General features: G+C 35.1%; 4 protein-coding genes across 4 annotated transcripts; 2 read left to right on the top strand and 2 right to left on the bottom strand.

Moving 5' to 3' along the window:
* Positions 1 to 52,617: 52,617 nt before the first annotated feature.
* Positions 52,618 to 66,276, bottom strand: LOC129279665 (mannose-6-phosphate isomerase-like). The gene is made up of 8 exons (XM_054915768.2): positions 66,156 to 66,276; positions 59,916 to 60,043; positions 59,495 to 59,695; positions 58,127 to 58,268; positions 57,301 to 57,498; positions 56,744 to 56,917; positions 55,607 to 55,815; positions 52,618 to 53,672 (listed from the first exon to the last, which is right to left on the bottom strand). The coding sequence occupies exons 1-8, from the start codon at positions 66,169 to 66,171 to the stop codon at positions 53,451 to 53,453; spliced, it is 1,290 nt and encodes a 429-aa protein (XP_054771743.2). The 5' UTR covers positions 66,172 to 66,276; the 3' UTR covers positions 52,618 to 53,450.
* A 5,819-nt stretch (positions 66,277 to 72,095) lies between these two features.
* LOC129279536 (alkaline ceramidase 3-like) lies at positions 72,096 to 99,068 on the bottom strand. Its single transcript, XM_064110887.1, has 10 exons — positions 98,857 to 99,068; positions 93,965 to 94,075; positions 92,592 to 92,644; positions 89,578 to 89,630; positions 88,610 to 88,727; positions 87,873 to 87,928; positions 81,208 to 81,315; positions 80,004 to 80,108; positions 79,149 to 79,194; positions 72,096 to 77,174 (listed from the first exon to the last, which is right to left on the bottom strand). Exons 1-10 carry the CDS (start codon positions 99,053 to 99,055, stop codon positions 77,106 to 77,108), a joined length of 918 nt encoding a protein of 305 aa, XP_063966957.1. The 5' UTR covers positions 99,056 to 99,068; the 3' UTR covers positions 72,096 to 77,105.
* A 3,960-nt stretch (positions 99,069 to 103,028) lies between these two features.
* On the top strand, positions 103,029 to 112,951 carry LOC129279539 (uncharacterized protein C5orf34 homolog). The gene is made up of 5 exons (XM_064110886.1): positions 103,029 to 103,188; positions 107,352 to 107,704; positions 108,004 to 108,595; positions 109,362 to 110,378; positions 112,530 to 112,951. Exons 2-4 carry the CDS (start codon positions 107,372 to 107,374, stop codon positions 109,571 to 109,573), a joined length of 1,137 nt encoding a protein of 378 aa, XP_063966956.1. The 5' UTR covers positions 103,029 to 103,188; positions 107,352 to 107,371; the 3' UTR covers positions 109,574 to 110,378; positions 112,530 to 112,951.
* Positions 112,952 to 122,101: 9,150 nt separating this feature from the next.
* LOC135153092 (uncharacterized protein C5orf34-like) lies at positions 122,102 to 126,552 on the top strand. Its single transcript, XM_064111514.1, has 4 exons — positions 122,102 to 122,312; positions 123,067 to 123,139; positions 123,894 to 124,082; positions 125,037 to 126,552. The coding sequence occupies exons 1-4, from the start codon at positions 122,125 to 122,127 to the stop codon at positions 125,175 to 125,177; spliced, it is 591 nt and encodes a 196-aa protein (XP_063967584.1). The 5' UTR covers positions 122,102 to 122,124; the 3' UTR covers positions 125,178 to 126,552.
* The last annotated feature ends 17,627 nt before the right edge of the window (positions 126,553 to 144,179 follow it).

Below are 144,179 nucleotides of genomic sequence, written 5' to 3'. Positions count from 1 at the left end.
CCTTCGTTTACACTGTAGCATGGTCAAGAAGAAAGACATGTATTATATATGTACCTCATATTCCTTTTGCAAATAACACATAAATGCATCCCAATTGATTTTCCTTGTATTAAATGAGATAAGGGGATGTATTTATGATAGTTAAAAAAAAGGATCTGAAACATTAAAAAAAACCATACCCAGTATCCTTGTGAGTGGATCTAATCTAAAAATCTAATCATTCAAAATAGATATTCTTTAATAGTGGACCCGTCTCCCTAGGATTTAAGAAATTTGATCTGCCTTTATAGTTGATCAGATATAGTTGAACAGTTATAGTTGTGGCCCAGTGGATAAGTCTTTGGACTCTGAAACAGAGGGTCGTGGGTTCGAATCCCAGCCATGGCGTAATTTCCTTCAGCAAGAAATTCATCCACATTGTACTGCACTCGACCCAGGTGAGGTGAATGGGTACCCGGCAGAATTTATTCCTTGAACGCTTTAGCGCCTTTTAATATGGCGGCTTAGCTACAGCCGGGGTAATAGTATGATACCAAGTATCAAAGCGCAGTTGATTATATGCACATAGTAACTGCCCTATATAAATGGACATATTATTATTATTATTATTATCAAACTTTTTGTACATTTTTTTTTGTCATGGACTTACAGTTATGCTTGATTTTATTATTCATTACATCTTTCATGAATTACAGAACACATAATGCTAGTATTTGAGACAAAATTTTGAAAAATTACTGTTTTGAAAGTTCACACTGATACTTATGTATCATGGTTATGCAGTTGTACAAGAATGATTTTCTTTCAAACTGTCACTGTTTGAAAGTGTTCGAAGGGGTCAAACTTGAATAATGTTATTTTCCAATTTTTTAATGATAATAATGAAACGTTTTTGTATAGCGCAAAATACATAAGCAAAGTTGCATGTCTCTAAGCGCTTTTTACAAAAGGAGTGGAGATGGAGGGGAGAGCACTGGGTTCTTACATTAATTGTTTACAAAATGGTGAATAAATGTGTTTTCAAGCTATTCTAAACTTTTTGTATGGTTGTATATTTCTAAGATATTCTGGCAGATTATTCCATAAAATAGCAGCTGCATGTGAAAATGATCTTTCCCCGTATGACTTTGTCACAGTATGCGGGACCTGTACTAATGACTTTTTACTTGAACGTAGCATTCTGTCAGGTTTATATGGTGTTAACAATTCAATAAGATACAATGGAGCAAACTGATGGAAACATTGGTAGGCGAATAGAAGTACTTTGTAGTGTATGCGGGATTGGATAGGTAGCCAATGTAAGTTTTTTAAGACTGGGGAAATTGGTTCATGTTTCTTTGTTCGTGTTACGAGTCGTGCTGCTGAATTTTGAACGAGCTGTAATCTTTGAATTTGATGAGACGGAAGACCAAAAAGCAAGCTATTACAAAAATCAAAATGGCACAACAAAAACATGAATTAGGCGCTCAGTAGTTGTCTTATTCAAAAAGGTGCAAATTTTGCCTATTTTATGCAGTCCATAAGATGCTGACCGACATTTTTGTGAAACAAAATGTTCAAAGGTGAATTTATCGTCAAAAGTAACCCCTAAGTTTTTACATGTTTTGGTTGCATGAACAAGAGTGCCATCGAGATCTAGTGTCAGTATTGGGTTACTTACTCTATAGCATGAAGAAATTCAGTCTTGATATTGTTGAGTTTCAAACCATTTAGTTGAGACCATTCTTTGACTGTTCGTACACAATTTGATATTTTTGTAGTAATGTCTTCAGCATTATTTCTCTTAAACGTAATATGCAGTTGTGTATCGTCTGCATAGAACATTTTTTGAACCCCATGTGTATCAATTATATCCTCTAGAGGAGAAGTATAGAGAGTGAATAAAACTGGGCCGAGTACGGACCCTTGAGGCACCCCTTGAGAAATGTGTCTGGATGACCGCTCGTTTCCAATCACTACAGTGTGAGTGCGTTGGGATAAGTAAGACTAACTAAAGTCAGGTTTAAATGTGTCATTTAATTTATAATGTATATTATAATCTATTAAAATTAGATTCAAACACATACTACTCAGCCACAAAGCAAAACTGAATTTTAAACTCCTTAATCTCAAAATTTGTTTCCGTCCACGGAAACTGCCTTGGGGCATTTGTTGAATGATTGTTGAATGTTTAAAGAATTCTAGGAAAAAATGTATTAAACATTTTTTACATTTTAAAAACTTTAATTTCCTGTTTTCTCATTTGTTTCTATAGGAAAACATGTATTAAACATTTAAACACTTTAAAACTTTCATTTCCTGTTTCCTCATTTCTTTATAGCCTAAAATTCAGAGTCTTTCACCTACAATGAAAAATCATGATGAAATAATGACGGATATAAGTTATTTAAAGATTAACATCATTTTGTCTGTTTTAGTGATACCAACAGTTGAGCCTAAAGCAATTAAAAATGAATGATTCAATTGATTAAGTGTATAAGCTTCTATGTGATAGTATAAAAACAGGAAATTTTATTGTTAAAACCATTGTTGCTCCCCTAGAGGTTTGCCGCAATGATTATTATGTACTTTTGTCCTTGGCATTGTCCTTGAATGTCTACACTGTAAAAACGCTGTTTTAAGAACGTTGTTTATTCCTTTCCACGCATATTTCACACCAATGCACACTTGGTGCCGCGTGAACTTCGCATTTCATGCTCAAACAAACAATGCATTGTTTCCCTCCCAGAAAATAATTCAGCACAGAGAGGTTCATGGTCCAGCGCACAAAGAGTTCAGGGTGTCACTTTAGTTATTTAAACTGTTAAAAAGTTGTTAAACAATTTTAAACAACCTAGTCTCATATAGCGCTTTTCGTGAGATCCATATCAAAGTGCTATACAATGTAGAAAATTTGAAATATACAAACAAAATAAATTATTGAACAAAAAATTAAAATTATCAAGGTCACAACAATGTCTTGTTAGAGTGGCATGCTTAAACAACATGCTTGAAATTTTAAACAACATTTTTTAGTGTAATCCCTTGCTTTGGCTAAGAGGTTTCAGATTTCTGAAATCCATGGCTTCAGAGAGTCAGGCCCTGGCCATGGTCTTGACTGTGGCTTTTAGCCTTATTAAAGCACTAGACTCTCAGTTCTATAATTGATATAGATTCTATAGAACTTAGAAAGTAGTACTACACTCTAAGTTTTATTCAAGCATGGAGGTAGCAATGATTTAAGTATTTATTTAAGTATTTACTTTAAATCCTTATAAGGATTTAAAATAAATACACATCCATTTTTTTTCCGACTATAATTCCTGGAATCTAAATAATAATAATAATAATAATAATAATATAGGGTATTTATATTGCGCACATATCCACCTTGTAAGGTGCTCAAGGCGCTCCTATATTACCCGGCTAAGCTAGGCGTTCATAGCGCACACAGCTTTTTAAGGAATTACTTCCTACCGGTACCCATTTATCTCACCTGGGTTGAGTGTAGCACATTGTGGATCAGTTTCTTGCCGAAGGAAATTACGCCATGGCTGGGATTTGAACCCACGACCCTCTGTTTCAAAGTCCGAAGACTAATCCACTGGGCCACAACGCTCCACTGAATAGAACTGTTGCAATGATTTTCAATGAATAGAATTTTTCTCTTACTGTGGCCATACAAATTATGTCCTTATAATAGGTGGGGGGATATTTGAATTGTATGGAAAAATGCAAGTAAGTATACTGCAATTACATGTATTGGCCTTTCATAGTCATTCATAAAGTCATTCATATTTGAAACATCCTCAGCCATCATTGTATGTTAATTTAATGTTTACTTTTTTTCAGTGGGTTTTAGATGTGGAAATTAAGGCACAAAATAATGCTTACCTCATTTTAACAATAGAATAATAATTGCAAAATGATCTATGGATATCTGATAGGTCTGATAAGGTATTGCTACCGTAATATAGTAATGATCGTTAAAGAGAATAGAAGAAACAAATGAAATGATTATTGGTCAATAGTTTTAGAGATGAAATAGTTTCTCTTTTTAACCCATTACTGGTAATTTGAACTGATATAAGATAAGAGGGGGAGGGGGGGGGGTGGCTCCTGATTTATATTCCTTTAAGATTTTCAAAGAATTTCTAAACACCCCCCATATAAAGGATGATCAGGTGCTGATCTTACAGAGAAAAGGAAAACGTTTTGCATTTGTAATTTTTTTAATTTGATTGAATTTCTGCCTAACTTGTGTAGTGTAATTATTCATTTGTCGGACAATGGCCATGTGATGTGGTCTCTCTTTCTTTTTCCTTCTCTCTCTTTTTTACTATATATCTCTATTACTCTCCATTTCAGATTTGTATATTTAACACATATTTGATGATTGTGATATCTCTCTCTGAAAACAGGTACCCCTTTTTCTGGGATGCACTTTATATGTCATAACTCTCCTTTATTACTTTCTTCCAAGTGCTTATTATTGTATATAATAACTTTCTTTCTCTCTATATTTCTCGTCATCTTTCTAATTCTGTTGTCCTTTTCTCTTTTTAGTTCTCTTTCTTTTCTGTATCTTTTTTTCTCTTTCTATATTTTTTTATTTTCTCTTTATCTTAATATTCTGTCTCTTTCTCTCGCTCTTTCTTTTTTCTGCTCTATCTCTCTATCTTCCCCTCTTTCTCTTCTCTTCTCATCTCTATCTCTGTATCTTTCTCTCTTTTACTTTTTACATCTCTTTCCTTTTCTCTTTCTCTCTTGTCTATTCCTCCACATCTCATGAATAAACGTGTGGGTTTGAATGAGAAGCAACGCTCTCTGTAATGAGTGGGACTGAGGTAATGTGTGGGATGATAAACCAACTAAATATATATCAAAGTTCACCAACTCTATATTTAGAATGTGGCGTAAAAATGGAAAATAGAAGTCAGAGTGTGCTATTTACGCAGTTCAAATAGAGAACTGATGTTTTTTAAGGAATAAAAAGAGAAGTTTAAGAGAAACAGGTAAAAGAGAGTTATAGTGGATATTGGAAGTAAACAAGTGCTATGGATATAGATAGATGGATCGTACTCTGTAAAGCAATCTATTCACATTCAAATGTTGATACTTAATGAGGGGGCTTTTCATTGAATTATATTTTAAAAAAAAAATTTCAAAGTAAAAGACTCTTGTCTTAATGAATAGTCTCGATTTGTTAAAAATAACAATATAATTGTATTTTTAACAAGACATTATTGCCTTTCATTAGAAGTTTTTTAAGTTCCCTCCTAATTTTAGTTTATGTTGTTGTTGTTATAAATACAAATTACTTGATAAATGCCATAGTTATAAAGCTTTGGATCTCTTATTACACCAGATATATCTTACATAATTTTTTTTTTAATTTGAGTAAGTAAAGACAATAATTTAAAGAAAAGATACAAAATAGACATTTGCTTTAAACTTATGCCATTTACCAGATTGTCTTCCATATCAATGGCATGGTTAAAAGGCTTTATGCATGAATGATCATCAACAAAATGGCATCTAGAGCATGTCCAACAGTTCTTGTGAATAAATTATGGAAGTTCAGGCATTTTAAAGAAGCAGATTTTTTTTCCCATTCCTTAGCCATATTCTTTGATTGAGTTATGATATTAAAGAGCAGATATGTAACTTAGTGTGATTTTCTTTTTGAAAATGACTTTTTGGTATCCTTTCCTCAAATTGTTTTCACTCGTTCATGTGTTAAGTTTGGTTAACACTAGATGAAAGAGGTGAAACAGAGCTTTACAATTGTATGCCATTTGTCAATCATATTTGTGATTGTGAATAATTCTTGGTGTATTTTTGGGGGATCATGCTATATATTTACTTTTTTAATTCATCATGAGTGAGTGTGAATAACCAAATTCAGTATGCCATTATTGAGAGTACAAATTTTCCTCTCTTGAAAACTCTTTTGTTTTTGTTCTAAAGAGAATTTAGAAATATGATACTTATCTCCTTGCTATGTTGTAATATGCAATCCTGTGGGTAGTGTATAGTTTGAAATAAATTATTTGATTAAAAATAGAAATGTATGTGATTTAAAAAAATAAAAGTTCCTTTAAACTTAATTTTAACTTACGTAGAAAAAAAAAAATCTCAAATATCCATTTTTATACGCAAATTAATTTTGTTTTAGTGGATGAAATATGATTGTAACAAGCATTTTAAAATCATATGATAGAAAACCATAGATTAATAATAGATTTGAATGATTTCTCTCATTGATTTAGTTTTAATTTATTACTGTGGATTAAACTCTTATAGACAAACGTGATCAATTGTAGAAGTAATTAATCTGCACACTTGCACTGGTACATGTAGGTCATTTGATGATAGAACAAGACAAAAGAATAATAATGAAGTTTATCTGAGCATTTAAAAGACACACTATACCAAGGTAATAATGTCATATCTGTGAATGTGTTATCTGCTTTTAACTCAACAAGTTAGTCATTTTTTATCTTGCACATGAACAAGAAAGGACTGTTGCTAGTTTGTTCTTTGAACCATGTTTCAAAATGGGTTTTGATCTTACTGAATAATTTCCCCCCAACTCTGGAGTAAATTTATGTATCAAACTGAAGAAAGAATATAACAAAAAACTACCTGCATGATACACTTTTACATTGAACTCTTTTACTCAATTTAGCATAAATAAGAAACAAATATTGATTTTATACCTCATTTTTACCCCTTAATTTCTTAAGACATGAAGGACAGACATGTTTATTTATTTGAATTGTTGTATAAATGCACGAAGAGAAACTGTTGAAAGTAAAGAATTATCTCTTAAAGACTACCCGGCAACTTGCACTTGTACATGTAAGTGATTTGGCGTGTTGGGTATGTTACCGGTAGACAGCTAGCATCTATAGGAGCCTCTGCGTGTGTAGAGATATGACAATCTGGGTCATACGAGTATAGTGTATGGTGGATACGGGATCCCACATATATTATGCACAGGCTCCACGGTGAAGACCTCGCATGCGGGGTATATTTCCTGCACAGCGTCGCTTCGTGCAGTCCCATCCATAGCGATGCGTGTATGGGTGAAGGACGGCGGGAGAGGGGAACCCAGAGTGTGTGTGTGTGTGTTTGCTAACGGGAGCTAATAGGAGTGGAGGGTAGAAGTGGAGAGAGGCCGAGAGACCGGGAGATTGAGAGAGAGAGGGAGTAAGATGGATGAAAGCGCTTGCTGATGGTTTTATGAACTGCATGTTGAAACTATTGCGTGTATGAGATAATGTGAGGGTGTGTGTGTGTGTGTGTGTGTGTGTGATGGGGGGTAGTACGTTGGCATGTTGAGGTGACTTGGGAGAGGAGTTAGAGAAGTTGGCATGTATAATGCAGAGCGGTAAAATGATGTTGCATAAGATGTGATGAATTTTCCGTACAGCTGACTGTCATGAGCTTACTATACCTCCATCGTGCATGTCGTTATCTGGAGAATTTCAGATACAGATGCTTTATCAACCTTAAAGGGGGGCTTCATCCAATGTCAAATCAAATTAATTTCTTCCAAGCCATGTTCATTTATTTCAATCAAGGTTTATCAATATACTAATGAAATTCACACAGACTTTCTATATTTTTCCACATACCGTTCATATTGCAAGTAAATTATAGTTACATAAATAAATGGTATCCTAAAATCAATTTCAAGACTAAACAACAGCAAATGGTTACACTTGCCCATGTACATATAAAGAATGAAAGTCAAATAGAATAAAAAGATCCTTTACCTCTCCCTACCCCCCCCCCCAAAGAAAGAAAATAGAGAGAAGTCAATAAAATAACATAATGTTGTTTGAAATATATCATTTTGTTGACCTTTGGGTAAATGATCTCCAATTACATCCAATCTCCCTTTTTATTCACTTTTTTTTTACTTTAGGCGTACTCCTCATTACATATTACAGATGACTGTCATTTAACCTTTGTAGTGAAAGTAATCCATTCTCTCTCATATAAGAGGACACTACAATTTCACTTGTTTCTTTAAGCAATTTGACTCTGTGATTTGAAATTGGCATGTTTAGACTAACTGAGAGTAGATTTTGAGTACCGGTACAAACTAGTAAACATCATTATTTCAACTTAGGCAAACAAGCATTTTTTTTTCAAAATTAGATACTTATTGGTTTTCAAACAGGTTACCCTTCCATTTTTTAAACTCAAAATCAAGAACAATCATAGAGGCACCTTTGATGAAAGTGCCCACGAGAGGATTCCACTCCTCCTATACTACCTCACAGGACATTTTTATTTCACGTTATGTTTATCCCTGAAATAGCCCTATCAAAAAAGTTATTTAGTTCTGTCTCAATGATAATTTCTATTTACAATCATATGCTTGAGAAAAATAAATGACTCTGAGAAAATTGAATAACTCTCTAAACCAAAACTTAGTGATCAAATATAGAATTGATTATAGCACCTTTAATCATCCCTACTCACCAATCCCATCTTGTTTAGTACTGTGTTATACCCCTGTTATACAAAACTTAGTCATTAATCATAGAATTGGTTATAACACATTTAATCATCCTTCTCATCAATCTCATTTTATTAATTACTGTGTCATAACCCTGTAACACAAAACTTTTTGATCAGTCATAAGAAATTTTTCATAGCACCTTAGATTATCCACCACTCATCATTCCTATCTTGTTTATCACCGTGTTATACCCCTGTTACACAAAACTTAGTAATCAATCATCGAATTGATTATAACACCTTTAATCATTAACTTATCATGTTTATGACTATGTTACACATGTGTGACACAAAACTTAGTGATTAATTATAGAATTGGTTACAACACCTTTAATCATCTACCACTCATCAACCCATCTGGTTTGTAGCTTAGATATACATGTATCACATGTGATTATTCCTGCATACATTTATGTACGTCTTGGTATGCTTACATGTAGACTATACAATTAAGAGGTATTATGATGTAATGTTATATATGTCTCCCCCAACATGTAATTAAGAACCCACTCATCACTGGGGCGTCTTCATAAAGATAATTGGAATGCTTCATTGTCACCATCCAGAGAGAGAATTCATCCCATAGGTATGCGGTAGAAGGTCGTATGATGCCTTCCTCAATATATGACCTTATGGATTTCAAGATGGGTGGAAGGAATGGTGGATGAGGTCGTGTGATGTATTTGTGATATATGACCTTTTAAATCTATTCACTGTTGTCTGTCTGTATAAACAGACTGGTTACATGAACATCTTCCCTGCTTTATTACATGTACAGTAGGCCTATGTGTAAGTTGTTCCAAGCGCTTAGCATAATACAGGCATTCATGTCAGCAGCAGTGGGGGATGATTGACAGGGAGCTTTAAAAATCACCCCACCAAATTTTCTTGAAAATTTGTTTTGCAAAGCTGTCTTATAAATCCACCCAGAGAAATCTTTTCTGTTTCGCTTAAGCATACTACCTTCAATTCTGTCAATTGAGTCTCGTACATTTATCTAAAAAAAGGTTGATGATCTTAAATATTGATTCAGACAACTACATTTCTTTGAAACTGCTCAGCTCCTCTCCCGTTATCCTACGCTAGTAAATCAGACATGAATGTTATAATGCAAATTTCAAGCAATTTTGACCAGAAGAAAGGAATGAAAAACTGACTTCTTGTTACACCACCTTCTCCTTCCCCACTTAAAAGGGGTCGGTTCGAAGATTGTGCGAATTCTCACATTTTGTATCGTGGGAGGCACTTGTGAAATTTTATTCAAAGACATTAATTTATCTTCCCTTACTGTCTAATGAACTGAAGATATCACGTTGGTTGCTTAGCAACTATTTAAATCATGTAAACATAGGTGGGGTAATCATGATCACGTGTTTATCACTGTGTAATGTGGGATAATTTGATGGGGAATAATTAACATTTAGATGTGTATCTTAAAGTTAAACTTCACAATTCAAGAACATTTTATGATGATAGTGTTTTTTTTTTAATATTGAATTTGAAAAATCATCAATGAGTTTGTCTTTAACACAGCCAATCTTTTCCTTTAAACCTCATTTCTTCCTCTATATATTCATGTCTACAGTAAGCTTTTTATGAATTTTTGACTGACCCTTTTGCAAACTTATTTGCAGACATGATGAAATTTTGTTTCCAAGGAATGTTTTCTCTTTTCTATCAGTGATTTCAAAATCAAACTTTATAAAATATGATGAAAAATTACTCATGATTCTTGACATCAAAAACAAAAAAATCTTATTGAATATAATAATTATATCGTAACATCACCACTAATACCACCACCATCATCTTCATCACCATCATTGTAATCATCCTCATCATCATCATCATCATCGTCCTCCTCATGCTCATCCTCATCACCATCATCATTATCATCACCATCATTATCATCATCACCATCATCATTATCATCACCATCATAATCATCATTACCATCATCACCATCATCACCATCATCATTATCATCACCATCATCACCATCATTATCATCACCATCATCATTATCATCACCATCATCATTATCATCACCATCACTATCATCATTTTAATCATCATTATCATCTTTATCATCATCATCATCGTCGTCATCATCATCGTCATTGTTGTCATCATTATCATCATCATCATCATCTCCTTCCTCCTCATCTTCTTCATCATCACCATCACCACCATCGCTATCATCTTCATCAGCACCATTATTATCACTATCATATTCATCATCGTTATCATCATTATCATCGTTATCATCATCATCATCATCATCATCACCACCACCATCATCATCATCATCATCATCAATCTCGTCATTATTACAATCATCACCTTCGTCTTCCTCTTCATCATTTTCATCATCACCACCACCATCACCTTTACCACCACTACCAGCATCCCCATTATCTTCATCATCCTCATCATCATTTTCATCATTACTATCATCACCTTCATCATTATCATCGCTATTACCAAATTTGCCCCATTTTCACAACACATTCCTTCAGTGTTTCTATAGAGATTGCTGTATTTCCTAAAATAATTAAAGTGTGTTGTCATTGTGAGTTTGGTGGTTTCATTCATCATCATACTTTATTCAAACCTGCCTCAAGGTACTGACAGCTCCAGACAACATCATTATTGAAGTCACGTTGGCGTTGGGAACGATGTGGACTCAAAAACGAAGAGAAGTGCAAAGTCTTCAAGAGGAATGGGTGTAGTTGAAGGATGTAACGAATGAACCTATGAGAAAGGGAGGGGGAGGGTTGGGTGGGGGGGGGGGGGGTGGGTGCCATCCTTGACAGTGAGTTGAGGCAAAGAAAAACGCTTTTTGATGTGCTAAGAAACAGAGAAGTGCAAAGTCTTCAAGAGGAATGGGTGTAGTTGAAGGGTTTAGTGAATGGACCCATGAGAAGGGGGGGGGGGTGCCCTCCTTTGCAATGAGTTGAGGCATGGAGGCAAAGAAAGTGGCTTGCGATGTATACTCAGAAACAAAGAGAAGTGCAAATTCTTCATGATGAAGGGTGTAGTTAAAGTGTGTAACAAATGAACTCATGAGAAATGAAAGGGGGAAGTGATGTCCTTCTTGGTTATAGATTAAGGCACAGAGACATAAGGAAATAGCTTGATGTATACAAGAAAGTGTATGACTGTGAATTGAGTTGACATCACCAGGGGTGTGCCATTTGTGTATGGGGGTATGGAAAAAGGAACAGCAGGGCCCCATTCCAAAGAGACTTGTTATAGCAACAAATTGACAATATCTATTTTAAATTTAATATCAGCAAATCATATTGAAGGATTTCAGTAGCGTTTTACTATCATTGTAAATTTGTTATTTGTTGTTTAAATTGTACAACTGTCATTGTTGTTTTTACTCTATTAGATTACTTAACTATGTATTGTACCCTGTTTTTAAGAGATGTGGAATAGATTATGAATTTGAACTTGTTTTCATGAAATGGACCCCATGGAATTGTTTATCTGTGAGGGTGGAGGGGGTAGAGAAGAATATTTAGAAACAAGAGGACATAATTAATTATGCTGATAGGTGACTGGTAGAGGAATAGAATAATGCATATGTCTTATTACTGTATTTAGTCAACAATGTTGCCAATTTAAGCTTTCTAGAATTAATGATGACAAAGCATTTAGGTAGCCGCATCTTAAAAAAAATGAATGTATTATTGAGCCGCTTCTGGTTTTAATTTCTTTCAGGGAATAAATCCTGATGCATAAACATTTACCTCACCTGGATTGAGTGCAATATGGATTTATTTCTTGCTAAAGGAATACATGTCAGGGCTTGGATTTGAACCCATGTCCCTCAATTTGAAGGATGAGAGTTGGAACCACCAGACCATTAATTAATTACTTTTACAACAGTCATTATTAACTTCAGATCTTCCCCGTATACACATTTGCCACATCTAGTTAATGTTCCAGCCAAATTACGATCCTATTCATTTGAAAACACTATATTCCTATACAAAGTATCTCTCTGTCATGTCCTAAACAATTACCCATGTCCATCTCTCCTAGCGATTCACCAACATCATCTATACCATAGTTTATTCAACAGAGATCCTATGGGGGTTTACTACTCTGCCAGAGTGTTTTGCATGAGATATGATGCAAACATCCTTTACATCCTGTGGAGCAGTGGTGTTAAAATTACGCCACTGGTGTACATAGAGGACAGCCTCATGTACCTTAAACCAGTGTTAAGTTTATTGTGTTAGTCAGCACTGGTTAATACACTGGAAAATATATAAAGTGTTAACATCGCGCTACTGATGTACAAAGAGGAAAGCATAAATACACCTTACACCAGTGTTAAGTGTGTGGTTTTAGTCCAGCACTAGTTAATACACTTGAAGATACATTAAAAAAAAGTGTTTAAAAGCAGGTAAAATCTATGTCAAGGTTTCATTTAATACTATATCATTTTTTGAATTGTTGATTTCAAGGATATAAAATACATTTATGTGAATCAACCAGAAAAGATTATTTGCATTGTACTGTGCCACAGGACTTCAATGTAGATCAGTTTCTGTGCTGAATCTTTTATCTTGTATGAATGTATTTTAATAAATAAATAAAAATAAAAATATTTTTGTGTATCTTACTATTACAATGTGGACTTTTTAATGAAGACCAACAAAGTTATTTCTGTCATCACTTTTTGTGACATTTTGATATTTTTTTATTACTAAAGGATGTTTTTTCCGATTTATATTATCTACTCAAGATATGAACACATTACTTATACCTTTGAATTATTATCTGTAATAATTTTTTTTGTCATTAAACAGGCTTTAATGGGCCTACATTGCCCTTTTGATCCCCCTTTAAGGTACCTAAACCTTTTCTGCAGGGAAAATTTCAAAATGTACTTCAAAGAGAACTCAGTAACATGTCTTTTTCTTTTAAAAAAGTTCTGAAGCGTATGTAGACAGTGTTACATCATGATATATAAAAACTGACTATTGTCTTATGTTATCAAAATTGATGTTTTGCATCAAATGAATTTGCTTTTGATATGAAAAATTATCTTTTCCTTGAGTCCATTTGTAGATATTTATTAGGGAAGGTGGACTGAGAGATGTAGGAAGTTGAGGGAGGGGAGAGGAGAAAGGGTAGGGTTAAGGGGGGGGGGGGGAAAGGGGAAGGGTAGGGGAAAAGGGTAGGGGTAAGAGGGGGAGGAGAAAGGGGAAGGGGGAAGGGTAGGGGTGAGAGGGGGAGGAGAAAGAGGAAGGGGGAAGGGTAGAGGTAGGAGGGGTAGGAGGGGGAGGAGAAAGGGGAAGGGGGAAGGGTAGAGGTAGGAGGGGTAGGAGGGGGAGGAGAAAGGGGGAAGGGTAGAGGTAGGAGGGGTAGGAGAAAGGGGAAGGGTAGAGGTATGAGGGGCAGGAGGAGAAAGGGGAAGGGGATGGGTAGGGGTGAGAGGGGGAGGAGAAAGGGGAAGGGTAGGGGTTAGAGGGGAAGGAGAAAGAGGAAGGGGGAAGGGTAGGGTTTAGAGGTGAAGGAGAAAGAGGAAGGGGGAAGGGTAGGGATGAGAGGAGGAGGAGAAAGAGGAAGGGTAGGGGTAAGAGGGGGAGGAGAAAGGGGAAGGGTAGGGGTAAGAGGGGGAGGAGAAAGGGGAAGGGGAAGGGTAGGGTTTCGAGGGGAAGGTGTAAGAGGAAGGGGGAAGGGTAGGGGTGAGAGGGGGAGGAGAAAGAGGAAGGGTAGGGGTAAGAGGGGGAGGAGAAAGGGGAAGGGTAGGGGTAAGAGGGGGAGGAGAAAGGGGAAGGGTAGGGGTAAGAGGGGGAGGAGGAAGGGTAGGGGTAAGAGGGGGAGGAGAAAAGGGAAGGGTAGGGGTAAGAGGGGGAGGAGAAAGGGGAAGGGGGAAGGGTAGGGGTAAGAGGGGGAGGAGAAAGGGGAAGGGTAGGGGGGAGGGGAAGGGTAGGGTTTCGAGAGGAAGGGGGAAGGGTAGGGGTGAGAGGGGGAGGAGAAAGAGGAAGGGTAGGGGTAAGAGGGGGAGGAGAAAGGGGAAGGGTAGGGGTAAGAGGGGGAGGAGGAAGGGTAGGGGTAAGAGGGTGAGGAGAAAAGGGAAGGGTAGGGGTAAGAGGGGGAGGAGAAAGGGGAAGGGGGAAGGGTAGGGGTGAAAGGGGAAGGGTAGGGGTAAGAGGGGGAGGAGAAAGGGGAAGGGGGAAGGGTAGGGGTGAAAGGGGAAGGGGAAGGGTAGGGGTAAGAGGGGGAGGAGAAAGGGGAAGGGGAAGGGTAGGGTTTCGAGGGGAAGGAGAAAGAGGAAGGGGAAGGGTAGGGGTGAGAGGGGGAGAAGAAAGAGGAAGGGTAGGTGTAAGAGGGGGAGGAGAAAGGGGAAGGGTAGGGGTAAGAGGGGGAGGAGAAAGGGGAAGGGTAGGGGTAAGAGGGGGAGGAGAAAGGGGAAGGGTAAAGGTAAGAGGGGGAGGAGAAAGGGAAAGGGGAAGGGTAGGGTTTCGAGGAGAGAGGAAGTGGGAAGGGTAGGGGTGAGAGGGGGAGGAGAAAGAGGAAGGGTAGGGGTGAGAGGGGGAGGAGAAAGGGGAAGGGGGAAGGGTAGGGGTAAGAGGGGAAGGGGGAAATGGTTGGGGTAAAAGGGGGAAAAGGGTAGGGTTAAGAGGGGGAGGGGGCATATAGGGTTAACAGGTGGAGGGTTTGGAATAGAGGATAAAGAGGAGGAGAAAGGGGGAGGGAGTGATAGAGGGGATGGGAGAGGAGGGAGAAGAAAGTAGAGAGGTTTCAAAAGGGTTTGTATAAGAGAAGAATATTGGACAAAGGAGTTGAAACAAGACATGGAAAAGGAAGGCAGGTAGGAATATAATACAAAGTGAGTGAAGGTGGAAGGATAGGAAGTGGGGGGGGGGGGGGTATACTGCTTGTACCCCTATGATTGCTGTGTGAGGTATAGATGATTGGAAACTATCCAAGATTCTTTATTCCTGGCCCCATTCTGTGGTGGAGCAAATCTCTCAGTCATTACAAGTTATCCTTCAAAAGACCAATAAAGTCAAAGACAGTGAGACAAATATTCCTAAAGATAGAAATCAGATTATATGTTCTGAGGAATGAATGCAAAAGGAGAAGGTAAAAATGGGCTGGTGGAAGCAGTCTTTAGCTTTGCATGAAGGGAAATGCAAATAGTCTGTATTTATGTAACAATGATCATTTGTTCTCTAAGCACTTATTTTAATGTACATGTATAGTCATCAGGTTAAGATATTTTCCCCATTGAAAGTGTTTGTACATTCTCCACACCAAGGGGAATATTCCAGTGGTATTTCCTTGGCAATCAGATTTTCTATAGGACATTAGACCATGAGAGTGGCTAAATGATAAAAAAAAAACAAGCAACAGTTTAAAAAGGATAGGAAAATATAGATACTGAGATGTAAACGAGGAATAAGAATAATCTGAAGAAATTAGAGAGAGAGGGGTGAAGTACAGGAGGGAGGGGTAAGATGAATATTGAGATGTAAACAAAGATGGAAAATGATATAAAGTGAGTGAAAGAGGGAAAGGGTATATAGAGAGATTGAGAAAGAAAGATGGAAAGAGGGAGGGAAGGAAGAGGAATTAGAGAGGAAAAGACATAGGGTGTAGAAGGGAAAGAGGGATATAAAAAGAGGCGAAAGAGGGAAAGGTTACAAAGATTGAGAAAGAAAGATGGAAAAAGGGAGGGAAGGGAGGGGAATTTAGAAAGAAAAAGACATGTGGGAGAAAAGGGATAGAGGGAGGAAAAAAGAGGCAAAAGAGGAAAAAGGTAGAGAGATTGAGAAAGACAGATGGAAAGAAGGAGGGAAGGGAGAGGAATTAGAGAGGAAAAGACATAGGGTGTAGAAGGGAAAGAGGGAGAGAAAATAAGAGAGATGGTTGGATGAGGGATTCTTTCTCATCGGTCCCTAGATTTGTTTCCCAAATTGGCTGTGTATAGGAAGGAGCATTTCTCCCCAGGGATGGTGTTATGAGTAGCGAGCGGTTGCCAAATATAACCCACCCATCAGATTATTTAGCCAGGATGTTTTTGTGTGATGTCATAGTATTTGGCAGGTTTTCAGGTCTAGAACCCGAACCCCCCCCCCTCTCCCATCTAAACACACATGCTGGCCTAGTGGAGATGTTTATGTTTTGTTTGATAACATTTAAACAAACTTGAAAAAATAAAAAAGAAAATATGTACTATTATGTATTAATTAATGGGTTTCATGTATTATCATGTATAATATATCATTGTTATCATTTATCTTTAGATATTTTTCATGAAATTAAGGCAAAGTTGTGATTTCTTTTCATTACTGATCATCATATGGAGTGTCATTATTTGTGTATAAATTTCATTGTGCTCTTCACTCAAGGCAGTTTTGATTCACAAGAATAGCACACAATTTTTAATCAATCAAAACTTATTGAAAAAAGGCACACACTTTAATAAGTCAAGTGCTTTTCTAAAATATGTAACACACCTACGCACCGTCACTTAAATAAATGAAATCTCAATTTGGATTTTATATTTTTAAGTCATTGTCTGACACATTACAGTACAAATTACTTTTCCTTATGATTGCCAATACATACTTTCTTTTTGTCCAAGTGAAAATGAAGGATGATCCACAATTTGATTATTTATTTATCTAATATTTATGTCAATTCCAGCATTTTATATCATAAACATCTCTTGAGTATACCTTTCCCATGTCATTATCAAGGGATGAAGTTGTGATACAGTCGGTTCAATTTTCCTCAAATCTCACAACCTGTAGATTGGTATCAAGTTTCTTGAATTCCATTCCATTATCTTCATCCATGGGTTTTCAGAGAGAACTGATAAGAACGGTGGAGTAATTACCCCCCCCCTCTCTCTTTCTCTTTTAAGATTTAACCACTTTTCTTAGAATAAGGGATATGTAATTGTTCCTGGAAACCATTATACCATCACTTATTGCAAATTCCCCCTTTTATCAAGATTTTGTGTGGAAAGTGCATGTAGTATAATGCCATACCATCATTTTGAAAAAAAATCTACCGTTGAGTTTTCCTGACAATGCTCCGCTTTGATCCCTTTAAACGAGGGAAAATAAAATGCTATACCTGTCGGTAATCAATCATAGATCTGCGATGCATTTGTATGACTGGTGCATAAATCGTCTTGGATTTGATTGTAATCTTGCTGGGAATTTCACAAATTTTCCTGATAACATTTTTTTATTATTCATCACCAAAAATCATACCAGATATACATTATTAAAATGTATATATGAATATATTTTTGAGGGAAATGCTGCTTTGTTGACTGGCAATAGTGAGATGTTTTTTTTTTATAGCATTTTGCATTATTCTTGAACAATATATTGAATTCTTTCCAGGTTTAATTTTCAAGAAGATTGTAAAGCCTATGCATAATCTTTCCCCTGGGAATGTAAACAATGGTGACTGGAGTAAAACGTGACTTTTGTTTATTTCTTATGATTCATGAACTGGATCAAAAGAAGGATCGTAAGAATTATTCACATCGATTTTGGTTGATCTCTTTCAAGTCATCGTAATATCTTAGATGGAAAACACCCCTGGATCTTAATAATCATAACGGTATGCAAACATTTGTAATTTTGTAGCCTCTTCTTTTGTTATTGTAATCCTACTTCAATTTCCAAAAAAATATTCACATTAGGAGCATGTGCTAACTTTCTAATTCGTAAATTGTTTCATCGTTGAAGTATGCAACATGATAACAATAACAATGATGATGATAATACTAGTAACAACTTCTACTACTACCACTACCACTCCTACTCCTACCACTACTACTATGACTACTAGTAAAATAGTTCTACCTCTACCTCTACTACTACTACTACTACTACCACTACTACCACCACTACTACCACAACCACCACTACTACTACCACCACCACCACCACTACTACTACTACTACTACTACTACTACTACTACTACTGCTACTACTATTACTACCACTACTACTTCTACTACCACTACTTCTACTCCTCCTCCTTCTCCTACTACTACTGCTATACTAATATTTTCATGATGACAGTAATTATGATGATAATAATGACAATAATGCTACTACTACTAATTATTATAACAATTATAATAATAATGCAAATAACAATAACTATGATGGTCGTACCTGTGGTATGTTTAAGCTGGCTTGGATGTCAGTGTAGTGCCTTCATCTTCTTGTCTTGTTAGCTTCTTAATTATATTATGATCCTGATCATCATCATTATATGCATCTTTACTTATATTAGTATTATATAGGAATAAAAAAAAGGAAATCATTGAAATACATGGTGAGTTAAAATTTCATCAATATACTAGGAATACACATATGTGAAGACTCATTTTATCAAGGGGGAGACTATAAACTCTGAACAAAGAAGAAACACTATTCTATCAATAGCACGAAATATAAACAAAAGAAAATCATGACTTAGTTCTAAAGTTAGTCGGAAGCATTAGGTCTTTTCACGTCATAGCAATTACGTGGCACGGTGTTGTGCGATTAGTTGCCTTTGAATTCTCGTCTCCCTGTGATTGGTATGCAAGGAATGTGACAGTATTTGCCTTCTTGGTATGTTTTGGGAACATGGGTTAGCCTCTTTCTACAGTTGTTTTTATGACCTGCGACCATAGAGGGTTGGCATATTCCTTCTTTTTGTCATATATTGTCTATCAATCTTTGTTTTATGAATTGTGGCTAGGGTTGGCATATTTCCAACTTTGTCTTCATGTCCATCTGTCATCCGATATAATTGTTGTTGTTGTTGTTTAATGAATTGTTGCTAGTGTTTGCATATTTCCTACTTGATCATATTGTCTGCTGATCATCCAATATGATTGTTGTTGTTGCTGTTTTGTAATGGCCAGGGTTGGCATATTTCCCACTTTGTCGATTGTCTGTCCATCGTCCGATATTATAGTTTTTTTGTTTTATCTTGGCCAGGATTTGTATATTTCCCACAATATTGTCCAGACACTATTTAGAAATTTTGATTATTATTGTAGAAAGTCAATGAGAGAGATTTATATATCCTCCCTTTCGATGGGGGGGATATTACTCTGGCTGGGTAATATGCCAACCAGTGCCCCATCGTGCAAAGAGTTGCAATTGATCCGATCAACCACAACTGCCAGCAACATCAAAATCTAAAATACAAATTTGTTGAAAATAATTTATAGATATGATGTATGTTCATACTTTCATTGTTTTCTTGAAGATTCAGTGTGATTCTCTTTGTATAATTCGTCGGCGTTCATCCGAACCATCGTATCAGTCAATTTTGGTAAAAAAAAAAAAAAAAAAAAAATCGATTTTGAGATGTTTGCAGAAAATGAATGTACAAGTCTTATTTATTCATAAATGAATTTCTAGGCAGCAATTCATTTTAGTTTCTGAGATATGAGGGGATTTTCACGGCGATGCCATACAATTTTTAAATAAAAGGCGCAAATCCCATTGGAAACGTGTACTGTAACAGAGCGATACCACGTTTTGACTGACTGCGATTTCAGGGCGCGCGGTCAACCAAACTGTCTTATCAGCCATCTGCACTGCATTGGCTTTGCACGTGAAAAGCGATACGACGTTTTGACTGACCACACGCATTGAAATCGCGGTCAGGGTTGTTGTATTCCCTATGGCGTTTTTGTACGGGGAAAATCTAAACCAATCAAACCAAAATTACAATTATTTTCTATAATCCTTGGTTTTGTGTAAAAATAAGAATACCATTTGTCAAGCAATTGTCTTGGTCTTTCCAACCATGTATTTTTCTAGCTATAAATATGTTGTAAGGTCTGAGAACTAAGTGTGAAAATTATAGTAAACTTTGAAGTCAATTTTCTCTGAAATGGGTTTTCAACCGTCGTATGTGGATACGATGGTTCGGATGACCGCCGACGAATTATACTTAGGAGATTTTGCAAATTTCCTGTAGAAAAAATTATGGTATGGATGGATTTCCATACAGTTGAGATTGATTGGATCAATCATAACTCGTTGTAAAATAGGACCCTGGTCTTTTGTCAGCTTTAGAAAGCTGTTTGTAAAGCTATGCATGGCTCTATGACTGACTAGTGCCAAAATAAAAGCATATTAAAAATAAATGGTTCCAAGCTAGTATGATTGTACATCAAATAATGTCATATGAACTGTGGAAAAGGGGATAATGATGATGATAGATGGGGGAGGGGGCTCTCCTAGACATCACTCATGTCTATCAGATAAACTTTGCTTTAAACATGTTTTATCAGTGTAGGGCTGCACTTAACCCAGGTCAGGTAAATGAGTACTGGGAGGAAGAAATTCCTCAAAAAGCTGTGCGCACCGGAATCGGTAGACTAACATAGCCTGGGTATACGTAGGAGTGTCTTAAGCACCTGCCAAAACAAGGTGTACATGTGCACCATGCAAACACCCTTTCTACTTCTTCTTATTCTTCTTCTTCTCCTTCTTCCTTTTCATCTTCTTCTTCTACTTCTTCTTCTTCTCCTCCTTCTCCTTCTCCTTCTCCTCCTCCTCCTCCTCCTTCTTCTTCTTCTTCTTCTTCATTTCCTCCTCCTCCTCTTCTTCTTCTTCATTATTATCCCACCATTATTTGCAAAGTTGATTGTAATTTTTTGAGTGATTTTGTGAAACACCCCCAGGTCTTTAGTTTCAGGAAATGCACTTTTCCAAGTTTTCAATATGTATCAATAATTCAATAGTTTAACAACAATCATGTATTTTTCGTATAGTTTTTGAAAATGTTTGCAAACATCTTTAGCATAATTTTACAAAGACAAGTTATGCAGTTATCGCAACATTTCTTTAATTCTTTGGTCAAAGAAAAGTTAGTGAGTCCTGGAAGTTTGTAACATATTTAGTCTAATGAAAATTTTATGACCTAAACATGATTATACTTAAGTTCAAAGAATCTGTAATCCTGAATTCAATGAATATTACTATTTAAGTTGATAGGAATAGTAGATATAGTGTTCTTGTACTTTGTATAAAAACTCCCTTATAATATGTTCAGAGATTTATGTACCTCATTTAAATAATGTGTATTAATGACTTGGTGCAAATTTCAGCATGACTCATGGAATTTGACAACCATGTAATAATAATCTGCATATTATTATGTAAAGTGATATTATACCAAAACGTTTCTGTCATTATTTTGCTGAATAGTAAATATTTTTGTGTAATGATATTACCTGAAACTCTGTAGGACTATAAAAAAATATATTTTAGATATTTTGGATATAATACTACGCCATTTAGCGTCCATTGTCTGGTTACGGTTCTATTATATATTGTTTTGCTCTAGCGTTTTAGTCATTCATGCGATTTTACTCCGATGAGTGCATGCCGAAAAGCTTCAGTATGTCAGTTTTTAAGGCTATTTTACGATTTTGCAGTACCAAACACTTGTTTATATAAATTTATAATATTATATATTTTGGTGTTATGTTATGCTGCAATTTTTTGTCAAGACACAAAATTAACTTTTATATTTGTAGTTACTGTGTATACTGTATACATGTAAGCTTTGTATGTCTGTTTAGTCAAATATTTTTTTTCAAAGATGTAATTTCTATAACCCTTTGTTTAGTAACAAGGTCTGTACATTGTAAATATGATATTTAGCTCAAACTAATACTGTCTAAAATAGTTACATAATTTATTTCAATGCCAGTAGGCCTACACTGTAACATGAAACATAGAGATCAGTTGTTTCTTTAATAGAGTTGTATGATTGATTAAATGTAATAAACAAACCAATTATTAATCCCTTAGATTTGTGTTTAAGGTATCCAGAAATAGATTAAAAAATGAAGACATTCTGAAATAAGATTTGAGTTACACTGTATAACTACAGTGTTGAAATTAAACACCATTTGGTGTTTTATCTAGCAGACTGTACTCTCAGGTGTTAAAATACACCATGGCCAAAGTTTATACAACACAAAATTTTGTGTCAATATAACAATTAATTCACCAATTGGTGTTTACCTATTGCCATGAATTTAACACCAATTAAAGGATTGATGCTGTTATCTCTCCACACCAACTGCTGCAGGTTTAATAGCAATTGTTTTTTAAGTGTATTTGAATGAAGTGATCACTTGAAGAAACTAATAAAAAATAGACTGAGTGATATAAATTTTAAATCTTTTTGCATTGGTAAGTTTAATTATTTATTCATGTATCTACTTATTTTGTTTTATTTAGGTAATACAAAATTATTTATTTTTTCAAGGAACATAAAAGTCCACATCATTCATTGAAATATATAGGTTATGTCTCATTTTAAAAATTTGCCATTGGAATTTCGATTACCTTAAAAAAGAATTGAAGCATTGTAATTAAAAAAGAATTACACTTTCTTGAATATCATATAGCACTTGAGTCATCATATGCTTCAATTAATTTATAACAAGCTCATACACTGCTGCAAAACCACATGTAAAGTTGCTTTTAAGTAAATCGGTAAAATTGCACAATAATTACACTTCAATGAATGCTTTATGAATGGGCAATTTACTGATTGAGTATTAGATAAGTGGCTGTTTATATCCATATTTAGCTCATATCATCATATTAGGTCATCGATGATTACTCTTTTTTACCCTACATCAATTTTCTGATTAACTAAATGATAAGGGTGTATTTGAATCTAACCAGTACGTATTCATTCAGCAGTGGAGCGTGTTGTATGTTACATGACATGAAAACAAACAACATGGCATAGACTTTTCTTCTTATTAACATGCCAGGTTCCATAATTTCCTGATGCTAATTTATTGCCTCCCTTCTAGAGGAGGGGTGAATAACCGATGCTTAAACAATTATTATTGCAAGGTAGCAAGCTTTAGGATCAGGAGATGTCGAACCTGGTTATGGATTATAATTGCATATAACTGAATTCATGGCACTTGATTGATACCTCGTTCATATTATTATCTAAATCCTTATTATGGGCCCCGTCTTACAAAGAATTTGCAATTGATCTGATCAACCTCAACTATGGAAAGCCAGCAACGCCCACATCTGAAATGCATGTTAGTTCAAAATGTTTTCTAGATATGATCATAAATTCATTGTTTATCTTGACAATTCGGTGTGTTCGCCTTTGTTTACAAATGACATTTTGCAAATTTCCTGTAGAAAAAATTAAATGACACTGATAGATTTCCATAGAGTTATGATTGATTGGATCAATTGTATAACTCTTTGTAAGAAGTGTCCCTGATTTGAATTCAAACATTTATTGATGCTCAGGCAATATTTGTGTAAAATAAAAAGTGTCTTTGAAATATGGCAAGAATGACAACAACAGAATAACATTGAACCATATTGATTAATCTAGTAATTTTCAGATTTCTTTAAATTTGTTCTTTTGCCTTTCTTTACATCCAAATCCTCTTAATATGTGGTAATCTCCATGTGCTTGTGCTGTATGTATACAATCATGGAAATTAGTGATAATTATTTCTTTTAGGCTAGCTATAGGGCAATAGATCCACCTGTGTTTTCTGAAGTATTTGACATATATGAGGATGATATGAAACCATTAGAATTTATTTAAATTCTTTTAAAGCAAATAAGAATGGAAGGGGGGGTCTCAGATAAGTGGCCTTGCTGTAAAACAATGTATTAAGACCACTGATTAAGCCATGAATAAGTAACCTTCTAGTCTGATAAGACACAATACTTTGTACAGGCCTACCACAAACAATATAGCTCCCAAAATGGTTTATTGAACATTTCAAGATGCACCATTGGGTTTAATCACAGGCTTCTTAAATGCAGTTATTTAAATTTCTGATGATCTGATCTGAAATTTCTTTTAACGCATCAAATTACTGGATTTTTAAAAAAAAGAATGCTATAGCTATTTCTTTTGTTTATTCATTTGTTTTGTAACCTGGATTGACCTCAGGTATCTTTCTCAATTGTTTTAAAATATGAAAATAATGTTACTTTTTAAAAACTGTTATAGCACCTTAATTTCACATGTAACAATAAATATGATTGTGTATGAATGGAACTCAAGGGTAGCTTGTGAAGGGATGGATATGAACTTGATTAATTTCCTCTAACACTTCTATTTATGCTATAAACAGTAATAAGTATACACTGCTTGAAATTTTGTACAGCGTTGTTTAATATATGAACTCGGTAGTTATTAATATTTTAAACAACCATGCTTTATTTACTGAATATTAAATATTAAACATCACACTTTTTAAAAAGATTTTAAACACTTGCCTTGTTGAAACTGTTTAACAAGTACTGTTAAATTAAATAGGAGACAGCTTTGTATATAAACTTCAAACAGCGTTTTGACTGTGTAAACTTTTACAAACACCTTGGTTATCACAGCGATCATCATCATCATAATCATCATCTTCATAATGACTGGTAACTACACCACTTGACATGCAAGAATTCTCATGAAAAAACCCAGCGATTATGACGCCTTGCTTGGCCAATGGTGTCTAACCAACCAAAAGGGGATAATGATATATTCTCCTCCGATATTGAATCCCCAGCACCCTACCCTTTTTCACTTCCCCCGGGAGTCTGCCTACAATAAAAGCAGGTATGGCTTATGTGTAGTACCGTGCAGGTGGGTGAAATATTTTCAGTTTGTGGGTGTACGTGACTCTGTATGGCAAGTCATGTGTGAGGGAACGCTAATTGATGTAGCTGCCAAAATATGTGTGAAACCTGCTTTATCCGTGAGAACGTCAAGCCATCCAGGCCGACTTGGCTGCGAAACACGGAGCTGTAATTGAATCCACTGATTAATTATCATGAAGCGTAAAGAGAAAAATGGAAATCCGTGATTCATTAAGCGTTGTTTACGCGTTCATTATGGGGGTTTTGATGCCAGGCTACGAAAGAGGCAATCTTTCTTGATTTGATGTCAAATCTGTCGTTTAATCATAATTGACTTAGTTCCACAAACCAATACACACAGCCTGAGTTCTATGTGTACTATGATTACCCAATGTAGTCAATATACACTCTGCCATATGTGAGGGGATATTGATTGGATCTTCTTTGCTCTCCAATCTCTAGTTTGCTTGCATCTTTATACATCAGTGTCTAGATTAATCCATTGAGGTTCTACATAGTAAAAATGCTGTTCAAATTATTCTGCAATGCTGTTTCCTAATTGAACTTAATAACAGTTTAGTAAAATCTTAAACAAAAAAAATTAATTTATATTATTTGATCATCAGTATATTCAGCACGTTTGTTTAAAATTCTAAAAATTTGTTTTAACTGTTTTAACAACTGTAAAGTTCATATAGCAAAAAGCATTGTATGAAGCATTTAAACAGCGTTTTTACTGTGTACACAACTTGTATAAAGCCAAGATTAATTTTATTTTTCTCCTGAAATTGGCAATACTCTGAAAAATAGGAAATGGATGTCACATTAGTTATATTATGTGATGATAGCAGAATTCAAAACAAAGTGTTGCCAATTTGTATTTTGAAATAGATTTTGTTTTAATCATTGTGCTGCCAATTTAGAGTGTGTAATGATTGCTTTAACCTCGGAACAGCAATACTGTCTTTTGAGTTTGGAGCCCCTTTCAGTCAAGATTACATACATATACAGCGCCATTCCATAAACGTGCTCAAAGCTCTTTAGATTATAATAACTATTCTAATGAGTTTGTTTTCCTGGTACCAACTCATCCAATCATATCAGTTCGCATTTCCCCCCAAATCAAAATAGATATTTGTCATAAATCATAAACCTGAATAATTAATGGGATATGAATGACTAAGTAAATGATCTTTCCTTCGTGAATGATTCATTCCTTCATTCAGAATAATATAATAGATATTTCCTAAGGAAAGATTCTTCTTTCATGATAATGTATGAAAGAACAGAAATCATTCATATTTCAAAAGCAGTGTATTAATATTCTCCCTCTGTATTATGATTCATAACTACTCCTTGATCCCATTAAACACCAAGGCTGTTTTCATATTATTTTCATGATTCATGCTTTCTACTATACTTGTATAAGTCATTATTACGTTTGCATCTTGTGACTTATGATATCATTTCTTTGTGAATCCTATTATTGTTAATAGGTTAGCTGAACAATCGTTGCAGTTGAAAGAGTATGTTTGTAGTACACTTTTTTTAAAACTTATCACAGTAATACATGGTATGTTATTCTGATTATGAATAATGCAGGATAATTATCCTTCATGCCCTTGTTCTTTGACTTTATTCAGAAAAGTAAAGAAAATTGTTTATCAAAGGTCAACAGAGATTAAAGGAACTTGCACAAGATTGCTTCTCAGAGATAAAACTACAAAAAATAAATGTATTATAATTTTAAGTTCATGTACATGTCAATTATAAAGTATATCATGAAATGTTGAAAACGTATATTTTATTGTTGATAGATTATGTCTATATCTAATTCTTACAAAGCTTTACTTGGTCCATATTTGTAAAATCAGCCCATTAGATTAATTTTAGAAATCCCTTCTTCCTTTCCTTGTATTGTACATATATATATATTTTTTTAGGGTTGCAGGTGCATCCCATCTCAAGCTTTGCCTTAAAGGAGTAACTCCTTCCCTAAACAAACCTTGGAATTTATTTTTTAATGGAAAAATTGATCTTGTAAAAACAGAAATTTTGTGAAAATGAAAGGAAATAAATGTTTATATGAATGAAAAAAAAAAAAGATTATTAGTTGTTACCCTTAATGTGGTTCTGGGCATTGTTTCATTTGAGTAATTATGATAAAAAAATATGCAATAACACTTTAAAGTAACTGAAATCATTCACTCTGATTGGCTCATAGTAAGCTTGCCTTTTAATGAGAAGGTCATGGGTTCAAAACCCAACTGTAGCACTGTTCAATAGGGAATCCATCCACATTGCTGCACCCATCTAGGTGAGGTTGATGGGTACCTGGCAGGATTAATTCCTTGAAATGCTTGTGTGCTTTAAAAGGATGCGGAGCTAAACCTGGGGTAGGCCTAACAGAGTCCAAGTCCTATGGAGGCGCATAGCTTGGACCAGGCGTGAAGTCATCAGGATTAGACACCATGAGGGCCCTACTATTGCGCAATAACATTATGGCCCTTAAAGTGGTATTGTGATCAACCTTTCTAGATCTGCCACTGGCCTGACATTATTTCATAGTGTGATATGCACTGTATACAAGAATTGTGATTTTTTACTCGATTGCTAAGAAAGCAATGCTTGTAAGGAAGCAACCATAGGACTGACAGCTTAAGGTCCTCTCTGAGGGACCGGGTAATGAGTATAAATGCCTTTCCAATGGGCACTAGTGCACTAAGGGGGAATTGAACCCGGGTCACTGGAATTCAAAACCCCCACTCTACCAACTAAGCTATTCCGCCTCCCCGTTGAATATATTGTATATATTATTATTAAGCTCCGTCTTCAATGGGTTAAGGTTCTCTATCATAACGATGTCAAGTGGGGCTATTGAATTAAGAATCCTTGTACCACTCATTTGCACAAAGAAATTACTACATTGATTATCAACAGAGACCCATCATCTATGAAAAACAGATCAATACGACAATTCACATGGAACTACTTCTGTGTTTTCAGAACCCCTAAAGGCATAGACCAAAAGCTTTCTGTAAAAAAAAAATGTAATAAACGAAACCCTTCTGCTAAATGATGTTTATAATACACATTTACTTGTAAGCTGCATATTGGTATGACGTCTCTATGCTCTCCAAAGAGACTTGCCTACTGTTACCCCAGCTTTTGCCTGTCAGCTTTTTACAAGTTGCAAGTAACAGATGAGCAATATTTACACATTTATAATAAATTGCAAGACTTGTAACTGACTTCACATCTCCCCTTAGACTGATGTCATTGTTTATATTAGTCTTCAGGATGGACTGTCTAGAAAGAATAAGTTTGTATGTTTTCATAAAGGGTGGTTATACAAATGTGTCTCATCGTTAAAAGGTCAGCAGTGGGGACAAGCCCTCCTAGATACCCTGTATCAGAGCTGGATGTATCCTTGTTCCCTCCTCACGACCTTCAATTATGGAAGCATTAGAGAAGAGGGGGGAGAACACACCGATAACTAGACCTTCGCTGGTATTAAATGTATGAACATAAAGATGGGTTAGCACTTTATGCGTTTTCAATGTCACGATAATAGAAGTGATCTCTGCGCTGCTGAGCAACATTGGTGTTAGTTTTGGCTCATGCTTGTTCATGGATGAGCAAGCAAGGAAATCTTTCATGAAACAAATAGTTATTTTCACAGACTATTGTAATAAGCTATCAAAATACATGCATTTGACTTGCTTCAAGCAAATAAGTCAATGAAATTCTCTGACGAAAGCTCTTCTTGAAATGTTTCCCATTTCTTGAGGTGATGTTGTTCAAATTGACTTTGCTATATCTTCCAGGATGTAATACTTTAAAGGTTAACCATTTGAAAGCATAAGCATAGAAGGACACATATGAATAGTAATTTATTTTGAGTTTGAGAATTGGCAAACTTCTTATTAGTCGTTTGAAAATACTCTTCAGACTTCATCAGGTTGGCCCTTTATTGAACTTACAAATGATCAGATAATATGTTCACATCTAAGGTAGATTTACTGCAGATTTTTTTTTATTTGCATAGTTTCCTGTTATAAGCACTAATCCTGTGTGTGATATTGACTTTTTACACACTTGTATCAATCAAGTACCAAGCAACCATGTCCAATAAAAATCATTGTTGCATCATTCAACATCCTCACCATCAACCAATCAAAACCTGTGCTTGAAATTTTTTAATTGTTTGTTCGGAGGGGGCTGGTGGATGAATTCCTTGCTGAAAAAATCAACATCCTTGCTTATTTGAATCCACGATCCCTTTCTTGAAAGGTGGGAGTCGGAACCACCAGACCACGATGCTTCCACCATCTTCCTGTAGCCCCATCCAGATGGTCCTATAGACACATGTGTGTAATAGATCTCTCACACCATCCATGCATACTGTGGTAATGATTACAGCGATTTGGACAGTTGAAGCATAATGAGGTCAAAGTTGATCGTATACAGCTGAGTATAATAATTTATATTCCTGCTATCTGCAATGTCACACAACTTTCTCATTAGGAAACGAGAGTCGTTCGCATAAGGGTTAAAGCCGTTCACATCCGATGTAATCTCTCTACATGTGGCGTACATGTAGATATTATGGCAGTATTGTTGTGCGGGTGCATTATCTTTTTTCCAGGAAAAATGTGATGTAGATTAACTGGAGCCATTTTGACACTTCTCATAATTCCTATTAACATACATTGAATCCAGTATTTATAAATTGTACTATTTTGGTCTATGAGGGTTATTTATTACTTCTATGATTAAAGTATGATATCCGATAAAGAAGAGTGAATAGTTCCCCTTGCTTTAAAAATAATAATAAGAAGAGTTAATTGTTCCCGTTGCTTTAAAAATGAAAATAATGATATGAACAATATGCTAGCATCCATCACGACATGTACTTGCTGTGCAGTAAAAAAGTGGAAATTTATGCCCATCAAAGATTTATCTCTTTATGTTTTATTAAAAATGATCTGTCATTACCTTCCGTTTCTTTATACTTAACCTTTTGATTTCCAATCTGTGTGAGGAATTCTGGGAAATTGGTGGGGAATACCCTATTTAGCCCATTTCTTCATTCATTAACACCCTCCTAATCTCAGTCTACTAATACGATCATCTCGTTCCCATTCATAATTCACGCTCATCCTTGTTTAAGTCGTAATACACCACAGAAGCTCTCTTCCGTGATATTATACACACCAATTCAACAGAGAAGCAACTGTATGGTAAGGAAGGAGTTAAGAATGTACGCCACCTTTGATGTCCCAAGTGAGTTTGTTCCAAGAAATGTAATTAGGCAACTTCTCGTCTCATGACACTCCGTTCCAGAGAAATAGGATGTAAGGATTAAGGCGGTGTGGGCTGATTCGCTGAACTAAAAAGGTCCACTTTAAAAAATGAATACAGGAAAGGAGGTGTATATTTTGTGGCCCCTTTGTATTAATTTTATGTTTCATGAGATACCACCCCCGATCCGTAACCCCTATACGGAGAATGACAGCTTCTTTTTTAATAAAATCAGGTTATGAATCCGGAAAGGATACTGAAGAAATCAAACTTTATGCAATGACTCGCATAGAAAATATCTAGAAGAAAATATTTCTTCTTTGATATTGTATGTATCCTCAAGTTCCTCAAGAGGTTCTGTGTCATTCTACTAAAAAGATGTATTCTATTGGAGCTTTAGTCTGTATCATATTACACATAAATTGTTGCAATTAACTATTTGTATTGATTCTGGCGTTGACTTAATGAGAAATACTACTATTACTACTACTACTACTACTACTACTACTACTACTACTACTACTACTACTACTACTACTACTACTACTACTACTACTACTACTGTACTACTACTACTACAACAACTACTACTACTACTACTACTATTACTACTACTACTACTACTACTACTACTACTACTACTACTACTACTACTACTACTACTACTACTACTACTACTTCTCCTACTACTACTACTACTACTTTTGATCTTTTATGAGACATTTTCATTGGATATGTGCAACAGATCAGAAAAAAAAAAATGATAATAAATAATAGGCAGGGATGGAGTTCAGGTATTCATTCCATCGCAGCTCATTATTATTGGGTCAAACCAACTTGTCAACCCCCCCCCTCTTAGCAAAAAACTAGATCCACCACTGACCATGGATCAATTTCTTGCTAATCAACCAATATTATCTCACATTAACTTTGAATGGAATATCTACTTGTACCATTCCCTTATTTGATTATGTTTCATTAAATCTTACCTGACATTGCACATTCTGAAATCAATTCAGTATAATATCATTAGATGTTTTATCAAATAACTTCTGCAAATAGAAAGTAGGAACAGAAATGTTTGGTAGACGGAGCATGGAAAAGCTCTTCAATCGTATCTTATTGGTTCTTTAACGTTTTAAAAACTTGATTTCAGAAATGCATGAACACATCTCTATTTTGTTGGTATAACAGGAAAACAATTTGTAAAACATCACTCTTTACTGCATTAATCACTTCACTAATGTCTTTTGAGAAATGCATTCTTGCATTTATGGTAATCCTATAATATTTAATTACAATCTACCGTACGTACTTAATGCAATTCCATTGTATTCATTTATCGTTTTTACACACGTCATCTACTGATGTATGAACACATCCATTGTAATGGGTATAACATGGTATACACCCATGTACACTTGTCAACAAGATTCCCCATCTGGTCTGTGTCTATGTGATGCAATGTTTAGACATGCCTAAGCGTTCTGAATAAATACCAGGCATAGTGTAGTCTTATCTATTCAGTCCACTTGCCCCATACCATTTCCTCTTATTTATACAATTTGATCAGTAGCAGATTCAGGGGGGAAAATTTTGTTTCCTACAAACTTTCAGCCTTTTTATCTTTCAGTACCGCAGATAAGCCATTTTGGAGTCTAAGAATTAGGCCACAAGACTTTGACTTGAATTTTTGTTGTCAAAGTCCGGCTTCAAACTTTAACAAAAAGGGAACAAATTTTTATATTGAGTCCTTGCCTATATTGGGATTTGAACCTGCAACCTTGCCATTTAAGCGCAAGGAGCGTCCCATGGCACCATGCTGACCAGTTTTTTCCGGTCATGCAACTTTGCCAAGTACCTTAGCTTAAAGATTTTGTGTTTTGATGTGTAGCCTTTGATGAAATAAACCCTATTCTGATGCCAGGAAGAACATTTTGTAGGAAAAAAAATTGCATGGGGGGGGGGGGGGGGTCTCTTGCTTCTCTATATTTTGAGAATCACTCATTCAGCAAAAAGTAATTAGATATGATGCAATTGCCATCTGACCTCCCCCCTCTATTATCAAATTTGGTCTTTCCACCCCCCTTCTATTTAAAAATCCTGGATCCGCCTCTGTCAGTGTAAGTTGTATATCAAAACTGCTTCGTATAAACACAGAAACATTAATGTGCATTTATTTGAAATAAAACCACACCAAGTAAATATTTGTTTAAAAATAACTTACATATGCCTGATATCACAAGTACTCATAGTTCATTTATTTCCAAAGACACATATCTACAATTTTCAAAGTAGATCAGTGATGGTTACAAAATTAGCAACAAAACAATTTAAGTAATTGGTTGCTAGTTACTACAGAAAATATACCAAGCAATTGAGTTGTTAAGAATACCACAATGGATGTTGTTGAATAGCAAAATCATTGAAAAAAATAATACTAAAATAAATGTTAACAAGTAAGTTTCATGTTCAAAATGGCCAATACAAAATGAAGTAAAATGCAATAGCTATCCTCCACGACAGTATATTCTTAATCGATATAGAAAAAGAGTTACACTATATAATTGACTTGAATGTAAGAATGAACATTGCAATATACAATAACAATGAACATGCATGTAGTAGTTGGGTGATTCATTTCATTTTTATTTGATAATAATAGTCATGAGCATTAAATTGTCTTTTAATCTTTGAAGCCTATTATACAAAGGGCAATAATTTTCTAGCATAATATTACATGTTTACATTCCATAATATCAAAATAGGCTACAGCTTCTTAAAAATCATCACAAATGAAAAAAAAGAAGACTCGAAACAATTCTTAACAAAGAATATTTTATTCCTTCCAAGAAGTAAAATGTCCAGCAATTGTTTTCCCTGGTTTTCTTGATACACATGTCTTTGCATTTCCAAGATTTTTGATGATGACAACATTCTAACTTCTTTCTATTATGCTTTAAAAAATGTGAATATAACCCCCTATATGTCATATTTACATCATTCCACCCTAATATCACAATAATATGTTCATGCATGCATGCATGTAAATACAGTGTTACATTACATTGCATATTACATCCACTCAATCCCACACAGTAACAAGTGCTGTTCATCAGTCTCTATATACGTACATACATATACATACATGATTGTATGCCGGTACAGAACGCAATGACGATGGAGGGTTAGGGGAGCGTTAGTGTGTGTGTGGTGTGTATTGTTGGATGATGGTGACGGTGGTCGGTATATATCATTGTGGGCTGTTCACACGTGAATAGGATGTACCACCAATTGTTTGTTATTTATGAGCCTCTAGGTCTACAATTCTAATACCGTTTGCCATATCTTGATTTCACTTCCTTTATCACCAGCACGCCATTCCTTCCTCCTATCCTTACTTAATATCTCAACAGTCTCATTTTCTTAATTTTCTACCAGTCCTTTCCATTTCTTCTCCCCCTTATGCATATTCCCTGTTTTCCAAATTTCCCCATTTGACTCCTGAAGCTAGATTAATCTTGACACACATATTTCTTTCTTACGTTTCCATTTCTTTCTGCTTCTATAGCTCATTGTATTTGTTTGTATTTTATTAAATTGTTATAAAATTACATATAATGTTACTAATTCTTGGATTATTCTTCATCACACCGTCTTTCTATTACCCCCCTAGTTTATATGTCCTTTAACTTTTCCCTTCTCTTTCTATATATCCCTTTATCCCTTTCTCACATTCTATTTCCTCCATTCCCTTATTATTTTGTTTCAGTAATGTATAGACTTTAATTTTCCTTATTTATTTGTTACTTCTGTGAGTAGTTTGTTTGCCGAAGAGACAACCATTGGTGAATAAAACAGAATAGATGAACAAATATGATAAATTTCCCTTTCTCTCATTTTCTTCCACCTATAGTGGCTCTTAATTAAATTACTTTCTCTTTCCCTTACAAATGTTCTTCACGTCCATCCTTTCATTTTGATTGAAATACTGTATATAATGTATTCACATCTTTATTAGATATGTGCACCCTCTGAAGCTAGCTAGCGTTGTATCACCAAATTGCATCACCAGATATATTTTTTTAGGACTGATTGCAATGATAAAAAAAATGGAAAGAAATAGAGCATTCATTTTCATTAATACAACTTCCGATACTGGCCTTGTATCATAAAGCTTAATAGTGGAAGCATCGTGGTGTAGTGGCTCAGACCCTTGCATTGTTATCAGAGGGTTGTGTGTTCGAATCCCACCATGGCCTAGCATCATTTGGCAAGGCGTCAATCCACACTTTGCCACTCTCCATCCAGGTGTTAAATGGGTACCTGGTAGGATACGAAAGCCTATGTAGTATGCCTAGAAATTGGGTCTTGGAACTCTTGTTGGAATGCTCCCCAGGGAGTGGAGAAAGCTATACATTATGTGCAGGTATGCCAGGATCAGATGACCGGGGTAATGATAATTGCAATGTAAAGCACTTAGAAACAGAATGTAATAAGCACTATATGAATGTAACTCTATTATTATTTTGATCGTATGATTGGTTAAGATTGATTGCACGAATGATTAAATTGACAGAAATATGTTCATATCTTCACTAGATAGATGCAGACTCCAATACCAGCCCTTTATCATAAAGATTAGTGATTGATTATAGATTGGTGGTTAGTATTGATTGTATGAATGATTAAATTGACAGAAATATGTTCATATCTTCATTAGATGCAGACTCCAATACCAGCCCTATATCATAAAGATTAGTGATTGATTATAGATTGGTGGTTAGTATTGATTGTATGAATGATTAAATTGACAGAAATATGTTCATATCTTCATTAGATGCAGACTCCAATACCAGCCCTATATCATAAAGATTAGTGATTGATTATAGATTGGTGGTTAGTATTGATTGTATGAATGATTAAATTGACAGAAATATGTTCATATCTTCATTAGATGCAGACTCCAATACCAGCCCTATATCATAAAGATTAGTGATTGATTATAGATTGGTGGTTAGTATTGATTGTATGAATGATTAAATTGACAGAAATATGTTCATATCTTCATTAGATGCAGACTCCAATACCAGCCCTATATCATAAAGATTAGTGATTGATTATAGATTGGTGGTTAGTATTGATTGTATGAATGATTAAATTGACAGAAATATGTTCATATCTTCATTAGATGCAGACTCCAATACCAGCCCTATATCATAAAGATTAGTGATTGATTATAGATTGGTGGTTAGTATTGATTGTATGAATGATTAAATTGACAGAAATATGTTCATATCTTCATTAGATGCAGACTCCAATACCAGCCCTATATCATAAAGATTAGTGATTGATTATAGATTGGTGGTTAGTATTGATTGTATGAATGATTAAATTGACAGAAATATGTTCATATCTTCATTAGATGCAGACTCCAATACCAGCCCTATATCATAAAGATTAGTGATTGATTATAGATTGGTGGTTAGTATTGATTGTATGAATGATTAAATTGACAGAAATATGTTCATATCTTCATTAGATGCAGACTCCAATACCAGCCCTATATCATAAAGATTAGTGATTGATTATAGATTGGTGGTTATTATTGATTTTATGAATGATTGAATTTGAAAGAAATATTGTATTTACATCTTCATTAATATATGAAGCATGCAATGCCAGCAAAAAACTGGCTAAAAAATGCTTGTCCTAACTCACAAAGCTTAATGATTGATACCGTGTTTAGTTTAAAGCTTGATTGCATTTATTTAATCTTTGAACAAGTGGGAGCATTACAGTCAGTGTGCATATAGGCCTATATACATGTATAAATGGATTGTAATGCAAATTCATGCATCTAACATTTGTATGAATGATATCAATGAACATTTTATATGTGATTAATAAATATGAATGGTCTACAAAGTTCCATTCAATTACTGTAAATGATTACTCTGACTAGATAAACTATATCTGTTTACATGTATATATATAGGGTATGTAATTTTCCTTGAATTTGAAAAAGAAAATAACACAGATTTCTATGTTTTCATGATGAAAATAATGATGAGCTTCATTCAGGCTTCTTTCATGGTATCAAGGAAATATGAAAATCAAAACAAGATCCACTGCAAATGAATGCTTTCAGATATTAACTAACAAATAACATCTGAAATCTGCTTGATTGCACTGTGACCTTGTATGTTTCTCCTTCACTATAACAATAAGCTTGTTTATTCAATCGTTTACGATCATAATTTGTAAACATGTTTTTGCCCTTGGACCTTCAAATCATTTTTTTTAGTTGTGTTTTCAAACCAAACGAGTAAAATAAATTTGAATACATGAATTGATTAAATTTTTGAGTGAAATATCTATGAAGTCCTATGCATTCACTTCTGAATTAATTTCCGATCATTTTGATAATTCTGAAACCTTGCATAGCTAACATCAATTCTCTGGTCTGTTATGATCAGCATATATCCCAGTCACTATGAAAAGGCCTACTTGTCAGTCCTACTCATAAACAGATCTTATTAAAACAGTGTTCAAATGGCTTGTCCAGGTGGAAAATAATATCAGAATAAAAATTCAAGCACATGCGTAATGCCAACAAAAGAATAAGTTGGTAGAATATTATTGTACATTTATGAAGACATATACTTAGTAACTGTTTCACCAAAATAATGCAAAATTGAGGGCTTGTGACATCGTATCAGGTTATTGCGTCGGGTCTGGCAATCACCTATACTTGACCATTTGAGAAAAAGGACCGCCTAAATTCCCAAAACATCGGGTCCAGTTTACCCGACCATTCAATAATTTTGCTCCAATTTTCACAAAACATCGGGTTAACTGGACACTACCTTTTGGAAGTTTAGGGTGCCCTTTTCTCAAATGGTCTTGTAAACTGGACCTGACTTTTCAGGAATTTAAAGGGGTCCTTTTCTTGAATGGACAGGTTACGTGAATTCCCAACCCGACGCGATAACCCAGTGTGATGGCACAAGCCGAAATTTAATATGTTATGATTTTTGAATTCCTTGTCTGATTTTTTAATGAAACTTTCAGTGTTTTTGTTTGTCTGATTTTACTTATATCTGTTTTAATCATGTTATTTTCTGCCTAGAGTACACCTTTAATTTCCACTCATCTATAGAATACTCTCATTGGTCAAAGACTTCAGATTTTTTTTATTAATGTTATTTTCAAATGGATGGTGATTTGATGACTTAATGTTGTGGCCACAAATACTTTTAAGATCACTTTACGAACAACTTTAATACATAGCAATGGATGGAGAGATATCGTTTGTACGGTGTTTGTTAAGGTATCTGTGACCATAGTATAATACAACATTTAAAAATGGTTCTCAGAATAATGATTTTTAATCATTTGATATGTGTCACAATTCGAGACAACTAAAACACATATTGTAATTTAATAGTCTCTTGTCTCTCTCTTGACAAGAGAGCCTCTAGTGACTCCCCTACATCATGGAATATGTATAATATCAATGGTTATGACATGTATTATAATTTGTTTTGTGACTTGTATTATAATGTTTTATGACATATTTGTTTTATGTGGAAATTAATAAATAAATAAACCGTTATTAAAATAGTGTTGACTGGCTGTAAGGTGAATATGTTGCCAACTCTGATGTCTTATATGAGTGGTAATATAACTTATGACTTGTACATGATATTAAGAAGAACAACCCAAATGAGAGTATTGATTTCAGATATTACTCATCGATATTCAATTTTAGGAAAAAGAAATATGCTTATTATAAGGGCATCAAAATGGAGTAACGTTTTTGATGATTTCCAGGGTTCAGTATTCTCCGATAAGGCACGAGGTGGGGGGGGGGGGCAGTCAAATGTATTACACATGCATGGCCAAATTATTTCCAAACACCCCCTAAACAAGTTTTTCTCTGTGTGCAAAATAACCCCCTAAAGTTTTTCGCGAGCTTCATTTACACAAGTTGTTGCCAGAATATGACCCCTAAACAAGTTTTGTCATCTTGCTCACAATATATTAAAATATAGACCAAACTATATTCATGGGTATTACATACCTCCAGTGCAGTTAGGGTTAAAATACCACAATGGGGAAGAACCTGAACACTTTTCAGAAACGAGGAGGAAAAAGCCCCGAGGAAAAAGCTTGGGGAAAAACCATATCCTTAACACGTTTGGCTAGTCTAAAAAAAAAAGCTTCGGAAAAAACCCCTCCTAAATACGTTTGACCCCGCGATTGACCATTATGCAGTCTTTCAAAACCACCCTTATTTTTGAAAATCTGTGTTTTTGATACCCTTAATTAGTGCACGCGTGGCCCATGTCCAAAATTGAAAAAACACCCCTTTAAAAGCGTCTTTTTTGTCATGCATGTGTACTGCAATATATATGACTGCCCCCCCCCCCGGGCAATAAGGTTTTAGAGTGTTTTAGGCACTTAACTGAATGAATAAATTACAAATTGAGTACATTATCAACAAGAGAATTCCGAAACCTGATTGTGCAATAGAGGGTTTGGGTGCATAAAACCACAAAGATACGTATTCATGTATGTACATATACCTGTACACATTTAGCTTCAACACCGACAATATAATCTAATTGACATGATGAGCTTGAAAATGTAATAAATGAATAAAAGCACTACATTCATATTAATTTAGAAATGTATATTTTTATCAAAATATGTACATGGGCATCGTATTGAGATTTGATTGTACTGAACATGTAGATTGTATTTGTAAGCTACATGTACGTCATGTATATTTGGGATGGTAACCTCAAAGACTCAATGCAGATCTACTTGACTGGCAGTTATCCAACAACAGAGGGGGCTAGTGTTATTATTTTATTCAAGTTGATTCAGTGATTGACAATTTCGTTCATATTCAATCCCTTAGATCATCCATACACCTAGTTCTTGTCATTAAACTTCTTTTTCAACCCCTTTAAAAGTAATTATTTCATGAATTGGATTTAGATTGTATTATTTAGTAGAAGAATGTGTTCAATAGGATAGCTATATTGACATATTTTGATGTATAATATTACCGTTTGTTAAGTTCTTATAATTTTACACTGTTAATGATCGGAAGCCATAAATTTTCTTCATATTTGACTGTGTAAGGGATGAAACTCAGAAAAATTCCTTCAATCATCTTCTATACATAGTATTTTTTATGATGATTAAGATTTTGTATTGCTGTAAGAAATGTTGTATACCTGTATTAGAAATGCATATCAGGGGCCGCGGAAGCGGGGGGGGGGCTTTTTCCAAAACCGTGTACAAAAACGTAAAAATGACCATATGATTGTGATTTTTTGCATGGTCAGTCCCCCACTTTTCGCTCAGCCCCCCCCACTTTGAAAATCATTCTGCGGCCCCTGCATAGCATGCTAAATTTATTCAAAAGTTTTATTGCGCTACAGGTACCATATTTTTCACATGTATACACATGTATTTGTTGATGAATTTTTTCAATGTGTTATGTCCAATAGTAAATATTCAAAAGTCTGTAATACTTTCAAATGATGATTTCAATCTAAACTCTGCAGCTTGGAAGCTCTTAAATATATCGTAAATTCTTCAATCCTGATTCTGTATCTCATAACTGTTATACTGACATTTGTTTTGTTACTTGCTTTGTAATTCAGTTGATATGGTACAAATTAACCTGTATGCTAAAATTTCCCATCTATAGTTCATACTTCTTGCTTTCAAATCTTGTATCATATACATTACACACTCAAGATTTCTTTTGTGGTGTCCCATTCTTTTGTCTTGTCATATCTTGTCTTTTATTTTGGATATCAAAATAAAAAGAAATGTCAATACATTTAAGAGACATAATGATTAATTGTGCATGAACCAGAATTTGATTGATTTGTATATTATAGATGTTTTTATATTTTTGCATTAAATATGTAACCTATTCATATATTCAATTAACAAGTTATGCTTTCCAGACAGTTCACATTTCATTTTATTTCACTATGTTGCATAATATTTCACCTTACCTTGTAATTTCATTGTTGAATAAATCACAATATATATTGTTTTCAGTTGATAATTATATAATATTGAATTATTATCATATTGACCCGAGTCTAGACGAGGGTAATATATTTTGTTGAGATGTCTGATACGGGTAATAATTCTTTCTATCACACCTTTCAGCATGCAATAACCCTTTATATTTATTTCTTTTGATTGCAGGATGCTTACAAAGACTGGCTCTGTGCAACCCAGCTTGCATACTACCATGAGTATAAGCGTATTAAACCTTGTCGAGATCACTGCCTGCGTGTACTCAAGAAATGCCCCTATCTCTTACCACACAAGCAATACTGTGGCCAGAGGTCATTTCTATGTCCAGGTAAATTTCTTTTCTCCTCCTTCATCTCCTTCTTCTCCTCCTCCTCCCCCTTCTCCTCCTCCTTCTTCCTATTGTTCTTCTTCTACTTATTCTCCTCCTTCTTGTCCATCTCTTTCTCTTCCTCCTTCTTCAAGTGTTTTTTTTAAAGAAAGCAATATAAATTGACTTACTTTATCACAAAAGTACTTGCATTTAATTGTGCTGATTAATAAATATATTTGTCTTTTCTGATTAATAATGAATTTGGTCTTGGACCAGTCTCGGGAAACATTATACTGATTCTATCACTTCTCATCAATGAGAATGATAATAATTAGTAGTAATAATTATAATGAAATTTAAAAAAGATAACAACAATAAGGTCTGATTATATTGAGTGTACATGTAAAAATCATTTTCAATTTATTAAAAAGTGCATTTAGTATGACACAACATACTGCTGTTGCATGTAGAATAAGATATTTGAAAAAAAAAAAATATGTGATGAATATACACCAAACCTATATTTGTATGTTCCACTCATATTTTTTCTTTGATAAAAGCAACTGTACATCAGAGTGAACTTCCCTTTCATTTCCCCCTCATCTTTACAAACAAATTTGTCAGTGCTATAAAGCAGCTATTTGTTGTTGTACTTAAAACTAGTCAAAGAGGATTTTTTTTGAAAGCATTGGTAATGATGTTTTGTCTTTTATGATTTCATTATGCTGCCAGCTACTATTCTAAACCACATCCTATTCCATCTTTTCTTCCCTCTGCAGAGGAGCGCGATCTGGGTGGAAACGCCACGTACGGTCCCTCCAAGAAAACCTGTATGGACTGCTTGCTCAAGGACGACAAATGCGCAAACGGGACGCGGATTCGACCCAGCTCGTCATCGGCCCGCGGCACAATCCACAGTATTCCAGTCGTAACAGTCTACCTAATGGGCTGTTTCGTAGCAATGACACTAGCCAGGACTTTATGTGGGCAGGTCATCTCATGAGATCAGAAACAACCAAAAAAAAAAAAGGAAAAAAGAAGTAAAACTTGGGAGAGGAGGATACGCTCTCCGTCTAGAGAGACATGTGGATATTGCTGGAGATGCATAAAACACAGAGATGAACTGTGTTAGAGATTGAAACTCCAGGAAAACAAACCTTTAACACACAAACTAACCAGAGGCTAATATTCATGTGTATTGTGCTTTGGTGTTTGAAAAAAAAAAGATGGAAAAGATATTATTACGTGCGGTGATTATACGTGCTTGTTTATGTCATCAATCGCTACCGATTACTACTACTACTACTTACTACTACAGTGGAGCATCTTACTTCTGCTTGTTCGATGTTCATCATGAATTGCTCTCTCCCGGTTTGTAGTGAAGATCCGCGTACAGTACAACAGCGACCCCCATTTTAAAGTGACTTTACAACCTTTTTTTTATTAGTTATCAAAGAATGGAATATGTACTTGGTTTGTATACATGTGTGGGGCAAGATAGGGATGTATATCTAGGGTGTGTGTGTGTGTGTTTAGTCCTGTACAACACTGGTATAAGCATCAAATGAGGCACTTTTCACCCCCAAAATAAAAACTCCTAATTGAAACCAATTTAATAGTAAACATGAAGATATCACAAGTTCACTGCACAGTGGCGCAAATGGTGTTGATTCTTTTCATGGGCCTCAAATCTTGCAAACTTAGGCAAAAATGCAATTTCATGTTTAACTTGAAAATCAGTAGAAATTACTACCCAATGCTACTGCTATGCACCTGAAATTTTTGCATGGGAAATCTAAATTTTGATTTTTGTAGCAGAGAGATATTAACCTCAAGAAAATACAGAATCATAAAAAGAAATAGGTTTCTTTAAGCTGTTGATATCAGATCCACCGTGCTTGAGTGGCTTGAAACTGTTATAGGGCACAAGGAATGAAATCAAATTACGTTCAGATGCTACTATTCTATGGGGGGTCTTAGGTAAACCAAGAAAGACTCCACGATGCGATAAGAATTGTTTGATTGAGCAAGAAAGTGTGCTAGTTCTGGTAACGTGCACACCTTGAATCGAATCGGTGCTGTGAGATTGTTATTATGGCTGGGGCGCTGGAAGACAAAGGAGGGATATTTTGGGTGTACTTACCCAAACTAGGGTTTCAATGTATTGACCTATGAATGTATCAATGATTTGAGTACCCTTCTCATCTCATTGGGTGTTGAATCAAAAGAAAATCTAATGACTTCACTGGCCGTGATTACCTCTCAGATAAAGAGAAAATGAAAACTATCAAATGACGATTAGAGATTATGATATATTCTTCTAAAAAGTGGATTGGAGAATGAATATGAAATCATTCCAAGAAATGGATGGGTATTTTTTGAAAGTTACGTGGTAGGTTTGGTGTATCTTTGATGGTGTTTTGTCAATGAGAATGAACTGGCATGCGCAGTGCGTATGCCGAGGGAATGAATCAATGTTAGATTCTGCAGAGTATTGGTCTGTTCTATGAAGAGCATATTATAATGCATGATTGGTATACAGAGTTATGATTATTAGAAAGAGTTTGACTGGTTAGGTGCTGGTCACTTAAACCAAGGTTTACAGTTTTAGAGTGGATTGGTGCACAGGAATTGATTTACAGACAGTGAAGCAGTAAGACACAGGGACAACCAGAAAGGGATTTCTAAGATTATCAGAAATATGAAATACCCAATGAATTGGTGTTCCAATTCAGATGATATTGGGGTCAAGCAAGGTTATAGAATCTGGTGTCAAATGTTATGTACGCTAATGCATACAATATCGGGGATAAGGAAGGTGTAAGAGTCTGGTGTCATATGCTTTATGCATTCTGATGCAGATGTGACAAGAGTAGGCAGGGTGTTAAAATTCATGGTGTTAAGTGCTTTTGATGGTGTAAACAGTTGGTGTCTGAAATGACTCTGGTACATATGTCTGGTAGTGTTAATATATTGACACTTTAATTGTGTTTAGAAAATGTTGCAAGACACAAGTTTACGATTTGAATCCCCATTTGAAGTCAATCAATTTCTTGAAAGAAAACTGTACTATAAGAGAGACACATTAAAGATATAGGTCTGTTCATAAAGGACTACTGTTGTAGCAATTACCATGGTAACAGGGCTCAGCAGCCAATCACAATCATGGTTACCATGGTAGTTACAATAATGGCAAATTTACCATAATTGCAACTCTTCATGGAATGGGTCCAAGGTCTTCTGATATGAAGAATAGAATGATTCAAGCATTTGTACACCTTAACTGAAATATCATGTTCACATTGAGCCTGGTATTCCATCACTTCAGAATGCAAGTTGTGCTTAGCCACTGTATCTCACTAGTATAACAATTCAAATCTTGCGGAGTCTGTTCACATTGGCTTGAATTCAAGATCACAATTTATAGAAACCCAAAGAAAGCTGAAGAGGAGATGATTCTTTCACTCAATGTGTCATAGTATAGACATTGTAGTCAACAAATATAAGCTCACCAACTTACACAAAATGGTCTATTAAAATTGGAGATATCTATCTGTTTAACCTATTATTCAAACCAAGATTTCAAGGCACTGTGTGAACAGACCCCCTTCGATACAAGGAATTTAACCAGTGTGAACAGACCCATTAAGTACTATGGATTTTGGTTTACTGGAATGTAAGAATGTGGGAATGTTGAGGAGCAAGTAGAATACGTGAAATTTTGAAATTTGAAAAGAGTTTGACTGAAATTTTGAAATATTTGCCTGCCTCTATGCCAGTATTTTCTTACGACACATATTTACTGCTTGGATGTAACTTGTTTTAAAAAAATGTCAAACTTTGATGACTTACATTCAAAGTTGGTAAAGAATCATGCATGTACATAATTTTAGAGCTCCAAAGCATTATTCCCTGTACACTGAGTTAGAATTGAGCCTAAAAAGAAGAAAGTGTTCAATCTTTTTTTCTTTTATCCTTCACCTGACTAATACCATAGTTATATGGTAATGATCCCAACCAAAATGTATTTTTATGTAAAATGGTACAACCACTTTTTCCTTTCAGATTACCCATACCAGAACAGATTTAGTGTTTACTGGGGGAATATCTATCAGAACTTAGAGGGTTAATTAAATTCACTTTCATTGTAATGGTAGTTATAAGTTCTTTAAAGTAGCAGTTGGTTTTCTAACATCAATATAGTCAGTATTAAATCCTTTTATAGAGCTCCATATATCAATCTCTATGAGATGCATTCATCTTAGATATTGGCATTATAAATTTGAATATTGGATTGGAATCGGATTGGCTATGATCCTCATATTAGACTTAATGCCTTTGTGCTCTAAAGGCATCAGTGGTAATACATTTGACTGTGATATACTTCAGCTTTCTGCAAGAAGGTTCTAAATACCAGGTGCTATTATTGATATGTAAGGACCTTTTTGCCAGATAGCTTTTAATAGGTTACAAAAATCCGGGTAGTAAATATGTGTGTATACAAAATACTGGCATACAAGCAAAGATTGAGATGATCGAGTATTGATAAACCAATGCACTGACAATATTGATGTAACACAAGTATGTATCCTAACACGCACTGTATGGTGGAGTCTACGGGGGAAATAGGAAAAGAAAAATTGCAATTCATAGATAGGCTTTATGTTTGCTTACTCCTCACCTCGCATTTGTAGCTGTTTGTTCACCAGAGGCAAACTAACACTGTAGAAAATTAAAAGTACTTGTTCCAGTCAGCTCATTTTATTTCTTTTGTTTATATGTGGGACTAAAGATATTGTTGCTATATGTATCTATTGATTCATATGAAGCTAGTTAGAAGTCAGTGTTTAAAGTCTTGTTTTAATCATATTTACATAATTATATATATGAATGAAAAAGACATTTTATGTACTTGATATGTGCCTAAGGCACAATTGTATATGTATAGAGGAAACTATTATACCCTTATGTTTTTTGCCAAATTATACTTTAGAATGGTGAAAAATTAGAATGTGAAGTTTAAAGGAGTATATAGAGAGAAATTTTACGATGAGAAAACTTTTTGTATGAGCCAAATATTACGAAGTCATCCAACATATTATCCTGATTTTTCTTGTTTTTGTTATATTTCAAACTATATGTTTAAAGTTCTTTTTATCTTGACTAAGAGTATAGTGTAAAAGAAAGATGTGAAAAACAGGACTTTTTCCTCCATCCTAATCAATGTACGACTTCTATGTGACATTATAAAACTATTACCATGAATGGCTTGAATTGAGACTATCATGTATGTACAAAAAAATATTGCACGTTTTTCCATGATTACTTGTTGATCGGATGAAAAAATCTTTGTTTTTAGATGGACGGAAAAAAGATATCAAATTTCCAGTATTCTGTGGTCTTTGTAATGTGTATAGATGTTTAGCTAATTTGTGTAACAATTTGATTGAACTAGAACCGTTATATCAACAAGGATTCTTGAACAAGCTACAACAATAAGCTGTGAGAAAAACACTAATGAATAAAATTGCAGTTATATAAAATGATTCATATTTGTCAGAAAAGTGTGTTGACCTCTTAGTCTGCAGGTACGGACTGTTTTGACTACAACCGGTGGCGTTCTTTACGTCGCACTTCAAACAAAGTGATCGACGCAATTTAAGCAACGAAATTGACTGAAACAAAGGCCTGTATCCACAAATACATGTAAATGATCATTAGAGTTTAAACCAATTGCAAGTTTTTACAGATTGCACCAATTCCTGGTTGCATAGAACATGTTATCAAGGAGAAGTAACAAGGTAGTGTTATATAAGCTACTGGAGCATGCAATGTGATTGGTTGAAGGCAAATTTGTCATAGAATTCTAGCTTATGATATTCAGGACATGCTTTATGAAAAAGGGCCCAGGAGAAAAGTTACTGAATATTTTGCCATCCAGGGCAGAGAAAGAAAACATTGGGAAACTGTAAAGTTAAATTGAGATAAAATGATAATTTGACCGAAATAAAATCAATGATGTGAAATATACTTGTGGTCGTAATTTATTTGGTTAAAAGTTTAACTTAGTTGCGTAAAATTTACTTTTTTGTGGAAGTAATTGATTATTTGCATATTGTACAATATTTCCTCACAGCATACCACTAATGATCATAACGATAATTTACAAAAAAATCATCTATCATACAGGTATGATACTTTGTTCTCAGTCAGCAGACCAAAGACTTCAATTTGATATATATGTGGATACAGGTCATAGAGTTGAGGTCAAAGTTTAAAGGTCAACTAGTTTGTATCTGCAATATGTAGTTCTTGATCCCTCATAGCTTGTTTAAATTTTTGTGTCAACCCGTTATCTTGAATACCTCAACATTTGTGACAGAAACAACTTTACCGTTTTGAAATCAGCAGATATAGAGTTCTATTTTAGAAACGACTAACATTGTTTTGACTATGATTGTCAGATGACTATTGCTAGGGTCAAATCGGTGAAGACAAAGTTAAATTCAAGTTGTCTTCATGTACAGTGCAGATAAACTTTAACTGTAAATATTATACATCGTTTACATCTTGAAGAAATGTTATTGTTTCAAAATGAATATGACTGTATTGAGGACCAATTAAATCACATACAACCTTTTGCTTGTTAACACTCAAGCAACACCACTTCCTAGTATAGATATTCAAACTATTCACATAATGACCACATATCTCTGAATATAGTGTACTAGGATAATATTCACACGTTACTTTAATATAAACATTGAGGGAAATATTTCCAAAGCAAAAGAAATATTTCTGCCAGCCGAAGAAAATATTTTCAAAACCTGATTTGATCACTGGCTATCAGAAAACATGAATTTCCCCTCAAAACACAACCATTTGAAGATAACACAGGCTCTGAGCCTTTTTTAATCAACAAAAATTATAACATTATTTGTATAGCATGTCACAGATGACCTTTTGCTATAAAATCATCTACGGCTTTGATTACATCATCTGTCACAATCTGAATCAACATCATCAACAACAACTACAAAATAATGTTGAAAGTGATGAGGATAATGATGGCTGAATAGTAATAGTAATGATGATAATGATAATGATAACAATACAAATAATAATAATGAAATATTTCTACAAATAAAGTCCTTGTTACATCAGCAATCTGAGTTCCAAAGCTCTTTGATATAACCCTAAGCGTCGGATTCTGATGTGTAGCTTATATAGATCAGGCACTTTCTCCACTCCTTGGGGAGCATTTTAACTAGACATCATCTCTGGTTAGATGAATCATACATATCATGCATGCCACGTTTCTTTGAATACTTATAATATCCGCTCGCCACATAGAATGCAAGATCACATGTATTGAAATACAGCAAAAGAAACCTTTATTACTTTTAATAAAACTTTTTTGTATACGTACAAAGCAAAAGCAATGAGTTTTACTTGTATAATATAAAAAAATAGGCACTGAAATATAATCTTTGGACCCAATTTACATTTGATACAGAATAAGCCATAACATGGTTAAAATAGAAATTCCTTGTGTAATATTATTGATTCAAAATTCATTCTAAAGCCAAACTGTATTCTAGAAGCATTATAAAAGTTTTAGCTGTTTTAAAAGATCTTCCCAGCAATTTTGCTTTTGCCCAAAAATGTTGATGTGCATTTGAAAGTTAATTGCACTCTTACTATGGTGCAGCAGGGATTTTACATGAACTACGAACATTCTTATAATGATAATAAACATTATTATAGCGCTATTTATCTAGAATATTCAATTCTAAGGTGCTTATCTCATTCAGGGGGATCAAAAAATGAGAAGCATGTTGAAATGTCTGTTGCTGCTGAAATTCATCTTATGGTACCTAAAGCAGCGCTCTTTCAACATCAAAGCTCTCCTATAATTTGGAATGCCCACCAAAAGAGCATTAAAAAATGAATATTCAATCTGGCTGATTCTTGCTTCTTGATTATTTCTAACATAGTTCTAACATAATCTTAAAGCATTGGGAATTGTAATAGTTAATACTGTCAGTACCTTTTAACCATTAAAGATTCAAATAAAAATACAATATGAACGTGAGCAGGTTTATATTGAAAGACTGTTTTTTTACCCCAGTACAATTGACCTAATTAAACACATATACCTGTATATCAATTTTATATATGAACTATTTATCTTTATGCACATATGTGTACAGAAATTGCAAAAATTGTTTTATTTCGTAATTCAAATGTAAGTTGTTCTTGCTTTATTTAGCTCTATTCATACAAAAAGGATTAATTCTTTGAGATTTCATTGCTTCCAAACATTGCTATTTTTGTTTGAAAAAATAGTTCAGACAAATTGTTTGCACTCATTATTTTTATCATTTGCAAATTTGAAATGCTGCTTTTGGAATGCTACACATTTCACCGAAAGACCACGACATTTACCTCATCATAAATATGGTTTGATTTAAGCTAGCTATTTTCTAAAGCTGTCGTTTTTTTATTTAAAAAAAAAACCTTGAAATGAAATTTAGAGATCCCAAACATTAGTAGGTTATTAAAAGAAGAAAGTGTTATTTTAACAAAGCTTGCAGTTTCTGTTTGAATAATCTGAAAATCTAACATGTTTATCAACAAGAATGAACCCAAGCTGAATATTTAAATAATATTTCTGTATAAAAAAAATTAGTTTTTCTTCTTAACAGACATCGTGCATAATACCAAAAGACAGTGAAAACACTCAAGATTGCCAGAAAACATTAAATAGAAATAGAATAGATGTAATCTTATCTTGAAGTGGAGAAAATCTATGAATTCCAATACAAAAAAGAATCTATTTTGCTGACATTTTAACTGAAGACAAATAAGTATTAATGCCAATGTTCCATTCCAGAACATAGAATTTAGTAAATGGATGTATACGAGAAATACCCATATAGTTCTGCTTGTCAGTAATTGAATTTCATTATTAAAATTTCTAAACCCATATAGAATCAAATTTCCTTCAGTTTTAACTTTATTTGTATAAAGATACATCAATGAATTAACATCCATACAAGATTCAATCATTTGTTATTGCAATAAAAAGCGGATCTCACAAATGCCCTATTTATATCAGACCAACATTTTCTCCATATGCCTACACATCATTTCATTCTTAATACATTTGCAAGATGACATTGTGAACTGAAATTCATATCAGATTTTTAAACCCTTCTGTAGAATTCTTAACATCATCTTCAGAAAACCCTTTACAATCTGGTTGTGTTTTATTATGTCCAGTGTATTTCTTTGAAATATTGTAATTTTTGATGCAGAAAATATAGTTTAAATGTACTTACCCTTTCCCTGCATCTATATTTATATATGGATCAATATATGTGAATATATATCATTTGTATAAGAAGGCTATAGCATGTTATTAAATGCTGTAGGCTTCACAAGAGCAATGTGGAGTACATATTATCTATAGAATACATTACATACGTGTCGAGCCATTCATATGTAACGACTTTTTCAAGAAAAAGAAAAATTGTGTAATATAATTCTTCCATATTCCAACTTGTTATTATTTTTAGATATAGTTTCCAGGTATGTTTATCATTATTATTATCACCATTATTGTTATGAATAATGAATTATTAAAGATTCTTCAACTTGTATAAAAAAAAACGTAAATGTTATTCTGACTTGAATTGGCAGTGTGTATAAGTGATGATCATTTCTTTGTTTTTCTTATGTCTTCTTCCAAGGGTGAATTGGACAGCCGGGCCCCCATCCCGTTGAAAAGAAAAAAAAGAAATGAAAAAAAAAAATCTTTTCTACATGCACCCTGATGTTTATGTTGACAACTAGGACCACTTGTGTACCATTTATGCACTTAGTAGTTTTAGAGAGAGATATATATATATGACTATATATATATATTTCCTTATATGCCTTTGTCATTACCGTTCTACTTTCTGTCATTAAAATCGTCTTATGTCATCACCATCGTCTTCATCATCATCATCATCGACATCATCATCATCTTGTATGTGTATCCCAAGCCCTTACTAGTCAATGTTTTGTAGGGGAGTCTACCGATTTATAACAATTACTATAGACAATGATGAAGAATTTGACTGCGAAATGTTTTTTTCGCGTAAGAATTTACCGATTTGACGACTTCTGGTAGGAGATAAAACATACAGAAAATATTTAATTGCGTAGAAGTTTGTATGTAATAAACCCTGCATGCGACTATACACATTATTGGTGTGGGGGACGGTTTATTTCACTTGTCATGTATTACGTATTACCTGTCTTTATTGAAAATATACATTTAAAGTAATTGTCCGATTTGCAGCAATGTTTTGAAATAAACTAATTTCCATCTTGCCACGGAATATCAAATTTCATGGATTTTGTGCTCTTGTCTAGATCATTATTTAGTGTCATGTGTGTGTCTTTTTCTTTCCGTTTCTCAATCTCTTAATATCACTTTCTGATTTTTTTTTTTAATCACTTTCTGATTCTTCTGTGCTAAAAAATATAATGCCCGGAGTGAAAAATCTGCCTTATGCAATATTCATGACGATGGACCAAGCTAATCAATTGGAATCTTTTCTACAGTCTCACTAACTTATTCAAATGAAAAATCATTTGGGGGGAAACTTTTTTCACCAAGATGATTAAGATAATCTGCGCTCTGTAAGACAAAGGCTTTCAATCAATTGCTGAATACCAATGACTAATCAAGATCATCGTAGCTTACGCACTCTGTTTGAAATACTGACCGGGAATCAATCAGTGCGGTTCTTTCATATTTGCAATTCATCGCAAACCTTTGTGTTACGGAATCCAGTTCTTTGCGAATGATTTTGAAAAGGCAGCACATGAATGTGTGGTCTAATAAGTGATATGGGAATATCAGTTATTGGTATATAATCATACTTGGAAAGTCGGAATAAGTTTGAGTTTAACAATTGGGTATTGATAAGATAAACAAAACTCAACATGTAACAGTTTACAACTGTTCAAAGTAAGGGATTCAAATGCCCACAGAGAGGAAGGGGAGGGGGAGAGAGAGGAAGGGGAGGGGGGAGAGAGAGGAAGGGGAGGGGGAGAGAGAGGAAGGGGAGGGGGAGAGAGAGGAAGGGGAGGGGAGAAAGAGGAAGGGGAGGGGGGGAAAGAGGAAGGGGAGATAGAGGAGTACAACTTTCTGATTGGTTAATTTTCATACATTCATTATCTAATTTTTCATGTCGGCAAGATATTACCCTTACAAGTCACATACTGAAATTTTCAGAGAAGAAAACAGAGTCTTTGTCAACGGAAGAGGCTACCCTGTTGAAATTACAACTGGAAATATTCAAATCAGATGTAAGTTGATAAGCTTGATACTAAATACAATCATAATAAAGCCATAATGATTCTTTTTAAAGAAATATAATGCTTTTTTATTGGGTGAAATATCTTCACAATGTAATGAAAAAATTATCTCAATATTGCAAGAATATCAAGTACAATAAGAAAGATTGATTGAGACAATTTGATTGTACATGATACAATGAAAACTAACAAATGCATATTTAAATAACAAGAACAAGTTGATATTTGTATAGTGCCCGATCCCATCAATCATAGTGCCTTAGGTGCTCCAATGTTAAACCAGGGCCCTGTTGCATAAACCCTCTAAAAGTACAGATTATTTTGTTGGTAAAGAATAATAAAACCCTAAAAATCAGGGTTATTTTGACATCTAAAGAAAGGGGGGGGGGGAGTTTTTATAGGGGTTAAAATACATCATTAGTATAAACATATATCTCCATTATCATATCTTTATCAAAATCATCACCATCATCATTATCACCATCATCACCACCACTTTTACTCAATCAAAATCACAACTTTCAAATGATACCTAATTCCATTCAATCTATTGCAACTAATAACTTCTTAATAAATCACAATTTATACATAAATTCAGCAAAAATATAAAAATAATTCTAGAAGTAATAAATCTAAAAAAATACAAATATCATATTTTCATTTCAATGTATAACATTGGTAACTATAACACTTTCAGAAAAATCTTAATGAAAAAAATGAAAATTTAATGACCACTAACGAAGGAGGGTCATTCTTAATTTATTTTCTTTTTATGCAATCTAACAAGATTTACCTCAAAGATGAAAACATTCATTTTCCATGACACACATTTATATGTTTCAATCACACTAGTTTGTCTTTATTTGTAGTGGTAGAAATGGGCAGTGTTCTTGGATTCTAATACGCGTAGTAGAATATACCTGCAGTTTAACATATATATTAACATATACTAGAACCCATAGCATTGAAATTTAAATATTGATTATAAAAATACTTAATTTATTTTCAGTACTAGTAATTTCAGTCATATACGCATATTGATTAGGTTTATTATGCAACAGAATCAGACAGCCTACAGTCAGATGATTCCAGACTTTTTTAAATATACAAAATAAAACAAAAATATATGTATCATAAAATAAACAGCCAATAGAAAAGAAGTGTGGGTAGAAATATGAATATTCATGATTTCCCAAGGGTAGCACCATTAATCAAGGGGGCAGAAGGCTCTGAAAGCCAGCAGGCCATTGGTTAAATTGAGAGCTAGGCTCTGATTAGCTGAGAGAAACAATACTGACCCCTTACAGAATGACAGGGCTTGTCCATTCAGTAATGAAGGGTGTGCAACCTCACCTTGTCCCTCAATGATGATAATAATGCTAGGACTGTCTTCAGCGCGGAGGCTGTAGCTTGTTTGGTCAGCTGGGACCTGGAGAAAGTTGAATGGGAATAAAAATTCATTCAAAATACAATTAATATTCAAATACCAGTAATGACAATGATAGGAATATAACAGTTGTAGAAATGATAAAAACAAATAATAATAAGTAGTAACAATGATAATAACAATGGTGATGACGATGATATTCAGGGTTCCCAGCTTTTCAAGAAAACAAAATTCCCCAATTTTTTCCTGATGAAGTTTAAAAATTGCCTGATAATTATTTAAACCCAGTCCAAGTTTAGCATGTTTTCTAAGTTGTTGCAGTGAGTTACATGTATTTTCAGTATAAAAACAATAACGTAAAACTAATTAGTACCACCATAACCATTCAATGGATGTTGTTTTGTTATGCAACATAATATAACAGAGTCTGACCATGGACCTATTACGAATGGACATTATCCCCTCCTTTGGGCCAAAGACCGTCACCGCTAATCCTTTTATAAACAGAGCGCTAGCAGCTGACGCCCATCAAGCCGGTCATAAAACACGCTCTTACTGATGGACAGCGGAAATCAATTGTACGCTGCTCCTACCCATTGCGATGTTGTTCGTTCACTTTATCAAAAGCAACGCACAGCAGCGAACGTTAGCGCTATGAAAATGATAGCAGAAACAAGAAAACAGGCGTGCATAAACGTATTTTTTACGTACATCGCAAACAACCGCACATGAAATGCATTGACATCACCTTGCAGATCCGTATATCTATGGCAAAAAAGCAATTGATATTCGACGGAGAAATGTGCAAAAAAACGTTTAAAATGCAGCTTTTTCGGACAGTATTGATGTTGATAGTAGCGTTTACCTTTGGTCAGAAGTTGATTTTCATTTGGGCATAAAATTTCACAGGATTGATGAAATTTAACAGGATTTTTTTTGATGGTCAGACGACAATCGCACATTATAGACAGCCTAAAATAATGTACTGAAAAACCGGATATGAATTGCGCATTGCATTCTAGGTAATGTAGGGACTTTCCCTATTGGCAATCGGGGCTAAAACATGACCGTCTTCGGTCGAAAGAGGGCCAGTGATCGATCGGTGACGATCAATGGCCGAAAGGAGCTTGTGTAAACAATCGCCCAGGGCGGTCGTCGTAAAAACCGTGTAAAGAGAAAGTTAAGGGTTAGACAGCGATTTTGACAGCTGGAAACAGGTGGTGGTAATAAAATGCTCTCGTTGAATGTCCATTCGTAATAGGTTCATGGTCTGACCGACTACCGTGCTTTCGACTTCTGGGCCAATCAAAATTCTCTGATTTTTCCCTCATCTTTCTCTGATTTGCGGTATTTTTTAATCAATTTCCCTGATGGGCTGGGAACCCTGGATAGTGATGTTGATGACGATGGTGGTGACAATGATTTTGATGATGGTGATGATGATTGTGATAACGACAGTGATAATCAAGGTTCCCACAGAAATTTGAAAACAGAATTGCATGACTTTTCCATGACTAAATTGCTGCTTTCCATGACTTCCCGTGACGTACCGGGAGTTGAGTAGAATTTGGGATGTCACAAAACTGGGAAAAATGGAAATCATGAACGCCAATCATAATAGCAGAGTATGAGGGTTGCGAGACACGACAAACTAGAAAGCTGCCATAGCCAAGAGGTAAATGCAATTCCATGACTTTTCACAAATTTTCCAAATTCCATGACTTTTCCCTGACTTTCCATGACCACAAATTTTTACAGGATTTTCCAAGACCATGGAAACCCTGGATAATGACGATAAAATAAATGCACAATAATGCACGTTGCTCCTGCCCTTCAAATGACATTGCAAATGTTTGACAAGTATTAGCCTTGGAAAAGCACAGCTTCTAATACGGCACTCAAGCAAACCAGGAATAATTCTTTAAAAAAAGAAAACAGACTGGCATCCCTGCATAAAAGACATTGATATTCTGTACCTTGACTCGAGCAACTGCAAAATCAGGTACAGGAGGGTTGTAGATGGTGACGTAGGGATCGTCAGGGTCTGTCTTACTTGGGAATATTCTCTCCTCAGCCGTTGATGGGAGGTACGTCAACATCTCACATAGTGTTGGGATGTCCTTAAACTTTGGGGTGAGTCCTGCACGCACTACGTTGTCTGAGCATGCCATGCATTCTATGCAGTCTGTCAAAGAAAGATTGCTCAATAAATCATCTGGGTTCTTAAAACGTAGGTTGGTATTGTTGACACTCAGTACATATCATTATTTAACTTCAATCAGTTCAAATCAAGGCAGAAAATTACAACAGACAAACATAACATGGAATAATTGTTAACGTTTCAGGTATTTGCCCTTAATAGTAAGCAAATAATCAACGTTCGTTGGTGAAGGTGATGGGCATATCACTTTCGAGGCAACCTGGATGCAGCTACATTGTATCTTTCTGAAGCAAAGCTGAGGAAAGATAGCAAGTACATTCAGCTTGGCGAGGAAGTGATAGTTTGCTCATCACCTGACATTGAAAACCACTATATACGAAGAAATTGATGTTTATATGTCTCCACAAGAAGGAAGTTTGATTTTAAAAAGTCAAGGTTTCCTTTGAAAACAAAATCTTTTGAGTCGATATGCTTGTTTTAACACTAGCGCGCATGTAAACTGTGCGCAAGCATCTAGATCTTGCGCAATCGTCACAGCATGTGATAGAGAATGATGGAACAAAACAATCGAGGGGCAAAGACCTCTTCATTTTGCATGTACTCAGACTAATTCATAACGCGTTATGATCCTATGGGTTCCATCACTGCGATTGATGATTGTGGAGGAAACTACCCTTTATCACATGACTGACTTTTGAGCAATCCTATAGCAAGATTCTTAGTATGTGGAATATAATTACTTAAACTAGATAGAGTTTAATATGTCTAATCTTGATGGACATTAACAACTGTAAACTGCAGTCTTGGGTGGCTCTATCGAGTTAACCTGATACATCATGCATTGATTACATTAAAAATGTCACAGTAAAGACGTAACTTAAATGCATGTATGAAACACACAATTGTCAGTTATGAAATGTCTCTGAGGATGATTTGACATTCCTCTACTTACTTCCAGATAGGTATGCATGAGGTTCGTTGGGTCCTAGAAACATGGCTTCTCCTGGTTGAAGTGTGATGTGATTGAAGAGATAGGAAACAAAGCAACCTACATCACCGGGGAACTGACTGTATAACCTAAGAACTAACAATCCATTGCTTTGGCTTAGATCCTGACCCCCGGCCTCTGTAAAGAACAAGAAAAAGGATTAAATCATTGAAATTAAACATTACAATTTGTTGTAATGATCGCAACATGAATTTGAACAGTATCCGATAAAATGATTCTATGTTTATTAAACAAAAATGTGTTAAATGATTCTGGTACAAAATGTGTGATTGCTGAGAAATGAGCAAAATAAGCATGGCATTCCAGTCTGGTGTGGGTCTTTTTCCAAGCAATCATAAAGCATTTCCCGACACATGCTTATCTGTGTCTGCAATCTTCAATGTGATCATTTTTCAGCTTAGGAATTCATGATTTCACAAAGTTAAGTTTATGCAAATTTACCAGATCTAGATCTACGATGATGTGGTGACAATAAACCTTGATTTCAAAGATTTTTATACCTTCTGCTTTGAGTCTTGCGATCAATGCTTCCAGTTTAGATGTCATCTCATTGATATCTTTATTCATGATTGCTGATATACATCGTTTCAGCCCAGCCCGGCATTCCTCTGATGATCCATTCCCATTACTGGCGTTGAGGGCAGCAGACAGAGATGCAGCATTCTCCTCCCCAACCACTGCTCTGAGCTCAGGTACATCTGATAGCGAAGAGAAGTGATACTACAGTTTTGATATCAGACTAAATATAAAGGGTATTCAAAAATTGTTTGCTTTTAAACTAATGACTTTTTCACCTTTCAAAGTAGGGGACAAATATAAATAAAAGTGCATTTTAAACTAAAAGATTTTCAGTGGTTACCAAGGAGATTAGGGGAAACAGATGTGAAAGTAGATTAAAACATATGAATGATAACCATTAGCTTTTAAACTACAGGTGTACTATTTTTAACTAACAAAATACAAATAATTTGAAGTAATAACATCAATTAGAAAATTGAACAAAGCCAGGTTAATAATAAAAATAACATCGCGCCTCAGAATAGAATATTTCTAGATAGATGGCGCTATATAAATGCCTATTAATATTATTATTATTATTATAAACACATTGCTGTTTACACAAAGCAGAATATAACAATATTCATCCCAACACTGGTCAAACAGGGAAGAGGGCAAATTTAATGTAATAAATTCAAAGACAGAGAGAGACAAAGACAGAGAGAGAGAAAACAAAAGAGAGGTAGGAAGGGGGGGGGGTTAGGGAATCACATAGAGGGTGCAATGAAAAGCCCCCCCCCCCCCCTCCACACACACTCACTAACTTACTTTCTAAGAAGTTGACTATTTGTGATACTGGTCTGAAGCCATTCATGCCTTCGAATGGAGTCAGAGCAAGGGCCATTTCTGGTTTATGATTGGGATCAGGATATTTATCTGGTCTCTCTGAATGTAACTGTTCAGCATGGGCCTATGAAGAAAGACACACAAAAATATGGCTATGAATGAAGATACTTCATAATTTACCTTGTGTTTTATAAAAATGAACTGATTTTTATATCAATATATTCCAAGGAGGTGCATTTGTGACTACTAACATTTGTCTAACATAAACTTTACGGATGGTGATACAAACAGTGAACAATATTTAAGGGCTACTCCAGGCTTAAAATAAAATAATCAGAACAGATTAAGTAAAATCAGACAATCACTGAAAATTCCATCAAAATTGGACAAGGAATAACAAAGTTAAACGACATTGTTGTGCATTATTTTGGTGAAAGAGTTCTATGCATGTCTTCATGATGCAATGGAGGAACTGATGATGTCATATCCCCACACATTGTTTTGCATTTTATTATGTGACATTATATTCATTCAAATTTTGTCCTCCAAAGAACAAAGGAAACTGAACTGACCACTGATACCACTGCAACTTATTTGTTACATGGAAGACATATCATGCATACATGTACAAAAATATGAAATGATTATGACCAAGATGGCGTGAGACTAACTGAGAAATATATTTAGTGTGCATTACACCATGTGTAGTGTAGCAGGGATGTAGTCAAAGCCAGTACTTCCGAGTCGGAAGGCCACTGGAGAAAACCTTCTCCCACAGACTTTGTACATGTGACTCGGCCCAAGGCAAAGACCAGCAAAATCTGGCCTTCAGGCCGGTCTGACTAAATGGCAATTAGACCAAATTGATAGTAGATGAAATGGGATAAGGCCATGTGGTATTAAGGCGACCGCACACCTTGCGATTGGTCTGCGACTCAATTTTGGAATAAAACGTAGTAGAATTTGATGCTAATATTGAGACTTGGAATATCTTACTGTGTAATGTTCGAAATCATCGTATGAATACCTATATTCAAATCTGTGACTATGCTATCATCCTTATTAGAATAAAAGTAAATTAAATATCTAGTCGTAATGACGTCATAGCAGTCGTACGATTGGCTACGATTTGAAACTATTTTGGCCATTACTCCAAAATAGAGGCTTACAATCTTACAAAATGGTTATATTAGTATTCTTTCAATTAATTTTAACCTCCAATTAAATAATATGTTCCATTCACATTTTCAGAAAATGAGCAAAATGCGATTTGTTCCTAATCGGATCGCGAACAGTCGTAAGGTGTGCGGTGGCCTTTAGACTTTCTGAGAAGTAGACCAAATAAATTACCTTGTTTGGATGAGCCTGGATAGAGAGTGACTTGTTGACAGAGAGCACCTTGAAGAGGAAAGGAAGTTGATCACCAAACTTAGCTCTGACCTTAGACCCAAGACACTCTGGTTGCTTAGCGATGAAGTCACTGAGGGGTATCCCAGCATGCTCGGATGAACCAACGACAGAGGGACCCTTGGGATGGGTGCCCATCCACAGCTGGTCATTCAATTAAAGGAAAAAAAGATATTTAAAAGTTAATGTAAACAAGAATAAAAAGTGATAAAAGCCATTTCGCATGCCTCCACGTAGAGTTCATTTCGAAGAAAAATGAGAACTATTATTAGGATAGTGCCGTTAAACTTTGCTTCCTTCAGAGTATTATTGAAGTTATTACAAATTATAACAAAAAAAGAATTCATGAATATTTTGTTCTTACCTCAGCATAGGGCTGATCTGGTTGTAGTGTGAAGTCTTTATTAGAACTCTGACTGAGGCTGGCTACTGCACTATCAAGACCAATCCGTCCCCAGGCATACTGCTGTACAGCACAGCGAAGTGAAACAACTGAAAAACATGTGGAGCAAGCAATGAAATAGGAAAAATTGTAACAAGTAGCTCTATTTTTCTAAAGTCATAACACCACAGATTAATGTCATTTCATCCAATAGTTTCTATGCCCGCAATAGTTTAAGGATACAGTATATATAATTGTAGGCCTACTGTATGAATAATTTAATTGTTGAAATAGTTTGAAAAATGTTTACTCTTAATGAAAAGTTTGGAAGTTGGTCTTTTGGTTAAGGTAAATACAGGTTATTTATTTTGTTAGGGTCCATGGTTTAATTAAGTCAATGTCAGTGGCACTTTTAGGTTTTATTTTGGATTTTAGCTTAGATTTAGGCCTAGGCCTGGTAATTGGTTTCAAATTAATCATGGGTTTCATTTGTGTTACTTTCCTTCATTAGTCGGCTTTATGTGCACGCATTCTGCAGTCTTGTCACTCACAACAAAAAACCTAACTGCCTAATAAAAATAAAAAAAACATTGTTAGGTGCCATTTTTTTCAGTGGACAGTGGCAAAAATTGGCAATGGCATGCTTTTTGACAACCAAGAAAGCAAACATTGCATTTACCTTGGAATTCACCTTAGAAGTAGGCATAAAGTTATAGGCCTACCCGGTACACAACTTATTTGCCCCTCTGTATCCAAACGTTGGTACCTAAAACTTATTTGGCGTTAAGTGGCATGGGTAGAGCATGGACATAGAAAATTTTCATCTGGATTGTACATGTTCAGGAACCTTTTCCACACCTTTTCCATTGAAATCAGACCAGACAATACTGAATTTCGACAAATTAAAAAAAAAATTGGTAACATATTTTTCAAAGAGTATTTATTCCATTTAAATCAGACCAGACAATACTGAATTTCGACAACAATTTTTTTTTGAAAATGACAAAATATTTACTTGACGATAACGATGAGCACGTGCGGGTGGTTGACGTGTTTTGATCATACCTCTCAGATTTGACTTAAAATTTGTGATTTTCTTATCGGATTGGAGTATCATATGTGCATATCTTCATAAGATTGGTTTCAAGACAGCGATGTGCTTCATTTTGGAATGAGATTGGCATATTTTCAGAGGATTCAAGCTAGATTCTGATCATGGAGAAAGTTCAGAGGAAATTGAAAAAGTTGTCACCCTTCGGCAAGAAAACGCCGGAAGCTGTACCGGTGGTGGACGCCGGCAGCTCGGGCATTGAGAATTGGCGAAGATCGGGAGACAATGTTGGCCCGCCGAATCCAATACTGGCCGAAGTGGAAGTTACTGCCGATTTAACTGCTGCAGATTCGTCTGAAATCAACATCAGCGATTACACAGTAAATGAACAGGACACAATAAAGAAAGCAAGAAGAGTTGTTGATTTTTCATCAGTCCCAGATATTGACAGGAAGAAGGATCACAAGACAAGCAAGGGTAAAAAGAAAGCAGAAACCAGTAAGTCTGTAAAACCAAAATCTAAACTCAGAAATGACAATACCAAGAATGGATTCAAATGTTCCAAGTGTGATACGATGACAAACCGTATGATTGAATGTGAACTTTGTGATAAGTGGTCTTGCTTACCATGTCAAGAGATGAATGATGAAGTGTATTCATTTATTAGTTCATGCAATAACAAGCAAGTACACTGGTTCTGTATTGGCTGTGACAAAAGAGCACTGAAAGTAGCCAAGAATGCTCTGACATCAAAGAACATAGACCAGGAAGGAAGTCAAATTCAAATTAACTCTGATGATGTTGATAAGTTGGCAAACAAAGTAGGAGAAAAAGTTGATGAAAGTGTTGCCAAAATCATATCCCAAGCCCAACAGTCGATCAAGGTCATGATAGGCGAAGGAGAGATTGAGAAAATCATGCGGAAGTGGCAAGTTCTAACTTAGCTAGCCATACTGTTTGCCTGAATACAAAATCATGCGGAAGTGGCAAGTTCTAACTTAGCTAGCCATACTGTTTGCCTGAATACAAAATCATGCGGAAGTGGCAAGTTCTAACTTAGCTAGCCATACTGTTTGCCTGAATACAAAATCATGCGGAAGTGGCAAGTTCTAACTTAGCTAGCCATACTGTTTGCCTGAATACAAAATCATGCGGAAGTGGCAAGTTCTAACTTAGCTAGCCATACTGTTTGCCTGAATACAAAATCATGCGGAAGTGGCAAGTTCTAACTTAGCTAGCCATACTGTTTGCCTGAATACAAAATCATGCGGAAGTTGCAAGTTCTAACTTAGCTAGCCATACTGTTTGCCTGAATACAAAATCAGGCACCACACAGGCCTTCTCTGAACAAGGTCATAAGGATGATCTGAATATTGGCAAACCCTCTGATGTGGTGAATATGGTGACGATGGAAGAAGTGGTTGAAAGGGAAAAGAGAAAGAACAACTTGATTATCCACAACGTTCAGGAATCGTCCTCTGACCAGTATCAAGAGAGGCAAGAAGCAGATATCCGTACTTTCCAAGACATTCTGAAAGAGCTGAATATCAAAAATGTGAAGCCAGTCAAATCTATCAGACTCGGTGGAAGAAACCAAAACAAAAGGACCAAGCCAAGGGTTCTTTTAGTAGAGCTGGAGTCAACAAGAAAGAGGGAGATTCTGGAGAAAGCTAAAAGCCTAAAAGAGAAATAACAAGAAAGATAAATATCACATGAATGGAGATGAAGTTGCCTCATCCACTAGAGAAAAGGACCTGGGAGTATTGGTTGACTCAGAACTCAAATTTCATGAGCATGTACCAATGGAAGTATGCAAAGCTGATCAGCTCCTTGGTATTATCAGACGGACTTTCACTCAACTGGACACAAAGAGTCATGAAGACCCTACCGATTTTGTTTAAGACATTGGTAAGACCATACCTAGAGTATATGGCAACATCTTGTGGAACACTCGATGGAAAGAAGATGCAGATAAAATTGAGAAAGTCGAGAGAAGTGCAACTAAGATGGTGTAGGAGATAAAAGAACTCTCCTACACAGATAGATTAAAAGTATTGGACTTATGGTATTTATAATACTGAAAGGAATAGTCAAAATGGACTCAAGTCACTTTTTCTTGCTATCGACAAGTTCACATCTTCGAGGTCATACGTTAAAGATATTCAAAGAACAATCTAGACTCGACATACGCAAATGCGTTATTAGTAACAGGGTAGTGAATGACTGGAATGACCTCCCCCAAGAAGTTATTGACTCAGTCTCCATCGATGTATTCAAATTAAGACTTGATAAGTTTTGGTGATCCGAGCGTTTCAATCTTCAATGATCAAAACCGTCTCTACCCTCCACGTGTGCAAGTTTTTGTTCTTGTGTAATAATAACACATCGCATGCACTCCTAGTACCAATGAGGTCCAACATTACATGTATGGACCTCATAGGCGACATCAGTAGTATTTTTGGTTAGAAATCTCTGAGAACAGGATATTTATATATTATATCACAAGTACAAGCTATATTCCTTTCTCTTATTTAAATTATAATTTTATAGTGTAAATGCATCGTTAGCAACAAAAAAAAATGAAAGAAATGAAGGGGAACTTACATTTTCACTGCTTTTTCCTGATTTTCTGGGCAGCTGCTCTTCTCTTCTGACTCGCGATCGAAGCTGATATGAAGATCACGTGATTCGCGTTCTCGTCAGCTGATCGGTTGGTTATTCTTTTTGTCAGACGTTAATAATATATATTTTATAATGCTAGCATTCATCGCTAATTTAGGTGAAAGAGATTGAAGTTAAACAGCGCCAGGTCGGAATCATAATTATTTTGGAAGAGTGTATTTATACACTCGATCTCATACCTGACGTAGACGGCGCTATTCAACAAATGCACAATCTTCAATATAAAAAATAAAACAGAAAGAACGCCTTGAACACAGGCCAAAATGCCTAACGATTTCTCCGCGGCATTAACAACTATCGTAAAGGGCGCTCCATTTATCAATAAAGATGGATGCTAAGCTGTCTATGGCGACAAAATTTGCCGCAAATATTTACGAAGAATTGTGAGAAATGGTCTGAAAATGCAACAAAAGAACCGGTGAGTACCGATTAAACATTATCAATTTATTTAATAGAACATATTTAATGACTACAATGTAACAATTTCTAGATAATATTGCTTAGTTCTAAGCTAGGGCGGCCCAAATGCGCGTGAGTGGAGTCCCAGTTTATTAGCACGGGTAAGTATTGGGGTGTCGCCTAGAGTGATCGCATGGACATGGAGGACTGTAATTTCAGATGAAGAGATCTAGGTCAACAGGATTACCTCACCTCGTAACATGATGATGATGATGATCACGACACTACATAGATCTAAGTGAATTTTCAATATCAAATAAACGACGTTTTAGGAAATCTAGACTAAAATCTCTAGAGACTAGACCTATTTTTTTTTTTTTTTTTTAATTCAAGTTATTTTTATTAAATTTAATTGAAGCAGTCCTCCATGCCGTTTGGCAGCTGAGCCACTCTAGGCGACACCCCAATACTTACCCGTGCTAATAAACTGGGACTCCACTCACGCGCATTTGGGCCGCCCTAGCTTAGAACTAAGCAATATTATCTAGAAATTGTTACATTGTAGTCATTAAATATGTTCTATTAAATAAATTGATGTTTAATCGGTACTCACCGGTTCTTTTGTTGCATTTTCAGACCATTTCTCACAATTCTTCGTAAATATTTGCGGCAAATTTTGTCGCCATAGACAGCTTAGCATCCATCTTTATTGATAAATGGAGCGCCCTTTACGATAGTTGTTAATGCCGCGGAGAAATCGTTAGGCATTTTGGCCTGTGTTCAAGGCGTTCTTTCTGTTTTATTTTTTATATTGAAGATTGTGCATTTGTTGAATAGCGCCGTCTACGTCAGGTATGAGATCGAGTGTATAAATACACTATTCCAAAATAATTATGATTCCGACCTGGCGCTGTTTAACTTCAATCTCTTTCACCTAAATTAGCGATGAATGCTAGCATTATAAAATATATATTATTAACGTCTGACGAAAAGAATAACCAACCGATCAGCTGACGAGAACGCGAATCACGTGATCTTCATATCAGCTTCGATCGCGAGTCAGAAGAGAAGAGCAGCTGCCCAGAAAATCAGGAAAAAGCCGTGAAAATGTAAGTTCCCCTTCATTTCTTTCATTTTTTGTTGTTGCTAACGATGCATTTACACTATAAAATTATAATTTAAATAAGAGAAAGGAATATAGCTTGTACTTGTGATATAATATATAAATATCCTGTTCTCAGAGATTTCTAACCAAAAATACTACTGATGTCGCCTATGAGGTCCATACATGTAATGTTGGACCTCATTGGTACTTAGACCAAAAGCTTCGGTCTCTGTTATGTTGGTTGTTCAGCTGAACTCCGTTGGCTTCACTCACCAAATACAGAGACCGAAGTTCTAGCGCGATCTGTACAGGGGACTCAATGGCCATATGTTTATGTACTTAAGATCGGATAAAACGGGGAAGTGAATTTGCGCGACAGCCGAGGTAAGTCACTGTTTTTGTTCCTTTTAACTTGATTTTTCTCCGTTTTGGGGCAATTAATGCCAAGAGGGAATATTAATTTGCATTTTGGTCACGTTAATTTTCAAAATTTTTATTCATTAAAGACAAAAATTGAAGAGCCCCGACGGGGGGATTTTGCATTGCAAGTCCCCTAATGGTGGCTGCACGCTAGCGAGCCGTCTGTGTACGAGGAGAATTTAAAAACAAAAAATGTTAAAAAACTCCTCGAAACAGACGGCTGCCAGCTGTCTAATTGGTACTACTACTAGGAGTGAGCTGAGCATATTAACGAATGTGGCTTTGATTATTAATCGTTTTGAAACCGTGTGTCCTTTCACCTCACATAAATCAAATCCTTGAAACGATGACATCATCACTGCACACAGCTCACTCAATCGACAAAACACTAGAACCGTCATACTCGTCTCATACTAGGGCCTAGGCATAGCCATAGCCAGGTCTACACGAAATGACATACACGGGACCGAGCACCTTGCACCGCTCAGTTTCCTGCTCTTAATAAATAATTCCTTCACTTTCTTTGAAAACAAAACACTGCTTAATTTTTTTATATTGTGCTCACCTGCTGGAAAAGCCATATTTTGGAAAAATTGGTATGTTCTACTACAAGAAATCGCTCCTAGACAAGACAAACCCCGAAAGTTTCGAAACCACACGTCGACAAAATAGGGTACAGCGAAGACACAAACAATAAAGGAAAAAAAACTATACCCGCTGCTTATCCAACCGTCCATTCTCCGGCTGCTGCCGAGACTTTTTTTTTTTTTTAAGTGGGCGGACTTTGTACCCTTTAATGCCTTCCCCTCCTTTGATTGGACTAAAGAAGCGTATACGAAACGACCAAGCGTATAACATTTAATTCAAGTTTTAATGATCCGAATGCAATTTCCTGCTGCTTTTGCCAAAGTAACTTAAAAAAAAAAGTTAACAAAACATTTGACACTAAACGGTAGATAAGAATTAAACATCATACAAATTTGTAGAGAATTAGATCAAAATCAATGAATAATTGACAAGGACTCAGTGGTATATTTTTTTTAATTAGCAATGGTAACAAATGATATCCTGAACAAAACATATTTGTGTGATGAGGTATAAAAGTGACGAAGCTCCAGAATATCGTGGCATATTTTAAACCTTACAAATTTGTATTTCTGAAATACCGCTGGTTATATAAAGATGTTGAGTTGATTTTTTTTCATTTCTCACTTTTTCCATCGATTTTTATTTACTTATTTATTTATTCATTTATTTGTTTGTTTGTTTGTTTGTTTATTTATTTATATATTAATTAATTTATTTCTGGGGGGGGGTTCGTTCTAAGCACCCCTCCCAATTTTTACAAGCAGAGGTCACATTTCCTACATGCTTAACCACTGCATGGTGGACTGAGGGGGGGGGGGGGGCTATAGAATTGGGAACGCCAGTAGGGTAAAATGCCAAAAAATTTGAGGGGGCCTTACATGGCGTATAGGGCAAAATCTCCAATATGCTGCAAGCGAGCAAGGATTGCCATAGTATTTAGTCTTTATTTTTTTTAGGGCGGGGTCCATGGCCCCTAATATAGCCCCAATCTGTACGCCAATAGGAACCCCTCTTATAATTTACACGACCCAGCCCTCCAAAAATAAACAGAAAAAAAGGCAGGGGAAAGGGAAAATACAACAAGAAAGAAAAGGAATGGAAAAAGGGTGAAATATTATTTTCTGAAAATATACGTCAAATTCTATCACAAATTAGAATTTAATTTTACAATGGACAATTAATGACATCACAATTATGCAATTAACTTACCGATAATCAATTCGAAAGTTTATGTTTTTATTTTAAATATAATTCATTAATTCATATATCTTAATAGAACAAGATGAATATAAATATATTTTTAGAGGTTATGTACGTACTGTGTCTGATAATCCACCCAAATATTCACTTTAAAATTTTTGAGAAAATGACAATTTCGGGAATTAACATCAGATGACATAACTTGGAGGAGCTGCTTTTCTGTGACATAAAAAAAATCCAAAATGAAGAAAACATATATCTCTATCATTGACTGATTTTCATCAAACACTCATCAAGATATTTCTCCAGTTGTCTGCTTTCATAAAACCAACATATCGTTAGGGAGAACTTCCCCTATAATGCCATTTTGAAATCACCAGATGTCTTTCACAAAAACAAATACTTTTGTATGGATAGAGTAAATATTTTGAAAATTACGATCATTTTGATTCAAATAATAAGAACACTTGCTATCATTAGATGCAGATGATATAACACAAAAGGGATGGCCAAATATACGATGGTCTAGGCCTCGGGACTTTCGGGAGAAAATATGTTCAAATTATTTTAACTTTAAGCTATCGAGCCAAAAGTTTGTTTGGCGAATTCAAAAATTTCTATGGCATTTCAAGATGGGTTTACACGACTTGAACAATGATATAAATGCAAATGATTTGATTACATAAGTTTGCACTTTTTTGTGGAATGTATGTACAGGCCACCCACCCCCTTGAATTTTTTTTTTGATAGTGTGACGAATTGACCGACCGTGGGACTTCTCATACATTTTGATCTGTCATTTTCTAATATAAAAAGTTAATATTAATATAAAAACATGTTGCTCCTTTTTCAATAATATGATTAAATGAGATATCCTGCACTCATTTTGATCACTGATGTGAACATAACATCTGGTGATTTAGCATTGAAGGCTTTATGATCAGCCCCTCGAATTGTGTAGAAAGTTTTATCCCAATGATGGTCTCCTCAGTTGTTAAATATTAAGGTGGTTGATCATATATCCCAATAATCAGGGCCCTGTAATACAAAGGTCAGCGATTAATCACTAATTTGAAAGAACAGTTCTGATTGGTTCGTAATCAGTCTACAGAGCAAACTGGGCATGCAACGATGATCTTAATAGGCCATTTCATTTGGCAATTAATCGCTAACCTTTGTGTTATGGGGACCTGGCATAGCTAAAACAATATTACAAGGAACAGTAAAAGGGAGCTGAAGACAAGGTTTGCGAAAACATAGAGAGGTCAAGGACAGAATTGGTGGCTGCAGCTTCAGTTGTGCTTGGGTATAATATCATAGGATAAGGATATATTTATGCAAGTAAATATATGACAAATAATTTCATAAAATACTAAATGGAACAAAATACACCAAAACAGACAAGTCATAGATTAATTGTCGAGAATCATTTCGTATGATCCTAAGCTGAAAGACATTTATTGGATAAGCAGCTGCAAAATTAAAACAATCATTTAAATACAAATCTGGACATTTTCATACAGCCCTTCATATGAAATTAATTACATGCGGAGACAGATATCCACCCGATCATTGGATTCATTATACACGCACAATATGCATTGTCTCAATAGATAGGCAGGTACAGGATATAAACAGCAAGGGGCACAGAAGAGCCAAACAAAGTTCTTTACCACTCAAAATGAAAGAAGAGTTAAACAATTTTTTAAAGTTTTCTGGATTTGATATTATTTTTATAATTTATTCATCCTGTGGAGCATTCGCTTTTGTATTATCACACAGAAATAATTAACACCAGTGGGAGATCCAAGAAGGAAGGGGGGGGGGCTGGCCCCTGCAATGTATTTATTCAAACGCATTGGAGCCATGCTGAACTTAAAAAAAATCTATTTGCCTATTTTAGCTCTTTGTAGAGGAGAACATCGATCAGTTCTTCTTTTTTTTTTCTGGGCCAAACATGGCCCCTTCATCTATAAAATCCTGGATCTGCCAATGACTAAGCACTAGTTTGTTCATCCTCATGGGTTTCAAAATATCTCCATCTTTAATAATGCTTTGTACAGAACATTGGGGGTGACTTTGTGTGTATTTCATACTAAGGGTTACCAACAATTATAATTACTACTCCTGGGTACAAGTAGAGCTGTAATTCTGAGATGAAAATCATCATTCTTGTGCAGATGAAATGTATTGTGAACAACCACATGGGGGTGTTTCACAAAGATTTAAGTGAGACTAAGACTTGCACTAAACTCTTTGTGAAACACCACCATAGGTCTCACAATGCCAGTTTCATAAAACTGTTTGTAAGGTACGAAAGACTTTACGCACGACTGGTGACCATTTCTTGTTCTAAATGATATGCCTATGTAACTTATTTATTTTTATTTTTATTTTTTTTTTTTTTTTTTTTTATTTGTCTTCTTTACCCAGGGTAGCCTGATCAGTGGTTTAGACACTGTTGTCAACCAGGGCCCTGCACAATACATATATACATAAAACAATCAAAAGAACACATATTATACAACACATTAAAAGTCAACATTGTTACACTGTAATACGAAGAGAGAAAAATGATTTGAGTTCTTGAGAAAGGAACCAGTATTGGAAATTGACAGGAAAACAAGGAAAAATTAATAAGTATTTATTTTCATTATTATAGGTTTCTACGTTTTCATACTTATAAAATTTATCAATTTAGTGACAATGCAAGGGTAAATCTAGAAATCTGAAAGAACTATGAGTGTATACGTATCGGATACAAGTTACTTATACTTTAAAAAAAGATACATTACACTTATACTACAGAGTGGTTATTACTTATCAATATACATTCGACTACATCATATTATTTTAGTTAATTAACAATTATATACATTTATTTTACACAGCGTATGAAATATTGCGTATGATATGAGTAATGAAGATTCAATAGTGACTGCATGTTACATGATAATATAATATTACATAAGATTGCTATTCAAATGATTTACACTCCCTGGCAAGCTAACAACTGCATAAACAAGTAATTACAATCCCCCATGAGTTTTTACTAATCTCCAGTATAAGGTGGTGAATGTTTCTTTGGTTGCTGCATTTTTAAGTGCTGAAGGAAGTCCGTTCCACAAGAGTGACCCTTCATGAGAAAAGCTTTTTTTCCCCATCTGCGTTTTGACCATAGGTACCAGCAAGCCTTGTGAGGTGGCACCCCTCGTACTGTGAGTGTGGACACTATTACTCTTAGTAAACATATCAGAAATATATTTAGGACCCTCTCCATTCAGGGCATTATACATTAATTTACATTTGTTGAATTTCCATCTTTGTTCAATGTTTACCCATTTCAGTTGTGACAATACCTCAACAGTAGGTGTCATAAAATTGCATCTAAGGACAAGTCTTGCCATTTTCTTATGCTGGGCAATGAGAACATTCTTCACGTGTTGTGAACAGTTTGCCCAGGAAGGACTGCAGTAATCAAAATTAGGTGTTATCAATGCATTAGCTAGGAGTTTGGCACTATCGATAGTTAAGTACTTTCTTAGTCTACTTAGTAAGGCAATACGTGAGCCAATCTTTTTGCTCATCTCATCAACTTGTTTTTGCCAGGTGAGTGACTCGTCCAACCACGTGCCCAGGTATTTGAAATTTGGAACTCTTTCAAGGGCATGATTATCGACTTGCACATTTAAGGGATTAGCATTTTTCAGTTTGTTTGAGGTACCAAATAACATGAATTTCGACTTTTCAGGGTTTAGTGTAAGTCGATTTAATATTAGCCATTGACTTATTCTCTGAAGATCAGCATTGATTTCTGTTTCAATTTCTTCAGTGCATTTAGCACTGTACATTAATGCAGTATCATCAGCATAGAGCATGATCTTACATTTCTTAAGTACATTGGGCATGTCATTAACCATTATAGTGAACAGGAGGGGCCCCAAGATTGAGCCTTGAGGCACTCCTGTTTGTACTTTTTTCAATTCAGAGGAAGATGTTTTTACAGAAGTACACTGCGAACGATGTTTCAGGTAGTTTTCAAACCAATTATACTCCGTTCCAAGAATTCCATACATGGTAAGTTTGTGAAGCAATAGATCATGGTCGACTGAGTCAAATGCCTTCTTGAGGTCTAAAAACACAACTCCCGTTAGTCGACCCTGATCCATTTGCTTGTACAGGTGATCACTCAAATAGGTAAGAACCGTGCTTGTTGAGTGGTTCTTCCGAAATCCAGACTGTTCACTAGCAAATAAACTATGTTCCAAAAAGTAGTCTTGAACCTGGGTATGGACTAGTCTTTCGAATATTTTCATAACCACAGGGATGACAGATATAGGTCTATAGTTATTAGGGTCATGTTTCTCACCCCCCTTGTGAATGGGAGTAACTTTAGCATGTTTCCATTCATCGGGGATAAATCCAGAATCTAGTGAGCGATTAAAGAGTGAAGTGAGGTGAGTACAAATCAATTTAGCACCTAAGAACAGGTTTCAGTCATGCGTAAAGTTGTGCGTAACTTTACAAACAGCTTCATAAAACACCAACCAGGTTTACAAATGAATAGTGCATACAAATCATAAAATTCACTAAAGTATTTAACAGGCCATTTATAAGAACCTTTCAATTATGGTAACTGTATGGACTCATTAGAAAATAAAAATCAAGGTTTCATAGGGAAGTGACAAATAATCTGATTACACACTGAGTTCACAAGTAAAATTCTAAAAAAAACTTATATTTCATAACAAATGAATGAGCTGCTTGAATATGACGTCACAAATGAAAAGTTTAAAAATTCATTACTCTCTTTATATGATTTGATGGTTTTAGCAAATATTCTACGTCCACTGAATGTAAAACAGGACTGTGCCCCTAAATAATAATCATTATATCTCATAATTACAAATAAATTAACTTATAATAATTCCTCATATTTTGTAATTTAGTTCAAGTTTTGATAAACGGCTCTATATATAGCACATGAACTTTCGTTTATTTCACAAATTGTTTAATGCAGCATTACACAAAAATGTACATACATTGGAATATCCATATTGTAATCATAAGGCTATTAAAATATGAAGTTAAATGACTGATGCTTTGTGCATTGCAAGAAAAACAAAAACTCTTTCCAAATCCTAAGAGAAAAAATTATATGTGAGATGTCTCCATATTGGGGATAATATTAAAGGGCCCTGCAAGAAACTTAACAAACACACTTGTATCAGTTGCAATCATTTCAGTTAATATCAATAGGATTTGCAGTTACACGTAATTGCATATTTACAATAAATCTGATAAGTCTCTTGCAAGAGCCACTGAGAGTTCAAACTAAAGCAAATAAGAGCGTCAGAATACAATAATGCTCTCGACTTGCAATGCATACCCTTACGTATCTACCATGGTTCATGAATATCTGCCATTGTTATGAAAATACAACAAGTATGTGAAAGACGTCTGAAAGGCTATTTGCAGTAGGAATGTAAAAAATATTTTTCTTTGGTTAATAGCACAATATTATACATGTATCACATTTAGGAAATATTTATCATGATCTAAAAATGTAGTTGATAAGTTTGTATACAATTACACACATTGCAAATATCCAAGATTTATTAAGTTAATTAGACACATAAATTAGACAATTTGATAAATTTTCTTTACAACAATCAAACAAACATATAAATTTGATTTTTTTCTTTCAATCAACTAGTAGTCTAAAAACTACTACTAAGTAAAAACAGAAACACACACTCAACCAAAAACTGTAAAAAAAAACGAGCGAATTAAAAAATATATGTATATATTAGGATGGATGAAATAGATTCTAATCAAGTGATGAGACAAATGTGGTCATGTGACCAGGCTTTTATATTTCCAAATCTGTAACTTTACTTACAACCAGATCATAAGTAATAATTTATGACCGGCCATGGTTCTGAAATATGCCATTCCATTCTGGCACTTAATATTTAAATAATCTTATAAAACATCACTTATAAAACACATCATTTTAATAGTAAATTACAGTCTACAGACCATCTGATATCGCCTTATGCATATGAAAACTATTTTACTGGTATTGTGCATGGATAGTTCATAATAATGTCCTCATTCATGTGTATCATTTAATAACTATCAACACATGAAATATATCCTAAGTAATACAAATATTAACAATGTTCCATTTTAAGTAGCTATTAATACATTGGAACAAAACATTATCCAGGGCCTGTAACACAAAGGTTATCTCATCGCTAAGTTTAAAAGAACAATTCTGATTAGTTCCTAGTTAGTCTACTGAGCAAAATGCACATGCAACGATGATCTTGATAGGCCATTGCATTTAGCAATTAATTGCTAAACTTACTGTTACGAGATCCATGTCATCTTCCACTGCATTGCCCGAATGGGTGATTTCAAGTTCAGTGTTGACGTTTTGGTGTCAGTGTTAGGTCAATTTTTACATGAGTATAACACCAAACATAAAATGAAGATAGTCCAGAAAAGTCACTCATTGGTTGTTGAGATGTCAATAATGTGATCTGGATCAGTTTTACAAACTCAGAATAGGTTTTGGAGCTAGGGGAAGCAATCCAAATTTCAACACTAACACCAACACCGGACTTGAAATCACCCAATGTATATACTTTCTCCACTCCCTCTGGAGCATACTAGATCTAGAATGGGTTTTTAATTTACTACGAATACTATGATTTCACAACAAGAAATTTAAAATCAGATAGCATCTCCATGGTTAAATCCTTTGGCATGGAATAACCATATCATGGAATATTTGTGAAAGACAAATTAAAATTCCTGAGCATTAACTAGAAATGTAACCCATTTGACATAAAATTCAAATCCTTGCATCTCATTCAACTACAAAGGCTATATATTTACCTGATTTACTACATCATACATGTAACTTCATGGTAATAATGTACCATGAATACAAAGAAAAACCTACATAAGGGTATTGATAATTAATACTCCCAAGCAATCATATTTTCATTCTTGTATGCAAAAGTGTCTAATGTGACTTAACAAAATGAGGCAAAATGATTGTGAAATGCACAAATTTGCATAGAATTTTACAATAAGTAGTAAAATTATCATACCATTGCTATATGGATCCTAACCAAATGACTGACTAAAATTTCTAACACAAACATTCAATTATTTATGCTAACAGGAAATGACTGGTACTCCTGCCTAGTTCTATTGAATGGTCATGAATATGAGATGAGAATGATTTATTTATCAAAAAAAAAACCAAACTATCAAATAGAACATATACAAATACACATAATTTTGCTCAGGCATAAGAGTAATTACACCAAGCTGTTACCTTTGAAACAGTCCAGATGCCCTCAGCTACACCTCAGGCACGTTAGAACTATTCCAAAGGTTCCTTGTGGGTACGATTCTTACTAATCCTCTAAATAATGTGTATTATTTGGGTACTATTGCATGAATAAAATAAAAGCCACAGTGATATGATTTTGGAAGAACTTGCCATATCCATTCTGGAATATATGTGTAAATTGAAGAATTTAAAAGATATAAACCTGAAATTTAAAGTCTTTGGAATGTCACAGGCCTAACTTCAAGGTAAGGTCCATCATATGTTAGCTGCAATGACACTCATAAAATAAATCTTTTTTTGGATATTGTAGATTTTTAGGTACCCACAAGAAAACTCCAATGAGATATATATTTTTTTAAATTTAGACTATGGTTATACCACCACTAGCAATTTTGCTGTCTTTAAAATCAAACTTATTAAAGAAAAAAAAAAACGTTAAAACAAATACTATTGTACATTAAAAAAAATTTCTGACCATCATAACAGAAATAAAATGATTAAACAGTGTCATTTAACATTGTTTGGTATGAACAATTTCTTGAAAACATTTTGAATGGTATTTTAATTATCATATGCAGAAATATTTCTAAAGCAACTCATGAAGTATTTACTTTGCAATTTATAATTCACTTGATTATAGAAGGTCAATCAACCTACTTTGATTTCAGTCATGATTTTAAAAATTTTCCACAATCTCGAAAAATAAGCTCATAATAAATAAGGATGTATTTTCACAGAATAAGTAATTCTTCTTCAAAATAGACATCTGAACATTTTGAACACTAAGAATAAGGAAAATATGAACATGTTATTAAAAATAAATACCATGCCTTCAAATCTTTCAAGAAATATTGAAATATTACTATTATTTTTGAACATCTATTGCATATATGTATCTCATGAGGTAAAATGTGAAGGAATCCTTCATTCTTAAAACAATGGAATGGTCAATGTTTACACATGTTACAATTATCCCTGAAATATTTTTTATCAAATTTAATTTGATATTCAACATGAAAAGGGAGAAATATCAAATAACATACATAACCCTGTGAGATTTGTGACCTGCCACCCAATAACCAACAATAATTCGGGCCAAATGAATATTTAGATTTTTATTGAACCTGAAAATTCATTTCCTAAGCTTTAAAATGATATATGATATGTTAAAATTGACCAACAATAACTATTACAAGTACTTGATTGAATGCAGAGGAAATTCCGCAAGAGCTTAAAAAATAAGGAGAAAACAAGGTTTGAAGTTTGGGGTTCACTCAAGCATGAGATGTGCATGCTGACTGTGTAATCTCAGTGAAACTTCCAAGCAGTCCGAAAAAGTAGTGTCCAAGAAACTCTTGTATCTTTATCTTTTCTTTTATTCAACTTCACGACTTCAAATTTTTACAGTATGAAGTAGAAGAATTGCTCTTTCAGATAACCTATTTTTTAATTTTTGGAGACTAAATTACTATTTTGGCTATTTACAGAGAACCTTACCTAATGACTTATTGTTGGTTTTGGGGTGGTAGGTAACATTTAATGTTGGCTAAAGCATGATTTTTTTGCATATAGATTTAAGTAGAAGTAGCATGCAGTCATTTTAGACATGGCAGCCTGTAAAAATCATAATCGTTATACTATTTTCAAATATCCTGACAAATGCTGATGTATCAAAAGCTGTGTATTACACCTATATGAGTATGAGACTGACAATTAAAAAAAAAGCTTCTCAAATTCAATGTCAGGGCTGGAATTCAAATCAGTAAAAAGTTTAACTTTTAAGGTAATCTATCTGTTACCTTATCTTCAGGTCATAAATTGAAAATAGAAAATTTTATTCTATTCTATTTTGATGACTTCATTAAAATTTCTTACTGAATATTACTACGTGAAATTCAGGTGTTTAGTTTTTCTTTGAGTTGCTATAAGCTCCCTTCATTTGGATCCTGAAATGCTATAAGCGATCGATCATGGAGCTGATTTTTAAGATTGATCAATCACATTAATAATGCAATCAATTGATGAAATTAGCCCCATGTTCGATAGATATTAAACTTGTTTTATATGGTGTCCTGATTGTAAAAATCTTCTTTGCTCAACCCAAGAAGTATACAGACCAAAACAAAAACAACCATCAATAAGCATCATCAACTCTGGACGTGAAGCAAGGGGATTTTTCCATCAACATTTGTCGTCTGAAAAGATGTCAGTTCTGAAAACTATCCTTGGCTTTGATTGGCTGAGAAGCACAGATGTCTGATTGTTACCATGGTAACTGTTGAATAAAGCAGGCCTTGTCTGATGAAATATCCCACGAGTCCTTTCACGAAATGCTCCCCTGATGACCTTTGACCTTTACATGTTGTGATTCATCTCGTAACCTTTCACCGGATGACGGACGAATGGAATCAGACCAGCAGTATACTGAAAAGAAAAAAATTAAGAAGAAATTAGGATGTCATGTAATTATCAATTCAAGCTACTCTTTCTCTATATTAAAGAGAAAAAGAGAAGGTGATATATATACACCTGTTCTATCTATTGGTCTTATATGATGACCAAAATGCCATTACCATGGCAACTCAGTACCCAACAGATAACACAATGTGTCTTGCATATTTTCACTCTAAGACTAATGGGTGTGCTTCACTCTCATGATCATATTTTGGTGAAACTGAGGTATACAATGCATATGCATTCTTTTCTTTATCAAAATATTTGTGCCAACATTTTTTTAAACAAATATATCAAAGCCTATCTTTAGTTTTGGTAAAATCCCCCAAAAGTGAATGTCACTATTTAATTTCATTACTAGACTAGATTACATCAATGCATGTGGCCATAACGGTTGTAGTGTGAAGGCTGATTTTACAGGTGCCCAATCAAAAAAAGAATATCTGCATATATTTGTCGTTTATATAAAACACTCTCTCAAGCATGGAAGATATTATCATTGTCAGCAGCTTTGTAATACAATTCGTCCCAGAAAAAGGAAACCAAGATTCTCATGTCTTTTTCCTTTAAAGGAATATGAATTATGATAGTCCATGTACACCATCATACAATTCAATTATTTCTCTATATTTTGATACCATTGTGAGACAAACACAACAGGAGTTTGAAATTCTCATGTCAAAATCAGGTTGCGCAGAAAAATGGGACAAGATTGTTTGAGATAAGACTGTGCTTATTTCATGATTGGCTCATTAGCATTTCTTCTGTATTCTTTGTTAAGATTCTCTCGCTGATCCCTCAAATGAGAGTGGATTCAGATTCACACGTGAGTTTCTGCGCAAATCGTTTCTGCTATGCCTCAATATTTATTCTTTGTAATCTACCATGTGTGAACGAATTGCTAAGCTGTTGGTTTCAAATTTGAGATGAGATTCCACTCTTGCCATGAGTATAAAATTAATAGTAAAAACATATTTAATAATTGTGAAATCTACCTCTGAAAACGGGTTTCCTCTTTTTGAGGGACGCACTGTATATCCAATTAACAAAATATTTAAAGTGCTCAAACAACTATTTTACATAAAATTAACTAAAAATAAAATAAAAAACTTTATTAAGAGAGGGGGCTAGACACAAATTTAAATCCTTAATGGCCGGAAAAATGCCATATCTGAATTATATGGAAGTCACATTGTTCCGTGCAAGCCTTGCGTGTGACTTGCGAATAACTATTTTTGCTAGTAAGTCGGCCGCATTGACAGGATCTCGCACGCAACTCACACGCAGAAGCGCACGCAAGTCTGATTTGCACGCAGAAAAGTTTTGAACATACTCAAAACATTTTGAAGGTGAGTTGCGGGCAATCACCAGCAACTCACCTGTACGGCTTGCAGGGAACGATGTGACAGGGCCTTAATTGGTAAAAATGCATCCAATAATGACTAGGTTTAGTTTTGTAATATCGTAGTCACTGGCGGATCCAGGGGAGGGCAAAGCACAATTAAAATATAAAAATGCCGTTAAAAAAGAAGTGTGCCCCCCTTTCGAAAGTGTCAAATTTTTTTGTGGACGAAATGTCATTATTTTTGCTTGTCAAATTTTTCCTCTGGAAAATGTGCCCTCCCTTTTGGAACATCCTGGATCCGCCCCCGATCGTAGTGTCCGATGATATTCGAGTATACTTCACATTAATAACCCTTTAGTAAAGCCAAAGAAAAACAAATCATACATACATGTTGATTTTTAAAGGAATAAATTTATTTTAGATTAGATACAAGAAAAAACAGGGAAGGGGAAGATTAATGAAAGCATTGGAAATAGTAATAAAGAACTCAGTTTTACATCACTTGGTCTTGGATATCTATATGCATCACAATCTCTGATTTAAAATTTCTAAATAAAAGAGTGTGAGATGTCATTCGTACATAGGTTAGGCCAACTTACCTCGAGTTTATTTTCCCGTCGTAGGTAATTTGATCTAAAGTTGCACCTGTAAGGTTAATATTAAAAAAAATGATTTTGAGATTGAAAGATTATAAAGAATAAAATGCAGGAATAATAGTAGGAGAGGTGACACTTTCAATATTTAAATGAACTCAGGTAACATTTGTTTGAGCAAAATTGGTTTAAAAATAGCTGAAATATGTAAAATACAAACATTGGCCCGAATTTGCAAAGGTAGTTTTGAAAGCCATGGGTGAAACCCATGGTTTATGCAGATTTTCTCTATAATTACGCCTAATTTACCGTGTATATTAACAAATGTCCAATGCTAATGCACGCTTTTGTCACAGTCTGACAAATTGCCATGGTTAAGTACGCTATTTCATTCATGACTCCACTGTTTTTAATTAATGAGTCCACTTTTCAAACAGTGGACTCATGAATGAAATAAATTTCTTAACCAAGACAACAGGCATCAATTTGTTGTACTGTGACTATAAAGCATGGGCATTGGCGCAGAAGATTATCCTTTATTCGGGGGGGGGGGGGGGGACATCTATTGTAGTGCCCCCCAATACAAATGACAATCCTCTGCTCGGATGCCCATGATATTTAATTTAATCTAGATAATATGAGAAAACTAAATTAGTTTATTAGACAATCTAAATTAGATTATCTAACTTCACTACTCTTCATACATTTTAAAAAAGGAAAAAATACTAAGCAGTGTCCCTGCTAAAAGATATCAGATTTTTAGGAAGGTACCATTTTTTCATAATTATCCTAGCATTTCAGGAATATAAATATCTCAATAATGATACTTTCCATTCCACGCCAATAATTAAAGATACTTACATTAAAATGACAAAACAATGAGTACTGGTGCCCGCCATTATGTGCCACCAGCCATGTAGCTGTGTTACTGCACTTAAAGGAAATGGCAGGGACTTGCGGAGGGATCTGTTCACAAAAAAAAGGACAAATTGAAAGTAGATTAAAACAAAATATCATAGAATTTGAAACTTGAGACAACTCTTAGTTCCTTTTCATCATGATGATTGTTAATTAAAAAATCACTGAATTGAATAAAAATGTATGTCTTATATAAACATTGATGACTCAAAGGGTCATATTAAACAGTTGATGATAGTCATTTTGAAAATGGCTTCTAAAATGGAATGGAAAAACCTCCAAAAATTAACTGTTAAAAATAATGCAATATAACAAAATATAGTAATGAATATGATAATAAAAACTTTTCTTAGTCTTATATAGCGCTTTTCATGAGATCCATACCTATTCACATGATTTCTGATAAATGATGCTTAACAAACTTCTTAATGAAGGTTTTAATTGTTATTTCCCCAATTTCAACCATACTTTCCCACTTCATACATTTTTAACTGTTTTGAATTTATAAGAAAAGTTAACTACCATTTAAGATACCAGATTGTACAATGCCTAGCTTGTTGTACGCAAGCAAATGGGAGGCTGAATGTCAAACATTTGTGCCATTGCAAATGCACCGTCCAAAATGTAGCATTGCACGGACTTGACATCATAATACGATTCGATTCGTTGCAATTAGTAAATAAATACAAGTTTCAATATACCTAGGACTTAGTGGCAAAATGTGCATTGCTGCTGCAGATCAGATGTAAGTTTGAGGTATTTTGCTTTTTGTTCTCAATTTTTATCATTTTCCTAGATAAACATAAGGAAATCATTGTTTCTGTTTTTACAAACTTCTGAGGCATTGTACAACACAAATAGTGAATGTTCTATTAATATTTATGTGATGGCATGCCATTTTGCATATGGAAAAAAGAAAGAGACACTCTATTCTCTATAATATAGAGCATCTTTCTATCACCTCATGTGATATCTGGTACCATCACACTAAAGCCTATTCTCTATTTCGTATATCATAGCATGAAGTTATTTCCTAAAGAATTTTCACTGACAGATGTGTTTGAAATCCATGTATCTGATTGGCTGAGAACAAATATAACAAAATTGCCAATGAAACACTCCCATATCAATACAAACATACACTCACCTAACGCTTGTGCATAAGTTGTTATCAATGTTCCAAAGGAAGAATGCAAATGCATACAGCCCTAAGCAATATGCGTAGAGGAACTTGTTTTTGTGCCTTCCATAGTATCTGAAAACAAATTAAATTAAATATGACTTGTTTGCAAGCAACAATGATAATTTTATTTGATACTTTGAGTATGAGGACGAAGTTGAATTCAACCATGTACAAGTTAACTTTAAAGGGGAATCCAGCCTTGGCCATAAAATGCTGTGTGGGGAAGGAGAAAAATAAATGAAACAGAATGGTGAAACTTTGAAAGAAATCGGACAAGCAATACAAAAGTTATAGTTGCTTTAAAATTGAATTCACTAATACTATGTAGATTTCAAATTGGCAACTGTGTAAGTAAATTATGACAAGGGGCAAGGACAACTTTCCCATAGGCCATGTACTTTATTATCAGGGATTTGTGGTTTTCTCCTAAGTACCCATTCCCCTGGGGCAGTAATCCAAATATAACCCACGTAGTATATTGTATTATGTCCTCATGAAAGAAAAATATAATTAGAAATAAAATTTTTGGGAAAAATGACATTTTAGCCATAATATGTATTGGAGGACATGGAAGAGTAGTCCTTGCCTTACATCACTATGACATCCCATATGCGGCCAATTTGAAGTCTCCATGGGTATAGTGATTACCAATATTTACAAGTTTTAAAAATTCATAACTTTCTTGTTGTTTGTCCAATATTGTTCAAACTTTCACCTATCAACTTGTCTGATTTTTCTTTTCCTTATAAAAACAAGTTTTTATTTGGGTTGGATTCCCCTTTAATAAAAAATCCAACATTTGGACAAATACACATGCATACCTAAAATGACACTTCAAATCATGTCAATTCATTAAAATTATTTCGGTAATTTTCACCCATTCATTTCCCCTACGATGGAAGGCCTCTGATACTCTTAATTTCTGTGGTTTGATTCATATACTGTATATCATTATGGATTTTTGGCATAAATTCTTTCTAACCTACAAAAACATGATAATAATGCATCTACATTGTGAAAATGACTGATGTTAAAATTGGTCTGTGGAATGAGAACTATATACAGTATAACACAACTACCATACTTTTCAGATTCAGAATCATTTATTTCACACCTCTTTAAAATACACAAAAATACATAAATATATAAATACAAATAAAATTATTATACAACAGAACAGATATTGACAAGTATAAAGTATAAGTAGTCATAAACAGATAGTAAAACACAGTAAATAAAAACAATGATTTCCGCTGTACGGCGGATGTGGGGGAAAGACAGAAAGCCATTGGCCTATCGAGGTCTATCCCCCTGATTACCGTACAACAGGAAAAGGCTTACACAGTTTACAAAGAGAGAGAGAGAGAAAAAAACAAAACAAAACAAACAAACATAATGCAAGAAAGGGAATAACAGAGGAATTAAAATCCTAATTAGCAGGGGGAGGGGGTGGCATGCAGGCAAAGGAGGGGACACACAAGTGTTAATTATTTAATATTGTATTGTAATAGGTCATTATGGCGTATATATACATAAATATACTGATACAGATGTATAAATAGATACATGTATACCCAAGTAATATAGCATTTAGAATACTGCTGCTAATTGAGAGATTTCTTTGATCTTATTCATGTTGCAATCAAATTAATTATTGAGTCTTTGAAGCAACACATGAAATCCACAGGTTTACACAACTGGTCTATCAGAAATAGAAATAAAGTAAAAAAAGTAACGAAGTGATTGTCTGGAATCTGCAAATGATGGAGAAAAGAATACATCAATTAGCAAGATATATAATTTGTCAATGTTATTGTACATACACCAAAGATAATGTGAGTACACAGAGACAGTGAGTAAACAAATAAGAGTAAGTTTGTTAAGTTTATCCAGTTAAAAAAAAACCTTTATTTATATGTAGGCCTATATATCTTCAGAATTTTCCCATTCATTCTTTTGTTATCATTCCCAATCAGTCCAACTGCTTGTACATCCATATAGAATATTGTCAATTATCATTCCAAAAATGATTTTCATTTTTTTTAATCTAAAAGTATTACTCGATAAAGTAATTTTGTCTCAAGATAAGGAATTAGTTTAAAGATAAAGTACCGTAATGAACATAATGTATGATTCATGAATGTAAATAGAAAAAGAGGACATGAATTGCAATAAAAAATAGACATTAAACCCCATTGGATAAACCAGAAATCCACCATGCATAATGATTACAAAAAAAACTCCCATGAAAATGTTTTCTCAAACTGTACTTTTGAATCCCTTTATGCACACATTGTATATAATCACCTACAAACATTCAAAATGATTGCTTTCGAAGCATTGTCATCTACAAACGTTCCAAATGAATGATTGTGATTTTTTAAATAATGACATTCTATAATGTTAAGACCTTGTTAGCTTGTGTACACTATAGGTAATGAATAGATAAATGAATGGGAATACAACACATGAAAAGCCATTCAGATGGAATGAACGCTTCATGTACAGTGTGATATCTAAAAACTAATAAGAATATTCTGAAAACTCTATATTAGGAAACTGTGAATGATATAAATATGAACAAGCTATAAAGCTTTGCAAGGATACATGTATTAATTCAAAACCCATGGTAAGAATTCTTTGCCTTGCTTTATCATATTTTGAAAGTAACATGAACTCTACTTTCAACACTTATAAAAATACACCTAAATTTGTTTAACTACACCTATGTACAGCTGGAGGAAAAAGAGCCCTGGAATCCAGGTTAATGAAAAGAAATGAAAAATGACATTGACTGCTATGTTAAAGCTTATGCAATGTTGCAAATTTGAATAGTAGGTTGTGAAAATTAGCCCCTGAAAATGCATAATTATTTCTTCGTCTGATCTACATGTACAGTCTGACTTTGGGATACAAGACAGTCAATATCATAAAAGGGGAAGTCTTCCCTGACATCAAATAGGTTTTACCAACAGTCAACAGACCAGCAAAAAGGAGAAACCTATGTATGAATAAAGGTTTTAGCAAAAATCCTTCAAAGAATAAAGTTATGAATTTAAAATATATTTTCATTTGTGATCATCCCAGGGGGGGGGGGGGGGGTACTCGACCAAAAAAGTAGTAGGTATGTGCCGCGGGCGAGACAAAAAACGGGGGCCTTGGAGCAGGCTTATTGTCAAAAGGAGGGTCCTCGGAACGGGCTTCGGAACTACAAATGTTTGTGAAAACGGGGGTCCTTTGAACGGGTCGCCTGTGTGTGAGTGCGTATTCATCCCTATGGAACGGGCGTACGTGCATGCAGCTAGCCCGGCGGCACGGGTGCCGGGTGCACTAGCGCAGAGGCGATGGTCGGACAGCACTCTGCGGCCGCTTTTTACCAAAATTGCGGCTCATTGTAGCAGATCAATACGATCGGAACGGCGTAAAGGAAAATATGCGAAGCTTTGGAGCGGATGTCTTTTTTCTTTTTTCTCGATATGAAGAAAATGCTATGCTTTGGAGCGGCTTTCTTTGTTCTTTTTCTCAATAAGACAAAAATGCTATGCCTTGGAACGGAAATTTGAGTGTAAAAATGGGGGTACCCTCCCCGGCACATATCCACTATGCATTATATACTGAGTGCCCCCCCCCCCCCGGGTGATCATAAAATTCATACAAAAGTATTAATGGATTATGCTGAAAAGAAAATTTTATTATTCAAGGATTCTTGCTAAACCTTCATTTATTATTCATACAAATTTTCTGCCTTAGAAGAACAACTCCTTAATATTTTCACCGAGAACAGAAAATCTCAATATCTTACTATCTTATCAATGATTAATACCGACAGGTACAAACTCCATAATGAACACCCAGCTACATATCAATGAATGACCTTGGTTAGTACAATTGAGTGATAGGATATTACAAAGATCCTTGTATATAGAAGTAATAATAGGGATATGGATATTCATTTCTCAGCTTGCAAAGAGAAAGATCTTTCATTATACATTTATGTGTTGTTTCTATATACATGTATGGTAGTTGATTTATGACAAAATATTTGTTGAAAGAAACAAATCATTGGCCTATACATTGTAAATAACTTTAAAACATAAAGAGATTAATATGAACTCAATTTTAAAATAATATAGACTCTACTAGTAAATGAATTTGAACATAACTAAGACTGTGTAATGGGAAAAGGGTGAATGTACCAAAGTAAGAATACAAAATAAAACACAAGCTGGAAAAATATGCAAATTAATTGAATATATATATATATATAATACAATAAGCAGCATGTGACCTGCCTCCCTGAATCATAAATTTCCAAATGATATATATCAGGGGGAGGTTAACAAAGATTTAATGGGCTATTCTACTATCATGATTTGAAACCCTGATCTATTCTAATCATAAGATAAGTGGAGGGCGAGAAAGGAATCGGTTTCAATAGTGCACAGCATAACAATGTTGTGAGGATGGGGTAAGAGCGGGCATTTGTTCTGATCAGCATGATAGGCGAAAAATGTTGAACATGTTCAAATTTCATGCCGATCTCCCCAATCTGGCAACGCCCAATTTTGAACCGTGGGGGAAGCTGGAAAAGCGTAAATGACACAGTGCACAATCATGGGGTAAGCCTAATCAGGTCTTTCCTGGCGTACTAACAGTGTTCCCTTGGACAAAGGGTTGATTTTCCCTTGATCCTACCCGATCTGAAGGTTGACCAAAATATAGCGAAATCGGCACAGTGGAACTAGGGGTTTTAAAGTGTGATTTAAAATCATGCTTAGGGACAGATGCACATGTGATATTCAACAATCTTATTGATAAATTTATACGCAGTAGCGCATGTCCTTTTAATAGTATGATCTGGCCAATGCAGTGATGCCTTTTATACTATACCCCACGTAACTAGGAATTTTAGGTGCTACTCATACTTCAATCTTTGTGAAATATCCTAACAAGCATTGGTGATAGTAGTTTAGAACCACAATGGGAAAGAGATTAATGGGATGGGTTACTTATTAAAAAGGATGAAATATATTTTAAAAAATCTTATGAAAAAATCATAAAAATGGCCAAGAATATTTTTTATATGATTTCCACGGTCAAAAAATATAATCACACAATTTGATATGACTAGATGAGGCTTTACTCACATGAAATCATAAACATGGTACAGTAAATGACTTAAAGATTAGATTAGGTGAAGAAATAGATTTTACTGTTGATATCTGATGAGACCTTACTCATATTAATTACTAATAAGATGTACTGTATAAGAACATGTTACAGTGAATGCCTTAAAGATTTAGGTTATGTGTATATGTAGATTAATAGAGGGTTAGAGCATAGAGCTATTAATAGCTCTATGGTTAGAGGGTATGATAATCACTTTATACATGTATAGTCATCTTTCATGTGCCCAATAGATGACTAGATACATGTAGATGACTATAAATGAATGAATGAATGAATCAATCGATCGATCAATCGATCAATCAATCAATCAATCAATCCATCAATCAATCAATCAATCAATTGATCGATCGATCCATGGATGGATGGATGGATGGATGAATGAATGAATCAATCAATCAAAATAGAAGACATTTTATTATCCTAGTTCTTTTTTTCTAACATGAAAAACAAAGATAATTTGCACACAGCTTATGAAGTCAAAGAGGGTAACATTGCAATGACTCAGGTGAGGTAAATGGGAACCTGGCAGAAATTACGGTAACTACTTGTTTGTGAAATGTTAAAGGCTTGCTGAACTAAGTTCAGGGCACATAACTAAGTTCCCTTTTGCAAGCGCATAGATATGTTACATCACATGATATGCTCTATACAAGACATGCATATTACTGAAATCAATCTAAAGTCACTCAGAGTCAATTACTTTGAAAGTAAAGTGAAACTCTTTATGTTATTGTCCTTTCAATCACAGTAGAGGTATACAGAAAATATTCAAGTTCCACCCACAGCATATCAGAAATATTATGAAAGGTTAGTCTCCACACTCCAGACTCAATTGATACACATCTCACAAGCAACCTATCTTTGGTCTTGGGGAAAATAAAATCAGATCATTTCCTTCCTTAGCTGGGGTTAATTATGCAAAATTATCTGACCAAGTGATACACAGTCATACTAATAATATTTAATTTAGTGGTAAATATTCAATTTCATTTTAGCAGGGTCCCCTATAAGGGTACTGTGTGTTATGAAATACAACTATTTATATTCCAAATGGTTCCAGATGTTAGAATCTTTTCTGCACAAGCATGAACATAATGAAATATCAAATGAGTGCACAGGTATTGAAGATATTTTTAGTTTGCATGGAAACAAGCCTTTATGAAATTATTAGGGGAGCTAATCATAAATATGACTTCGGGAAATCCAAACTTCACCAAAAAAAAAATGCTGGTTATTTAGTTGTTTTTTTTTCTTCAAAGTGATTCCTTCATCTATACACCTTTGTTCTGCTTTTATCCGAACCCATGCGCTGTAAGGGTTAACTGTTCCCTTTAAGCTAGTCCCCAAATAGAAAGAATTATTACTCAGACTACCATGTGATGAAATATGAGAGGTGAAGAGATGATATGACATCAATCAAAACTTAATCTCTCTCTTACCGTAACATATATATACCACGCCCAACCAGTAGCACTACTAAAAACCCATATCCAACCTAAAGTGGGAAATAAATCAACAAAAACAAGTTTTAAAGGTAGAAAAATTAAGCTTGCTGAAAAGATGTACAGTCTGTTATATTTAAAAACAAAATAAGTTGAGTAGTGCTTAGTAATGAAATTAAATTAAGATTATTACTACTCTACAATAATTTATCAATATATTTGCAAACTTTATTTGACCAAATATATCCTTATAATGTATGGTAATATCATTACAATGTATGGTAATATCATTACTCATAATACAAACATAATGTATTAGAAATGGACGTATTATTGTTGGTAGCAGATCTCAAGTTCATTTACCATACATGGGGCCTGTTTCATAAAGCTGTTTGTAAGATAACAGTGACTTTAAAAACGACTGATGATCCGTTCTTGTGGTAAATAAAATTCACCATTAAATGTTCATTGGTGATTATTTAGCGCGTAAGAAAGGTTCACCAGTCGTTTTGAAAGTTGCTCTTAACTTACAAACAGCTTTTAATATGAAACACCCACTCGAAGACATCGAAAGTATGGTGGTGATGAAATGGACAAGTTGTTCAAACTTTTAAACAAGTTGTTTAAACAAATTATTACGCAGTAAAACAAATTGGTTGTTAGAGTGACAGGTTTAATAAACAACATGCTTATACATTTTAAACAACAGTATTAGAGTGTATAATCAATCTTACCTGATGAATAAGAGGATTGACGGCTGTGAGGTAAATGATGGTTATTAATAAACAGTAGATGAACAGAGCTGTAAGGAGCTTTGTGTTCAAATTCCCTGGTTTTTCACAGCTCTCAAAACTGGAGGAAAAAAACAAACAACAATCATCATTTTGCCTTATCATCATCATCATCATTATCATCATCATCATCATCATAATCATCATCAACACCACCACCACCATCACCATCACCATCATCATCATCATTCATCATCATCAGCTAGTCTGCTGTGCAAACCCTTCACTCGAGTTATGGGTCTGAATGTGCAGCCTACTCATGCCTTGTGTACTGAAGGTCAATTGAAACAGCAAGTTTTGTATGTGCTAGTCTTTGCATGGAGACACACTAGCTGATCAAATTTCAATCCGGGTCTGTGCCTACAGACTAATCATCAGCCTCATCATCATTATCACCACCATCATATTTAGCATCATAATCATCATCACCACCACCACCACCACCACCATCAGCCTCATCATCATCATCATTATCCTCATCATCATCATCAGCCTCATCACCATAACTACCCCCATTACTGAATTCATTGTTGTCCTTTTCCTACTTACTAAAATTATTTTCATGATTCCTAGAAAAAAAAAGTCATCTTTGTAGGAAATACAGAATAGAGCGACGACGGCTGATTTTCGCGCTCACCTCCAAATAGCCAATAATTCACCAAATAAAAATGTTCTGGTTCAACCAACTTTTCTAGATCTTTGCCCTAAGAGCTGCCAAAACCAATTTCCAAGAAAAAGCAAATATACAACAGAATGAGGATATAGTTTAATCTCCTTCTCCAGGCTTCTTTTTTTCACTACCTTCAGTTGTTCCATTCATATCCCCCTCTAGCCGCAAACCTGCAAAATATACAATACTTTTTATCTCTTACACCACAACAATCATCATAAAATCAAGAAATATTAATTACCTGATGTAAATCATGACTATTGATCCCCAAACCATAGGAAGCTCATCAAGCAACTGCAATCATAGAAAGAGAAACTAAAATATTCAATTGGTGAAAAAAAAAACATATTGCTTAAATTCACAAAATGGGTTATGATAAGAAAGGGGGTTTTAAAGTCACAACTTTTTAGAAGCAAAGTATATGAGTGCACCTCTGCAAAAAAAGTAATGTAATTTTGTAAATATAATAATAATAATAATAATAATAATAACAAATTGTTTTTATAATGAACTCTAATAAACCCTCTTGAAGTTTTGGTGAACCAACACAAATAATTCCCCAGTTTTCAAGTTTACACATTATTGAAGTTTTACCAAAGCTTTTAATATAGACAGACTTCAAAATGAATCTTTCAAAGGAAAAGGCTCAGATTTCTAACAAAAGTTTTCTACAGCATTACAAATATTGATTTTTTTTTAAATTTAAATGGCCTAGCTTGTCATGTGATTATGCTGCATACATGTGCATGTACAATGCCTTATTGAATTTCCACAGCAAAGTTTGCACTCAGCAGACCTACATGCATTTGTCCTATCCCTGTATTTTACAAAGATTTGTCAAGTATCTGATAATGATTTCATGCATTCACATCTGCCTGAACAGATGAAGTTCTTGTAGTTTAGGAGCATGCAAAATGACCCACATTCTTACATGCCTCACCTTTCATTTGATATGATGAATTAATTTTGTTATATTTCTTGCTTGAAATTGAAATTGTTTCACACCAAAACTGATCAATAATATGAAATTAAAATAAATAATATGTCCCATCTAGGACGGGCGTATAACAAGGTATGAAAGTGACATAATTATACAATCAATCAATTAACATTAACATATGATGGACCTTCAAACAAGTCAAAAGTAGATCAAATTGTTGAGTGTAAACATCTTCAAGAACTTAGCAGAAATCCTGCAAAAGTTCTTGCAATGTGGTCTTTGGATATATTCACAACTTCAAATTCTCTAAGTACTATTGATTTCACTCTCGTTAGCATACCTGGGCCCCGTCTTACAAAGAGTTACGATTGATCCATCAGTGTCATAATTTTTTTCTACAGGAAATTTGCAGAATGTCCTTTGTAAACAAAGAGAAGTACAGTGAATTTTCAAGAAAACAATGAATGCATGAAAATACATCATAGTTAGAAAATATTTTGATCAAACATGCTTAATAGATGTTGACATCGCTGGCCATCCATAGTTGTGATTGATCGGATCAATCGCAATTCTTTGTAGGACGGGGCCCTGATATTACAAGAGTGTGAACACGATCCATTGACATAGTTCATAGTAGGTGTATGTATTTTTTCCCCTAATTTGGCAGGTGTAAACAGACCTAATGCCATCCACTAAGAATGTTTAAACAGCGTCTTTTCTAATTACACCAAATACCAACTGCCAAGGGTAAACAGAGTTCACAAACCAGCGTAACTAGTAACAATCACTCATCTCATCAAACATTAACTTTTTGTGATAGCTTAATAAAGGATTGGCATATAATTATACATATTTGCTCATATTTATCTTTCATTTCTGCAATGGGCCAGCCAAAATTAAATCATTAACTTCATAAAATAGGAACAAGCTAAAAAAATCTTTGGCACACCTTTGTCCTGGGTGTACACTAGCTATACAAAATATTCAATTATAAATTTTATGATTTGGGGTCCTGATGTGATCTTAATGAATGGATAAAATCATGGGTGGATTCAGGGTTTCCTCTAAGGTGAGGGGGGCAGAAAATTATTGAATTATTGAAAAAAAATCCTTGGCAAGAAATTACCTAATTGCTGTAAGAAGAAAAATGACTAAAAATTTGTGATTTTGTTGTTGTTTGGGAAAATGTCCTTGGCAAAAAAAAAAGATTGTTATATGAAAAGATGGACAGTGAAAAGACCCTCCAAAAGGTTGGTACATTACTAAAATGGTCATTTTCTAAGATAACAAGTATGCTACATACAGTTTTCAAATAAGGAGAAAGAAATTGATAAAAAAAGTGTTTTTACTTCAACCCGAGGGTCTTCTTTCCAATAGAAATTACATTGGTTAGGTTGGAGCTAACACTAGATGAGATAAGTATATGGCTAGTCTCATAGTGATTGCATGAATGAAGAGGATCGATTCATTCATTGGTTGAGCAAACAAATTGCTCCAAAAGTTTGTTGAACTCTCTTCAGAGTTTGCATTATGGTGAACAAAACATTAGGAAATCAATAGAAAGGTATTTTACTAACGGCTTTATATCAGAGAATAGATTCAAGTGCCAGAAGCTTGTAAGGGACAATGAAGTTGCGTTACAATGGCTTATCAACAACATACCAACACTGTACTATAAAAGTACATGACAAGTATGTGGAGTGTAACTCTGTCAAGTACAGGGGATGGGGGGGGGGGCTTAAAAAAGCACAGACGTATAAGATGTACATGTATGGTTGCATGCACTATATAACACATCAAAAATATAAAAAAAAGTATAGAAAGGGCTGAAATCACTAAAAAAGTTCCCTTAAAGAAAAATATTCAGAAAGAGCAGGTAAAAAAGAAGAAATTTTGAGCATGCACGCCTCTATGAATTCTGTGCTATAAAGACATAGCAATGGATGTTTGCTTCTAGAACAATAAAGAAGAGTAGTCTATGCAGCATAAACTTGTACATTTTAGTTAATAATACGGTACAAGAATAATAATTGTAGTGGAAGATCACCCTGACATGAAGTTGATTTCATTTGAAACTAAAATGTATTTTTTCCCAATAATTTATAATGTATATTTCTTCATAGCAAAACATGAGTTAAAGGGATCCATTTTCTGATATAAAAGCACACTATTGAATATAGATTTACATGTATTTACCATGCATGACATCACAAAATCCTTTCTCTTTCAATTTTACAGGATATTCACCACATCTAATAAATCTTGTATCAAAACCAACTTGACATCAGAATGAACTTTCACTTTGCTTTGTTTACCTGCATGCCATATAACAATGTCATATGAAAACACCATGAGCCAATCCCAACAACTGCAAAGTGAGAAAATGAATAAAAGAAAGAAATAATTTCTCAGGCTTGACTACAACTTTAAGACACACAACATAAATATTTTTTTCACATGAATCAGAGAGGATGCTGTTAAAAAAAATCACACTAAAAATCGGGGGAAATTATAGTTTATTTCATTCATGCTATCCAGGGGGTTAAAGTGCTGTCTTTCTCATCAACATCTCTAGAGTAATGCACAAGTGTGCAGATATTGGGCACATACATGTAATCGCACATTGCTTCTTCTTTTATCATAAAATGACAAGCCCAACATTTCTCCTTAGAAGAAATGTTGGTATGACTTTGATGAGAACTACTACTACTACTACTACTACTACTACTACTACTACTACTACTACTCCTCCTACTACTCCTCCTCCTCCTACTACTACTACTACTACTACTACTACTACTACTACTACTACTACTACTACTACTACTACTACTACTACTACTACTACTACTACTACTACTACTACTACTACTACTACTACTACTACTACTACTACTACTACTACTACTACTACTACTACTACTACTACTCCTCCTCCTACTCCTCCTCCTCCTCCTCCTCCTCCTCCTCCTACTACTACTACTACTACTACTACTACTACTACTACTACTACTACTACTACTACTACTACTACTACTACTACTACTACTACTACTACTACTACTACTACTACTACTACTACTACTACTACTACTACTACTACTACTACTACTACTACTACTACTACTACTACTACTACTACTACTACTACTACTACTACTACTACTACTACTACTACTACTACTACTACTACTACTACTACCTACTACCTACTACTACTACTACTACTACTACTACTACTACTTCTACTACTACTTCTTCTACTGCTACTGCTACTGCTACTACTACTACTACTACTACTGCTGCTGCTGCTGCTGCTACTACAGAAATACAGCCATTCTACCACTTCTTCTACTACTACTTCTCCACTTTATAGGCTGCCTACTACTACTACTACTACTACTACTACTACTACTACTACTACTACTACTACTACTACTACTACTACTACTACCTACTACCTACTACTACTACTACTACTACTACTACTACTACTACTTCTACTACTACTTCTTCTACTGCTACTGCTACTGCTACTACTACTACTACTACTACTGCTGCTGCTGCTGCTGCTACTACAGAAATACAGCCATTCTACCACTTCTTCTACTACTACTTCTCCACTTTATAGGCTGCCTAAAACATAAAATATGAACTTTTATTAATTGCAGATTTTATCAACCCTTACCTAATAAGCTAAGGTTAGCCCAGATATATCTCATTTCCACATTCTCTTTCCACATGTATACACTGGAGATTATAGGGAGCACAATCATGAATAGGTTGGATAACGTATTCCCTGCAGAAAGAAAAAAAACCCAGAATGCACATGAAAAGTGAAAATACATGTATATCATCTGTACACAAAATTTTTCTAAAAATAAAAAAAATTAAAGGAGAATGAAACCCTTGAAACCAGCTGAATCCATATCAAAGAGAAAAATCAAAGAAACATATTGTTGAAAGTTTGAGGAAGATTGAATGAATAATAAGAAAGTTATGAGCATTTGAATATTGAGATCACTAATGCCATGTAGATCCTCCCATTGGCAATGTGACCAAGATCTGTAATGTCACACACGTACAACTCCCTCATTACTTTAGTACTTATTTCACTTATAATATTCTCACATTTATATAGAGTCTATCACAAGGTGAGGTGTTCTCTTTATGAGAGGACAAGTACAGAGGTTTCACAACATTATATCATTTATGAATCGTTTGTCATATAATAATAATAATAATAATAGACAGTTCTTGTATAGCGCATAACACATTATAAATAACGTCTCTATGCGCTTCCAAAGGACTTGGAAGATATGATTAGAATGAGCAAAAAGAGATGTTTTGGGGTATATTTTCAGTGTCCAAAAGGGGAGAGTTGTTCATCTGTGACATCATAGATCTTGGTCGCATTGCCAATTGGAGGATCTCCATAGCATTAGTGATCTCGACATTCAAATGCTCATAACTCTTCTATTTCTAGTCCTATTTTACTCAAACTTTTGTTGATCTTATTCTTTGATTTTTCTGCTTTCACAAAAGCTAACTTGCTCCAAGAGTTTCATTCTCCTTTAAATAAAATTTACATATCTTAACATATCTAGGAAATCTTCATCACAAGTTGACATGATCATGAAGAGAAACATTATAACATGAACATACACACCACTGAGGATTAAAAAAAAAAAAAAACAATAAATCAGATGTAAAATGATATTAAAAGTGACAATATTTTCAAGTTTCACTCAGTTAAAAAAAAAAGTTCTTCAAATATTTATCACTAAGCACAAAGCCAAGTTTTATGAAAAATAAAATGACATATTTGATTTAATAAATAAAAAATTGTGTGACCTCATCATTTCCCTCATTTGCATACCAACAACATTTGTGTGCACACTACTGTTTTGTGAAAAATTAGTGAAACCAAGATATTTTTAAAGATCTTTCATATTTTACAGATCCGCTTTCAATGAAACTTCTAATGGTACACAGTACACTGTATAGACCACTCATTCAATGAACAAAGTTATGATAAAACCTTGTTCTTTGTTACTACTTACTCCGAGTGGGGAAATACAATTGGCAATGTTTGGCTTATTTTGTCTTGTTCTTGGGGACAAATACTTGATTTTTTTTACACTGGTAGTTTCCATTTACAGCTATTCGTCACATAACTTGGCTCCTAAATAAATTCAATTCTTTTCACTATCTTTTCTAAATTAAAAATAGAGATTGAAAATGACAATGTTCTTGCAATTTTACTTTCCACCAATGGAGGGCGTACAAAAAAATATGCCCAAAATTCATTTTTTTTAGCACTCTGGTGAATACAAAAATGATCCCTAAGTTACTAATTATGAAAAATAAATTGCAACTGTATGAAAATTTGTATTTTTTTGGTTACAAAAGTGATATTTTAATGCAATTATTGTATGCTGTGTACTGCATTGACATAGATTTAATGTAGATTCCCCACAGGCAGGGCAGTGGAGGTAAACAAATGGTATAGACTTGACCTTTAGAGCTATTATGTGTAGGTTTAAAAAATAATGTTATAGAATTAGGTCTACATTATTGTCATTACTATTTGTGTAAATGATGGAACATTAATGGAAATTGGAATGTGAAATCAATTAGAGAATGCAATGAATCAATGTCTCTGACTCTGAGAGTAAATACTCTCCTGAAGGTGAAAGTGATGAAAGATATAATTTTACAAATTCACCATTATCTAATTTAACTTATCAATTATCTTCATGTTCTTTGTAAATATAATTTTACATATATGGTTCAGTTCTGAATGCAAGATCTTCTTTTCCTCTCTGTTCAGCTCCCAACCTGGTGGTATTTAGTGACATTTGAAGAGTTGGCACAGTTCGCAGGAGGAACTAATCAAATTCAATTTCTGCATTTTATGGGTTAATCCACTGCCACTGGGCTTCATCTCACATTTATGCGTCTGTCATGAATGTATAATGGGGTGACCATAATTTTGTTCATATTTAAAAACTTATAATCAAGTTGATTTTCAATCAAAAATTTCTCACAGTTCACACAAACGGAGGGCAAGATCCCAAAGTCAAATTTGCTTGGCGGAATTATAAAGCAGGTCAAGGGTTTCACTGGTATCGTGATCTTAAAATTCTGTGGCGATCGACTTGTGCGCGCTCGGCTGAAAATGTGTCATAAAAAAAGTGTGACCTTAACGATTGTTTTGCAAAGCTTTAGAAAAAGAAATCAAGCAGACAAAGGTCAGATAATTGTATCAGATGGAGGTTAAAGGGATTGTCCAGGCTGAAAATATTTATATCTTAATACATACATGTAGAGTAGAATTCACTGAGCAAAATGCTGAAAATTTCATCAAAATCGGATAACAAATAATAAAGTTATTGAAGTTTAAAGTTTAGCAATATTTTGTGAAAACAGTCGTCATGAATATTCATTAGGTGGGCTGATGATGTCACATCCCCACTTTCCATTTTCTTATAAAATCATAATTATTTCATACTTGCGTGAATAATATATCTCCCTTATAATGAAATAAGTTGCAGCAATATAAATATCTAATGCACTAAATCAGTTGTCAATCCAATTTTGCTAGTTCTTGGAAGAAAAAAGTTGAATAAACCTAATTTCATATAATAAAAAATACAAAAGAACAAGTGGGGATGTGACATCATCAGCCCACCTAATGAATATTCATGATGACTGTTTTCACAAAATATTGCTTAACTTTAGAATTCAATAACTTTGTTATTTGTTATCCGATTTAGAAAGAAATTTTCGGCATTTTGCTCAGTGAATTCTACTCTGCTATAAATACTTTCAGCCCGGACCATCCCTTTAAAATGCCATAAATTTGGTTGGTATCACATTTTACTTAGGCCTACTTTAATATTTGGAAACCTGCTTGCAAACTGGCTATTTCTTGATGCTCGTCGAGAAGTTTAGATTTCCTCGGAACGGATGAAAAATATAACAAAATTTGCTGAAGTTTGCCAATATTTTAACAAATTTGAGACCTGACCTTAGACTACCTTCAAGAAAATTATCATACTGAATAATTTTGTGTCGCTTTTTCTGTTGGTGATATCAGTTTTTCAAAATGAGATATCCGACTTAGCACAAAATTACGTTACGCACATATTAAGGTCACACCACCATACTTTTTTATTTTAAAAATAACCCCAAATCCCAATGAATTAGTATGGCAAGTTCCCCTAATTCTGCGTAGTCCCCCTTGTCTGCGCATACACGTTTCTGCGCAATTCTAGTAAAAGAAGATACGCAAGGAACACAAACTATACACATGCAATATATATTCATTAAAAAATCTGACTCAAAATGGTGGAAAATAATGAATTTTGGGCATTTAATGTGACAGCCTTAAATTGCAGCCTTTCTCATCAAAATCCCTGGATCGCGTGCAAAGTGAATGGGTGCGCAGACATGGGGTACTATTTGTTTGTTCAATCTGGAAATGACTGCCTGAGGTTTTTTCAAAGAAAATCATATATTTCTTTCAAATTCTTATGAGATATTTGGCACACTCACTCATAACTAATAAGGAACATTATCAACTTAAAGATTTTGTAAAATAAAAAGACATTCAAGGTAAATCCCAAGTCCTCAAATCGACAGGTGCGCAGTCAGCGCTAACTCGAGCGAAGTTTGTGCAGGCTCCACTCCACTTTACTACCGCTACACTACGCTCCACCTACCCGAACTTCGAGACCGTGAACTCGATCTGATATTCCGAGTGACAAAGTCAAAGGTGGGATTTTATGGGGGGAAAATATAAAATTCATGCAACATCACGATCTTTAAAAACATTAAAACTAATATTCTTACTTTACACAAAATTTCACTTCTTTTCCATGCTTCTATCAGTCTCAAAATTGGTGATTTAAAGCCAACATGAAGTTCCTCACACATAATATAAATAATTGGCTGCCGATTTCAAAACATCGCATGCGCGGTAGTGAAGAGGAGTGGAGCCTGCACCACTCACACGTAGTGCGAGGTTAGTATTAGTATACTAACCTCGCACCACGAACCGCGTTTGGCAGTGGATTTCTAACTAGTGGGTCGCGCGTGCTGGGATCTCACTTCTTGGGTCCACAACACACGACTTCTATGGCTTGAATTTTCTGTGCGTGGTGGCATGTAATGAACCCTTGGGTGAGCCTGCACAAACTTCGCTCGAGGTAAGTCCGTGCAGTGTGCAGACTGTCTTGGTGTCCACCATACAATTACAAACATGAACAAAAAATTATTTCATTTAATAATATTTTATAGGTGACAAGAATGGACAGCTGTCACATTTTGTGACATTGGAATGCATGGTCAAATATTTTGTTTTGATTGAACTACTAACCTACTATTGCCATTTGCGACGAAGCCGCGAACACAGAAACCTGCCAAGTGCCATATACTGGAAAGTCGCTGAGCGGGACGCGGGCCGGTTAGGCGGTATGTGATGCGGCATTCCGTTGGCCAAGCACAGCGCGCTGGGCCGGGCCAGGAGGGCAACTGGACTGGAGAAATTGGGAAATGAGTTTGAATGTCACTTACACCATTCTGCAATGTAATAAGATGTCACATAATTCTCTTCACACCAATCAAGTGTAGATGTTGGAGGGCCCCAATATCCTTCCAAATCATCTTGCGAAGGTGGAGCGGGAGCCATGGTGATGTTCCGTTTGATGAGTGGACGTTGAGTGCTTATGCATGCAGAGCGTCTAATGCATGCACGCAAACTGCAGGAATCCATAGCAGCCGCCGTTAGAGATGAGTAAAAAACTAAAGTTGTCGATAAACTTTGGAATAAAAATGATTTATGGTATCTATAAGTGACCTTTCAATGTGTAAATTTGCCAACGTACACGTTATAAATAACAATGATGATGATGATAATAATAATAATAATAATAACAATAATAATAACATAGGCGGATCCAGGGGGGGCCCAAGGGGCCCGCCCCCCCTATTGGCGGAGCAAAAAAAAGAAAAAAGGGGGAAATAAAGAAAAAAAGAGGAAAGAAAGAGGAAAAAGGGAGAGCAAAATAAGAAAATAAGAGTAGGGAGACGAGTGAATAAAATAAGGTCAGGGGAAGACTTGGAAAATGATGTAAAATATATATTTCATTTCGCTCGCGCTTCGCGCTGTAGCTTAAAATATCAAGTTTTGAAGTCAATATAGAACATATTTCAGCTCGGACATCGAGCTTTTATTATTTGTTTGATTTACAAATTGATTTTTTTTTGTGCTCTGTAAAATGTCCGTTTTATGGTGTGAATATCATTTGCAGCTTTTTGCGCTGTGCGCTCGCATTATTTGATTTGCCAAGTAGGCCTACATATTGTCTTTGTTTATTCCATACGATTCTTTACATATTAATGATATAAGAAACTACTTAAAATCCCCATTTTAAACAGTGAGAGTTTATCAAAAATTTCGTCTCGCGATTTGCGCTCGCATTAATAGTTAAAATATTTCAACTCATAAATCCTATTCATGATTACAAAAGTGCTTAGAATATCCAGTTTTCAGGCCTCAAATGTTAACAAATTTCACTCATTTATTAGGCTTATTACATTAATAAATATAATTTTTTTTCATGAATTCCTACTAAATTGTCCCTTTTTCAGAAAGGAATATCGACAAGTTTCATATCGCGCTTAGGAAGAGGAATAGGAAGATAGTCATCATTTTCATATGATGACAAAATGTCCTTAGGAGAATGTCCTGGTCCAAGGTCAAAATAAGTATCAACTCGCGCTTCGCACTCGCAGTATTTACTAAGTGCTATCCACATATACTTCACAATTTCCCTACACAGTGCTTTAGATATTGCTTAAATTCACCCTTTTCATACCGGAATATCACTTTGCACTCGCATGATAAAAAATGAAATGTATTCAGAATGCATGCCCAGATTCTGTCTAACTCTAAAACAGGCGCACACATTTTTATTGAAATACGCAGCTTGATCTTTGTTCAAAATGTGTTGAAATAGTTTGCGCTCGCATTATTAATGTAGGAACTTCCTTTTCCATGATTTACAAAACATGAAGAGTGTCCGATTTTTAGGTCTGAAATCTCAATTTTTTCCGCTCGCGCTTCGCGCGCGCATCAATGATTTAGTTTTATACCTATACCCAGTGGCGGACCGTGACCCGGAGGAGACAAAGCATTGGAGGGTCACATACACTAGCGTACCTACGGGGGGGGGGCAGGGGGGGCACTCTGCCCCCCCTGACGAGTCAAAACCCATGCAAAAACGTATCTTTGCCCCCCCTGACGGGCTTGAAAAACCTTTTTTGCCCCCCCTGACGAGCTTTAAAACCTTCAATGCCCCCCCTGACGAGCTTGAAGACCTTTTTTTTTTTTTTTTTTTTGCTTGTCAATTTTTTTCTGGTACGAAATTTTTTATTTGTGATCGAAGACCTTTTTTTTTTTTTTTTTTTTTGCTTGTCAAATTTTTTTTAGGTACGAAATCCTTTATTTGTGATCGAAGACCTTTTTTTTTTTTTTTTTTTGCTTGTCAATTTTTTTCTGGTACAAGATCCTTTTTTTTTGATCGAAGACCTTTTTTTTTTTTTTTTTTTTTGCTTGTCACATTTTTTGGCGGACGGTTTTGCCCCCCCTGTGGAAAATCCTAGGTACGCCACTGGTCACATAGCATTGTTTACAAAGAATACAGTGCCCCTCCAATCATTTGTCTCCTTCGGGTTTATTTCAAAAAGTGCTTAGACTGTCATTTTTTTAGGTCGGAATGTCAGAACATTTTCAGCTCGCGCTTCACGCTGGCATTATCTAGAAGTTGAAATGTGTATCGTCTTAATTAATGGCTAACTGCAAATCGTCCTCAGCAGGTCCCTTTCGATCAAGCCAGAACCTATATTAAAAATTTCTGCTCGCGCTTCGTGCTCGCAGTAATTAGTTACATACGCATCTTGTTCATGTTCACAAACACTGCCCAGAATATTCAATTTTCAGGACAAAATACATGAAATTCCAAAAATTTTCAGCTCTTGCTCGCACTATTCAAATAGGGCTTACAGGTTGTATGAGATTATTACATTTTTTAATGTTGTTTTATAAGAATAAAGCTAAGAAATGACTGCTAGTACATCGGCGTTTTGCCCCCCCCCCCAAAAAAAAAAAAAAAAAAAAAAAATCACGACCAAGAAAATGGGGAGAAATGGAAAGGGATAAGTGTAAAATATAGGCCTATAATTTTTCAAATGTTATGTCAAAATCTATCACAAACTTTGATTTTTGTAACTTCTTATTAATTTTACGCAAAATGCCGTATCATGCCCCCTCAAAATTGTTGGCTCATTACGCCACTGAGACAACCCCTGAAACAAACAAAAATCAACTTTGAGCGGCCGGTCGGGGAAAATTCGGGTGAAAAAAAATTCGGCCCCCCCCCCTATTGGCGGGAGCTGGATCCGCCCCTGAATAATACATGAGATTTGTATAGCGCACTTTCCATCTATATCTTGATTAGATGCTCAAGGCGCTTCAGAGCAGAACAACAAAAAATATTTACATGCAGAGAGAGGTAAATATCATCAACAATGGATTATAGTCAACCCCACATTACGGCATTTACACTGTATAGCTATATTCTGTGCCCCGTTGCCTATATGATATGTTATGCATGGTAGGCCTACGAAAACGGTTTTATGAGAAAATCTAAAAATATATACACTCTGGAGTTTGAAAATTTCTACCATTTTTGTAATCTACTATATTGTAAAATTGAAATTACTTTGTTTACTTGGAGCTTGGAAGGCTTTCTCTGGTCAGACAAAGGAATTTGGTTGAGCCATTTTTCATCCATGATTGAAAGTGATTATTATCATCAGACTGCAGACACATCAGTTTAAACCCCTTGACATGGGAAAAAACTATCTTACGTCATTATGTTCCATAATGATTAAACAGTCATATAATTATAACCCTTCCATTTTTCGATGGATGATTTACCTCAAACATATCTCATTTTCTGATATTGTTAAAATTAATTGGCGAAAAAACATGTCACCGCAGTGTTTCTTTGACACTTTAACCATGCCTTAACCGAATATTCATGACATTGTATCTCGATGATGTCATGAACTTATGAATATTACTCGAAAGGAATTATTAATGTAGACTATAAATAAACGGAAACTTTATTGTCATATTAAACGACGGGAATCTTTGTAAACGAAAATCATGGAAGGAAAAGTTTAAGAGTACAGGAAGAGTTTGAAAATGGAATAGCTAGCTTTGAAATAATGAGAAGATGGCGGAAAGAAATATAAATTAATGTTATTAGATTGCACTGAACAGAGAAAGGTGGAACTTTCATGTGTGATTAGGCCTATAATTCAACCAGAAAGGTAGGCCTAGTGTAAAATTGTGTTATTATTGAAGTGAATTGAATTGAATAACTTTGTTGTCCATAAAGGAAATGACCTTTTTACTGGTTTACACACATGATATACACTGTATATACACAGAACAAAACATTGTATCTATATGTGCAGTGTAAACCAGTGAAAAAACTATCTTACTGTTATATGTATCATGTTGAACTCGTCGAATATATTGACTGCTAAATTTAGCCTCAGAGGTGAACTGAAAGAAAGAAAGAAAGAAAGAGACAGAAATGTGAATTTGTTCAAGAGTGAATATAATCCCGGGTAAATTATAATGACATCGGCAATTATGACTGATTGCCGATACCATAATGGAAGAAGCGCTATTTTCAATCCAAACCGGACCAGCTGGCGCGAGATTTGTTTGTTGACTTCGTCTTCGTTTGTTGACATGGACATGATCCCACAATAATTACATTTCACGGCTTAACGTCGTAGACAGTGATCTCCTTCTTCTCAGTTTAAAAGGTAATTGGAAGCTAACTTTCAAACATTTGAGAATGAGACTGAGGTTCCCAGAAATTATTCAGGTTTTAATAACTTTTTAACGACATTATTCACGGTTAGTGCGTTTTCGCATCCTGATTCGGTCTGCACGGTGCAGACCATTGTAGAGCAGGTGCGAAAGTGCATTTGCGCCGACTTCTGTAAGAACGGTACGGTTAGAGATTAATGATTGACGGCATTAAGATCTATCCAATCGGTGAATGAATGTTTCACACGTTTCCTTCCATAATTTCCATTAATCAGCTAGAATCAGGCTAGACCGAAAATCAGTCTATTTCTATTCAATTCAGCCGGGACAGGGAATGAGGGATATGCTCCGCTGTCCGCTCAGCCTCGATCAGGCTCAGGGACTCAAAATGCAACTTGCAAGGCCAAGGCGAGCAAAAGTGATCACTCGCTACCGCTTGCCTTGGCTTAATCCATTTCTGGCAGAGCTCGCCTTAGGCTTAGGCAAATTTGATTTTTTGTGACATAAAAAAAATGATAAATGCAGAAAAAATAGAAATCAAGACAGTCAAGTAACATCATCATGATCTCAAGCCACATGGGATGTTCTCAATGATACTAAAAATGTTGATTACTACTAACTACTGGGCTAAATGGAAGACTATTTTCATATCAATAGCTCACTCTCTTGCCCCTGTTAAAAAGGTTAGGGTGAGAAATAATCCCGATCCTGTACAAAAGAGATAAGGGTATATAAAACTTGTTTGCTAATGAAGCAGAAGTTGAATAGCTCAAATGAACATGAATATAATGTTCTTTGGACCTCCTACAAATCTTTGAGGAATGAAGTCAACATTTCTTTGAGAAATAGTAAGAGTCAATATTTTAAGTCACAGATTAAGTCTAACTCGAATGATTACAAAAGTAGGCCTATGTGGAAATGCATACGTCATCTGATCCCTTAACTACGTGTTGCACTCCCAAGTGCCTTACATATTAATGGTCAAACTTATCAAGATGACGTTAGCATATCCAATGCCTTTAATGATTACCTTATTAATCTTAATGCAAGAGAACAGCTACCAAATGTTACAAACGTTGATCCAGGTAACTGTTCTTCAATATTATCCAAAAGTCACCTTAATATGTGTGCTTCTACCTTGGGTGTTTTTGAATTTGACCAAATTGATTGTGATTCTGTTAAAAAATTAATTTCAACTTTAGATATTTCTAAAGCAACCGGGGTAGATGAAATAAGTGTAAAATTACTTAAGAGTGCCGGAAATGAAATTGTTACGTTCCTCACTGAATTGATAAATTTATCATTCAATAGTGGCACCTTTCCTGATGAATGGAAACAGGCAAAAGTGCTCCCCTTATTTAAGAAAGGAGATGTAAATTCGATGACCAATTACCGTCCGATATCGATACTTCCCGCTGTCAGTAAAATTATCGAACGAATAGTACACAAACAACTTTATGACTTTTTAATTGCAAATGATGTTTTAACAGAAGTACAGTTCGGGTTCAGACCATGTCACTCGACGACCTCAGCACTAGGCGCACTTAATGAGTCATGGCTAAAAGCCATCGATGAAGGACTGGTGGTTGGTGCTCTTTTTATAGATCTAAGGCATGCATTCGACACGGTAGATACATCTATAATGTTAAATAAACTACAGCTTATAGGATTGTCCCCTACTGCATTGTCGTGGTTTAATTCATACCTATCAAATAGAAAGCAACATGTTGTAATTAGACAATCTAATTCTGATCAACTTATTTTAAATCAGGGCGTACCTCAAGGGTCGATACTGGGACCCCTCTTATTTTTTATATACATCAATGACATGGTAAAAGTGGTAAAGAATGGGAGTCTTATAATGTACGCCGATGATACTACTTTGTATTGTACAGGTTCTTCCCTTAATGAAATTCAAATAAAATTACAGGAAGACATAAATAATATCCATCATTGGATAGTTAATAACAAATTAGGTTTAAATGTAGACAAAACTAAATTCATCCTTATTGGAAGTAAACCAAAAATAAATTCTTTTCAGTTGAAGGCATCTCTTTAACCTATGATGGGACAGATATAGAGCATTGCTCCAGTATAAAATGTCTCAGAGTAGTTATTGACCAGAACCTTATGTGGAATGATCATGTTAACTCTGTTTGCAAAAAGGTATTTGCGGGTCTGGCAATGATAAAACGAATCCGTCCATTTATAGACAATGACACTATAAAATTATTATATAATTGTTTAATCCAATCGCAAATGGACTATTGCTGCGAAATTTGGGGAAACCGTTCAAAAACGCAGACCAACAAAATCATTAAACTTCAAAAACGGGCTGCGAGACTTATTCTAAATTGCAACATGTACACTCCTTCTAAAGATATGTTTACGGAGTTAAAATGGTTACCATTTAATCAACGTGTCAAATATTTCAGATGTGTCTTCATGTATAAATGCATTCACAACTTATCTGCTGACTACTTTGGCAAGTTTTTTCTCCAACTTGGTGAATTTCACAAAATTAACACCCGACAATCAGCAAGAGGCGATCTCGTACTCCCTAAATGTCGCACAGAATACCGTAAAAACGCATTATGCTATGACGGCCCTTCCCTATATAATAACCTACCAACTGAAATAAGATCTCAAATTAGCCTTGCATCATTTAAATTTCATTTGAAGAAGCATTTAGCATTAGCTAATCATGACCCTTCTTTTTAAGCTGCACCTCATTAACTTACGTAATTTACATTCGGCCCTCTATTTTGATTCTTTTGTTCGACTCACAACTTCAGCTTACTTTCTTAATTTTACAGATTTTGGCTAATTGTAATTGTAACAATACACGTCTTATAACTTTCACGTCATCTGCTTTTTAAATAATTGTACTTTTATTGTCAATTGTATGTTTCATTATTTCCTTCACATGTACTTACTAATTTATTTATGCCTCTCTTATGTTATGATGTTGCTATGTAAATGAATTGTTATAACTGTTATGTTATGCTATGTACACTGTCACAGGGCCCCATGGGAGACCAACACATTGTTGAATGGGCTTCCCTGTTTTTAAATAAATAAATAAATAAATAAATACAGTTTTGTATTGTTTGTACTATACTTCCATGTATAATCTCTATTCTTACATTGCGGCGCGGCTGACATCACTGTCTTAACCTGATGTAGAATGAGGTTTTAGTCAATGTGTTTCTACAGAGAATCGTTAAACGGTATTTACCTGCGTAAGTATCCAGAATTCCGGAAAACTTCCCTGTTGAAACACTGAAACAGACGCGATGCGGTTTATTGATAAATCGCATTGTGCAAAATATGGTTTTTCACAACTACCTCTGGATAGAAAGACACTGGTCAGTCGATTACACTTTGTCCAGGACCACAAATTTGACATTAACCATTCCTGCAATAAATAATACTTCAATATTTTCTTTTAATATGATGTAGAATGATGAACATGACCCTCATATCCAAAAATAATCTTTAAGTTTACAAAACAATCAATAGTTTTCTGCTAAATTGAAATTTAGTCAAAAAAGTATATGGAAGTAAATAATAGTCCCATAAAATTTTGTATGGTTCAGATTCTCTTACAGGAGACGCGTAAGACAGATTTTTTAAAGGCTGATTTTAACCCCCTTTTGTATTGATGAACTTTCATATGATCATGACCTTTAATAAAAAAAATTGAGCCAATGTAAGATTTTGTAAAACGTCCGCTTGTGCTTGGAATTGCCCTTTCTCATTTCTCAATACATGTATGTTCACATTTTGACCTGCCATGGATTGTTTTATTGTATTAATTGTATCCATGGAATTAGAGACTTTGTCATTATTCATAAGATGACAACTATTATACCATGGAAACCTTAATGTGCTTGGCTGTTGAGCCCTGTTTGAGAGTTGCCATAATGGCAAAGTTACTGTCCTTTAACAAACGGGGTGGTCTCTGTTCTGGCTGAAAGCCAGAAGTTACAATCAATGTCCAATTATTCTGCATTAGATCTATTGAAATTGAAGTTTGCCTATATAGATGTCATATATAAGATATATACTAGCCTAGTGGAATGAAGGCCAATATTTGCAGTTTTATTTCAAAAGTTCAAAACTGCATGTAATTTGTTTCTCGATTACTTCATAGATCGCTGAGACGCTGAATGAATGATGGATTCAGATGTACGACCTGTTTCCATGGTGATGACCTGCGATGACGCAGTGGAGATGACATTCGTGGATGGATCAAGGGTCCAGCTTTCTCCTTGTGGGTCATGTTTCATTTACGACCCACCTGCAAGCCAAGAAATCTCACATTCCTATCAGAGGAAAGATTTAGGACCAAGCCATCCTCTCTATGCATCCAACAGGATACAGCAGAGGACATGCTTTGTTACTAGCATCTGCAGGTCAAAGGTCAAAGCAGCTCTTGAATTTAGAAATCGGTTTGCTTTGTGTCCTTTCCTTTCTGCTGCTACTACACAGGGAGAGAGTACATTGGTAAGAACAAGGTTAAAATATTCATGTATATAAGACTCAGAATGGAGTGAAGCAGTCAATTTTTTAAGATTGTCTGATGAGTCTATATGAAGTGATCACTTAGCAGCATGTTAGATCTTTGACCAGATGAGGAAAATAATTCAAGTAGTCTATAACTAGCTAGCAGAAAAATAATCAGGTAGGATTGATTCACATCTGTGCCTTGAGCACTGCAGAGTGGATTTTGAGCAATTACCCTCACTCATTCTCATACATCTTTGACTTGTTGCCTGAACAGCAGTATATTTTTTTTCTTCCAGGAACTGTATACCAACATCACCCAAGTGGAATGGTCCAACTCAGATAGAACGGGTACCTTCAGACAGCTCCCTGACCATTCTCTTGAGCTGACCTCGGTGGATAGCCTTGCTACAATGATCCTTTCACCCAATGGTCAAGACTTCTCGGTCAAGTATCTCTGTAAGCTCCAACCAGATGGTGAAAGACCACTGGACGTCCATGCAGAGCCTGAACATCAAATGGTACAAAGCTCAGAACTCAATGGGGATTACAAGGAAAGCCTTAGGTGTCACCAAAGGACCACAAGTGATGTGAAACTCTGCCCAGACCATAGTAGTGGAGGGTTCATCTACCAAGGAGAAGGACAATTCATGCCACACTGTCAGGTTCATGGTTCTGACCCCAAGGTGGCACACAGGATATCTCCAGAAGATAGAGATCTTTTAGTGACAGGCAGAATGAGGTGCAAGTTCTGGTATATGTGGGTTATACAGAACCACTCGGTTGCCCATTGTCCACGGTATTGGAGGCAGCCGTTGAATCTGTTGTTGAATCACCATGCAAGCCTTCAGAAGACACCAGATGAAAGTACCACTTTGTCCAAAGGAAATGGTAAGAGTTAGAATACTTTAAAGGTTTCTATGAGAATGGAACATAGACGGAATGGCACAATCATCATCATCTTCAGTAAAGACCTTACCCAATCAATGAGGGGTACATTGCTTATTGTCTCAATATCCAAGTAAATCCAATTGGTTGCTTCTGCCAGAGACAGACAAGAGAAACACAAGTAGGGTATTGGGGTATCAATCGAAAGCTGTGAATGAAGTTCAAACCACGGGTAAGATATGTGAGGTAGCGAATTTCCTGCAATCCACTCTCACATGTCATCCATTCGAGCATCCAAGTTTCACTATTACCTCAATATAAATTGTAAAACTAAAAGTGCATATGATAAGCATACTCTGCAGGTGTAAATAAACATGCGTTTCCATTTATGTATCGAGAGAAAACATTTAGAACAAGTACATGAGGCAGAAACACTTTGTAATTTCGGCAAGAATTTATTTTTTCAAATATCTTTTGTAATGGATAGGATGCAGGGGCCGCGGAAGCGGGGGGGGGGGGGGGTGGTGCTTCAACCCCCCCTTTTTTTCAAAATCCGTGTACAAAAACATAAAAATGACCATATGATTGTGACTTTTTGCAAGGTCAGCCCCCCCCCTCTCCACTGGGATGGGATCTGTGTTTAATATATGGGCCTACATGTATGTTAAAAGTCACTGACGATTTGCATGTCATGAAATATTTACCCTATAATAAAACCTTTCTTTGCAAAATTTTACTTCATGATTTTGAATTTTGTATTTTTTTTCAGTTCCTGGTCCTATGACAGACAAGCTTCGGAACCAGTCTAGTCCAGTACCACCCTCCCTACCCCTGAGGTGTGGTGAAAGTCACCTTCACAAGCATCACTGGAGACCGATCAGACAGGAGTGTACTGTAGATGATAGGGGTGAGGCTGATACCCTTACCATGTATGGCAGAAAGGTCTCCGTTCTGGTCGTTGGAGGAGTGGTTTACAGGTAGAGGCCCATATTCTGAACTCAAATTTAATTAAAACTCTGCCCTATTGAGTTGTGGTATACTATGGATAGCCAATTGCAACACAAATTTCTAACAGTACTGGTTCAGTTATTACACCTCATTAGACGGTATTAATTCATATTGATCTGCCTGGGAATAATATTTTAAAATAGTTTTTTTTTCCAAAAAGAACACGGAAACATACAATGTTGACAAAATTTTTGGCTTCCCATAATTTTATCACAGATTTAGACCATGGTATGAGTTAAGCTTGACTTCAGAATTTGGGCATGTGAGTGAATGTGTGAATACATTCCAATTTATTGATTTTCTGATACCATAATATTAACATTTACTAGCTGAGTTAGAAAATTTCACACCTAGAAAATATCTAATTATATAAAAAGTTGTTTAATAGTGGATAGTGATTTTTTATGTTTTTATTGCCACGTTAGATGACTAGCTTAACCATAAGTTGAGCTTGTAGTGAATTTTAATCCACTTTAACCAGATGCTTGGTAAAAGTGATACACTTGATTGGTGGTATTCTCGTTAGATTATACGTTTAGGTCCAGTCTTAACCCGTAACTTAGGCCTCATACTACGTGCAGAATGGAAAATTGTGTTATATTTACAGCTTAATCATCTCCGTCAGGTTAAAAATGATTTTAATCCACGCTTATTTGGAACATTTGATTTTATCTTCCTTGTTCAACATGTATGACAAACAGTATGGCTATATTTTTATGACAGTTGGTAGGGGGTTGGTCTCATTATTTGGCAATCCAGTTTTCAAAACTAATTTGATGTGGAGAACTCTATGAGTCTGATCTTGCATACATTTTTTTATATTCCATCTCAACCCTTGGGTAGTTACCTGAGGGTGGCTTGTCCGTCTGTCCCATTTATGTTCCTACAATAACCAAAGGACAATTTAACGGAAGGAAACCATTCCTGGTCCAAGTAGGACAATGATCTGATTGGTTTTTGGTGTGACAAGGTCAAAGGTTAGAGAGAGTAACATGGACCAGTTTTTTTCATTCATTCATTTCGGTTTATTGTACAAAAACTTCCTTGGTAAAAACAGTCGGGAGACTGATACAATCAAAGATTACAATGTAAACATAAATTTCATAGTTACATAAGTGAAATGAAATAGTCAAATAATGTAAAGTAACAATTAATTAATTGATGTTGGTATATTGCACTTACAAGGAAATTATAGATGAGAGCACGTTACAAAATATATTCCAAAGATATTTATAAATAAAAGCTATAATATGGAAATGATAACTGAAATACATGCTCTAAATTCAATAAACAAATCTATAAGTTGTGAAGAAGGTTGAGATTGGGATATAAAATTAAATCGCAAAGTGGAAGGTTCACATTGAGAAATAAAGTTCGCAATAGTATTCTGCGCAATAAGCAGTAAGAGGTCTTTCAAGAAAAACCATTAAAGTAGAGTTCAAAGTAACTGACATAAGTCATTGTGATAAGATGATTATTCATATATTTCCTTTTAAAATTTTCTTTTCAAATTCATCGCATCCACAGAAGAGAAACATAGTGTACATGTATTTGACAGTAGCCCAAATAATAGCCAATGTGCTAAAAGTGGACAATTCAACAATTACCAAATTTAATCTTTGACATACTATTTAAGGACGTTCCACAGTTAAAGTGAAATCCATGTCATTTTCACCAAACTTTGCACATAGATACTTTAGAACCTTAATATTCGAAATATGCAAAAATTAACATAGGTCCATGTGCTTGATTTTTTGCTATAGAGCTTCAAAGTTCACCCAAATTGATGTTCTTAAAAATTGCGCATTCAAAAGAATTTGGCATTTTTAGACCACCCAAGATTACTACAATGAGTTTAAACCTCTATTACTCAGTCAAAATACATGAAAAAGTCATCAAATTTCGCAAGAGAGTTAATAATTGTATCGTTAGAATGGAGAATCTATTTATAGTGCTATTTGTTTGCAATTTTAAGTTTAACAGCACTGCCATTTCTTAAAAATTGCATAAAAGATAACAAAATCCCAATCTAAAAAATGTGAAATTTCAGTTACAAACTACAAACGTACAATAAATGCTGCACTTTATTCAAAATCCATGTCATTTTCACCAAAATTTGCAGAGTTGTAGAAGAAGGTATACCTAAGCGGTACAAACATTAAAAAATAGGGGTTCATGTGCTTGTTTTTAAACTATCAGCATTTTTATTAGAGCAAATGTACTTTTTAAAACACCAAAAATGCGCCGAATGCTTTGTATCTATGTGAAGAAAAAATCAAAACCACTCTACCATTTATTCAAACTCAGGGTAATATTCGTGATTCTTGGCAGCACTGCAGAGTAAAGTATTTTGAAATTGTAGAGAATGTTTTTTTGAATGGTCCATGGAATAATTCCACTTTATAGCTTCATGAAATAACACATCGGATCTGCAGTTAAAGTGCAGAAGATGAGAAAAATCAGCTCATACCCGCAGCTAATTAATCACCTGTTCATCCATTGTGACGTCAGCGCGCAGAGTGTAAACTATGCGCAGATCATAATGCGCACAAACATAACTGTGGAACGTCCTTAATTCTAGTCACCTGGGTCCCGTTTCATAAAGAGTTACAACTGTTGTAACTTTGCCATTATGGCAACTACCATGGCAACCTTGATTTTGATTGGCTGCTGAGCTCTCTTGCCATGGTAGTTGCCATAATGGCAAAGGTACGACAGTTGCAAGTCCTTTATAAAACAGGCCCCTGGACTATGCCCTGTATTTCTTAGAATTTGAATACCATAGAATTCTATGTCAGGAAAAGCTTATGCAACAGCTCTCACTTTGAAAGTGTTCTGGTTCATCCTTATGATGTTAACAAGTAAGCTCAGTCGGTAAACTTTCTGCTTGTCGACCCAAAGGTCGTTGGTTCAAGTCCACCCTTGGCAGATTACTGAAGCCTGTGTTGTATGTAAAGATGTTTTCCCATGTTCCATGGATGCAGGCTGTGTTATGGTAGAAAACACTCTGCCCCTTGGATAGGATGTTAAATAGAGGACCAATGTATAGGAGAGTCACAACCTTTGCACGTAAGAACCTACTGCACTATTCATATAAGAGTAGGGGAAACCCTGGTGTAGTGGTCTACCTGCACCACAATCAGTTTATATCAGGAGGAGAGACCTGTGGGTCATAGAGATTCAGTTCACTTTTCACCTCCCAGGCACAGTTGACTTCAAACAAATAATTTAGGGCATGACTTGGCCTGACGTACCAGACCCACCAAGCCAAATTACTCCAACCCGAGAATGATGAGATGGCTCTTGTCACATTGACGGAAGAACAAATGGAACTTAAAATATAAAACAGTCATGAAAAAAAATTGCATCGACCATTTACATTAAGAATATATTGCAAATAATATTTCCTGTGAATTATGTACCTTTAGGGCCTTGCCCCTTAGAGTGGACGCAATCACGTTAGGATATACTTGTAGCTTAGATTAGGTAATAGCTGGCTGGGAGATGTGAATAATGTGCCTACTGGGAGTTACCTGAGAATGACCATGTCCAGTCAGATTAGGAAATATATGTAGTTTAGATTAGTTAATACCTGGCTGGGAGATGGTGGTCTGTGAATAATGTGCCTACTGGGCTTTGCCCCTTAAACTGTAGGAGAACGGCCACGCCCACTCAGGTAAGAATATACTTGTAGATTAGATTATTTAGTACCCGGCTGGGAGATGGTGGCCTGTGAATAATGTGCCTACTGGGCTTTGACCCTTAAACTGTAGGAGAACGGCCACGCCCACTCAGGTAAGAATATACTTGTAGATTAGATTATTTAGTACCCGGCTGGGAGATGGTGGCCTGTGAATAATGTGCCTACTGGGCTTTCCCCTTAAACTGTAGGAGAACGGCCACGTCCACTCAGATAAGAATTTACTTGTAGATTAGGTTAGTTAGTACCTGGCTGGGAGATGGTGGCCTGTGAATAATGTGCCTACTGGGCTTTGACCCTTAAACTGTAGGAGAATGGCCACGCCCACTCAGGTAAGAATGTACTTGTAGGTTAGATTAGTTAGTACCTGGATGGGAGATGGTGGCCTGTGAATAATGTGCCTACTGGGCTTTGCCCCTTAAACTGTAGGAGAACGGCCACGCCCACTCAGGTAAGAATGTACTTGTAGGTTAGATTAGTTAGTACCCGGCTGGGAGATGGTGGCCTGTGAATAATGTGCCTACTGGGCTTTGACCCTTAAACTGTAGGAGAACGGCCACGCCCACTCAGGTAAGAATGTACTTGTAGGTTAGATTAGTTAGTACCTGGATGGGAGATGGTGGCCTGTGAATAATGTGCCTACTGGGCTTTGCCCCTTAAACTGTAGGAGAACGGCCACGCCCACTCGGGTAAGAATGTACTTGTAGGTTAGATTAGTTAGTACCCGGCTGGGAGATGGTGGCCTGTGAATAATGTGCCTACTGGGCTTTGACCCTTAAACTGTAGGAGAACGGCCACGCCCACTCGGGTAAGAATGTACTTGTAGGTTAGATTAGTTAGTACCCGGCTGGGAGATGGTGGCCTGTGAATAATGTGCCTACTGGGCTTTGACCCTTAAACTGTAGGAGAACGGCCACGCCCACTCAGGTAAGAATGTACTTGTAGGTTAGATTAGTTAGTACCTGGATGGGAGATGGTGGCCTGTGAATAATGTGTCTACTGGGCTTTGCCCCTTAAACTGTAGGAGAACGGCCACGCCCACTCAGGTAAGAATATACTTGTAGATTAGGATAGTTAATACCAGGCTGGGAGATGGTGGCCTGTGAATAATGTGCCTACTGGGCTTTGCCCCTTAAACTGTAGAACGGCCACGCCCACTCAGGTAAGAATATACTTGTAGATTAGATTATTTAGTACCCGGCTGGGAGATGGTGGCCTGTGAATAATGTGCCTACTGGGCTTTCCCCTTAAACTGTAGGAGAACGGCCACGTCCACTCAGATAAGAATTTACTTGTAGATTAGGTTAGTTAGTACCTGGCTGGGAGATGGTGGCCTGTGAATAATGTGCCTACTGGGCTTTGACCCTTAAACTGTAGGAGAATGGCCACGCCCACTCAGGTAAGAATGTACTTGTAGGTTAGATTAGTTAGTACCTGGATGGGAGATGGTGGCCTGTGAATAATGTGCCTACTGGGCTTTGCCCCTTAAACTGTAGGAGAACGGCCACGCCCACTCAGGTAAGAATGTACTTGTAGGTTAGATTAGTTAGTACCCGGCTGGGAGATGGTGGCCTGTGAATAATGTGCCTACTGGGCTTTGACCCTTAAACTGTAGGAGAACGGCCACGCCCACTCAGGTAAGAATGTACTTGTAGGTTAGATTAGTTAGTACCTGGATGGGAGATGGTGGCCTGTGAATAATGTGCCTACTGGGCTTTGCCCCTTAAACTGTAGGAGAACGGCCACGCCCACTCGGGTAAGAATGTACTTGTAGGTTAGATTAGTTAGTACCCGGCTGGGAGATGGTGGCCTGTGAATAATGTGCCTACTGGGCTTTGACCCTTAAACTGTAGGAGAACGGCCACGCCCACTCGGGTAAGAATGTACTTGTAGGTTAGATTAGTTAGTACCCGGCTGGGAGATGGTGGCCTGTGAATAATGTGCCTACTGGGCTTTGACCCTTAAACTGTAGGAGAACGGCCACGCCCACTCAGGTAAGAATGTACTTGTAGGTTAGATTAGTTAGTACCTGGATGGGAGATGGTGGCCTGTGAATAATGTGTCTACTGGGCTTTGCCCCTTAAACTGTAGGAGAACGGCCACGCCCACTCAGGTAAGAATATACTTGTAGATTAGGATAGTTAATACCAGGCTGGGAGATGGTGGCCTGTGAATAATGTGCCTACTGGGCTTTGCCCCTTAAACTGTAGAACGGCCACGCCCACTCAGGTAAGAATATACTTGTAGATTAGATCAGTTAGTACCTGGCTGGGAGATGGTGGCCTGTGAATAATGTGCCTACTGGGCTTTGCCCCTTAAACTGTAGGAGAACGGCCACGCCCACTCAGGTAAGAATATACTTGTAGATTAGATTAGTTAGTACCTGGCTGGGAGATGGTGGCCTGTGAATAATGTGCCTACTGGGCATTGACCCTTAAACTGTAGGAGAACGGCCATGCCCACTAAGGTAAGAATATACTTGTAGATTAGGTTAGTTAGTACCAGGCTGGGAGATGGTGGCCTGTGAATAATGTGCCTACTGGGCTATGCCCCTTAAACTGTAGGAGAACGGCCACGCCCACTCAGGTAAGAATATACTTGTAGATTAGATTAGTTAGTACCTGGCTGGGAGATGGTGGCCTATGAATAATGTGCCTATTGGGCTTTGCCCTTTAAGCTTTCGGAGAACGGCCACGCCCACTCAGGTAAGAATGTACTTGTAGATTAGGATAGTTAATACCAGGCTGGGAGATGGTGGCCTGTGAATAATGTGCCTACTGGGCTTTGCCCCTTAAACTGTAGGAGAACGGCCACGCCCACTCAGGTAAGAATGTACTTGTAGGTTAGATTAGTTAGTACCCGGCTGGGAGATGGTGGCCTGTGAATAATGTGCCTACTGGGCTTTGACCCTTAAACTGTAGGAGAACGGCCACGCCCACTCAGGTAAGAATGTACTTGTAGATTAGGATAGTTAATACCAGGCTGGGAGATGGTGGCCTGTGAATAATGTGCCTACTGGGCTTTGCCCCTTAAACTGTAGGAGAACGGCCACGCCCACTCAGGTAAGAATGTACTTGTAGGTTAGTTTAGTTAGTACCCGGCTGGGAGATGGTGGCCTGTGAATAATGTGCCTACTGGGCTTTGACCCTTAAACTGTAGGAGAACGGCCACGCCCACTCAGGTAAGAATATACTTGTAGATTAGATTATTTAGTACCCGGCTGGGAGATGGTGGCCTGTGAATAATGTGCCTACTGGGCTTTGCCCCTTAAACTGTAGGAGAACGGCCACGCCCACTCAGGTAAGAATGTACTTGTAGGTTAGATTAGTTAGTACCCGGCTGGGAGATGGTGGCCTGTGAATAATGTGCCTACTGGGCTTTGACCCTTAAACTGTAGGAGAACGGCCACGCCCACTCAGGTAAGAATGTACTTGTAGATTAGGATAGTTAATACCAGGCTGGGAGATGGTGGCCTGTGAATAATGTGCCTACTGGGCTTTGCCCCTTAAACTGTAGGAGAACGGCCACGCCCACTCAGGTAAGAATTTACTTATAGATTAGGTTAGTTAGTACCTGGCTGGGAGATGGTGGCCTGTGAATAATGTGCCTACTGGGCTTTGACCCTTAAACTGTAGGAGAATGGCCACGCCCACTCAGGTAAGAATGTACTTGTAGGTTAGATTAGTTAGTACCTGGATGGGAGATGGTGGCCTGTGAATAATGTGCCTACTGGGCTTTGCCCCTTAAACTGTAGAAGAACGGCCACGCCCACTCAGGTAAGAATGTACTTGTAGGTTAGATTAGTTAGTACCCGGCTGGGAGATGGTGGCCTGTGAATAATGTGCCTACTGGGCTTTGACCCTTAAACTGTAGGAGTACGGCCACGCCCACTCAGGTAAGAATATACTTGTAGATTAGGATAGTTAATACCAGGCTGGGAGATGGTGGCCTGTGAATAATGTGCCTACTGGGCTTTGACCCTTAAACTGTAGGAGTACGGCCATGCCCACTCAGGTAAGAATATACTTGTAGATTAGGATAGTTAATACCAGGCTGGGAGATGGTGGCCTGTGAATAATGTGCCTACTGGGCTTTGACCCTTAAACTGTAGGAGAACGGCCACGCCCACTCAGGTAAGAATGTACTTGTAGGTTAGATTAGTTAGTACCCGGCTGGGAGATGGTGGCCTGTGAATAATGTGCCTACTGGGCTTTGCCCCTTAAACTGTAGGAGAACGGCCACGCCCACTCAGTTAAGAATATACTTGTAGATTAGGATAGTTAATACCAGGCTGGGAGATGGTGGCCTGTGAATAATGTGCCTACTGGGCTTTCTCCCTTAAACTGTAGAACGGCCACGCCCACTCAGGTAAGAATATACTTGTAGATTAGATCAGTTAGTACCTGGCTGTTAGATGTTGGCCTGTGAATATTGTGCCTACTGGGCATTGCCCTTTATACTGTAGGAGAACAAGCACGCCTAGTCAGGTTAGGAAATACTTCTAATTCAGTTTAGTTTATATCTTCCTTGGAGATGGTGGCCTGTGAATTATATGCCTACTCTGGGCCTTGCACCTCAAACTGTAGGTGAACAGCTGCACCCAGTCACGTTAGGATATGCAGTACTTTTAGTTTAGATTAGTTCATACCCGCCTGGGAGATGGTGGCCTGCGGATTATGTACCTACTGGGCATTGCCCCTTAAACTGTAGGTGAACGGCTGCACCCAGCCAGATTATGATTTATAGTTTAGATAAGTTAATATCTGGCTGGGAGGTGGCTTGTGAATTATGTACCTACAGGGGTTTGTCCCTAAAACTGTAGGAGAATGGCCACGCCCATTCAGATATGGTGATACTTGTAGTTTACATTACCTAATACCTGGCTGTTAGATGGTGGCCTATGAAATATGTTCTTACTGGGCATTGCCCTTTATACTGTAGGAGAACGGCCACACCCAGTATGATGTATATATCTTTCGTTTATCCAATAGTTAATTGACACAAACTCTATGACACAAAGTGTATGGGGTCATACCAACGTGTTAGATACAACACTCATACGCAAGAGGAAAAACTAGAATTTTGTGCACGCTCGACCTTTTTGAATACTTTTAAGTGTTTCAGTGTTACAAACGAGTGTGTAGTTGCTCTATTGAGGTTTTTGTCTCACCTGCATAGCAGAGTGAGACTATAGGCGCCGCTTTTCCGACGGCGGCGGCGGCGTCAACACCAAATCTTAACCTGAGGTTAAGTTTTTGAAATGACAGCATAACTTAGAAAGTATATGGACCTAGTTCATGAAACTTGGCCATAAGGTTAATCAAGTATTACTGAACATCCTGCCTGAGTTTCATGTCACATGACCATGGTCAATGGTCATTTAGGGTCAATGAACTTAGACCATGTTGGGGGAATCAACATCAAAATCTTAACCTAAGGTTAAGTCTTTGAAATGTCATCATAACTTAGAAAATATATGGACCTAGTTCATGAAACCTATACATAAGGTTAATCAAGTATCACTGAACATCCTGCATGAGTTACACGTCACATGACCAAGGTCAATGGTCATTTAGGGTCAATGAACTTTGGCCGAATTGGGGGTATCTGTAGATTTACCATCATAACTTTAAAAGTTTATGGATCTGATTCATGAAACTTGGACATAATAGTAATCAAGTATTACTAAACATCCTGTGCAAGTTTCAGGTCACATGATCAAGGTCAAAGGTCATTTAGGGTCAATGAACTTTGGTCAAATTGGGGTATTTATTGAATTACCGCCATAACTTTGAAAGTGTGTTGGTCTAGTTCATAAAACTTGGACATAAGAGTAATGAAGTATCACTGAACATCCTTTGTGCATTTTAGGTCACATGACCAAGGTCAAAGGTCAATGAACTTTGGCCATAATGGGGGTATCTGTTGAATTACCATCATAACTTGGAAAGTTGATGGATCTTTCTCTTGAAACTTGGACATAAGAGTAATCAAGTATCACTGAACATCCTGTGCGAGTTTCAGGTCACATGATCAAGGTCAAAGGTCATGTAAGGTCAATGAACTTTGGCCACGTTGGGGGTATTTGTTGAATTACCATCATATCTCTATAAGTGTATGGGTCTAGTTCATAAAACGTGGAAATAAGAGTAACCAAGTATCACTGAACATCTTGTGCGAGTTATAGTAGTTTTCAAAATCAGCACTGCTGCTATATTGAATCGCGTGATGCAGGTGAGACGGCCAGAGGCATTCCACTTGTTTTATATTGATGGTCTGCTCCCATATGTCATGGCTGATGTTGAAAAACTTCAGTTAGGCTTTTTTGTGTATCTTTAAAACACTTCTCCTGGCCTCCATGAAAACGTCTTCCTTCCTGAAGCTTGCAAAACCGAAGTTTCTTTGGAAGCCACTCATCATGAGAGGTACATGGCCTGCCCAGAGGAGCTGATACTGCATCAGGATGGTGTAGATGGTGTAGATGCTGGGAAGGTTCGCATACTTATGTGAGAACCTCAGATCCTGTCTTGCCACTTGATGCCAAGAAGCTTTCTGAGACAGGTGTTGTGGAAATGGTTCAGCTTCCTAGCATGACAACGGAATTATACTGTCCATGCTTCCCAGTCCTTGGTCATGTGGTCAAAGGTTGATGGTCTTCTTGGTCATTGTATACATCAAAATATCTATTTCTTGTGATTTATCATAAGAAATAACTGAAGAACCGTTTGAGGGAAAAATCTCAGTCTTGGCTCCTTTATGCATATGTGAGGGAGGAACTCGTTATTTTTCCCTTTTCAGTATGTCAAATGTCACAGAGGTAATTATTTTGAACTTTGGGTTAGTTTGGAATATATTATTGGTCTAACTATGGTGAGACATACATGTACATGTAGCTTTTGACCACATGCTGTCGAAAATCCATCTTGTTTGGTTGTAGGGCCCTATAAGAAAACAGTCCAATTAATCATACATGTAGTTTAAAAACAAAACAAGTCTATGGCAACCATTGTCAGATGTTGTAAACAGTTGTATCAATTGTATCACTGTATTTTTATAGGTACTTTACAGAAGACTAAAACTGACAGTACACTACTTGATAACAAATTCCTAGAAACCAATGCTTTTGTTGTTGGGATGAATAAAATTAAACTTGTATTTATTTTTTGTACCAAAGTCTTTTTTAAGGCACACATAAATCATGTTTATTACTGACATTCTATCAAACAAATTTAACTAAATTGAAATTATATCATTAACAAACGAATCAATTGAAAATTATCCAGTATGAAATTAAGATAATTAATAAAATATAGATGTTTAGATTCTTGGAAGAAAGTGATGTAATTGACTTTATTTCTTTGGTGAAATAGCTCCACCTTTTGGGGGTATCTTTATAGTCAGGTTCTGTAATATACTAGTAAATTGCAGATACACATTAAGGGATGAATTGATATTTCTCCACTTATTATTGACCATATGTTGGGTTATGTGCTCTTTAGCATTTGTCTTTCTTGTAGTAAGTGTATTTTATGTCTTTTTGTTGAAGAGAGATGACCTTGCATTTTTCCTCAATATATTAATTATTATGTTAATTATTCAATGGTCTATTTTGATACTTTTCGTTTTATATAGTGTGTTAGTAATAATTTTGAACAAAGAATTTCCATTTATTTTTTGAAGTTTTAAAATGTTGGAGTCATATTACTAGTAAGGTCATTTGCAACAGATGTGTTGATGTGTTACCAACACAAAATACATTTGCCTTGGACATCCCCAAGATCAATGATTACTTAACATTAAATACATCAAATATTGAGGTAAATCATATTGTTACATTTGTCTGAGAATAATTATTTTTTATTTATTATGAAAAAAATATGCAAATTTATTCATGAAAAACATTATTTGCATATTGAACACCCAATTTCATTTCAAATTTTCTTCATTTCGTGCAGATGTCCTCTTTGTAATCTGATTTAAAGGTTTCCACAAAGAAAAATTTCAAAAGCCAATTTTTTCCTTGTGTATTTCTTTGTTTTTAGAATTTATGTATTTCTTTGTTTTTTATCTTTTGTTTTTCATTGTTTTTTTTAATGGAAATTATTACAGACCATTTAACAACTAAATTATACCATAAATTAATTAAGCAGACCATTTAGAACGAAAAATAATCACCCTTTTATGAATTTCATCTCCCATATACTTTGTACACAAAGTATAAAAATTTGCAATTTTCGGCATGACATCGTCTCGTAAAAAGTCATGTGACATCGCAATGCTATACCCGTATGTCACAAATTTGGTCTCAAAAGTTGCGCGAGACTTTACAGAAAAAAGTCATAAAACAAAAAAAATTGCGGCGCTATCTTTTTGCGTCTTGGAAATATCGCGCGAAGCGTCGAGAAGAGGGGGGCGGCCATCATGGCCCCCAGCCCTTTTAGGGTTAAGCTAACCTTTTAATAGTCAAATAATCAGTGAGAGCAATTTTTTCATACCTGAAGTGTGCATTATATACATAATCCAAGCAGGGAAAAAATTAGATGGGGGCTCTGGTCTTTTATACCCTCCTAATGCTCAAAAGGGCCCTGGAAATTTAAACAAGAGCCCCCCCACAAAAAAAAAATCACCATTCACTCCAGTGGTAGAGCTCATCTACATGTACTGTAGGAGATTTAGGCAGTGGGTGGTGAAAAGAAGTCCTCAATAAATAAAATTTGCCTTAGGAACATAATGTGGTTCAAACAGGGTCAAATAGGCAGTTTTGCTTGTGTTTTTTCAACCATTCTATTCTTCGAACAGGTTATTCTGGAACCCTGTCCCATGGATGGAGATTTATCCCGGTAACGGAGATGTGATTCTATCTTCTGATGAGAGGGGATGTTACTTCCGTCTCCTCAAAGTTTGTCCCGGTGATGGCGCCCTCAAGGAGCTGATGATTTCCGTATCCAATCCTATTCCTGATCCTCCACAGTCATCCTATAGTATTGCAGATCTTGTGCAAAGGGCTTCAAGGTAATTTGAAGACACCATGACCAGCCCCCGTAACATAAAGCTTAATAGTGATTGATTTTGGAGCTGATTTCTGCAAATGGTTGCATTGATTAATGTGTGTAATCCCTTGTAATAATCAACCTTAAATCAATCACCAAGCTTCAATTACGCAGCCCATGTCAATTATGGATCTCTTGTAAGAGGCCTTAACACTTTTAAAGCATAGACAACATATCTGCACAAAGTGATTCCTATTTTGAAGAACCTGTTAAAGATAAATTTTTCTGTTAAAGTTAGTTAGTTATGGTTGTAAATTTGGATGATTGAGAAAATGGTCTCAAATTGACTGTGAAAGGCTATTTATATTGTAGCTAAAAGAAACATAGTGTTTGCTGTAAAACAAAAATATTATCATAACAAATTGCACAAAAAACAAGACATATTGACCACACCCTGATTGCAGCTGTTATAAACATTTTTAATGTGATGGCATTTAAGGATCTACCCTTTGCAGAGGATAATTTTTCCTCTACATCTTTCCTAAATATGAAAATAATGGGATAGCTTGCAAAATTATCCCAAACTCTCCAATGACTTTTTTTTGTCTTTAAGGTGGGCAGACTTTCAGTCTATTTTTTTATTACTCATTACCATTAAATCTGATCTGAAAGCACAATAGTAGGCTTGTCATAGATATTGTGTCTAATCTGTCTAATCCGACTTGATCCGTGCCTGTCTAGAAGAATTAAGTTCTTTTCTTTTTGATATCTTGAAGGCTTATACACTGTATGTCAGTCCACCTGAGAACGGCTGGGGATACAGGATCAGGAGATATCTGCTGCTGGAAGGTCAGTCAGTCTGGCTTCTACATTAGTTCATAGATCAATATTTAAGCAGTAGGATTCTTTATGGGGTCCATTAGACTTTGCCAATCTTGCCATGACTTTGCAAGGCTAAAGATCGGGCAGGATAGGGGGGAGGGGGATGAACACTTTACCCGGAGTTAGTGAAAAATACTTTGCAAAAACAAAACTTTAGTCTTTATTACATCCATGTGCCTCTGTTAGTTTGTCTGGAAAGATAAGATTGCGCTTATCCCACGACTACGCACTGTTTCCTTTACGCTCTTCCCACTCTCCACACTATTCAAAATGGGTGTTTTCTGATTTGGAATATTTTGAAAATGTTTAAGATTATGGCCTCTATTAAAAGGGGGGGAGACTTATGTAGGCTTAAATTGTGTGCATTAATTTCCTTTTTTTGTTTCACAAAGTTTCTGCTTATCCCGTTTCACAAGTATCACTGTATTTCAAATAATTATAGTGTAATCTAAATATTTGCAGATTTTGATATAGTTTCACTCTATTAAAGTATTAAAAGCAATTTGAAAAATACCCCCAAACACACATTTGGCTTGCCATAGTCCAGTCTCTAATAAAGTCATTTCTAACCTTATCAAAAGTTTTATGGAACACCCTGAAATATCATTTCATTTTTATATGTTGTTATGAGAATGATGCTAAATTTATATTATGACTTCCTTTGATTTTTGAAAACTATGAAAATTGTATAACTGATAATTTTGCTCATTTCTTAAATTAGAAACTTGAGCGAGATGATGCTTTAAACAGAACGCCATGTGTCCTTCTTGAAAGGAGCGTCATCCCTTCTTTGGGTCAGCTGGAAGCGTATGAAGGCGGTCTAATCCGAGGCTTCTTCAATGATGGGGTTACCATAGAAACAAAGCACATTAGTCCAGTTCAGTTCATTGCAGCAGGAGTGGACATGGAGGTAATGACTGGGTCTATGTTTAGATTCCAATTAGGCCTATTCTTTGCTACTTGTTCACACCTGATATGGTTCCCTATAATAGGTGATGAAATGAGATTCACATCCGTTTTCGTATTCCGATGCAATATAATGAAGTTAAGCCTGGAATTTATATTTATGATATTGGATGGCTCAGAATGGAATACCAGAAATATTCAAAGAGCTAGAGCAAATATTCTAAGAATCACAGATGAGTGGAATATTGGCCCTAACAAGTGGAATATTTCTGGTATTCCTTGAAGTATACCCATCCAATATATTTATTATTATCTATCCCACCCCTTCCCTCCAAAAAAAAAAAATTTTGATTGAGCAAGTCATGATACCAATATGGCCTCACTTCATAAGGTCATGGTAGAAATGTGACTTAAATGTAGTTCATAATGATGTCATTAAGTATCATTGTGCTTTTGAATACTGTCTCATATTGAAAAGCAAATTTTGTACAGGAGCCTATCGGGTATTTGTCAGATTTTGGTCCTTTTAGGAATACGCTCTAGTGTTGAACAGGCAATTGATTCAGACCAAATAAGCATTTTCAATGCATTGCTAAAACACTCTCTATAGATAACAATGGAAAATACTGTTGAATATGAATTAAAAAAAAAGGGAAACTGCTTGATATACCAATGGCACAAAGAAATTGTGTTGTTATGTAGCTAAAATTACCACTTTTCATTGGAAGCCAAACTACAAGTAATTTTAAAAAATGAGTGAGATTCTAAAGAAAATATTCCTAAAATGTCACATTTAACCTGCTTACTTTCTGTACAAAATATCGATTGGAGTGGAATTGAACTCACCACCATACTCAGGTTTAAAGAGATTTAGCTTTCAAAATCACAGTGAAACCACAGAATTAGAATATGGATGAGTTAATCAAATTTGATAACAATCCATTCTTTTTACTTTCAGTGCGGCAAGGATGAAGAATCTGTTTTCACTATTATGATGGCTGATGGTCTTCATAAGAAAGTTACTTCACTAAACCCGGGAACATATGTCAGGTATGTCCTCTCACAATCCCTTTTATATGACATATCTCATTATGTTTAATATGGAATACTCCAATGGAGTGGAAGATGTGTATTCGTTGTGTGAGGGTATGACTAATTGAATATGATGACCAGAGTAATAATAAATCTGCAAGTGCTTTGATATGTACAATGTATGTCTTAAGCTCATTATTAAAAGAATAAAAACCAGATTATTATTATTATTATATTCTAGCTATGATCATTTCTAACAAATTTCAGGATATGAAATTACTAGACAGTGTCCAATGTAAGCATGTCACATACATCAGTATTTTTGAGAGGAACAGCTCCCTCTTGTGAAAATTATTAAACATTCATTTCTAGTTGTTAAGGGTAGTAAGAACATGTTAAAGTCTCCAAATGTCAAACTCTTTCAACAAATCACCAAGAAAAATAAAATAATGAAAAACTATACAGAATCTGTTTGGCGCTTTCAAGCAGTATTTTCTTCATTTAGACTCTACAGGTGAACAGAGCATGCCAAATCAGGGTGAGGATGGGATATTTGAGGAGTTGGGCATTGGGGCTATTATTGCTTTTGGGGGTAGTTTGACTTCAGAGCCTAATTAGATAAATAGAAAAAGCAGATGCTGGCTCCAAGTTGACAGTATTAGTTAAAGCTGTGTGATATGGATTTAGAGCTTTCTCTAGGTAAAGAGTTTTGCCATTTGTAGAACATAAATTAAATGAAAATCCTATGCAGATGTAAGTGTAACACCTTCATGGCTAAACCCACTTGGTCTTCTATCATTTGGCCCAATTGCCATTTGGTCTAATACTCAGACAAATTGGTATTTAGACTGATGCCCATCATATGGTCAAATTCTCCTTTGTCTACCTTTTTTTATTTTGTCAAATGAAAATTGGGTCATGGGCAGTTCATCTAATCATATACATGTAGACTAATGGTGTAAGACCAAGAGAATATTAAGCCAAATGTGTAAAGTCCAATTGGACGTGAGACAAAATGGCCAATTTCTTTAAATAAAATCCATATCTCACTCGATCAAGGTCCCCCCATTATTATTTCAGGCACTATACTCAAATCATATCTTCACTCTGTAATTCTATCATGTCCTTTTTTCTCAGTTATTGTACCGTAGAGTCCGTAGTTTTCTTTCAGTAATTAGCAACTTATATGAAGTTATTTCTTTTATATTTTTTATTAGCAAATTTTACAATATCATTGTTTTAGTTGACCCTTTTTCACCATTTATGTTTGTATAATGTATGTGATAGGCCTATGAGTGTTGTACTTGATAGACATGAGAGCTTCTCAGGAAGCTAACATTAATAATATAAAAAAATTATACAACAATCTCCATGATACACTGCCACTTTGCGATTGATTACAAATTCCTTTCCTGACCAAGGTAAAGAGGGTATAATAAACACTTCACTGGTTCAGAGATCTATTTTCTGCCTCCTATTTAATGTTAGATAAAATGTCCATTTTATGTAATATTGCTGGATCGGGAGTCTGTATCGATAGTTAGAATTTTCCTTTATGTTGCATATAGCACATACTCAACGATATCAACTATTGATAGCAGGAATTTCCTTCCAAGTACCTGGATGTGTTGTGAAGGGTGTACTTCTGTTGCAAGTTCTTGTCGTTTACCAGTATTGGTGACCACTGCTCAAAGGGACCGAGCTTGTCATGGGGGCGCTTTTTTCATTTTCTAAAATGTAATGTAATGTACAGTAGTGTAATGTGAAATTGAAGGATCTTGTGCACATCTTTGGTGATGTTTTTGAAAATTAAAGTAAAAATGTAGATTTCTACATTTTTATGGTCATGCTAGCTAGCTGTATATGGCAGACCGCTGAGCAGAGCTGCTGCGATGACTGCTACTGGAAGGATGTTGATGTGGCTGAGTATTGGCTAATGCGATAAGGAGACTTGTGGGGAAACAGAGGGTTAATAACTTGGGGCCCGTCTTACAACAAGTTGCGATTGATCCGAACAATCGCAACTATGGAAAGCCAGCAAAGTCAACATAAGAAATGCATGTTTGTTCAAAAGATTTTCTAGATATGAATGTATATCCATAAATTCATTGATTTATTTGACAATTTGGTGTGCTCTCCTTTGTTTACAAAGGACATTTTGCAAATTTCCTGTAGAAAAAATTATGGCATGGATGGATTTCCATAGAGTTACGATTGATTTGATCAATTGTAGCTCTTTGTAAGACGGGGCTTTGGTTTACACCCACATCTACTTTTCATTTGGTCTCATCCCATATTGTCTAATCCTACTTCTATACCCAGTATTTCCTACCAACTTCTGGGTCTTATTGCTAAAATAGGCTGGACCCATTTCACCTAATATCCACTTAGTTAAACATTGTCTTGTGTAAATAATTTGGATGAACCGTTAATATGCCAATTTTCATTTGATAAAGTAAAAACTGATAAGTAGATAAAGTGCAAATAAGACTTAATGAGAATTAGACTAAGTTAGACTAAATTAGACTAAAATTGTAGTGATTAAATGAGATTTGCAATCCCTGAATAAGAATAACAGTGATTAATAAGATAAGAAAATATAACTATTTATTATCTCTTCCTAAAACAGCGAGAAATCGATTTGACAAATTGGACATAAAACATCATCAAAACATACATTTATCAATACAAAGTTTAAAACAGACAAAAAATGCCAGTTGAAGTTAAAAAGAAATACATAAACAGTGGAGGCAAAAGCATGTGCAAAGATGTAGCTAAAGAAGATCAAAGAGATAAGGGAGGAAAGATAGGTAGAGGGGTGACAGGTAAGATGGAACAGAATATCATAAGAAAGAAAGAGAACAGCGTAAGAAATCTGCAGAAAGAAAATAGTGTACTGCATGGTGTATTACATAAAAAACACAACATTTACATGCAAATCAAAGACCGTGATTAAATGTTCTAAAAAGTATTAAAATCATAATGTCAGTTCATAAGTAACACTGTTCCTGCCTCAAAGTTATTTTGATATTGCACATCAGAAACTGCTATATTGCCAATATCTTCCACTGTCAAATTCACCCATCACCTCGATCCAGCGTTTACAAAATATGTATGTATATATGCTGTATATGGTCCATGTAAAATGACTAAAATATCTAAAATGTATTGTGACTATGATGAAATTATTATCATTATCATATGTGGGCCATCCTGGGAAAATGGGTATTATAGGTGAAATTTAGGATTTTGTTTTTTTTATGTTTTCTGGTACATGGACACATGTACAATGTGTATACAAAATATTAGAGTCTAATTCATATTTAAATTAGAGATATGGCCAATTGAATCAGGGGTACCCCCCCCCCTGTCTGGCTGTATGGGTCGTCATGGTAGTCGGGCTTATTATTCATCTTTTCATGATATGGAAATGTTGGTTCTTTTGTAACGCCCAACATACCTGGCATAGGCGAGGTGATCTTTTGTAGTGCAGACATAATTTGTATATATACACAGCTAGGCGAATACAATAAAACAAATTATTCTACATATTCAACCACACCCACACTAGAACCCACACCCACACACTCACATTACATGCAAAAAAAACCTTATGGAGACTATTTGTCATACTATATATAGTTCGTCATAGCGCGTAGTTTTAAAATGGGAGGAGGTTCCCAGATCCAATGACCAGGGGAAGATGAGGTTGGGTTATATATCTGATTTTTTTGTTGTTGGGGGGGGGGGCGCAGCTTATCATTTTTTTGTGGGGTGCCCACCCCCACAGGCGCCGCAGAACATTTTTTGAAAATAGGAGGGGCTGTCCATGCAAAAAAAAAATCACAATCAAATGGTAATTTTTTACATGTTTATATATGCGTTCTGGGGAAAAAAAGTGGGACCAAAGCCCCTGCCCACCTCCATCCTAGATTTGTCCCTGCCCTTAACCACCCCCCCCCCAAAAAAAGACACCACCTTGCTGTTTGTCCATACTTCACTTTCTCGCAAAGTAAAATCTGAAAAAAATCATGCTTAAGCTCTGGAAAATAACCACAAACTAAATTCAATTTTGCAAAACCAAGTTTTTTCGGTGGCAATACACAATGGTGAAAAGGTGATGCGAGCTACATTTCATAAAGATTTAATATGACAGCAACTCTTGATGAAATATCAACTTTCATTGAACTAGCGAATCAGGAAGCAGAAGGTTCACTGTTTTCATGGTAGTTTTCATTCGAGCAAGGGATCATATCAACATTTAATGAAATGGACCACATTTGGTTTCTTTTTAGGGATGGGGTAGTCATGAAAATATATTTCACAAATTGCTGCCAAATTATCTGGATCACTGAAGGATTTTTTTTAGGTCACTTCGTTTGAAAAGAAGAATAAAACTGTGCATAAAAACTTGGCTCCACATATTAATACGACAGGTATTATAACTAACAAATACTCACAAATACATAGTCATCTTTTCTCTGCTACACTCTGTACACGTGTAATGGTATGCGTTGTAAACATCTTATGCTTGAATAAAAAAATAATATCAGAGTTTAATTCTTGATATGGAAGAGACTACATACATTTACTCTCTTCTATGCAGCAGTATTAGCAAAACTCAGGAATGTGCATCGCTCTCCACTGTCCAAATTTGCACTAAAAAGGATGTAAAACACGATAATCTCTCCTTAGTGTGTGTGTTTAACATTATCACAAACTTCTTATTACAGCAGCAAACTTACCATATTTCAATTTTCTACAATGACATCCTTCTAATGGGTTAGCAAACGTTACAAATTAAGTTTAATTTTTTTATCGAAAAACTTCAGAGTTTGTTCATTCAAAGTTCATTGTTCAATTTCCTCTCCTACCGGGGAGGCCGCGAGGTGCCTTGTCCTCATCTAAGATCTTTCCATATATCATATTCCCTCTATTTGGAAAATCCAGTATCTGAGAGACTATGTCAGCAGGGTTCACCAAAGGGGATAATTTTCTTCCTCTGCATTGTTTGCTTTCTTCATGTTCCAGTCTTAAAAATGCCACGTTCCGATGACTCAAATCTACATTTTTGATGAATGCAATTGAAAAGTTCACCGATATTAATGTGTTATAAAAACAGTCACATTACACTCTCATTTCTTCATGATTCATGGACATTTATCAACAACATGATATTTAAAATACATTAACTTTTCACTCTTTGGCTTTGTGTCAATGTTACTTGTATTTCTAATAAAGGTGGAAGTACTCCCTGATGTCATATTTTTCTACCAAAAATAATAAGATTTAACTATTGTTAGGTAAAAAAATCCCTCAAAAATTCATGAGATGTTCATATTTAAATGTTTAATTTTGATATATCACTTGCAAAAAGCTTTCTCTGCATGAGCCTTTATCCAAATTCTATTTTTTCATTTTTTATTTTTTTTATCATTTTATATTTTTTATATTTTCCATAATTCTAGATTTCATGTACTAATAGTGGTAAAATTAATTTTTAAACAATATCTTATAAAACGGCAATTAATTCGTGGAAAAATCGGTTACAACCATAGAGATGTATTATTAGTATATATCTCTATGGTTACAACTGACATGATAAGGGTCAAAACTGGCACACTATTTCCATATAGAATATGGATAAAGCATGGAAAGCTACCTGAAGCTGTGGTAATGGTGAATCCCATATCAGAGTCTTAAAGTACTTCTTGAAGGGCTGCTGTCAGCTGTATGTTGGTGATGTCTTGTCCTCACTGCACTAATACAGTTGCTCTGTAGATCCCGTGCCCTTAACATGTTTAACACAACGAAAGAAAACAAGGCCAATTAGTTAACAAATTTTCAGAGTTAAAGTTTATTTAAAAAAAAACACTACTTAAGAAAAAAAACTAAAAAAAAAAAAACAATTAAAACTATAATTTTTTTTATTTTCAAAAATATGTCTTTTCATTTTTTTTTAGATATTGAATGATTTTGTGTAGAAAGTTGGCGAACCTCATGTAATGTAGCTCGACCAGATTGTAGAAAAAATAAGAAATACCCCCCACACCCGCCCCAAAAATATATTGTTATTTTTGAATAAATTTCTTATAAATTGTGACAATCTGTTTTCGAGTTATAATTTCGATATCATTTGCACAGCTTTGGTGAAGCTCATACCAAATAGACCCCACCCCCTCCGAAAAAAAATATTTTGAAATCAGAAGTCCGACAAATAAGAATTTGTTAGGAGAGGGGATTTGAAAAATGTCCATAATTAACCGATTTAAAAGGGTACTCCGAGCTGAAAATAATTTCATCAAATGTAAACAAAAGCTGCAAATTTCATCAAAATCTGAAAACAACTAGATCTAAAAGGGTTTTTCATGCATTATAAAAACAGTTATATGCACGTCTTAATAGATATTCGTTAGATGGGCTGATGATGACACCCCACTTTAACTTTTCTTTAAGAAGTATGATTTCATGTTTTGTTATAATATAACAAAACATGAAATCATACTTATTTTATTTGGTCATACGTGTGTGAATGATATGTCACCTTTTTGCATTAATTAATATCTAGTCTTGGAGGGGGGGGGGGGGGATAGAACAAACATAATTTCATGTAACAAGGTGAGACATCTTTGCATCAGTTTGTCAAGTAAATTCATAAAAACATGCATAGAACTGTTTCACCGAAATCCATATTTTTAAATTATCATAGCTCTTTTACTCCTTGTCCAATTTTGATTTTTTTTATATACATTTTTTACAAACTTGTTGCATGTGATAGATTTAACTTAAATGGTTACAAGTATGTAACGAAGGCCTATCTAAGTAGGTGCAGATCTAGATCTAGTTGATAGCCTGGGCATACATAAGTTAGATCTTAAAAAGGCCGTCAAAGTCCCGGACAAATACCGCAAATCGCTGCAGCAGTCGCATGTAATTTGACGTTTAAAGACGTTCCTAAAAAAGCTCTCTCTCGATCGATCCACATAAACACGCAACACAAAATTCACATTCACGTGTTTAGTTGCCATGCCCATGTTCCTCGCATCGCAATTATCAATTAATTTAACAAAACAACTCAATCTGCAACATAATTTAACTTACCTTCATGGATTTCAGCCAAGGGAATTAAATTCAATCAACATGTATCCGAACCCGCCACCAAATATATCGAGCCGATATATCCACAGTTCTGAAAAATAAAAATGCGCCTGACATTTTTTTTTATTTCCCGCGGGTTGTTTCTTTTGTTTTTCCTCGCGACGCGCGCCAGACAAAAGTTTGATGACACGCGTATTTAAATGACGTCCTAGCGCATTCATTGTCTCTCACCAATAGTCTGGTTTTTGCGCGACGCCACACATATATTAATCTTATAACTATAATTGTTATAATTATTATTACTATTATTATTACTACTACTACTATTACTATTATATCTCATTAGTCCATTATTTATCAAATAAATTGTTGAAACAGATCAAAGGTTACTGGTGTTGAACTTCAGGATTTGAATTGTACAATCTTATTGAGATGGGTACAAAAGAATTCAAAAATATATTTGTACGACTCTTCAAACTTTGAAGACGTTTTCCAGAAATACATGAAATGAAGTGGTCATTCTTCTGGAGTTCCTTGGCCTCCTCCAAGTAACAACCCATGTTTCCTAGTTCCTGAAAGCTACTCCAACAATACTGGTTTTATTAACCCATTGTCTCTTGAGATTGGTTATTTCCTTATTAAAGCTCATGGAAAATTGAAGAATTCACAAGTGTGTAAGGGGTTCAATGAAATACAATGAACCTGCAACAACTGGTAACAACAGAAAATTCAATGTTCACAGAATGAAAAATTCAGAATTATATTAAAAAAATGATATCTGCCAAACGATTTTTCAGGAAAATGTATATTTACAGAATAATGAGAAAACGAAGATTAGAAAAATTACCAGTTTGTAGGGTGGTCCTACAAGTTGTGTCCTGTGTTAACTACTGTACACAAGGAAGAGCATGTGGTACTGATATGAATGTAATTTCAAACAAGCCTGAATTATTTTAATTAAACTGTATTGTTCTGAATAAGCATTTTGGCGCATGATAAACCCTCAAGGATTGCTTCCATCCCTTTTCTATCAAATTTAATCAGAACTCCAACTCTTTAGCTAACATTTGATATTCCTTTTATATTCATGTTGTCATCAAGCATAAGGCAGTAAAAGCACATTATACTTTTTGACACAAAATAATTGAAACTAAATAGAAAAAAATGAATCTCTTAGCACTTAATTAGACTCTTATGGCACATTTCTAGGTGTAGATGAAGGCTTATATTTTTTCCTATTTACATTGACTTAGACAATCATGCGTCATTGTTATGATTGTTTGAAGATATGTGTAACATAGGGAAGTATGCAAGTCTAAGCCTCATCAAATGCCAAATGTCGTAAATGGAATAAGTTTTATTCTGATGCATAGTGTATGAAAACATCGATTAACATAGCATTTTCTCTTATTATGTAAAATGCTTATTGGTGCATATGAGTTTTTGTTACAATTTTCATCAGTTGGTTTCGAAACATTAAAACATTGTTGAAACTTCAGCAGCCTTTAAAAAAATTCTATTTCACTCTTCATAGCTCGATGTTCAGTTGTTGATATTTTCTATCATGCCATCATTGTTTCATGAAAAGTTTCAAAGGACATTTCAAACTCTCCACCCACTCTTCCTCTCTTAATAACCATGATGGAAAAAGAAGAGAAGAAAGAAGATGGATAAAAGAAAGCAAGACATTACAAGAGTACATGTATAACAAATGAACAAAGAAGATAATAAGATATTACAGAAATGAGTACCACTTCACCGAACCTTTTTGTTTTCTTTTGCGAATCTCATTAAATATCAGACACGTATGAACCTCAAGGGTGGTTTTAGAGTGGTCCTATCATGAAAAGTTAAGTCCATACTGAAGATACTTGATAAATTTCAGTATAAGATCCAGACATTCCTTTGATTATATGTCACGCACTTTTGAAAATGTGATTGCTTTAGGGAATATGCCGCGGAGTATTACATTTATGAATCAATAATTGAAATTATTAGAATAAGAGTAAGAACCGTATAGGAAACAAAAATAGTATGATGATGATGGGGATGATGATGATGGTGGTGGTGATGATGGTTATGATGCAGTGATTATGATGAAAGTGATGGTTTTGATGATAATGATGGTGGTGAATAGGATGTTTATGAAAATGATGTTAATGATTGTGGAAGCGTTGAAGTTAGCGACGGTGATTATGATAATAGTGACTTTACTATACTATTACCCTGGTTTTGACGATGACGGCGATGAGGATAATGTTGATGACGAACGTAGTGACGATATGGCAATGGTTCAATTGTGTTGATGATGATGAATTGGTTAATTATGTGACAACGTTGTATTGTGATTATTATGCAATAGTTTGTTGATGCTGATTTTTATAATAATTATTTTGCATAAAAATTATCAATAGACATGAGTCTACATCTTAACATTTGTCTTTAAAGTGTAATAATTACATTTTCAATAGCGAAGGTACACTTTTCGAATACACTGAATTCATGAAAGTGTCGGCGTCTACGAAAATTCAATGAAATTATATTTTTCCAGGGTATCCACTTCAGCTCTTGCGACGTATTCTCCAAGTGGGCCCTCCCTAACATATTTTCCATTCCATCTTTGAAAAACTAGTGGAGAGTGATTGAAGTGTTCGAGTCAAATTAAATTTATAATTGAATCGCTGCCGCTAAAATGATAAGAAAACAAGCCCATTCTTTCGCTGCTAACTTGCCCTTGTTGGATTCTGCCATGCTGCCTTGTTAATAAAATGACAGGATCTTCCCATTTTTTGCTGTTCGTAAACCATTCCAATCTTACCAAATATTTCCCCGTTTTTCACGTTTTTTGATTCCTTACTTAATGCCACCGCGCAATTTAAGATTGATCTTCGACCCGATTTTGGAATGAAACTTAAAAAATATGTTGCGAACATTGGGACATGGAACATATTATTGTGTAAGGTTCGGAATAATCGTACGAATGTTCATGCTTATATCTGTGACAATCAAATGCCAAAAACGAATTTAATATTTAGTTGTAATGATAGCAGTCGTATATACGATTTGAAACCCATCTGACCTTTTAATACTAAAAAAAAAAAGGTTTGCAGTCATTCAATTTGTTATATTAGCAGTCGTACAGTTAATCTAACCTGAAATAATAGCATACTTTTTTTCTCCATCTTTTCGGAATAAAAGCAACTTGCGATTTGTTCAATATTCCGATTGTGGACCAGTTGTAAGGTGTGCGGAGGCCTATATCCATCTCCGACATTTCCCCTTTTTTTCGCTGTGCCGCTGTGTGCCGGTATCGAGATCTTAACATGTTGCGCCACTGATCTGTTGCCATCAGTGAATAAATTCTTGATAGTTCTTAGCTATGCTAAACAATACTTCTCCTCTTTGCCTTCGATTTGTTGCAATATGTCGTTTTACATTGTATCTCGTTGTATTTGTAAATCGATAACAGTGTTACGAGTGCCAAAATTTTATCTCTCGCATATATGTTTTCATATTCAATATATATGTTTGGTTTACTAGTAGGCCTACTCTAATGCCTTTTATTTCCCATTATTCCTGTAAATTATATTGAAAGAGGGTTCTTAGGAGCGTTTCCTTCCGAAAGTTAATGATTTACGTAATGAATTCAAGGTCGCACCTCAATATTACTCTTTTCGTTATGGCGAAAAACTACTTTTACCTAAACCACGGACAGAATTCCTTAAGAAATCCTTTAAATATAGAGGTGCCAAGGTATATAATGTCCTACATTTGGACTTAAAGTTGTCTCCTTCTGTTAACAATTTCAAAACTAAATTATCATCTCACTTCGGTGACCTGCTTACCTTGTCATAAAGTCAATATTGTATTTTTTTTTCTTCCCCGTCTCCCCATTTTTTTTTCTTTTCTTTTCTTCCCCATTTCCCAATTTTTCTTTTAACAAACTTTAAATTACTAACTGACTTTAAGCTTATTCCACTAAATAGTTCCACAAAGTGCATTCTCCTTTTTGGTTTTTATTTCTTACTTCTCATATGAATCCAATCAGTGTATATACATGTTTTTATATATTTATTCCGATGTTGTCTCAATGCAATCGGTACTTTTATCCTGAATTCCTTTCAATATTTTTACGCTCTTATTGTTGTCCTCTTAAAATTGTATGCGTGAACCAGAATCCTGTGTTATTATGACAGTTTACAATGATTACATATTCATTTATATTCATTGTATATTTATATTATTTATTTTCTATTCCTTGCTCCTTATGAAAACCTTTTTCAATAACGTGATAGCAGCCTAATTCATTCAATTCATTCATAAAAAAAAATTTAATGTAAATTCTTGCCAAACTATTTAATTTTATGATCTTTTCTTATTAGTAACAACATATATCATGTCATTTTTGTTATTTTGTTTGATTTACCGTATATGTTATGCTTCTTTCATATGTGTTTACTTTTTACTTTGTATTGTATATGGACCCCATGGAAGAACAGTATAGTCATGTCGACTAAACTGAAAATGGGCTATCCATCCGTTTTGCATTTTGCATTTTGCATTTTTTTTTTTTTTTATACGGAAAATAAATAATATACTATACATTACTATACTATTTTTCATCTTGACTTTATTATAAGGCTAGGTGCATTAGTGGCGATAGAAATCAACCTTAGTGAGCGAATATCTTGAGGGAATTCATAGAAATGTCTCGAGCGAGCTAAACATATATATATATATATATATTATAATTTTACTGATTAATTTGCTCTTAGCCAATCAGATGTAAGGATTTTCAATAGCTCATAAGTGTGGAATCTGTGAAAACCACCTCTGGTAGTTTCACCTAACAAGCTCATTATCTAGCCCAAATTATAAAAATACAGAAAAGAACAAAAAGTACATGTATACTCCAGTTTTTTCTGTTCTCATCCTTCGTCTGGATCTTAAATTAGTGGCTCATCTGGCTTAGGCACCAAAGCCTGCTCATTAGACTCATTTACGTACACTGCAATTAAATGTACATGTATATTCTACTAAGTTTTTGGTATTGAAGATACATTGAATTAATTTACTTGGATGTAGAGACGTAAAGCTTGTAGCTTATTTGCCCGTCGTCACGTTGGATAGTCTCCGGTAGGGTAAAAACTTTAGTGGATGGTTTTTCCAGTGCCTCTCAATAGTTGATTTGAACATATTGACACTAGATGCAGAAACTGCTTCCTCGGTAAAGCATTCCAGTTATTTTTACTCCTAATTGAAAAGGCATTTGCCTTATTTGCATCTGTTTTTTCTTAATTTCATGCTGTGACCTCTGGTTCTACCATGAACATCATTCTCAAAGAAGTTGTTTAGGTCAATTTGATCAAGTCCTTTTGAAATTTTGTATATTTGGATCAGTTCAGCTATTTGTCTTCTATATGATAGAGTAGGTAGTTTTAAAGCTTTCAGGATAGTCTAGATGACGGAGATGAGGCAAAAGTCTGTTTGCTCTCTGTTGTACCTTTTCAAGTAGATCTTCATCTCGTGTATATACAGGAGCCCATGCTGAGTTGCAATATTCCAGAGTAGGTCTTCATTTACAATGGCTTTATAAAGCTTGAGTCATCCTTTCTCATTTAATGCTGTGAAAGACCTCTTAATCATTCAAAGTTTTGCATTAGCCCTTGCAACATCAGCAGCATGGGTGCTGACGGATAGATACTTCTAAAAAAGGACTCCTAGATCTTCCTCTTTTTCATCAGACTTTACTTCTTGATAACCGTCTTCAGTTGTCATATGGTATGTGAAGCTTTGATTGAAGATACACGGGGGCGTCGTGGTATAGTGGTAAAGACTCTCGTCTTTTAGTCTGAGGGACGTGGGTTCGATTCCCAGCCATGGTGTGTTTTCCTTCAGCAAGAAGTTTACCCACATTGTGCTGTACTCAACCCAGGTAAAGTGAATAGGTACCCGGTAGGAAGCAATTCCTTGAATGCTTCAGCGCCTATATGGCAGCCCAGCTAAATTCATGGCAATAATAGCAGCGCGTTGTATCCTTGCCTTTGTACTTGCACTTGTAAGTTTGTTTACCAGTACAGGAAAATATATTGAATTGAAATTGAATTACTTTTCGTATTGATTATGGTAATTATAGTCTACTTCGTCATCAATGTCCGTTCTTCCCAGTCTGATTAAAGGTCAAGTCCACGTTAGAAAATTGTTGATTTGAATCGATATAGAAAAATCAAACAAACAACGCTGCAAATTTCATCGAAATCGGATGTAAAATAATAATAATAATATGAACATTTGTAATGCGCCGGTATCCATCATAAAAAGATGCTCATGGCGCAATCGGATGTAAAATAAGAAAGTTATGCCATTTTTAAGTTTCGCTTATTTTTCACAAAACAGTTCAATGCACAACTCAGCGATATGCAAATGAGAGAGTCGATGATGTCAATCACTCACTATTTCTTTTGTTTTTTATTGTTTGAATAATACAATATTTCAATTTTTACAGATTTGACAATAAGGACCAACTTAACTTAACCATAAACTATTTAAATAATGGTAATTCTACATGTTCGGGGAGAAATAAAACTTAGTTTCATTTGACGAGGAGGAGAAAATTAGACTATTTTATATTTCATATAATAAAATACAAAAGAAATAGTGAGTGGGTGACGTCATCAGTCTGCCAATTTGCATACTGACCAGGATGTGCATATAACTGTTTTGTGAAATTAAGCGAAACTTTAAAATGTCATAACTTTCTTATTTTACATCCGCTTTTGATGAAATTTTCATTGTTGTGTTTGTTGGATTTTCCTCTTTTTTCAAATCAATTTTTTTTGTTGGGGTGGACTTGTCCATTAAAGCAAGTGGATGATATATCAATTTATATAATAATAATGATGGTGATGATAATTGTGTTGAAGATAATGATAATGATAATAATTATAATATTAATAATACATACATACAATTTATACCGCGCACATTAATTAGATGCGTAAGGTGCTTGAGAGCAAATTAGACAAGAATAAAAAGATATGAATTACATGTTTAAACTTAAAGGACAAGTCCACCCCAACAAAAAGTTGATTTGATTAAAAAGAGAAAAATCCAACTAGCATAATGCTGAAAATTTCATCAAGATCGGATGTAAAATAAGAAAGTTGTGATATTTTGAAGTTTCGCTTAATTTCACAAAACAGTTATATGCACATACTGGTTGGTATGCAAATGAGGGAACTGATGACATCACTCACTCACTATTTCTTTTGTATTTCATTATATGAAATACGAAATATTCTAATTTTCTCCGCATTGTCCTGTGGAACAAAGTTTTATTTCTCCCAGGACATGTGAAATTACCATTGTTTAACATTTTATGGTTCAGTCAAGTTGGTCCTTATTGTCAAATCTGTAAAAATTCAAATATTGTATCATTCAAACAATAAAAAACAAAAGAAATAGTGAATGAGTGACATCATCGATTCTCTCATTTGCATGTGACTAAATTGTGCATGTAACTATTTTGTGAAAAATAAGCGAAACTTTAAAATGTCATAACTTTCTTATTTTACATCCGATTTTGATGAAATTTTCAGCATTATGCTTGTCTGATTTTTCTCTATCAATTAAAATCAACATTTTTTTGAGGTGGACTTGACCTTTAAAAAGAGTTTTCATAAATGGTTATCTATCAAAAAAGCACCGTTATATGTCTTTAGGTTGCCAGCAATATTTCGGACATGAGGAGGGTTTCATCAACATTTTGTGTCCGACAAGTTGTCAGATCTGAAAACCTTCCATGATGTTGATTGGTTAAGAAGCACTGTTACTATGACAACTGTCGGATAAAATGGGATAAAACGTCTGGTAGGTCATTTCATGAAAGGAGCCCCTACAGTGAGAATTTCCTGAAAACAAACTGACTATTTGTTATCCTTCCATGTGATTTACTCAGAGAAAAAAAATGTTAGTGAAAAGCACTGATTATTTTGTTTCATGAAATGCTATCTTAATTATCACACCAGGTTTTCTTTTGTGAACGCTATGACATGATCAACAGTTGAAGATATCATAAAGTCTTATAGTACGGTTCTACACATGATCTTATGGGAGCGAGCTGCTGCCTAAGTCTTATAAATAGATTTTGTACTTGAAATTCAAGATTTTTTCTTCCATTAAAACTGAAGTGAAGTATCACTCCAATCCAGCGATATAACTAGCGATATAATCATGATAAAGGTAATAATTTGAGAGCTCACTTCAGAAATTCATCAAAAGTTCCATTAAAACCCCCCTGCGCCGTGAGCACATAATCAATGTGGATTTGGCGCTTTAGAAATACTCTATATTATTATTATTGAGAATTACGAAGAGCGACAGACAAGTCAGAAGTTTGAAGTAGATTCAACCATCAAGTGAGATTGCAAAATTTGGAACTTGTAAACTTAGAAAATTGCTAAACCTAAAAAAAAGAGATACTTTCAATTGGGCATTCAAATTAATTTTGCCTATCTTACACGCCCTCACGCGCATCTTCGCACACCAACTCTCGCACACCGACATACGCGTACCCACACACACCCCAACACCTTTTTTCCAACATGTTTTTATTAAGGATTTCATTCAAATTAATTAAATAAACTCCAGATAAATACAAAAAAATTACAAATCTTCATTTTATATCAACAAGGATATGCAAAAAAAATATATATTTACCAAAAACTGAAGCAAATAAGGACGGAATGAAATTCCTTGAAATTATACTTTTTTATCTAAAAAAAACCTACTTAACTGAGCCCCCAACCCTCTATGTATTTTAATAATAATTAATAATAAATGACCAAATGATTTGCAGGAAAACAGAAATCAACCTACATGTATTATCATTGCATCCCATTTTACATCAAACTGCAACATAACTTTACATAATTATACACACATACACACACCCACCTTAACACCCATACACACATGCACATACCATGCATACGTAAACAAACATAATATATACAAATCTGCCTATGAACGTTTAACATTTTGGTGAAATAGGATACAGAAAGAAAAGAACCTGCAAATCATATTGATACAAGAGAAGGGGAAATTGAAAAGAACTAGTAAAAAGAAAAAAAAAAGAAAAAAGAAAATCATCAACATTCACACCAGGATTCACACTCGCACCACACTTGACGCATCTCATCAAATGTTCTTTTGTATATATTGCTCCATATAAAAACATAAACTGAAATTCCCTTTGTTTTCTTATAAGAGTTGTACTCCTGATATATCCAAATAATTTACAAATTTCTACATCAGTAATTGAAATTGAAAAGAACTAGTAAAAAGAAAGAAAAAGAAAAAAGAAAATCATCAACATCCACACCAGGATTCACACTAGACGCATCCCACCTGTTCACATTCAAATCTCTTTTCACTTTCAGTTCATCCCATTTCTGTAAATGTAAACTTAACTTGCCTGACTTCGTTGCCAGGCGACTTTCTTCATCTATACAACCCGTAATATATTTGTGTATTTTGATGAATGAAGGTACCCAGCCTTCAGCTCTGGAATTAAAAATTGCATATTTAATAAAAAGAATAACAGAATTGACACATTTATTTCTACAAGAATTTCCAGGTAATCCTAAGAATATTTCCCTCCAATTCAAGTTCTTAATTCAGCTAAACAAAAATTAACAATACAAAATTGCCACAGAGGTTTAACTTTTATGCAATTCACGAGTAAATGAAAGTACGATTCAGTTTTTGTACAAAAAAAGAGCCATAATTATCTCCCACGAAACCAAATCTCATCAAATGTTCTTTTGTATATATTGCTCCATATAAAAACATAAACTGAAATTCCCTTTGTTTTCTTTTAAGAGTTGTACTCCTGATATATCCAAATAATTTACAAATTTCTACATCAGTAAAATTAAAATCACTGTGACCATCCTTGAGTGTTAATTTGTATAGCTCTTGTAGATTGGTAATAAACAAGTTATAAATTGTTTTTGATTTAATTACTTCAAAAGCTGTTTCCTGTTTTCCAATATTCATACTTATCCCAAAGTCTACGAAATCAATTTTTTTAAACTTTATTGAACTATTACACTTTTTCCAACTTGCTGGTATAATGTGCACAATATCTATTATTTGGAGACGTTGATTTGCGGTAATACCGAGATTTTGAAAAAAAGTCACAGGCTTCAAGTGGCCATTATCAAAGATTTGATCAACGCTAAATATTCCTTTATTGAAAAGATCATTGTCAAAAATTGTTTTACCTTTTATACAAATATGTTGATTATTGAATATAATAGGGTTTACCTCCTCTTCAGAATAACGGTATTTCCCTATAAGTCTTGCCAAGCCTTCATCATTTCTGAATAAAATTGGGGTATTTTTATATTTAATTTTGAAGTGTCAAAGTCACATAGAAACAGAAATCTCCCGCCAACTGATCGAAAACAAAAATCAAAATACAACTTCCATCCTGCATCCCGTTCTCCGTAAAGTAATCGTTTAAGCCACATTAAACGTTGAGACTTCACAAACAACTTAAAATACATCATTTTTAAACCTCCTTGTGAGTAATCCTGGTAAATTATAATTCTCTTTATCCGATCTTTTCCTGACCATTAAAATTCAAATGTGATCTTTTCAACCTCAGCATACAACCACTGAGGAACCACTATTAGTGACGAAACAAAGTTTAGCCTTGACAATGCATATGTTTTTAACAAGTGAATTTTCCCCATAAGTGTGAGATCCCTTTGTTTCCACCATCCCAACAGTATTTGACTAAGTATTTCTTTGTAATTTATGGCCTCTTTTATTACAACATTAAGAGAAAAGTAAACACCTAAAATTTTAATATGCTGAACAAAATTCCCAAACAACTGTGTCTGAGGTCTGTCATTATCCCGACCCATCCCAAAAATATTAGTTTTTCCTTTGTTTATTTTAAACCACTAATTTTCTCGAATTCTTCAAAAAGGTATTGAAGACGTTCTAAAGAGTGTGTATTTTTTACAAACAATGATATATCATCAGCATACAAAATTTGCTTTATTTCATGGTTCTGAAATTTAATTCCTTCAACCTTTCTGTCTTTCCTTATTGCCAGAGCAAGTATTTCAATACAGAGCAGAAACAAATATGGGGAGAGGGGATCCCCCTGTCTTACCCCTCGCTTTATATTAAAATAACCGGAGGAAAACCCCCCATTCATAACACTACTAGTACTATATCCGAGTATAAAACACGGACCCACGAGCAGAATGAGTGCCCAAATCCAAATAGTTTAAGGATCTCAAAAAGAAATTCATGTGAAACAGAATCAAAGGCCTTTTCAAAATCAACAGTGATTAAATATCCAATATTTTTAAAATTAGATTGATATAACATATCATCTATTAATCTTACACCATCTCCAATGTTCCTATCTTTTACATAACCAACTTGATCATTATGAATTATCTCATTTAGTATACCTTTTAATCTTTTTGCTAAAACCTTTGAAAATATTTTGAAATCCACATTTTTAAGTGTTATTGGTCTAATTTTTTTTTTCCAATAACGTTATCACACCTTGCTTTTGTGAGGTTGTCAAGTGTTCACCTTTTATATGTTTCATTTAAAACATCTACAAAAAGTCCCCCTAATAAATTCCAAAAAGTATAATAAAACTCTACCGTAAAACCATCGTTACCGGGGATTTATTATATTTCATTTCTTTTAAAACACTTAAACATTCATGAATACTTATTCTACCTTCAAATATATTACAACTTTCTTTACTTAATTGAGGAATATCCTTAAGGAACAAAGAATTTTCATTAACAATAGCTTCACTCAATGAGTATAAGTTTTCATAACACGTTCCAATCTTCTTCAATATTTCCTTTCTATCCTTAATGATACGATCACCAACACACGCGCATCCCCACACACAAACACCCACGCACCC

This window comes from Lytechinus pictus, chromosome 16, assembly GCF_037042905.1.
Source record: "Lytechinus pictus isolate F3 Inbred chromosome 16, Lp3.0, whole genome shotgun sequence".
In the NCBI taxonomy this organism is placed as follows: Eukaryota; Metazoa; Echinodermata; class Echinoidea; order Temnopleuroida; family Toxopneustidae; genus Lytechinus; species Lytechinus pictus.
Note: the sequence above shows the minus strand (reverse complement) of the source record. Positions and strands in the feature narration are given on the sequence as shown.

Excerpts from the sequence above, each read along its gene's own strand:
- LOC135153092 (XM_064111514.1), top strand. The coding sequence starts at position 122,125 with ATGGAGATTTATCCCGGTAACGGAGATGTGATTCTATCTTCTGATGAG. Across the intron at positions 122,313-123,066 it reads CTTGTGCAAAGGGCTTCAAG|GCTTATACACTGTATGTCAG; the intron begins GTAATTTGAAGA and ends GATATCTTGAAG. Across the intron at positions 123,140-123,893 it reads GAGATATCTGCTGCTGGAAG|AAACTTGAGCGAGATGATGC; the intron begins GTCAGTCAGTCT and ends TTCTTAAATTAG.
- LOC129279665 (XM_054915768.2), bottom strand. Across the intron at positions 57,499-58,126 it reads AATAGTCAACTTCTTAGAAA|ATGTACCTGAGCTCAGAGCA; the intron begins GTAAGTTAGTGA and ends CTTCGCTATCAG. Across the intron at positions 55,816-56,743 it reads TCATGCATACCTATCTGGAA|ACTGCATAGAATGCATGGCA; the intron begins GTAAGTAGAGGA and ends TTTCTTTGACAG.
- LOC129279536 (XM_064110887.1), bottom strand. The coding sequence starts at position 99,055 with ATGGATTCCTGCAGTTTGCGTGCATGCATTAGACGCTCTGCATGCATA. Across the intron at positions 94,076-98,856 it reads TTATTACATTGCAGAATGGT|GGAATACGTTATCCAACCTA; the intron begins GTAAGTGACATT and ends TTCTTTCTGCAG. Across the intron at positions 88,728-89,577 it reads ATAGTCATGATTTACATCAG|TTTTGAGAGCTGTGAAAAAC; the intron begins GTAATTAATATT and ends TTTTTCCTCCAG.
- LOC129279539 (XM_064110886.1), top strand. The coding sequence starts at position 107,372 with ATGATGGATTCAGATGTACGACCTGTTTCCATGGTGATGACCTGCGAT. Across the intron at positions 107,705-108,003 it reads CACAGGGAGAGAGTACATTG|GAACTGTATACCAACATCAC; the intron begins GTAAGAACAAGG and ends TTTTTCTTCCAG. Across the intron at positions 108,596-109,361 it reads CACTTTGTCCAAAGGAAATG|TTCCTGGTCCTATGACAGAC; the intron begins GTAAGAGTTAGA and ends ATTTTTTTTCAG.